The following is a 144,179-nucleotide window of genomic DNA, read 5'->3' as shown; positions in this document are numbered from 1 at the left end:
AGGTGCAGGGTCAAAATGAAAGTAAAATGAGGCTCACATGCTTCCTGTGCAAGTAGGGCACATTTGCCACTGAAAGAGTCGGCCTCTTGGGCAGGCGAGAGGAGTAGAACAGTTGCAGCCGATATCAAACGTAATCTGTGATGGTGCCAGTGAAGCAGCAGTAGAGTGTAATCATAGTCGTATATACCTCATGTGATAAGGCCTGTGTCGTCAAGACTGACACGAGGACAGGGCTCTGCGCTCGTTGGAACAGCGCGATGGTTGGCATGTGGAAGCTGCTTCGTAGTCTGTAATGACTTCTGATGATACATGGGTATTATTAATGCTTGCCTGGCTATGGCAGCAGCATGAAGAGACTCATTGTGTACTTAACCCATTCTGAACGGGAACCCGTTTTGGTGTTAGCATCATGTTATGCTTTAGCTATTGAAAAATAGCAGATCTACAAGCTCATAGCGCGCCACCGAGTGGCGCGCTACGAGCTTGTAGGTCTGCTATTTTTGAAAAATCGACTGACATTTTTTAGAATCTGATCTCGGGTCAGAATGGGTTCATCAGACCAGTGTGTGTCCGGTGGAAACCTCGTGTGAATCTGATCTCGGGTCAGAATGGGTTAACAGTGAATGGAAGATTTATGTATAACGTGAGTTGAGTTGTTGTTGTTGTCGCTAGCCCAAAGCAATGCCTACACATGGAGCAACAATGAGCACCGTGCAGGTTTCATAGAGGGGTGTTGGTTACTTGTAAATCCATGGACATAATGGGACATTAACCCATTCTGACCTGAGATCAGATTCATACGAGGTTTCCACTGGACACACACTGGTTCTGATGAACCCATTCTGACCTGAGATCAGATTCTAAAAATGTCAGTCGTTCTTCGATTTTTCAAAAATAGCAGACCTACAAGCTCGTAGCGCGCCACTCGGTGGCGCGCTATGAGCTTGTATATCTGCTATTTTTCAATAGCTAAAGCATAACATGATGCTAACACCAAAACGGGTTCCCGGTCAGAATGGGTTAAGTCACCGACGGGCTACAGCCAGCTCTAATGGCAATGATGCCTGATGAATGAAGCCAGTATAAAATACTGGGTCTCTTTACGATATTGATTGCTGGCATTTAACCCGATATTGCTGGCATTTAACCTGATATTAGACCGGTATGTGTGAGACAAATTACAACGAACGTTATGATTGCATCAAGAAAATGTAACTACTTAAGCCTACTTAACTACTACGCTGTGGGCGTAGATTTGTCAGTCCATTCTTGCTGCTGTTCTAGCTCAATTTAGATTTACCCAGACAGATTTACATCAGTCGGCCGGAGATCTCTGAGCATCTGGCTACGTGAGACTATAGGCCTCTAATGAAAAAAGGCCCAAAATACTGACGCCAACTTGAAAGTGGCCAAAATAGATCACGTTTGTGGTATAATTTGTGGTGTTCTGTACCAGAAGTAGACTGCAGAAGACTTATTTATTTTCTCTCCCTTTCAACCCAAACTGTGCATCTGTTCCATGGCATTCGGTTGTTGTTGCTACTGTGTGTAATGACCTCTGTTCGTTTGTTTGGTCTATCCAGGGGTAACGCCATCTTCAATGGCAACCAAGGAGGCGTGTACATATTTGGAGACGGGCGGGGCTTGATAGAGGGTAACGATATCTATGGCAACGCCCTAGCGGGAATCCAGATCCGAACCAACAGCTGCCCCATCGTACGGCACAACAAAATCCACGATGGACAACACGGCGGGATCTACGTGGTAAGTGACCGCCTCTACATACGGACGGAGAACCCAATAGTGGCTTCAAATCCACCTCTGAACCTATAACAAAACTTTATTTGTATAGCACCTTTCATGACATGAAATGCAGCTTAAAGTGCTTTACAGTGCAAGAAAAGCAAGGCATAAACATTAAAAAACAAGAGCAGTAATGCAATACAGTGAGGACATGAATAACACAAAATTTAAAGATCAATTCAAAGCAAGAGTGTAGAAGTGGGTCTTGAGCTGTGCTTTAAAAATGTCTACAGAGGCTGCCTGACGAAGGTACAGTGGGAGCTTGTTCCACGCTGTCGGCCCGTAGAAGCAAAAAGCTGCTTCCCCGTATTTTTTTTGTTGCCTTTTTTTTAGGCAAAGCAGTGGAAGACCTTAGGGGGCGGTTTGGGACATATTTAGGCAGGCAGTCATGTAGGTAGGAAGGTGCAAGACCATCGAGAGCTTTATAAACGAGTAAAATAATTTAAAAATCAATCCTAAAAACAACCGGAAGCCAGTGCAGTGAAGCCAAAACTGGATTAATATGTTCTCTCATCTTAGTTCTAGTTAAAGCTCTGGCTGCTGCATTTTGGACAAGTTGTAATCTGTCAGTTGTTTTCTTAGGCAGTCCAGAAAAAAGTTGCAGTAATCCAGCCGAGAAAAAACAAAGGCGTGGATTAGCGTTTTTGCATCGTCCACTATTTGCTGTGCGTCCTCTTTTTCCTTTCTCTGTCCAGTGTGCCATGTAATCCAACATCACATTGGGACAGTGATTAACGATTGGTTTTCAACGCAGTGGGCGTAGGTTTGTCAGTGGAGGTTTTCTCTGCTGTTCTAGCCCCTACATTACATTTAGATGTCATGAGAGGTATTGGTTAGGTGGAGATCTAAAATTGTCTGGCTATGCGAGACTAATAATAACGGCATAATCTTGGACTTCATGTGGCCTGTCTATGATGTCAGTCATCTATGGCTTATACTGGCACATTTAGGGAAGGCCTCAGCCGGAACCCACTGCTGGCATTGACTTTCATTAGAAGAAATTAAATATTAAAAAATATTACCTACAGACTTATCGATACTAGCCGCCTAGAAAGCTACATTGTCCTGAATATTTTCAGTTTTAACTAATATTGGGCTAGATTTTTATTAAAATGTGGTCAGTACGTCAGTGCAGTCGTCACGGTTTAATTTTAAGCCATTTAAAACCAGGAAAACGTCTGCCATTCTAGACTTTAACCATGTTTAAGTATTATGTTATACTTACTATAGAGCTTGAAGATCAGCTATCTTAGAAACATCGCATAAATTAGATTTTGAGATGGGTGGGTCGGCTGTCAAATACATTATTTTGGGGCTTGGCATGAAAAGGTTTGAAAGCCACCCACTGATATACAACATATGTTTTTCAGAGAACTGTAGACTTAGAAGACAATAAGACATGTTTAGGTCTCGGGTCTTAATAGCTGTTAATCTGTTATGGTTTGTGTTTTCAGCATGAGAAGGGCCAGGGGGTGATTGAGGAGAACGAGGTGTACAGTAACACGTTGGCTGGGGTCTGGGTGACCACCGGCAGTACCCCTGTCCTCCGTAGGAACCGCATCCACAGTGGCAAGCAGGTAAAAACACACATCCTCTTTTTCTGGCTGTACACTGAACATTTGACCACATGAGGGTGAGACGTAAACTAGATCGACTACATGATGGATCCATGTAAACAATGTTATTGGAGGAAATGTTTCGCCATATCCTTTTGAACCCTTATATCAAGCTACCACACTGATATTTATTAACGTCTGTTGTGGGCATAGTTTTATTTTTTCTGGTTGAGTCGAGTTCCTTACAAGAGTCACACTTTATTGTCACATCACATTACAAGTAACATGGGTAAAATTCTTGTTTGTGCAGGCTCATCATTGCAGTTAAAAAGTGCATAGTACATGACTAAACTACATGGTACAATATGTATGCATATAAAAAAATAATTAAATAAAGTGGTGTAGCCTATATGTATATATAAAGTAGTCTCTACTAAAGGAGACCAATTCAGTTCAGTCACCAGTCCACCAGTTCTTGTTCAGCAGTCTAATTGTTGACAAGTAGAAACTGTTCAAGAGTCTGGAGGTGATGCTCTTGATGCTTGTGTAGCGTTTGCCAGGCCGTGGACGCGGAAGTGGTTTGAACAGGCTATGGCTGATGGGTGATGGATGTCCCGATAATGTTTTCAGCCTTAGCCACACAACGTCTCTCGTGTATGGCATTGGAACTATTACAAGTTCCGTATAACTGTATAGTCTAACTTTGTGGTGTTCCCATTGCCCCCCTCCCACACACCCACACAAACAACGCCAAGTCTTGTCACAACTTTCAGCCCTACCTATATTAGTCTGCATGTCTGACTGCCTGTCCTTCCATCCAATGGTCTGACTGCCCTTTGTCTCTCTTAGGTCGGTGTGTACTTCTACGATAACGGCCACGGAGTGCTGGAGGACAACGACATCTACAATCACATGTATTCTGGTGTACAGATACGGTAAGAGCGGATTTAATGCTCTTCCCGGTAAATCTATTTAGCAGGATGTTCACCTTGCATTACATTTTTAGTTGTGGTGAAAATGCATAGCTGTCTTAACCCATTTTGACCTGGGATCAGATTAACCCATTTAGGCCTAAGGCCGATTCTAAAAACGCCTCTAAATCCTGACCTAAGGTTTCTGAAAAACTTCAAATATTTATATAGCAGCATCAAAAAATTTTTTTGAATACTGTACATACTGTACAGAACCCAAATATGGGTGCCCGGCCTGAGGGGGTAAGATACCAATAGGGGTTCCCGCCCAGAATGGGTTAAAAAAATGTCTTCTACATCTTGACAGTTTTCTGAAAAGGCTATGTTTCTATGTCAGTGGTTCTTCGATTAAAAAAGAATAGCAGACCTACAAGCTCATAGCACGCCACTCGGTGGCGTGCTATGAGCTTGTAGATCTGCTATTTTTCAATAGCTAAAGCATGACATGCTAACACCAAAAGGGGTTCCCGCACAAAATGGGTTAAAACACAGTCTGGAACGTAATGAAGAAAAGAGAACTAATACAGAAGGCGTGCTTACCTTTTTGCAGGACGGGAAGCAACCCAAAGATCAGGCGCAACAAGATATGGGGCGGACAGAACGGAGGCATCTTGGTCTACAACTCAGGTGTGTTAGCGTGTGTACATGCATGTGTGCATTCCTTATGACACACTCAAGATTTGGATGTACGTATGTGTATACACACACACACACACACACACACACAATTTATGTAGGTGCGTCATTGGCATAATGTAACCTTGCATCATGTCTGTCTGAATGGCGGCAGGTCTGGGCTTCATCGAGGACAACGAGATCTTTGACAACGCCATGGCCGGGGTTTGGATCAAGACGGACAGCAACCCCACGCTGAGACGCAACAAGATCCACGACGGGAGAGACGGAGGCATCTGCATCTTCAACGGTGGCCGAGGTAAAGGCATCTCCGCTATCATATCGTACGGCATACTATGGCACGCCGTTTTTCATCATTTTTGAGGATTTGAAAAAAACGAAAAAAAAACGATGGGTTATAGCCCATGTTTTTTGAAATTTTGAAAAAAAAATTAGCCTCGTTTCTCATCATTTTGGACCGTGGGCTATAGCCCATATCGTACGGCATACTATGGCACGCCGTTTTTCATCATTTTTGAGGATTTGAAAAAATGGAAAAAAAACGATGGGTTATAGCCCATGTTTTTTGAAATTTTGAAAAAAAAAGTTAGCCTCGTTTCTCATCATTTTGGACCGTGGGCTATGGCCCATATCGTACGGCATACTATGGCACGCCGTTTTTCATCATTTTTGAGGATTTGAAAAAATGAAAAAAAAACGATGGGTTATAGCCCATGTTTTTTGAAATTTTGAAAAAAAAGTTAGCCTCGTTTCTCATCATTTTGGACCGTGGGCTATAGCCCATATCGTACGGCATACTATGGCACGCCGTTTTTCATCATTTTTGAGGATTTGAAAAAATGGAAAAAAAACGATGGGTTATAGCCCATGTTTTTTGAAATTTTGAAAAAAAAAGTTAGCCTCGTTTCTCATCATTTTGGACCGTGGGCTATAGCCCATATCGTACGGCATACTATGGCACGCCGTTTTTCATCATTTTTGAGGATTTGAAAAAAATGAAAAAATGAAAAAAAACGATGGGTTATAGCCCATGTTTTTTGAAATTTTGAAAAAAAAGTTAGCCTCGTTTCTCATCATTTTGGACCGTGGGCTATAGCCCATATCGTACGGCATACTATGGCACGCCGTTTTTCATCATTTTTCATCATTAATGTAGACGTCTAAATGTGTACGTCTAAATGTAGACGTCTAAATGTAGACGTCTAAATGTGTACGTCTTCTCTTATGGGGGTCCCTGGCATATCTTTTCAAATGGGGGTCCACGGGCTAAGTAGTGTCAATTTGGGGGTCCTTGACATGAAAAAGTTTGGGAACCACTGCTTTAAACACTTTAGCACTTTATGAACATGAACAAAATAGATGGGTCCCCCCTGGAACTCCCTCAGTTACCCCTGGGGGTCCCCGGACCCCACTTTGGGAACCACTGATCTACAGTATGGGTGCCCACACGTTTTTGGACTTGAGAACTACTTTCAAAATGACAAGCTCAACTAGATCTACCCACCAAAAAAATATCGAATTGCTGAAAATAGTTAACCCATTTTGACCTGAGATCAGATTAAAAAAAATGTCCTGACAGTTTTCTGAAAAAGCTATGTTTCTATGTCAGTCGTCAGTCAAAAATAGCAGACATCTCATGATTTCTGGGTGTACTCTTCTTCGTCCTGGGATTATTCACAGGCTGCGGAAGAGCACCTTCTTTCGTAAACCACTGAAATGAAATGAGTGTTATGATTTTAGCAGTCAATGAGTTTAAAGTTTTTTTTTTTGTATTTTTGGAAGATTATTTTTCCAAAATATCTGTAATTCATCAGAAAAATGTTAGATATTTTTTTAACCTTCTTAAAAGGTATACACATTTACTCGCGGCCCATAAAAAATTGTCCGGGACTGTGTTTTGGAAGCAGTGATTCAGGCCAGAACAAAGTCTAGTCCAAAAAAATAATGTTTTACTTAGACTACCTACCTGCCAACTATTGTGTAATGTAAAATATCTGTCCTCATGTGCATAGGTCTGCTGGAGGAGAATGACATCTTCAGAAATGCCCAGGCTGGTGTACTGATCAGCACAAACAGCCACCCCATCCTCCGCAAGAACCGCATCTTTGATGGCTTTGCAGCAGGTTAGTTGACCCATCTGTGCCAACCATGGTGACTATAGGTGGGCCCGAGTACCACACATCTGAGGTGGCTAAATGCATGCTCCAAATTGCAGTGATGCATCTGCATGAGCATTCTTTATGTAGAAAGCATTTAAAGGTGAGCAGTGTTTCTCCTAGCCTGAAGCTGATGCTTTAACGCATGCTTACTGTGTTTTTTTGTGCTCTCTTTTGTGGCTCTTTGCCTTTTTTGGTCTATTCGCGGCCACCTACTGTACTAACAATCATATTGTGGTGGCCCGCTACACAATAATGCATATAGGGAAACACTGGTGACAGACCATACCATGCATCTGGCAATACATGTCACAGTTTTGACCATATATTATTGCATGTAAAAAGACTGCCAATTGATTTGTTTTTGTCTGGTATTCTTTTCACTTTGTGAGTGTCTCTCTCTCATCGTGGCAAATTATAGTCCTGGAGATGAGATGCCTATTCTAGCATAAACTGCCACAGAAGTGGTTTTCAGTACTTGCCACTTGTTTTTTTTCTGTGATTTGCCACAACTGTGAAACACCCAGTCACTCACGGAAAAAAAAGAGTGAGCCAAGTACACTTGACCAGACACTGGTCAATAAAGTGTATGGTTTGAGTGGTTAAACGCTGAGCATGTGAGGATAGTTGGGCATACTTAAGAATAAATAACTTGCTTAATCACTTGAAATTTAGCATTCCTAATCTGAGGGGAGCATTCGGCGAAAATAGCAGATCTACAAGCTCCTCACAACACATTGCATTGTGAGCTTTGGTGAAGAGATTTGGTATAGAGGGGACAAAAGAACAAAGTACAGAGCCAATTCGGTACTTTGGTGTGTACACTACACACTCTGGCATCGCGTCTGGTGTGTTTATTTCATTAAATCAATATGTATAATTTTGTGGACGATATACAATATCAATAGGCATCATTTTTGGAGATCACTAGTTTCGCGGGGATCCCGAAATCCACATGCTTAGAATTTATTTTACGCAAGTGACTCATTTCAGCCCGGCCTGCTGTGCTTGACCCTCTCGTCTCATCCTTTCCCAGGCATTGAGATCACCAACCATGCGACCGCCACTCTGGAGGGCAACCAAATCTTCAACAACCGTTTCGGTGGCCTGTTTCTGGCCTCCGGCGTCAACGTTACCATGAAAGGTAAGGACTGGGCTTCTAATTTGCATGAATTGGCACCCTCAGGCCCGGTCATATCTACATGCTAACATAAATGCTCATGCTTGGCCTGTGCATTTTGTATATTACACTCTTTCACCGTTCCTTTCACTCATTCTTTCCCCCCCCTGCTGTCTTCATCGTTCCTGTCAGATAATAAGATTATGAACAACCAGGATGCCATAGAGAAGGCTGTGAGCAGAGGGCAGTGTCTCTACAAGATCTCCAGCTACACCAGTTACCCCATGCACGACTTCTACAGGTACGCAAGCCTGAATGGTATAGCTCAGATTTATAAAGTGGGACAATTATAAATCACTTGTAATGGATCTTGGGATCCACATAAAGTGGGGGTACTTCTGTGAAAGAGAACCCGACTGAAAGAGTGATGTGATATACTTCTCCAGTACCGCGGTGCAGAACCGAGAGTGCTATACTGCAGTACAGCGGTGCAGAACCGTTTTTTTTTTTTTTCATTTTTGTCAAATCATCAAAAATGATGAAAAACGGCGCGCTATAGTATGCCGTACGATATGGGCTATAGCCCATGGTCCAAAATGATGAGAAACGAGGATAACTTTTTTTTTCAAAATTTCAAAAAACATGGGCTATAACCCATCGTTTTTTTCATTTTTGTCAAATCATCAAAAATGATGAAAAACGGCGCGCTATAGTATGCCGTACGATATGGGCTATAGCCCATGGTCCAAAATGATGAGAAACGAGGATAACTTTTTTTTCCAAAATTTCAAAAAACATGGGCTATAACCCATCGTTTTTTTTCATTTTTTCATTTTTGTCAAATCATCAAAAATGATGAAAAACGGCGCGCTATAGTATGCCGTACGATATAGGCTATAGCCCATGGTCCAAAATGATGAGAAACGAGGCTAACTTTTTTTTTCAAAATTTCAAAAAACATGGGCTATAACCCATCGTTTTTTTCATTTTTGTCAAATCATCAAAAATGATGAAAAACGGCGCGCTATAGTATGCCGTACGATATAGGCTATAGCCCATGGTCCAAAATGATGAGAAACGAGGCTAACTTTTTTTTTCAAAATTTCAAAAAACATGGGCTATAACCCATCGTTTTTTTCATTTTTGTCAAATCATCAAAAATGATGAAAAACGGCGCGCTACAGTATGCCGTACGATATAGGCTATAGCCCACGGTCCAAAATGATGAGAAACGAGGCTAACTCTTTTTTTCAAAATTTCAAAAAACATGGGCTATAACCCATCGTTTTTTTTCATTTTTTCATTTTTGTCAAATCATCAAAAATGATGAAAAACGGCGCGCTATAGTATGCCGTACGATATAAGCTATAGCCCATGGTCCAAAATGATGAGAAACGAGGATAACTTTTTTTTCCAAAATTTCAAAAAACATGGGCTATAACCCATCGTTTTTTTCATTTTTGTCAAATCATCAAAAATGATGAAAAACGGCGCGCTATAGTATGCCGTACGATATGGGCTATAGCCCATGGTCCAAAATGATGAGAAACGAGGCTAACTTTTTTTTTCAAAATTTCAAAAAACATGGGCTATAACCCATCGTTTTTTTCATTTTTGTCAAATCATCAAAAATGATGAAAAACGGCGCGCTACAGTATGCCGTACGATATAGGCTATAGCCCACGGTCCAAAATGATGAGAAACGAGGCTAACTCTTTTTTTCAAAATTTCAAAAAACATGGGCTATAACCCATCGTTTTTTTTCATTTTTTCATTTTTGTCAAATCATCAAAAATGATGAAAAACGGCGCGCTATAGTATGCCGTACGATATAAGCTATAGCCCATGGTCCAAAATGATGAGAAACGAGGATAACTTTTTTTTCCAAAATTTCAAAAAACATGGGCTATAACCCATCGTTTTTTTCATTTTTGTCAAATCATCAAAAATGATGAAAAACGGCGCGCTATAGTATGCCGTACGATATGGGCTATAGCCCATGGTCCAAAATGATGAGAAACGAGGATAACTTTTTTTTCCAAAATTTAAAAAAACATGGGCTATAACCCATCGTTTTTTTCATTTTTGTCAAATCATCAAAAATGATGAAAAACGGTGCGCTATAGTATGCCGTACGATATAGGCTATAGCCCATGGTCCAAAATGATGAGAAACGAGGATAACTTTTTTTTTCAAAATTTCAAAAAACATGGGCTATATTATAACCCATCGTATTTTTCATTTTTGTCAAATCATCAAAAATGATGAAAAACGGCGCGCTATAGTATGCCGTACGATATAGGCTATAGCCCACGGTCCAAAATGATGAGAAACGAGGATAACTTTTTTTTTCAAAATTTCAAAAAACATGGGCTATAACCCATCGTTTATTTCATTTTTGTCAAATCATCAAAAATGATGAAAAACGGCGCGCTATAGTATGCCGTACGATATAGGCTATAGCCCATGGTCCAAAATGATGAGAAACGAGGATAACTTTTTTTTTCAAAATTTCAAAAAACATGGGCTATAACCCATCGTTTTTTTAATTTTTGTCAAATCATCAAAAATGATGAAAAACGGCGCGCTATAGTATGCCGTACGATATGGGCTATAGCCCATGGTCCAAAATGATGAGAAAAGAGGATAACTTTTTTTTTTTAAATTTCAAAAAACATGGGCTATAACCCATCGTTTTTTTCATTTTTTCATTTTTGTCAAATCATCAAAAATGATGAAAAACGGCGCGCTATAGTATGCCGTACGATATAGGCTATAGCCCATGGTCCAAAATGATGAGAAACGAGGCTAACTTTTTTTTCCAAAATTTAAAAAAACATGGGCTATAACCCATCGTTTTTTTCATTTTTGTCAAATCATCAAAAATGATGAAAAACGGCGCGCTATAGTATGCCGTACGATATAGGCTATAGCCCATGGTCCAAAATGATGAGAAACGAGGATAACTTTTTTTTTCAAAATTTCAAAAAACATGGGCTATAACCCATCGTTTTTTTCATTTTTGTCAAATCATCAAAAATGATGAAAAACGGCGCGCTATAGTATGCCGTACGATATAGGCTATAGCCCATGGTCCAAAATGCTGAGAAACGAGGATAACTTTTTTTTTCAAAATTTCAAAAAACATGGGCTATAACCCATCGTTTTTTTAATTTTTGTCAAATCATCAAAAATGATGAAAAACGGCGCGCTATAGTATGCCGTACGATATGGGCTATAGCCCATGGTCCAAAATGATGAGAAAAGAGGATAACTTTTTTTTTCAAAATTTCAAAAAACATGGGCTATAACCCATCGTTTTTTTCATTTTTTCATTTTTGTCAAATCATCAAAAATGATGAAAAACGGCGCGCTATAGTATGCCGTACGATATAGGCTATAGCCCATGGTCCAAAATGATGAGAAACGAGGCTAACTTTTTTTTCCAAAATTTAAAAAAACATGGGCTATAACCCATCGTTTTTTTCATTTTTGTCAAATCATCAAAAATGATGAAAAACGGCGCGCTATAGTATGCCGTACGATATGGGCTATAGCCCATGGTCCAAAATGATGAGAAACGAGGATAACTTTTTTTTTCAAAATTTCTAAAAACATATATATCATATTGTGATCGGCCGATATCTATCGAAGCATCCTTAGACAAATGGCAGCCTTTTGTCTGAAGACTACCGGTATTTGAATAATAAAATAAAAAATAGCCTCGGATTTATGTGTGGTAGGTGGCAGCAGCAGCTCTGTTTACATGTGCAGTAGGTCTAGAGATCTACTTGGTACAGATAGTAGTCCTTAGGGTGGTTGTGTTCCATTGGCTAAGCTTTTATCACAGCAGTTCTTGCTGCTGTGTTTGCACATTGTTGTATTTCTCCCAATGGGTATGGGAGTTTTTTTTTCAGTCATAGTTTCAACCTAACTTTGGGTGTGTGTAATCTGGGAAGTGTGTCTGATGTCTTGGTATAGAGTGTCGCAGTCCCACCCCCTTTCAGAACGACGAGTGGCCCAGGAAATGCCCATAGGCTTTTCTTAAAGTATTTATTTAAATACTTATTGGGCCGTATTAAATATATTTTGGGCCGATCAAATCATTGGAAAGAAGAAAATAAAGGCAGGAGACGACACTATTTGTTTGGTTTTTCTTCTTATAAATTATTTGATCGGCCCAAAACATAGTGTTCATTGTCATGATTTGTCACGATCCGAGTTGGCTTTGTCCGCGGCGTAACCGTCTTTAAATAAATACTTAAGCCTATGGGCAAAATGCATTGGGATTCATTTCCTGGGCCACTCGTCGTTCTGAAAGGGGGTGGGACTGCGACGCTCTATAGTGGGCAGGTAGTTAGAAAGTGTAACCACATTGTGTGTGCAGTGGGAGTATAGTCTGTCTTCCCTTGGGAGCGGGGTCGGTCTGTGTCGGCCATTTTTTCAAGGCTGTGTTCACTGAGTTTGTACCTAATCAAGGCTTTCCAAAGTTGTTTACCCTGATCGGGTATTAAACCAATGTATATTCTCTTTTTTGTGATGGGTATCATTTCATTTTGCTTTGGTTTTGGGTTGTCTCGTTCCAGTATGTCAATAAGATTATAAGAAAAAGAAAGCTGCCTAAGTCCATGGGTTTTTCGTCTGGTAGTTGTGCTTGCGTTTGGGCACCGAGTCCCTGGACCAGCTGACTGAGGGGCCATCCTGTAGGTTTTCACTCGATGTCACTAATTGTAAAACTGTGTTTTGTGTTTTCTTTCTCTCCCCAGGTGTCACACTTGTAATACAACGGACAGGAATGCAATCTGTGTTAACTGCATCAAGAAATGCCACCAGGGCCACGATGTAGAATTTATACGGCACGATAGGTGAGTGCTGGCGTTTTCTCATTCTCAACAGGGCTGTCACAATTCTGGGAAGTCATTACAGTCTGATTTCACACTCCTTTACAGTTCCATAACCTCCGATCTTTTCTTCCTAGTTTTTCTCCCTCCCTCCCTCCTCCTTCTAGACAATCTTTTGATGGAAGAAACGACAGCGGGTGTCGAACATTGATTAAAAACATTGAACAGTGTCCTTCATGTAGTTGGCAAAATATGTGTGACCATATAACATACAGAATCGAGCAGCACAACTTGCGCTGAACTGTTCCTTCAGTGCATGTCTCAGGCTGGTATTGTTGAAGGTGGAGGAGAGCGTAGTGTTGGATTTAATTTCATGTATATTTTAAAAGCCAAAATCACAGTTTCCTCCTTTCGGGGATAATCACCATGACTTGACTGTGACCAGAGAGATGACGATGGCAAATGTAGCCATTTCACAGCATGCTGAGAAATGTCTTGGGCACACCAATGTGTCGGGCCATTATCCCATTATGCCTGTTTTTTAGTGGCGTAGTTGGTCGTAGCAGATCTACTACACACTAGGTGATGAGCAGAATGTCTCTTGGACCAGTAAAGGTCTATACTATAGCCATCCCTGTTGAATCAATTGCATTTATTTTAATATAACATTTTAATCCCTATATACTTGGTTGACTGGAGTCCCCAGGGGTCTTTAACAGGCTAAAAAGTTTAGGGGGGAAAAGGAGGGGACCTTTTCCCCCTAAACATACTTGAGACTCGCACATCACGTTGTGACTTGTTATCTGTTGTGACTGTGGCAGCAGTGGCTCAGGGGTAGAGTGACCGGATGGAAACCGAAAGGTTCCCAGTTCGATCCCGGGCTCCCCCAGAGTTAGTGTCGACGTGTCCTTGAGCAAGACACTGAACCCCTAATTGCTCCTGATGCGCAGGTTGGTGCCTTGCATGGTTCCCCCCCGGCATCGGTGTGTGAGTGAATGGGTGAATTTAATGCAATAATCTCTGTAAAGCACCTTGGATAAAGGCGCTATATAAATGCACCATTTACTGTGAGCTTACTGTGATGAAAGTAAAAAAGACAAGTCGAATTGTAGATTTTGAAGAATCGTGTCACTTCTCTCAAACTTCTCCCTGACCCCTCTGTGTGCTCCGTCACCAGGTTTTTCTGTGATTGCGGAGCGGGAACGTTGTCCAATCCCTGCACGCTGGCCGGAGAGCCCACGCACGACACAGACACGCTTTACGACTCGGCGCCGCCCATCGAGTCCAACACGCTGCAACATAACTGAATACATGCATCAGACGACAACCTTGCACGACATGACATTCACATACATTTGCAAAACATACACACTACACTCGCGCACACACACATTGACCGACACACATACTTGGTTACACACACACCCACACACACCCACTTGCAGCCATAATAGGACCCAGAGAGACTCTGTGTCTGCAGCGCTCTCTGGCCAGGCTAGAGGCTGAAGCGAGAGGCTGCAGAGGAGAAAGCAAAGCCCTCTGCCTGTACTGCAGAACACGGACAGATGCACTGCAGTGCCCAAAAGCCTCCACTGGAGGGCAGCGGTGGAGCGCCAACGAGAGGGACAGACTTTGACAGACTGACCCCCCGGTGCAGAATGGCCACATGAGATTCCTCACGCAAGCATTTCTTATCGCGCGGTCTGTCGACGACGACGAGAGCGGAAAACCGGGGCGAGTGTTGTTGGGGAGGGGGAGGGGGAGGGGGGTGGGGTGGGGTGGTTATGGTTAGGGTTAGAAAAAGAAAAGGAGGGGAAAAAAGCCCCTACATCTGGCAGTGTGTGAAGAATCCCCTGGGGGTTTTCTCCCTGGGTATGCATCTGGTCCAGAGGAATTGTCGTCAAAAAAAAAAAGAAGAAAAGAAAAAAAAAGAAGAAAATTGACTTCCTGCTTCCTCAAAGCTGCCGTCCCCATTGGCTGCCCTCTACGGTTGTAACTAGGTAACGGACGGGCTGATGTTAGCTCTCTTACGTGTGGATAAAGGAGCGAGATTTATCGTGTGATGGAGCACTTGGGCTTTTTTAAATATGTTATTCTGATCAATGGATTTGATTTTAATGCTTTCTCATGTAGTTTTGTATTTTCAAGCAAAAATCTGACTGTATTTGAATGTCTTTTATTTTATTATATATTATGATAATTATTGTTCTTTAATTTTACTTTTGGTTAGCGTCTACCCCCCCCCCCCCTCTCCTCCTCCCCTCCCCGCCCTGCCCCGCCCCTGAACCCTCCCCCGCCACCCGCCGGCTAGCTGCAGTGACTCGGGCGTCCCAGTGGTCAACTTCTTTCTGTGAAAGAGAATCTCGTTAAACACTAATTAAACCCTCTCTGGTGTATTAGCTTAAAATGGCAGGTGGAGAAACTCCACAGTTGTACAAAGGTGTGTGTGTGTGTGTGTGTGTGTGTGTGAGTGAGAGTGAGAGAGATCAGGGTGAGTCTTCAGTGTATAAAAATGTGTGGTAAAACTGTGTGAATGTATATGTTTATATAAGTTCATGCAGTCAGTGTTTTTTTCCTGGAGAGGGTTTCAATAGGAGGCGCCAGAGCTCCTCTCAACTGGAACCTACGAGTCTTGTCTGCAGTCCCCCCCCCACTTACCTGCCCTCTGCTCGCCCCGCCCGCCCCGCCCTGCCTCTCCCGTGTATCGTGGTGACTGTGGCTCCTCATGCGGCCTGAATCGTATGCATGTACCATAACATCTAGACTTAATATATTGTGAAGTATTCAATAACCATTATTGTAGATGCTAGTTGGAATTCAAAAAGGGGGTTTAATTTCCTAGAAAGGACAAAACGACAACAGGAAACTGGTCATTTCTAAGAAAATAAAACTTTATTAGATCAACGTGTGGTTGTTGTGAGTTTTACATCCCATGGGAGAGAACATTTGTGTGATTATACTGGTCAAGTACGCGTAGGTACTGTTGTTCACGCAGGACACAGTGGCCTATTATTTTATACTGATCTTTACCTCTGTGGAAAAAGGGTTCCTCCAATAAAAAGCTGGACTTGGTTGAAGTCGGTTGCACAGACCTTTTCAGTCTGTAACTTCACATTTCGAAAATGAACATAATCATGCATAATTTGAAAAACCTTTTTTCTGTGTTGTATGACTTTTTATTCTAAGACCACATTTTTGTTTTTCTTTGAATGTATGATGTTTGGTCTACATAAATGCCAACTAATTAAAGGAGGGGTAAGTGATTTTTCCTGTACAGATGAGCGTTGAATAGCTCCATCTATACTCCGATACTAATAATTGTTACTGTTCACTGTTCCCATTTTGGGCGGGAACCCATTTTGTTGTTAGCATTATGTTATGCTTTAGCTATTTAAAAATAGCAGATCTACAAGCTCATAGCGTGGCGCGCTACGAGCTTGTAGGTCTGCTATTTTTTTTTTAAACTGAAGAATCACTGACAAACGGCTTTTTCAGAAAACTGTCATTTTCAAAAAGACATTTTTAGAATCTGATCTCGGGGCAGAATGGGTTAATGAGTTTCTTCAGCTATTTAAGGGTGCTACTCCTATCTCCAACTCTTTAATGAACAGAAATTGCATTGTTAGATTGGGATACACATTTTATCCAATCTAGGAGAGCGAAGTCGCACAGGATAAACGAGTGAAATTGGAAATGATGACAAAAAAATAAGCAGACACAATTGGAACTGAAACACTCAAAATAGAATTCTGTCGGTAATCCATTATCTACATAATTGTCTCAAAGTGGTCCCCAGAAAAGTTGGTAAATATAGCATCAACTTTTTACAAGTGCGCAACACATTTAGATGAGTTGTGAGCTTGTTGATGATGCTATTTAAAAATTAAAAATGATCTTGGAAAATAAAGTGACAAATTTAATGGCCAAATACATTCATTTTGGGGTCCTTGTCATGCACTCTATCCTAAGTGATTTAGATTTTAGATCAATTTCGCAATTTCCATTTCCGAAATTTCCAATTCCGCAATTTCCATTTCTGCAATTTCTGCAATTTTCGCAATTTCCATTTCCGCAATTTCCGTAATTTCGATTTCCGCAATTTCCGCAATTACCATTTCCACAATTTCCGCAATTACCATTTCCGCAATTTCCGCAATTCCGCAATTTCCGTAATTTCCATTTTAGCAATTTCCTCAATTCCGCAATTTCCGCAATTTCCGCAATTACCATTTCCGCAATTTCCGTAATTCCGCAATTACCATTTCCGCAATTCCGCAATTTCCGCAATTCCCGTAATTTCCATTTTAGCAATTTCCGCAATTTCCGCAATTACCATTTCCACAATTTCCGCAATTTTCGCAATTTCCGCAATTACCATTTCCGCAATTTCCGCAATTCCGCAATTTCCGTAATTTCCATTTTAGCAATTTCCTCAATTCCGCAATTCCGCAATTTCCGCAATTTCCGCAATTACCATTTCCGCAATTTCCGCAATTAACATTTCCGGAATTTCAGCAATTCCGCAATTTCCGCAATTACCATTTCCGCAATTTCCGCAATTACCATTTCCGGAATTTCAGCAATTCCGCAATTTCCGCAATTTCTATTTCTGCAATTTCCGCAAGTTTCTCATCCTCCGCAACATTCCGCAATTTGCTAATTTTTCTCATCCTCCGCAACACTGAATTTTTCCGGTAAATACAACACATTGAGCAGGGCACTGCAGGGAGTTGAACCCCGTTCCGGTAAACCAGAAGTACCACACCAGTGCCTTAGTTTTTGTGTTGTTCATTTACAGGTCCAATTCATGGGCCTGGATTTTTTTTCCAAAATTTCAAAAAACATGGGCTATAACCCATCGTTTTTTTCATTTTTGTCAAATCATCAAAAATGGCGCGCTATAGTATGCCGTACGATATGGGCTATAGCCCACGGTCCAAAATGATGAGAAATGAGGATAATTTTTTTTTTTTTTTTTTTTTTAAACATGGGCTATAACCCATCGTTTTTTTCATTTTTTCATTTTTGTCAAATCATCAAAAATGACGAAAAACGGCGCGCTATAGTATGCCGTATGATATGGGCTATAGCCCACGGTCCAAAATGATGAGAAATGAGGATAACTTTTTTTTTTTTAATTAAAAAAAACATGGGCTATAACCCATCGTTTTTTTCATTTTTTCATTTTTGTCAAATCATCAAAAATGACGAAAAACGGCGCGCTATAGTATGCCGTACGATATGGGCTATAGCCCACGGTCCAAAATGATGAGAAATGAGGATAACTTTTTTTTTTTTTTTTTTTTTAACATGGGCTATAACCCATCGTTTTTTTCATTTTTGTCAAATCATCAAAAATGACGAAAAACGGCGCGCTATAGTATGCCGTACGATATGGGCTATAGCCCACGGTCCAAAATGATGAGAAATGAGGATAACTTTTTTTTTCTTTTATTTAAAAAAACATGGGCTATAACCCATCGTTTTTTTTCATTTTTTCATTTTTGTCAAATCATCAAAAATGACGAAAAATGGCGCGCTATAGTATGCCGTACGATATGGGCTATAGCCCACGGTCCAAAATGATGAGAAATGAGGATAACTTTTTTTTTTTTAATTTAAAAAAACATGGGCTATAACCCATCGTTTTTTTCATTTTTTCATTTTTGTCAAATCATCAAAAATGACGAAAAATGGCGCGCTATAGTATGCCGTACGATATGGGCTATAGCCCACGGTCCAAAATGATGAGAAATGAGGATAACTTTCTTTTTTTTTTAAACATGGGCTATAACTTATCGTTTTTTTCATTTTTTCATTTTTGTCAAATCATCAAAAATGACGAAAAACGGCGCGCTATAGTATGCCGTACGATATGGGCTATAGCCCACGGTCCAAAATTGATGAGAAATGAGGATAACTTTTTTTTTTTTTTTTTTTTAAACATGGGCTATAACCCATCGTTTTTTTCATTTTTTCATTTTTGTCAAATCATCAAAAATGACGAAAAACGGCGCGCTATAGTATGCCGTACGATATGGGCTATAGCCCACGGTCCAAAATGATGAGAAATGAGGATAACTTTTTTTTTCTTTTATTTAAAAAAACATGGGCTATATAACCCATCGTTTTTTTTCATTTTTTCATTTTTGTCAAATCATCAAAAATGACGAAAAACAGCGCGCTATAGTATGCCGTACGATATGGGCTATAGCCCACGGTCCAAAATGATGAGAAATGAGGATAACTTTTTTTTTTTTTATTAAAAAAAACATGGGCTATAACCCATCGTTTTTTTCATTTTTTCATTTTTGTCAAATCATCAAAAATGACGAAAAACGGCACGCTATAGTATGCCGTACGATATGGGCTATAGCCCACGGTCCAAAATGATGAGAAATGAGGATAACTTTTTTTTTTTAATTTAAAAAAACATGGGCTATAACCCATCGTTTTTTTCATTTTTTCATTTTTGTCAAATCATCAAAAATGACGAAAAACGGCGCGCTATAGTATGCCGTACGATATGGGCTATAGCCCACGGTCCAAAATGATGAGAAATGAGGATAATTTTTTTTTTTTTTTTTTTTAAACATGGGCTATAACCCATCGTTTTTTTTATTTTTTCATTTTTGTCAAATCATCAAAAATGACGAAAAACGGCGCGCTATAGTATGCCGTACGATATGGGCTATAGCCCACGGTCCAAAATGATGAGAAATGAGGATAACTTTTTTTTTTTTTTTTTTTTTAAACATGGGCTATAACCCATCGTTTTTTTCATTTTTTCATTTTTGTCAAATCATCAAAAATGACGAAAAACGGCACGCTATAGTATGCCGTACGATATGGGCTATAGCCCACGGTCCAAAATGATGAGAAATGAGGATAACTTTTTTTTTTTTTTTTTTTAAACATGGGCTATAACCCATCGTTTTTTTCATTTTTTCATTTTTGTCAAATCATCAAAAATGACGAAAAACGGCGCGCTATAGTATGCCGTACGATATGGGCTATAGCCCACGGTCCAAAATGATGAGAAATGAGGATAACTTTTTTTTTTTTTTTTTTTTTAAACATGGGCTATAACCCATCGTTTTTTTCATTTTTTCATTTTTGTCAAATCATCAAAAATGACGAAAAACGGCGCGCTATAGTATGCCGTACGATATGGGCTATAGCCCACGGTCCAAAATGATGAGAAATGAGGATAACTTTTTTTTTTTAATTTAAAAAAACATGGGCTATAACCCATCGTTTTTTTCATTTTTTCATTTTTGTCAAATCATCAAAAATGACGAAAAACGGCGCGCTATATAGTATGCCGTACGATATGGGCTATAGCCCACGGTCCAAAATGATGAGAAATGAGGATAACTTTTTTTTTTTTTTTTTTTTTAAACATGGGCTATAACCCATCGTTTTTTTCATTTTTTCATTTTTGTCAAATCATCAAAAATGACGAAAAACGGCGCGCTATAGTATGCCGTACGATATGGGCTATAGCCCACGGTCCAAAATGATGAGAAATGAGGATAACTTTTTTTTTTTTTTTTTTTTTAAACATGGGCTATAACCCATCGTTTTTTTCATTTTTTCATTTTTGTCAAATCATCAAAAATGACGAAAAACGGCACGCTATAGTATGCCGTACGATATGGGCTATAGCCCACGGTCCAAAATGATGAGAAATGAGGATAACTTTTTTTTTTTTTTTTTTTTAAACATGGGCTATAACCCATCGTTTTTTTCATTTTTTCATTTTTGTCAAATCATCAAAAATGACGAAAAACGGCGCGCTATAGTATGCCGTACGATATGGGCTATAGCCCACGGTCCAAAATGATGAGAAATGAGGATAACTTTTTTTTTTTTTTTTTTTTTAAACATGGGCTATAACCCATCGTTTTTTTCATTTTTTCATTTTTGTCAAATCATCAAAAATGACGAAAAACGGCGCGCTATAGTATGCCGTACGATATGGGCTATAGCCCACGGTCCAAAATGATGAGAAATGAGGATAACTTTTTTTTTTTAATTTAAAAAAACATGGGCTATAACCCATCGTTTTTTTCATTTTTTCATTTTTGTCAAATCATCAAAAATGACGAAAAACGGCGCGCTATATAGTATGCCGTACGATATGGGCTATAGCCCACGGTCCAAAATGATGAGAAATGAGGATAACTTTTTTTTTTTTTTTTTTTTTAAACATGGGCTATAACCCATCGTTTTTTTCATTTTTTCATTTTTGTCAAATCATCAAAAATGACGAAAAACGGCGCGCTATAGTATGCCGTACGATATGGGCTATAGCCCACGGTCCAAAATGATGAGAAATGAGGATAACTTTTTTTTTTTTTTTTTTTTTAAACATGGGCTATAACCCATCGTTTTTTTCATTTTTTCATTTTTGTCAAATCATCAAAAATGACGAAAAACGGCACGCTATAGTATGCCGTACGATATGGGCTATAGCCCACGGTCCAAAATGATGAGAAATGAGGATAACTTTTTTTTTTTTTTTTTTTTTAACATGGGCTATAACCCATCGTTTTTTTCATTTTTTTCATTTTTGTCAAATCATCAAAAATGACGAAAAACGGCGCACTATAGTATGCCGTACGATATGGGCTATAGCCCACGGTCCAAAATGATGAGAAATGAGGATAATTTTTTTTTTTTTTTTTTTTTAAACATGGGCTATAACCCATCGTTTTTTTCATTTTTTCATTTTTGTCAAATCATCAAAAATGACGAAAAACGGCGCGCTATAGTATGCCGTACGATATGGGCTATAGCCCACGGTCCAAAATGATGAGAAATGAGGATAACTTTTTTTTTTTTTATTAAAAAAAACATGGGCTATAACCCATCGTTTTTTTCATTTTTTCATTTTTGTCAAATCATCAAAAATGACGAAAAACGGCACGCTATAGTATGCCGTACGATATGGGCTATAGCCCACGGTCCAAAATGATGAGAAATGAGGATAACTTTTTTTTTTAATTTAAAAAAACATGGGCTATAACCCATCGTTTTTTTCATTTTTTCATTTTTGTCAAATCATCAAAAATGACGAAAAACGGCGCGCTATAGTATGCCGTACGATATGGGCTATAGCCCACGGTCCAAAATGATGAGAAATGAGGATAATTTTTTTTTTTTTTTTAAACATGGGCTATAACCCATCGTTTTTTTCATTTTTTCATTTTTGTCAAATCATCAAAAATGACGAAAAACGGCACGCTATAGTATGCCGTACGATATGGGCTATAGCCCACGGTCCAAAATGATGAGAAATGAGGATAACTTTTTTTTTTTTTTTTTTTTAAACATGGGCTATAACCCATCGTTTTTTTCATTTTTTCATTTTTGTCAAATCATGAAAAATGACGAAAAACGGCGCGCTATAGTATGCCGTACGATATGGGCTATAGCCCACGGTCCAAAATGATGAGAAATGAGGATAACTTTTTTTTTTTTACTTTAAAAAAACATGGGCTATAACCCATCGTTTTTTTAATTTTTTAATTTTTGTCAAATCATCAAAAATTACGAAAAACGGCGCGCTATAGTATGCCGTACGATATGGGCTATAGCCCATGGTCCAAAATGATGAGAAACGAGGCTAACTTTTTTTTTCAAAATTTCAAAAAACATGGGCTATAACCCATCGTTTTTGTAATTTCGTCATTTTTTTCAAATCCTCAAAAATGATGTAAAACGGCGCGCTATAGTATGCCGTACGATATGGGCTATAGCTCATGGTCCAAAATGATGAGAAACGAGGCTAACTTTTTTTTCCAAAATTTCAAAAAACATGGGCTATAACCCATCGTTTTTGTAATTTCGTCATTTTTTTCAAATCCTCAAAAATGATGAAAAACGGCGCGCTATAGTATGCCGTACGATATGGGCTATAGCCCACGGTCCAAAATGATGAGAAACGAGGCTAACTTTTTTTTTCAAAATTTCAAAAAACATGGGCTATAACCCATCGTTTTTGTCATTTCGTCATTTTTTTCAAATCCTCAAAAATGATGAAAAACGGCGCGCTATAGTATGCCGTACGATATGGGCTATAGCCCACGGTCCAAAATGATGAGAAATGAGGATAATTTTTTTTTTTTTTTTTTTTTTAAACATGGGCTATAACCCATCGTTTTTTTCATTTTTTCATTTTTGTCAAATCATCAAAAATGACGAAAAACGGCGCGCTATAGTATGCCGTATGATATGGGCTATAGCCCACGGTCCAAAATGATGAGAAATGAGGATAACTTTTTTTTTTTTAATTAAAAAAAACATGGGCTATAACCCATCGTTTTTTTCATTTTTTCATTTTTGTCAAATCATCAAAAATGACGAAAAACGGCGCGCTATAGTATGCCGTACGATATGGGCTATAGCCCACGGTCCAAAATGATGAGAAATGAGGATAACTTTTTTTTTTTTTTTTTTTTTAACATGGGCTATAACCCATCGTTTTTTTCATTTTTGTCAAATCATCAAAAATGACGAAAAACGGCGCGCTATAGTATGCCGTACGATATGGGCTATAGCCCACGGTCCAAAATGATGAGAAATGAGGATAACTTTTTTTTTCTTTTATTTAAAAAAACATGGGCTATAACCCATCGTTTTTTTTCATTTTTTCATTTTTGTCAAATCATCAAAAATGACGAAAAATGGCGCGCTATAGTATGCCGTACGATATGGGCTATAGCCCACGGTCCAAAATGATGAGAAATGAGGATAACTTTTTTTTTTTTAATTTAAAAAAACATGGGCTATAACCCATCGTTTTTTTCATTTTTTCATTTTTGTCAAATCATCAAAAATGACGAAAAATGGCGCGCTATAGTATGCCGTACGATATGGGCTATAGCCCACGGTCCAAAATGATGAGAAATGAGGATAACTTTCTTTTTTTTTTAAACATGGGCTATAACTTATCGTTTTTTTCATTTTTTCATTTTTGTCAAATCATCAAAAATGACGAAAAACGGCGCGCTATAGTATGCCGTACGATATGGGCTATAGCCCACGGTCCAAAATTGATGAGAAATGAGGATAACTTTTTTTTTTTTTTTTTTTTAAACATGGGCTATAACCCATCGTTTTTTTCATTTTTTCATTTTTGTCAAATCATCAAAAATGACGAAAAACGGCGCGCTATAGTATGCCGTACGATATGGGCTATAGCCCACGGTCCAAAATGATGAGAAATGAGGATAACTTTTTTTTTCTTTTATTTAAAAAAACATGGGCTATAACCCATCGTTTTTTTTCATTTTTTCATTTTTGTCAAATCATCAAAAATGACAAAAAATGGCGCGCTATAGTATGCCGTACGATATGGGCTATAGCCCACGGTCCAAAATGATGAGAAATGAGGATAACTTTTTTTTTTTTTAATTAAAAAAAACATGGGCTATAACCCATCGTTTTTTCATTTTTTCATTTTTGTCAAATCATCAAAAATGACGAAAAACAGCGCGCTATAGTATGCCGTACGATATGGGCTATAGCCCACGGTCCAAAATGATGAGAAATGAGGATAACTTTTTTTTTTTTACTTTAAAAAAACATGGGCTATAACCCATCGTTTTTTTAATTTTTTAATTTTTGTCAAATCATCAAAAATTACGAAAAACGGCGCGCTATAGTATGCCGTACGATATGGGCTATAGCCCATGGTCCAAAATGATGAGAAACGAGGCTAACTTTTTTTTTCAAAATTTCAAAAAACATGGGCTATAACCCATCGTTTTTGTAATTTCGTCATTTTTTTCAAATCCTCAAAAATGATGTAAAACGGCGCGCTATAGTATGCCGTACGATATGGGCTATAGCTCATGGTCCAAAATGATGAGAAACGAGGCTAACTTTTTTTTCCAAAATTTCAAAAAACATGGGCTATAACCCATCGTTTTTGTAATTTCGTCATTTTTTTCAAATCCTCAAAAATGATGAAAAACGGCGCGCTATAGTATGCCGTACGATATGGGCTATAGCCCACGGTCCAAAATGATGAGAAACGAGGCTAACTTTTTTTTTCAAAATTTCAAAAAACATGGGCTATAACCCATCGTTTTTGTCATTTCGTCATTTTTTTCAAATCCTCAAAAATGATGAAAAACGGCGCGCTATAGTATGCCGTACGATATGGGCTATAGCCCACGGTCCAAAATGATGAGAAATGAGGATAATTTTTTTTTTTTTTTTTTTTTTAAACATGGGCTATAACCCATCGTTTTTTTCATTTTTTCATTTTTGTCAAATCATCAAAAATGACGAAAAACGGCGCGCTATAGTATGCCGTATGATATGGGCTATAGCCCACGGTCCAAAATGATGAGAAATGAGGATAACTTTTTTTTTTTTAATTAAAAAAAACATGGGCTATAACCCATCGTTTTTTTCATTTTTTCATTTTTGTCAAATCATCAAAAATGACGAAAAACGGCGCGCTATAGTATGCCGTACGATATGGGCTATAGCCCACGGTCCAAAATGATGAGAAATGAGGATAACTTTTTTTTTTTTTTTTTTTTTAACATGGGCTATAACCCATCGTTTTTTTCATTTTTGTCAAATCATCAAAAATGACGAAAAACGGCGCGCTATAGTATGCCGTACGATATGGGCTATAGCCCACGGTCCAAAATGATGAGAAATGAGGATAACTTTTTTTTTCTTTTATTTAAAAAAACATGGGCTATAACCCATCGTTTTTTTTCATTTTTTCATTTTTGTCAAATCATCAAAAATGACGAAAAATGGCGCGCTATAGTATGCCGTACGATATGGGCTATAGCCCACGGTCCAAAATGATGAGAAATGAGGATAACTTTTTTTTTTTTAATTTAAAAAAACATGGGCTATAACCCATCGTTTTTTTCATTTTTTCATTTTTGTCAAATCATCAAAAATGACGAAAAATGGCGCGCTATAGTATGCCGTACGATATGGGCTATAGCCCACGGTCCAAAATGATGAGAAATGAGGATAACTTTCTTTTTTTTTTAAACATGGGCTATAACTTATCGTTTTTTTCATTTTTTCATTTTTGTCAAATCATCAAAAATGACGAAAAACGGCGCGCTATAGTATGCCGTACGATATGGGCTATAGCCCACGGTCCAAAATTGATGAGAAATGAGGATAACTTTTTTTTTTTTTTTTTTTTAAACATGGGCTATAACCCATCGTTTTTTTCATTTTTTCATTTTTGTCAAATCATCAAAAATGACGAAAAACGGCGCGCTATAGTATGCCGTACGATATGGGCTATAGCCCACGGTCCAAAATGATGAGAAATGAGGATAACTTTTTTTTTCTTTTATTTAAAAAAACATGGGCTATAACCCATCGTTTTTTTTCATTTTTTCATTTTTGTCAAATCATCAAAAATGACAAAAAATGGCGCGCTATAGTATGCCGTACGATATGGGCTATAGCCCACGGTCCAAAATGATGAGAAATGAGGATAACTTTTTTTTTTTTTAATTAAAAAAAACATGGGCTATAACCCATCGTTTTTTCATTTTTTCATTTTTGTCAAATCATCAAAAATGACGAAAAACAGCGCGCTATAGTATGCCGTACGATATGGGCTATAGCCCACGGTCCAAAATGATGAGAAATGAGGATAACTTTTTTTTTTTTTATTAAAAAAAACATGGGCTATAACCCATCGTTTTTTTCATTTTTTCATTTTTGTCAAATCATCAAAAATGACGAAAAACGGCACGCTATAGTATGCCGTACGATATGGGCTATAGCCCACGGTCCAAAATGATGAGAAATGAGGATAACTTTTTTTTTTTAATTTAAAAAAACATGGGCTATAACCCATCGTTTTTTTCATTTTTTCATTTTTGTCAAATCATCAAAAATGACGAAAAACGGCGCGCTATAGTATGCCGTACGATATGGGCTATAGCCCACGGTCCAAAATGATGAGAAATGAGGATAATTTTTTTTTTTTTTTTTTTTAAACATGGGCTATAACCCATCGTTTTTTTTATTTTTTCATTTTTGTCAAATCATCAAAAATGACGAAAAACGGCGCGCTATAGTATGCCGTACGATATGGGCTATAGCCCACGGTCCAAAATGATGAGAAATGAGGATAACTTTTTTTTTTTTTTTTTTTTTAAACATGGGCTATAACCCATCGTTTTTTTCATTTTTTCATTTTTGTCAAATCATCAAAAATGACGAAAAACGGCACGCTATAGTATGCCGTACGATATGGGCTATAGCCCACGGTCCAAAATGATGAGAAATGAGGATAACTTTTTTTTTTTTTTTTTTTTAAACATGGGCTATAACCCATCGTTTTTTTCATTTTTTCATTTTTGTCAAATCATCAAAAATGACGAAAAACGGCGCGCTATAGTATGCCGTACGATATGGGCTATAGCCCACGGTCCAAAATGATGAGAAATGAGGATAACTTTTTTTTTTTTTTTTTTTTTAAACATGGGCTATAACCCATCGTTTTTTTCATTTTTTCATTTTTGTCAAATCATCAAAAATGACGAAAAACGGCGCGCTATAGTATGCCGTACGATATGGGCTATAGCCCACGGTCCAAAATGATGAGAAATGAGGATAACTTTTTTTTTTTAATTTAAAAAAACATGGGCTATAACCCATCGTTTTTTTCATTTTTGTCAAATCATCAAAAATGACGAAAAACGGCGCGCTATAGTATGCCGTACGATATGGGCTATAGCCCACGGTCCAAAATGATGAGAAATGAGGATAATTTTTTTTTTTTTTTTTTTTAAACATGGGCTATAACCCATCGTTTTTTTTATTTTTTCATTTTTGTCAAATCATCAAAAATGACGAAAAACGGCGCGCTATAGTATGCCGTACGATATGGGCTATAGCCCACGGTCCAAAATGATGAGAAATGAGGATAACTTTTTTTTTTTTTTTTTTTTAAACATGGGCTATAACCCATCGTTTTTTTCATTTTTTCATTTTTGTCAAATCATCAAAAATGACGAAAAACGGCACGCTATAGTATGCCGTACGATATGGGCTATAGCCCACGGTCCAAAATGATGAGAAATGAGGATAACTTTTTTTTTTTTTTTTTTTTAAACATGGGCTATAACCCATCGTTTTTTTCATTTTTTCATTTTTGTCAAATCATCAAAAATGACGAAAAACGGCGCGCTATAGTATGCCGTACGATATGGGCTATAGCCCACGGTCCAAAATGATGAGAAATGAGGATAACTTTTTTTTTTTTTTTTTTTTTAAACATGGGCTATAACCCATCGTTTTTTTCATTTTTTCATTTTTGTCAAATCATCAAAAATGACGAAAAACGGCGCGCTATAGTATGCCGTACGATATGGGCTATAGCCCACGGTCCAAAATGATGAGAAATGAGGATAACTTTTTTTTTTTAATTTAAAAAAACATGGGCTATAACCCATCGTTTTTTTCATTTTTTCATTTTTGTCAAATCATCAAAAATGACGAAAAACGGCGCGCTATATAGTATGCCGTACGATATGGGCTATAGCCCACGGTCCAAAATGATGAGAAATGAGGATAACTTTTTTTTTTTTTTTTTTTTTAAACATGGGCTATAACCCATCGTTTTTTTCATTTTTTCATTTTTGTCAAATCATCAAAAATGACGAAAAACGGCGCGCTATAGTATGCCGTACGATATGGGCTATAGCCCACGGTCCAAAATGATGAGAAATGAGGATAACTTTTTTTTTTTTTTTTTTTTTAAACATGGGCTATAACCCATCGTTTTTTTCATTTTTTCATTTTTGTCAAATCATCAAAAATGACGAAAAACGGCACGCTATAGTATGCCGTACGATATGGGCTATAGCCCACGGTCCAAAATGATGAGAAATGAGGATAACTTTTTTTTTTTTTTTTTTTTAAACATGGGCTATAACCCATCGTTTTTTTCATTTTTTCATTTTTGTCAAATCATCAAAAATGACGAAAAACGGCGCGCTATAGTATGCCGTACGATATGGGCTATAGCCCACGGTCCAAAATGATGAGAAATGAGGATAACTTTTTTTTTTTTTTTTTTTTTTAACATGGGCTATAACCCATCGTTTTTTTCATTTTTTCATTTTTGTCAAATCATCAAAAATGACGAAAAACGGCGCGCTATAGTATGCCGTACGATATGGGCTATAGCCCACGGTCCAAAATGATGAGAAATGAGGATAACTTTTTTTTTTTAATTTAAAAAACATGGGCTATAACCCATCGTTTTTTTCATTTTTTCATTTTTGTCAAATCATCAAAAATGACGAAAAACGGCGCGCTATATAGTATGCCGTACGATATGGGCTATAGCCCACGGTCCAAAATGATGAGAAATGAGGATAACTTTTTTTTTTTTTTTTTTTTTAAACATGGGCTATAACCCATCGTTTTTTTCATTTTTTCATTTTTGTCAAATCATCAAAAATTACGAAAAACGGCGCGCTATAGTATGCCGTACGATATGGGCTATAGCCCACGGTCCAAAATGATGAGAAATGAGGATAACTTTTTTTTTTTTTTTTTTTTTAAACATGGGCTATAACCCATCGTTTTTTTCATTTTTTCATTTTTGTCAAATCATCAAAAATGACGAAAAACGGCACGCTATAGTATGCCGTACGATATGGGCTATAGCCCACGGTCCAAAATGATGAGAAATGAGGATAACTTTTTTTTTTTTTTTTTTTTAAACATGGGCTATAACCCATCGTTTTTTTCATTTTTTTCATTTTTGTCAAATCATCAAAAATGACGAAAAACGGCGCACTATAGTATGCCGTACGATATGGGCTATAGCCCACGGTCCAAAATGATGAGAAATGAGGATAATTTTTTTTTTTTTTTTTTTTTAAACATGGGCTATAACCCATCGTTTTTTTCATTTTTTCATTTTTGTCAAATCATCAAAAATGACGAAAAACGGCGCGCTATAGTATGCCGTACGATATGGGCTATAGCCCACGGTCCAAAATGATGAGAAATGAGGATAACTTTTTTTTTTTTTATTAAAAAAAACATGGGCTATAACCCATCGTTTTTTTCATTTTTTCATTTTTGTCAAATCATCAAAAATGACGAAAAACGGCACGCTATAGTATGCCGTACGATATGGGCTATAGCCCACGGTCCAAAATGATGAGAAATGAGGATAACTTTTTTTTTTAATTTAAAAAAACATGGGCTATAACCCATCGTTTTTTTCATTTTTTCATTTTTGTCAAATCATCAAAAATGACGAAAAACGGCGCGCTATAGTATGCCGTACGATATGGGCTATAGCCCACGGTCCAAAATGATGAGAAATGAGGATAATTTTTTTTTTTTTTTTAAACATGGGCTATAACCCATCGTTTTTTTCATTTTTTCATTTTTGTCAAATCATCAAAAATGACGAAAAACGGCACGCTATAGTATGCCGTACGATATGGGCTATAGCCCACGGTCCAAAATGATGAGAAATGAGGATAACTTTTTTTTTTTTTTTTTTTTAAACATGGGCTATAACCCATCGTTTTTTTCATTTTTTCATTTTTGTCAAATCATGAAAAATGACGAAAAACGGCGCGCTATAGTATGCCGTACGATATGGGCTATAGCCCACGGTCCAAAATGATGAGAAATGAGGATAACTTTTTTTTTTTTACTTTAAAAAAACATGGGCTATAACCCATCGTTTTTTTAATTTTTTAATTTTTGTCAAATCATCAAAAATTACGAAAAACGGCGCGCTATAGTATGCCGTACGATATGGGCTATAGCCCATGGTCCAAAATGATGAGAAACGAGGCTAACTTTTTTTTTCAAAATTTCAAAAAACATGGGCTATAACCCATCGTTTTTGTAATTTCGTCATTTTTTTCAAATCCTCAAAAATGATGTAAAACGGCGCGCTATAGTATGCCGTACGATATGGGCTATAGCTCATGGTCCAAAATGATGAGAAACGAGGCTAACTTTTTTTTCCAAAATTTCAAAAAACATGGGCTATAACCCATCGTTTTTGTAATTTCGTCATTTTTTTCAAATCCTCAAAAATGATGAAAAACGGCGCGCTATAGTATGCCGTACGATATGGGCTATAGCCCACGGTCCAAAATGATGAGAAACGAGGCTAACTTTTTTTTTCAAAATTTCAAAAAACATGGGCTATAACCCATCGTTTTTGTCATTTCGTCATTTTTTTCAAATCCTCAAAAATGATGAAAAACGGCGCGCTATAGTATGCCGTACGATATGGGCTATAGCCCACGGTCCAAAATGATAAGAAATGAGGATAATTTTTTTTTTTTTTTTTTTTTTAAACATGGGCTATAACCCATCGTTTTTTTCATTTTTTCATTTTTGTCAAATCATCATAAATGACGAAAAACGGCACGCTATAGTATGCCGTACGATATGGGCTATAGCCCACGGTCCAAAATGATGAGAAATGAGGATAACTTTTTTTTTCTTTTATTTAAAAAAACATGGGCTATAACCCATCGTTTTTTTTCATTTTTTCATTTTTGTCAAATCATCAAAAATGACGAAAAATGGCGCGCTATAGTATGCCGTACGATATGGGCTATAGCCCACGGTCCAAAATGATGAGAAATGAGGATAACTTTTTTTTTTTTAATTTAAAAAAACATGGGCTATAACCCATCGTTTTTTTCATTTTTTCATTTTTGTCAAATCATCAAAAATGACGAAAAATGGCGCGCTATAGTATGCCGTACGATATGGGCTATAGCCCACGGTCCAAAATGATGAGAAATGAGGATAACTTTTTTTTTTTTTTAAACATGGGCTATAACCCATCGTTTTTTTCATTTTTTCATTTTTGTCAAATCATCAAAAATGACGAAAAATGGCGCGCTATAGTATGCCGTACGATATGGGCTATAGCCCACGGTCCAAAATGATGAGAAATGAGGATAACTTTTTTTTTTTTTATTAAAAAAAACATGGGCTATAACCCATCGTTTTTTTCATTTTTTCATTTTTGTCAAATCATCAAAAATGACGAAAAACGGCACGCTATAGTATGCCGTACGATATGGGCTATAGCCCACGGTCCAAAATGATGAGAAATGAGGATAACTTTTTTTTTTTAATTTAAAAAAACATGGGCTATAACCCATCGTTTTTTTCATTTTTTCATTTTTGTCAAATCATCAAAAATGACGAAAAACGGCGCGCTATAGTATGCCGTACGATATGGGCTATAGCCCACGGTCCAAAATGATGAGAAATGAGGATAACTTTTTTTTTTTTTTTTTTTTTAAACATGGGCTATAACCCATCGTTTTTTTCATTTTTTCATTTTTGTCAAATCATCAAAAATGACGAAAAACGGCACGCTATAGTATGCCGTACGATATGGGCTATAGCCCACGGTCCAAAATGATGAGAAATGAGGATAACTTTTTTTTTTTTTTTTTTTTAAACATGGGCTATAACCCATCGTTTTTTTCATTTTTTTCATTTTTGTCAAATCATCAAAAATGACGAAAAACGGCGCACTATAGTATGCCGTACGATATGGGCTATAGCCCACGGTCCAAAATGATGAGAAATGAGGATAATTTTTTTTTTTTTTTTTTTTTAAACATGGGCTATAACCCATCGTTTTTTTCATTTTTTCATTTTTGTCAAATCATCAAAAATGACGAAAAACGGCGCGCTATAGTATGCCGTACGATATGGGCTATAGCCCACGGTCCAAAATGATGAGAAATGAGGATAACTTTTTTTTTTTTTATTAAAAAAAACATGGGCTATAACCCATCGTTTTTTTCATTTTTTCATTTTTGTCAAATCATCAAAAATGACGAAAAACGGCACGCTATAGTATGCCGTACGATATGGGCTATAGCCCACGGTCCAAAATGATGAGAAATGAGGATAACTTTTTTTTTAAATTTAAAAAAACATGGGCTATAACCCATCGTTTTTTTCATTTTTTCATTTTTGTCAAATCATCAAAAATGACGAAAAACGGCGCGCTATAGTATGCCGTACGATATGGGCTATAGCCCACGGTCCAAAATGATGAGAAATGAGGATAATTTTTTTTTTTTTTTTAAACATGGGCTATAACCCATCGTTTTTTTCATTTTTTCATTTTTGTCAAATCATCAAAAATGACGAAAAACGGCACGCTATAGTATGCCGTACGATATGGGCTATAGCCCACGGTCCAAAATGATGAGAAATGAGGATAACTTTTTTTTTTTTTTTTTTTTAAACATGGGCTATAACCCATCGTTTTTTTCATTTTTTCATTTTTGTCAAATCATGAAAAATGACGAAAAACGGCGCGCTATAGTATGCCGTACGATATGGGCTATAGCCCACGGTCCAAAATGATGAGAAATGAGGATAACTTTTTTTTTTTTACTTTAAAAAAACATGGGCTATAACCCATCGTTTTTTTAATTTTTTAATTTTTGTCAAATCATCAAAAATTACGAAAAACGGCGTGCTATAGTATGCCGTACGATATGGGCTATAGCCCATGGTCCAAAATGATGAGAAACGAGGCTAACTTTTTTTTTCAAAATTTCAAAAAACATGGGCTATAACCCATCGTTTTTGTAATTTCGTCATTTTTTTCAAATCCTCAAAAATGATGTAAAACGGCGCGCTATAGTATGCCGTACGATATGGGCTATAGCCCATGGTCCAAAATGATGAGAAACGAGGCTAACTTTTTTTTCCAAAATTTCAAAAAACATGGGCTATAACCCATCGTTTTTGTAATTTCGTCATTTTTTTCAAATCCTCAAAAATGATGAAAAACGGCGCGCTATAGTATGCCGTACGATATGGGCTATAGCCCACGGTCCAAAATGATGAGAAACGAGGCTAACTTTTTTTTTCAAAATTTCAAAAAACATGGGCTATAACCCATCGTTTTTGTCATTTCGTCATTTTTTTCAAATCCTCAAAAATGATGAAAAACGGCGCGCTATAGTATGCCGTACGATATGGGCTATAGCCCACGGTCCAAAATGATAAGAAATGAGGATAATTTTTTTTTTTTTTTTTTTTTTAAACATGGGCTATAACCCATCGTTTTTTTCATTTTTTCATTTTTGTCAAATCATCATAAATGACGAAAAACGGCACGCTATAGTATGCCGTACGATATGGGCTATAGCCCACGGTCCAAAATGATGAGAAATGAGGATAACTTTTTTTTTCTTTTATTTAAAAAAACATGGGCTATAACCCATCGTTTTTTTTCATTTTTTCATTTTTGTCAAATCATCAAAAATGACGAAAAATGGCGCGCTATAGTATGCCGTACGATATGGGCTATAGCCCACGGTCCAAAATGATGAGAAATGAGGATAACTTTTTTTTTTTTAATTTAAAAAAACATGGGCTATAACCCATCGTTTTTTTCATTTTTTCATTTTTGTCAAATCATCAAAAATGACGAAAAATGGCGCGCTATAGTATGCCGTACGATATGGGCTATAGCCCACGGTCCAAAATGATGAGAAATGAGGATAACTTTTTTTTTTTTTTAAACATGGGCTATAACCCATCGTTTTTTTCATTTTTTCATTTTTGTCAAATCATCAAAAATGACGAAAAACGGCGCGCTATAGTATGCCGTACGATATGGGCTATAGCCCACGGTCCAAAATGATGAGAAATGAGGATAACTTTATTTTTTATTTTTTTTTAAACATGGGCTATAACCCATCGTTTTTTTCATTTTTTCATTTTTGTCAAATCATCAAAAATGACGAAAAATGGCGCGCTATAGTATGCCGTACGATATGGGCTATAGCCCACGGTCCAAAATGATGAGAAATGAGGATAACTTTTTTTTTTTTAATTTAAAAAAACATGGGCTATAACCCATCGTTTTTTTCATTTTTTCATTTTTGTCAAATCATCAAAAATGACGAAAAATGGCGCGCTATAGTATGCCGTACGATATGGGCTATAGCCCACGGTCCAAAATGATGAGAAATGAGGATAACTTTTTTTTTTTTTTAAACATGGGCTATAACCCATCGTTTTTTTCATTTTTTCATTTTTGTCAAATCATCAAAAATGACGAAAAACGGCGCGCTATAGTATGCCGTACGATATGGGCTATAGCCCACGGTCCAAAATGATGAGAAATGAGGATAACTTTTTTTTTTTTTTTTTTTTAAACATGGGCTATAACCCATCGTTTTTTTCATTTTTTCATTTTTGTCAAATCATCAAAAATGACGAAAAACGGCGCGCTATAGTATGCCGTACGATATGGGCTATAGCCCACGGTCCAAAATGATGAGAAATGAGGATAACTTTTTTTTTCTTTTATTTAAAAAAACATGGGCTATAACCCATCGTTTTTTTTCATTTTTTCATTTTTGTCAAATCATCAAAAATGACGAAAAATGGCGCGCTATAGTATGCCGTACGATATGGGCTATAGCCCACGGTCCAAAATGATGAGAAATGAGGATAACTTTTTTTTTTTTTTCTTTTTTTAAACATGGGCTATAACCCATCGTTTTTTCATTTTTTCATTTTTGTCAAATCATCAAAAATGACGAAAAACGGCGCGCTATAGTATGCCGTACGATATGGGCTATAGCCCACGGTCCAAAATGATGAGAAATGAGGATAACTTTTTTTTTTTGTTTTTTTTTTTTAAACATGGGCTATAACCCATCGTTTTTTTCATTTTTTCATTTTTGTCAAATCATCAAAAATGACGAAAAACGGCGCGCTATAGTATGCCGTACGATATGGGCTATAGCCCACGGTCCAAAATGATGAGAAATGAGGATAACTTTTATTTTTTTTATTAAAAAAAACATGGGCTATAACCCATCGTTTTTTTCATTTTTTCATTTTTGTCAAATCATCAAAAATGACGAAAAACGGCACGCTATAGTATGCCGTACGATATGGGCTATAGCCCACGGTCCAAAATGATGAGAAATGAGGATAACTTTTTTTTTTTAATTTAAAAAAACATGGGCTATAACCCATCGTTTTTTTCATTTTTTCATTTTTGTCAAATCATCAAAAATGACGAAAAACGGCGCGCTATAGTATGCCGTACGATATGGGCTATAGCCCACGGTCCAAAATGATGAGAAATGAGGATAACTTTTTTTTTTTTTATTTAAAAAAACATGGGCTATAACCCATCGTTTTTTTAATTTTTTAATTTTTGTCAAATCATCAAAAATTACGAAAAACGGCGCGCTATAGTATGCCGTACGATATGGGCTATAGCCCATGGTCCAAAATGATGAGAAACGAGGCTAACTTTTTTTTCCAAAATTTCAAAAAACATGGGCTATAACCCATCGTTTTTGTAATTTCGTCATTTTTTTCAAATCCTCAAAAATGATGAAAAACGGCGCGCTATAGTATGCCGTACGATATGGGCTATAGCCCACGGTCCAAAATGATGAGAAACGAGGCTAACTTTTTTTTTCAAAATTTCAAAAAACATGGGCTATAACCCATCGTTTTTGTCATTTCGTCATTTTTTTCAAATCCTCAAAAATGATGAAAAACGGCGCGCTATAGTATGCCGTACGATATGGGCTATAGCCCACGGTCCAAAATGATAAGAAATGAGGATAATTTTTTTTTTTTTTTTTTTTTTTAACATGGGCTATAACCCATCGTTTTTTTCATTTTTTCATTTTTGTCAAATCATCATAAATGACGAAAAACGGCACGCTATAGTATGCCGTACGATATGGGCTATAGCCCACGGTCCAAAATGATGAGAAATGAGGATAACTTTTTTTTTCTTTTATTTAAAAAAACATGGGCTATAACCCATCGTTTTTTTTCATTTTTTCATTTTTGTCAAATCATCAAAAATGACGAAAAATGGCGCGCTATAGTATGCCGTACGATATGGGCTATAGCCCACGGTCCAAAATGATGAGAAATGAGGATAACTTTTTTTTTTTTAATTTAAAAAAACATGGGCTATAACCCATCGTTTTTTTCATTTTTTCATTTTTGTCAAATCATCAAAAATGACGAAAAATGGCGCGCTATAGTATGCCGTACGATATGGGCTATAGCCCACGGTCCAAAATGATGAGAAATGAGGATAACTTTTTTTTTTTTTTAAACATGGGCTATAACCCATCGTTTTTTTCATTTTTTCATTTTTGTCAAATCATCAAAAATGACGAAAAACGGCGCGCTATAGTATGCCGTACGATATGGGCTATAGCCCACGGTCCAAAATGATGAGAAATGAGGATAACTTTATTTTTTATTTTTTTTTAAACATGGGCTATAACCCATCGTTTTTTTCATTTTTTCATTTTTGTCAAATCATCAAAAATGACGAAAAATGGCGCGCTATAGTATGCCGTACGATATGGGCTATAGCCCACGGTCCAAAATGATGAGAAATGAGGATAACTTTTTTTTTTTTAATTTAAAAAAACATGGGCTATAACCCATCGTTTTTTTCATTTTTTCATTTTTGTCAAATCATCAAAAATGACGAAAAATGGCGCGCTATAGTATGCCGTACGATATGGGCTATAGCCCACGGTCCAAAATGATGAGAAATGAGGATAACTTTTTTTTTTTTTTAAACATGGGCTATAACCCATCGTTTTTTTCATTTTTTCATTTTTGTCAAATCATCAAAAATGACGAAAAACGGCGCGCTATAGTATGCCGTACGATATGGGCTATAGCCCACGGTCCAAAATGATGAGAAATGAGGATAACTTTTTTTTTTTTTTTTTTTTAAACATGGGCTATAACCCATCGTTTTTTTCATTTTTTCATTTTTGTCAAATCATCAAAAATGACGAAAAACGGCGCGCTATAGTATGCCGTACGATATGGGCTATAGCCCACGGTCCAAAATGATGAGAAATGAGGATAACTTTTTTTTTCTTTTATTTAAAAAAACATGGGCTATAACCCATCGTTTTTTTTCATTTTTTCATTTTTGTCAAATCATCAAAAATGACGAAAAATGGCGCGCTATAGTATGCCGTACGATATGGGCTATAGCCCACGGTCCAAAATGATGAGAAATGAGGATAACTTTTTTTTTTTTTTTTTTTTTAAACATGGGCTATAACCCATCGTTTTTTCATTTTTTCATTTTTGTCAAATCATCAAAAATGACGAAAAACGGCGCGCTATAGTATGCCGTACGATATGGGCTATAGCCCACGGTCCAAAATGATGAGAAATGAGGATAACTTTTTTTTTTTGTTTTTTTTTTTTAAACATGGGCTATAACCCATCGTTTTTTTCATTTTTTCATTTTTGTCAAATCATCAAAAATGACGAAAAACGGCGCGCTATAGTATGCCGTACGATATGGGCTATAGCCCACGGTCCAAAATGATGAGAAATGAGGATAACTTTTATTTTTTTTATTAAAAAAAACATGGGCTATAACCCATCGTTTTTTTCATTTTTTCATTTTTGTCAAATCATCAAAAATGACGAAAAACGGCACGCTATAGTATGCCGTACGATATGGGCTATAGCCCACGGTCCAAAATGATGAGAAATGAGGATAACTTTTTTTTTTTAATTTAAAAAAACATGGGCTATAACCCATCGTTTTTTTAATTTTTTAATTTTTGTCAAATCATCAAAAATTACGAAAAACGGCGCGCTATAGTATGCCGTACGATATGGGCTATAGCCCATGGTCCAAAATGATGAGAAACGAGGCTAACTTTTTTTTTCAAAATTTCAAAAAACATGGGCTATAACCCATCGTTTTTGTAATTTCGTCATTTTTTTCAAATCCTCAAAAATGTAGTAAAACGGCGCGCTATAGTATGCCGTACGATATGGGCTATAGCCCATGGTCCAAAATGATGAGAAACGAGGCTAACTGTTTTTTTCCAAAATTTCAAAAAACATGGGCTATAACCCATCGTTTTTGTAATTTCGTCATTTTTTTCAAATCCTCAAAAATGATGAAAAACGGCGCGCTATAGTATGCCGTACGATATGGGCTATAGCCCACGGTCCAAAATGATGAGAAACGAGGCTAACTTTTTTTTTCAAAATTTCAAAAAACATGGGCTATAACCCATCGTTTTTGTCATTTCGTCATTTTTTTCAAATCCTCAAAAATGATGAAAAACGGCGCGCTATAGTATGCCGTACGATATGGGCTATAGCCCATGGTCCAAAATGATGAGAAACGAGGCTAACTTTTTTTTTCAAAATTTCAAAAAACATGGGCTATAACCCATCGTTTTTGTAATTTCGTCATTTTTTTCAAATCCTCAAAAATAATGAAAAACGGCGCGCTATAGTATGCCGTACGATATGGGCTATAGGCCACGGTCCAAAATGATGAGAAACGAGGCTAACTTTTTTTTTCAAAATTTCAAAAAACATGGGCTATAACCCATCGTTTTTGTCATTTCGTCATTTTTTTCAAATCCTCAAAAATGATGAAAAACGGCGCGCTATAGTATGCCGTACGATATGGGCTATAGCCCATGGTCCAAAATGATGAGAAACGAGGCTAACTTTTTTTTCCAAAATTTCAAAAAACATGGGCTATAACCCATCGTTTTTGTAATTTCGTCATTTTTTTCAAATCCTCAAAAATGATGAAAAACGGCGCGCTATAGTATGCCGTACGATATGGGCTATAGCCCACGGTCCAAAATGATGAGAAACGAGGCTAACTTTTTTTTCCAAAATTTCAAAAAACATGGGCTATAACCCATCGTTTTGGTAATTTCGTCATTTTTTTCAAATCCTCAAAAATGATGAAAAACGGCGCGCTATAGTATGCCGTACGATATGGGCTATAGCCCACGGTCCAAAATGATGAGAAACGAGGCTAACTTTTTTTTTCAAAATTTCAAAAAACATGGGCTATAACCCATCGTTTTTGTAATTTCGTCATTTTTTTCAAATCTTCAAAAATGATGAAAAACGGCGCGCTATAGTATGCCGTACGATATGGGCTATAGCCCACGGTCCAAAATTATGAGAAACGAGGCTAACTTTTTTTTTTTTAATTTAAAAAAACATGGGCTATAACCCATCGTTTTTGTCATTTCGTCATTTTTTTCAAATCCTCAAAAATGATGAAAAACGGCGCGCTATAGTATGCCGTACGATATGGGCTATATCCCACGGTCCAAAATGATGAGAAACGAGGCTAACTTTTTTTTTCAAAATTTCAAAAAACATGGGCTATAACCCATCGTTTTTGTCATTTCGTCATTTTTTTCAAATCCTCAAAAATGATGAAAAACGGCGCGCTATAGTATGCCGTACGATATGGGCTATAGCCCATGGTCCAAAATGATGAGAAACGAGGCTAACTTTTTTTTCCAAAATTTCCAAAAACATGGGCTATAACCCATCGTTTTTGTAATTTCGTAATTTTTTTAAAATCCTCAAAAATAATGAAAAACGGCGCGCTATAGTATGCCGTACGATATGGGCTATAGGCCACGGTCCAAAATGATGAGAAACGAGGCTAACTTTTTTTTTCAAAATTTCAAAAAACATGGGCTATTACCCATCGTTTTTGTCATTTCGTCATTTTTTTCAAATCCTCAAAAATGATGAAAAACGGCGCGCTATAGTATGCCGTACGATATGGGCTATAGCCCATGGTCCAAAATGATGAGAAACGAGGCTAACTTTTTTTTCCAAAATTTCAAAAAACATGGGCTATAACCCATCGTTTTTGTAATTTCGTCATTTTTTTCAAATCCTCAAAAATGATGAAAAACAGCGTGCTATAGTATGCCGTACGATATGGGCTATAGCCCATGGTCCAAAATGATGAGAAACGAGGCTAACTTTTTTTTCCAAAATTTAAAAAAACATGGGCTATAACCCATCGTTTTGGTAATTTCGTCATTTTTTTCAAATCCTCAAAAATGATGAAAAACGGCGCGCTATAGTATGCCGTACGATATGGGCTATAGCCCACGGTCCAAAATGATGAGAAACGAGGCTAACTTTGTTTTTCAAAATTTCAAAAAACATGGGCTATAACCCATCGTTTTTGTCATTTTGTCATTTTTTTCAAATCCTCAAAAATGATGAAAAACGGCGCGCTATAGTATGCCGTACGATATGGGCTATAGCCCATGGTCCAAAATGATGAGAAACGAGGCTAACTTTTTTTTTCAAAATTTCAAAAAACATGGGCTATAACCCATCGTTTTTGTAATTTCGTCATTTTTTTCAAATCCTCAAAAATGATGAAAAACGGCGCGCTATAGTATGCCGTACGATATGGGCTATAGCCCATGGTCCAAAATGATGAGAAACGAGGCTAACTTTTTTTTTCAAAATTAAAAAAAACATGGGCTATAACCCATCGTTTTTGTCATTTCGTAATTTTTTTCAAATCCTCAAAAATGATGAAAAACGGCGCGCTATAGTATGCCGTACGATATGGGCTATAGCCCATGGTCCAAAATGATGAGAAACGAGGCTAACTTTTTTTTCCAAAATTTCCAAAAACATGGGCTATAACCCATCGTTTTTGTAATTTCGTAATTTTTTTCAAATCCTCAAAAATAATGAAAAACGGCGCGCTATAGTATGCCGTACGATATGGGCTATAGGCCACGGTCCAAAATGATGAGAAACGAGGCTAACTTTTTTTTTCAAAATTTCAAAAAACATGGGCTATTACCCATCGTTTTTGTCATTTCGTCATTTTTTTCAAATCCTCAAAAATGATGAAAAACGGCGCGCTATAGTATGCCGTACGATATGGGCTATAGCCCATGGTCCAAAATGATGAGAAACGAGGCTAACTTTTTTTTCCAAAATTTCAAAAAACATGGGCTATAACCCATCGTTTTTGTAATTTCGTCATTTTTTTCAAATCCTCAAAAATGATGAAAAACGGCGCGCTATAGTATGCCGTACGATATGGGCTATAGCCCATGGTCCAAAATGAGAAACGAGGCTAACTTTTTTTTCAAAAATTTCAAAAAACATGGGCTATAACCCATTGTTTTGGTAATTTCGTCATTTTTTTCAAATCCTCAAAAATGATGAAAAACGGCGCGCTATAGTATGCCGTACGATATGGGCTATAGCCCACGGTCCAAAATGATGAGAAACGAGGCTAACTTTTTTTTTCAAAATTTCAAAAAACATGGGCTATAACCCATCGTTTTTGTCATTTCGTCATTTTTTTCAAATCCTCAAAAATGATGAAAAACGGCGCGCTATAGTATGCCGTACGATATGGGCTATAGCCCATGGTCCAAAATGATGAGAAACGAGGCTAACTTTTTTTTTCAAAATTTCAAAAAACATGGGCTATAACCCATTGTTTTTGTAATTTCGTCATTTTTTTCAAATCCTCAAAAATGATGAAAAACGGCGCGCTATAGTATGCCGTACGATATGGGCTATAGCCCATGGTCCAAAATGATGAGAAACGAGGCTAACTTTTTTTTTCAAAATTTCAAAAAACATGGGCTATAACCCATCGTTTTTGTCATTTCGTCATTTTTTTCAAATCCTCAAAAATGATGAAAAACGGCGCGCTATAGTATGCCGTACGATATGGGCTATAGCCCACGGTCCAAAATGATGAGAAACGAGGCTAACTTTTTTTTTCAAAATTTCAAAAAACATGGGCTATAACCTTAGAGTATATATACAATAGAGAAGACACCCAAGTTCTCCTCCCGTCCACTTGCATTGAGTTGCTCAGAAGCGCATGAGGCGAATCCACTCCTCCTTCCGGTTTAGGAGCCCTGTGCATTCTGGATTTTTGCCCTCAAACACATGAACGCGCGAGCGACCGGCAGAGTGGACGGAGCCTAGTGCGCGTTCATGTGTTTGAGGGCAAAACCTTACCAAACTGCAATACCTTCTTCGGCCACTATGTCCATTGCGCTTCAGGATTTCCTCTGGGTGTCTTCTCTATTGTATAATAACTCTATGGCTATAACCCATCGTTTTTGTCATTTCGTCATTTTTTTCAAATCCTCAAAAATGATGAAAAACGGCGCGCTATAGTATGCCGTACGATATGGGCTATAGCCCATGGTCCAAAATGATGAGAAACGAGGATAACTTTTATTTCCCAAATTTCAAAAAACATGGGCTATAACCCATCGTTTTTTTCATTTTTTCATAATCATCAAAAATGATGAAAAACGTCGTGCTATAGTATGCCGTACGATATAGGCTATAGCCCATGGTCCAAAATGATGAGAAACGAGGATAACTTTTTTTTCCAAATTTCAAAAAACATGGGCTATAACTAGGCATGTGAATCTCGTCTCATCTCACGATTCGATACGCATCTCGATGCACTGCCAGCGATACGATACATTAGAGATACATGGAATCCCCTGGCGATACGATGCGATACTCCCTCTTCCCGATGCGATGCGATAACCATTTAGTTCAAATCAATGCGATACGATGCGATTCACCCCTCTACCGATACGATGCAATTTGATGGAGATTCATCACAATAGAAAGGATTTATATTAAAGCTCTATTAATTTCCCAAAACATGTAAAAATGCATTACATTTAAATTCAAAGCAATTTATTGTTTTACTGTAGGTTATTATTATAGCTCTGCATCTCAAACAACCCAACTTATAGAATTATGTAAGTAAACAAAGGGTCTGCTCTCTGCTGGTTATTGTGGAATTGTTAGATTACTAATAATCATAGGCTATAGTATAATAATTATATCTCAAAGGTCAATTTGAGGTTTTGAGTATAGAGGGTTCAAGAGATTAAAATGTAATAGCCTATGTAATAGCTCAATTAATGTTACCAACATATAAATAGAAAATAAACAAATAAACAAAACAAAAATGACAGGTCACACTCGTAGTGCTGTCAAACAAGTAGTTTAATCTGCAACACAGTTTTATAATATAATTGCCTATGTATAGTGGGGGTCCCTGCTTGATCTCTCACTCTCAGCTAAGTGGTCCTTGGCTTGACCTAAAAACATTGAAGACCCTGGCCTGCATGTATTATTAACGTTATAAATACATAGCAGATGTACAAGCTCACAACGCGTCTCATCCACGCCCCGCTGTGAGCTTGTGGATCTGCAATTTTAGGCGTGCGACACCGTCTTGCTGCAGAATATAAATAAGGCTTCTATCCCAGAGAATAGCAGGGGAAAGCTGGACAGTGGAAAGTTGTGGAACGGTTGTAAACGACTTTAAACGCAAGCAGTACACCCAGCTGTGGCGTTGTTGTTGTTGTACACGTGTGTGCAGACTGCAGAAGCTTTCTTTAATTACAAATTGATGATCGCGAGTCGCGACGCAGATTCGCGTCGGAGAATCAGCTAGAACAGCTGTGTGGATCATTAGCAGCACCAGCGCTACAGTGAAAAGTCAACTGATCGACGGACAGCTATTTTATAAAGCTAAAGGTTGTGCTTCCTTTGTGCGTGGGGTTCACTTCTGTTCGTCGCGGGTGCTCTTTATAGTCTGTTGTCTCAACGTGTCTACTCTACGGTGCAGAGTAGCTGCGTGCTCGCAGCGCACAGCCGCACACTGTGCGGAGCTGGCTGCGAGAGACCTTTTTTTTCCTTCCTTTTCTGATGGTACGTTCAATGCGCCTCGGAAACACAGGATAGGGTGAAATTTACCATGAAAAAACAGTGCAACCACGGATTTTACCGGTGCAAGCACTCCGCGAACGATGCATCGAGATTTCACCCGTCAATTTTACCGACACACAGTGAATGAACCGATTCACTCGCATCGCGCACGTCATAATCGATGTATCGATACGTATCGATTATTTTCTACATGCCTAGCTATAACCCATCGTTTTTTTCATTTTTGTCAAATCATCAAAAATGATGAAAAACGGCGCGCTATAGTATGCCGTACGATATAGGCTAAAGCCCATGGTCCAAAATGATGAGAAACGAGGATAACTTTTTTTTTCAAAATTTAAAAAAACATGGGCTATAACCCATCGTTTTTTTCATTTTTTCATTAATTAAATTTTCATAATTATTTTAGTGTGTTTAGTTTGTTTAGATCACTTTAGAGCCAGCCAAGCCTATGGAATGTCATGTTTGTTTAGGGCACTAAATGACGAAGTAAGACGTCATGCGGTCAATATAAATACAGTCGGCGCCACACAAGTGTGTTTTACCCATAAAAGAAAACTCAGGTCGGCGACACCATAGAAAGGTTGTTTGGGAAACAACTGATGGGGGGCTCCCGCATTGGTTAACGCTTTGATAGCTGCTCCAATCAAAGCGTCCCATTGGTTCATTCTGCAACCTCGGCGCACGAGCTGCTACAATCAAAGCGTCTCAGTGGTTCATTCTGCTGCGCGAGCTGCTCCAATCGAAGTCTCTCACTGGTTCATTCTGCGACCTCGGCAGCGAGCTGCTCCAATCGGAGCATCTCGTTGGGCTGCTGCTCCGTCAGCTCGGCGCTCAGCGTCCAGACATGGAGGTGTCCGTGTGTGCTGCCCAGCGCCAGCAGGCCAGGCGCTCTGTGGTTGAAGGCCAGACAGGTGGCCACACCCCCAACACCCCCCACATCCATGGAGGCCACGGGCCGGACGGACCGCCTGCCCAGGTCAAACACCTGCACCGCACCTGGGATCAGGACATAAAGGATGATTTAATACTTATGAACACCTGGGATCAGGACACAAAGGATGATTTAATACTTATGAACACCTGGGATCAGGACACAAAGGAGTTCATAAAGGATTGATTTAATACTTATGAACACCTGGGATCAGGACACAAAGGATGATTTAATACTTATGAACACCTGGGATCAGGACACAAAGGAGTTCATAAAGGATTGATTTAATACTTATGAACACCTGGGATCAGGACACAAAGGAGTTCATAAAGGATTGATTTAATACTTATGAACACCTGGGATCAGGACACAAAGGATGATTTAATACTTATGAACACCTGGGATCAGGACACAAAGGAGTTCATAAAGGATTGATTTAATACTTATGAACACCTGGGATCAGGACACAAAGGAGTTCCTAAAGGATTGATTTAATACTTATGAACACCTGGGATCAGGACACAAAGGAGTTCATAAAGGATTGATTGATTTAAAGCAGTGGTTTTCAACCCTTTTCATATCAAGGTCCATTATTTATTCAGCATGTATTTTGCATATATTTTGTTGTCGTTGGATAAGATTCTGTCCACAATTCCATGCTGTATCGACGATGGTACCATAGGGAGGACAACAGGCAAACAATAACAAAATAACAATTCTTCTACCTTCTCTAAATGTTGTAGAATTCGTGTACATTAAGTAATGCAGATGTTTAACAATAATTTACCTCGGTTTAAGTCCATTTGGTTACCAACTCCTCAAGGACCACATCGTGTTTTTAAATATTTTATGATGATATTGAATCTTGCTGTTATTTTTCATTTATGAATTCTAAGGACCCAACAAGAACAAGGACTTTTTGTTGGGTGCTATACTTTTAGTGGTGTTTGACTGTACCCTGTGGTTACCGTTTGCATTTCTGCCTACTAAAGTATTCAATGAATCAACCATGATACTGTACCTTGTCCAGTCGCCGCAGCAAAGACCAGTGGCCTGGTGGGGGACCAGCGGACCTGGAACACGTAGGAGGAGTCGGACACCCTCACCGACAGCAGAGGGTTGGCCTGGAGCACGGAGTGGAGATGAACCAGGCCGTCCGTCCCAGTGCTTAGAAACAAGTTCCTAGACAACAACAGAACACAGTGGAGATTAACTCAGGGGAGCACCTGGAGATGTTGCTTGGCACGCACTTATTTTTTCCTTTTTTAAAGTATAAAAATAATGAATGTCAGTTATTTGTCATGTCTGCCGTGAGCATTTATTTGATTACCAGGCGAACATAAATGTATTTTTTATTCACATGTTCAATGGCAAAAACACACATAAAATCACAATTATTTGTGTGACAAGTAGACTATTTAGTTGTACCTGTGGAAAGGAGACCAGTTATTTGTACCTGTGGAATAGAGACCAGTTATTTGTACCTGTGGAAAGGAGACCAGTTAGTTGTACCTGTGGAAAGGAGACCAGTTAGTTGTACCTGTGGAAAGGAGACCAGTTAGTTGTACCTGTGGAAAGGAGACCAGTTAGTTGTACCTGTGGAAAGGAGACCAGTTAGTTGTACCTGTGGAAAGGAGACCAGTTAGTTGTACCTGTGGAAAGGAGACCAGTTAGTTGTACCTGTGGAAAGGAGACCAGTTAGTTGTACCTGTGGAAAGGAGACCAGTTATTTGTACCTGTGGAATAGAGACCAGTTATTTGTACCTGTGGAAAGGAGACCAGTTAGTTGTACCTGTGGAAAGGAGACCAGTTAGTTGTACCTGTGGAAAGGAGACCAGTTAGTTGTACCTGTGGAAAGGAGACCAGTTAGTTGTACCTGTGGAAAGGAGACCAGTTAGTTGTACCTGTGGAAAGGAGACCAGTTAGTTGTACCTGTGGAAAGGAGACCAGTTAGTTGTACCTGTGGAAAGGAGACCAGTTAGTTGTACCTGTGGAAAGGAGACCAGTTATTTGTACCTGTGGAATAGAGACCAGTTATTTGTACCTGTGGAAAGGAGACCAGTTAGTTGTACCTGTGGAAAGGAGACCAGTTAGTTGTACCTGTGGAAAGGAGACCAGTTAGTTGTACCTGTGGAAAGGAGACCAGTTAGTTGTACCTGTGGAAAGGAGACCAGTTAGTTGTACCTGTGGAAAGGAGACCAGTTAGTTGTACCTGTGGAAAGGAGACCAGTTAGTTGTACCTGTGGAAAGGAGACCAGTGTATGGAGTGGACGGGGCTGTTGTTTGTGGCTCTGAAGCAGAACACCGCGGGGGCTCTGAGTGTCACGGAGCCGGCGGCGTCCTCCTGGTGGTCGCAGCGGGGCACTGCGGCGGGCGTCTGAGAGGAGAAGCTGCACTTGAGGAGCAGGCCGCCCTCGGACCCCACCACGAAGGTGTCAGAGTGCCACGGGGACACGGCGAGCGACGTCACCCCCACCATGGCACTGCCATGGGCCTGCACAGGACAAGGACAGCAGAAACACAGGTGTTTTAAGGGCACTGCTTCCCAAAGTGGGGCCCGGGGACCCCCAGGGGTCCTTGAGGGAGTTCCAGGGGGTCACCAGCTATGATGGCTAGTTAGTAACCAAATGGACCCATAGATCTGTAACTCTGAGTTAAATTAACATTGATTCTACAATATAAATTGGGGTCCCAGAGATAGAAATGCCATTTAATGCGGGGTCAGTAGCTTAATGCATGTCAAACTGAGGGTCATTGAAATTAAACTGGTTTCATTTTTAAATCTTCTTTCTTCTAGGGCTTTAAGCAACTAGTAGACTAGTTAATCCACTAGTTAACCTGGCTGGTACTAGTTGGAGAGTTGACTAGTTGATAAGGAAAATAATTATAATAATTCCTCCCGTTTTTGTAGTCCTCAAGATCAGGTAGATTATAGTTATAGTCACCAATGTACACAGTTTTTAAATGTTATTATTATTATTACTTTTTACATAATAGGTAGGCCTAGTTAAACAACTAGTCGACTAGTAAACTAGGCAACTAGTCAACTAGTAAAAATCACTAGAAGTGAAAGCCCTAACGCCCTGGCATATCTCTTCAAATGTTGGTGTAATTAGTGTCAGTTTTGGGGTTCTAGACACGAACATTTTGGGAACCACTGTTTTAGGGCACTGGTTCCTAAACCCTGGGTAACACTCGGGCGAAACCGAAAAAGCATTTTCAAGCATTTTCATGAAAAAAACAAAACCCTTTTTTTTTCACCCCAGTAATTTCATTAAGAAATCAAAGAAAAATCTAAGAAATTCCATAAATTAGAAAACATTAGCCAATCACGACGTGGCACGAAGCGAAATCACCCGTCACTCCCGTCCGACATGCGTTGGTCCAACATGCGTTGCTCCAATTAGTCCTTGGGCCGGACGAGATATCGGTACCGAAAAGGCGGCAAAGTTTAGTTGTGATTTTTTTATTCCTATACATCCCTAGATTAGGTTTTGATATGATAGACCTTGCTGACTGGCAGCTTTTTAGTGGTTATCACCTCAAACCCCCCTTTTTGGTATATGGCTCTGGCGAAATTGTGTAAAGGCATACATTAATTCACTAAAATTACAAAAATCGACTTGGTAGTCTAAAATTTGTCATGTAGTATCTTGACACATAGGGGTAAGTATCAGAATAGGATTTTGGGGCTATCTACCATTGTATTCTTAAATATGACCTACATCATCCTCAGAAACACAAAAATATACACTGTCCGTTTAACAAATAACAACAAAGATGGTTATTTTCCAGCACATTAGGGTGAATATAACTGCCTCACTTGTATATAGAAAACTTCCCATATCCTTAAGCTTCAATTTAAGCCCAAGATGACCTCTCTATCTTGAAGATTACTCTTTCTGTGGCCAAAATGCTGCACTATACCTCAAATCGGAGACATTTTCATTATCAGTCCTATAGAATGTAACAATAGGTTCACATGTCCTGCAACTACTACTGTCTGAAGTTAGAAACATGAATACTACAGCAGGAACACAAATGCCTTTTATTATATTTATATTTATTTATTATATTATATGCACATAATAGCTTGTTTCAGTACATAGCCTATCAATAGTCAGTCACCCAAATCAATGTGCACCCAAATGTTAATAGAAAATAGAAAAAAAAAATAGAAATGTTGAATGGGAGAAGAGGTAGAAACCTGATTGTGTCCACCTTGATGCATTAATATAATTCAACCATCATCACTCCATGTCACCCTCAATAAATATATGTGGGGGTCCTGCATGGTTCTCTAATAGGCACACTGGTGTAAGGGTGATATAGCCTACAACCAGCAAACCCCTTCGTACAGTATACAATTCGTTCATGGTCCTTCGAGCACAGATCACCCTGCCATCAGAGATGGACCGGAGTCCCCCTCCCCAGCTCCACCGCCACCATCGGCGCAGCAGCGACCATGGGCCCCAGCCCCCCAGCAGCCATGGCCCTCAGCCCCCCAGCAGCCATGGCCCTCAGCCCCCCAGCAGCCATGGCCGTACTGTACTGTACATTATGTGTCGCATGTCGTTATAGGTGAGCCGTACTGTACTGTACATTATGTGTTGCATGTCGTTATAGGTGAGCCGTACTGTACATTATGTGTCGCATGTCGTTATAGGTGAGCCGTACTGTACTGTACATTATGTGTCGCATGTCGTTATAGGTGAGCCGTACTGTACTGTACATTATGTGTCGCATGTCGTTAAGGTGAGCCGTACTGTACTGTACATTATGTGTCGCATGTCGTTATGTTGTCCAGCATTCACAGCATGTCAGGGCCCTCAGCTCCACAGCAGCAGCCATGGCCCCCACTCCCCCAGCTCCCCAGCAGCAGCCATGGACCCCACTCCCCCAGCAGCCATGGACCCCACTCCCCCAGCTCCCCAGCAGCCATGGACCCCACTCCCCCAGCTCCCAGCAGCAGCAATGGCCCCCACTCCCCCAGCAGCCATGGCCCCCACTCCCCCAGCAGCCATGGACCCCACTCCCCCAGCTCCCAGCAGCAGCCATGGCCCCCAGCTCCCCAGCAGCCATTTCAGGGCTCTATAGGGTCCAGCATTCACAGCATGTCAGAGCTCTATAGGGTCCAGCATTCAATGCATTTCAGGGCTCTATAGGGTCCAGCATTCACAGCATGTCAGGGCTCTATAGGGTCCAGCAGTCACAGCATTTCAGGGTTTCTATAGGGTCCAGCATTCACTGCATGTCAGGGCTCCATAGGGTCCAGCACTTTCGTCATGTAGGTCTATATGGCTCTGAAATAGCATTCAGGGCTCTATAGGATTCAATTAAATAGGTATCAATTCAATCCTTACATTAGGAGCATGTCTGGGCTCTCTAGGGTCCAGCATTCACAGCATGTCAGGGCCCTCAGCTCCCCAACAGCAGCCATGGCCCCCACTCCCCCAGCAGCCATGGCCCCCAGCTCCCCAGCAGCCATGGCCCCCACTCCCCCAGCTCCCAGCAGCAGCCATGGCCCCCAGCTCCCCAGCAGCCATGGCCCCCACTCCCCCAGCTCCCCAGCAGCCATTTCAGGGCTCTATAGGGTCCAGCATTCACAGCATGTCAGAGCTCTATAGGGTACAGCATTCAATGCATTTCAGGCCTCTATAGGGTCCAGCATTCACAGCATGTCAGGCCTCTATAGGGTCCAGCATTCACAGCATGTCAGGGCTCTATAGGGTCCAGCAGTCACACAGCATTTCAGGGTTTCTATAGGGTCCAGCATTCACTGCATGTCAGGGCTCTATAGGGTCCAGCAGTCACAGCATTTCAGGGTTTCTATAGGGTCCAGCATTCACTGCATGTCAGGGCTCTATAGGGTCCAGCACTTTCGTCATGTAGGTCTATAGGGCTCTGAAATAGCATTCAGGGCTCTATAGGATTCAATTGGTATCAATTCAATCCTTACATTAGGAGCATGTCTGGGCTCTATAGGGTCCAGCATTCACAGCATGTCAGGGTCCTCAGCTCCCCAACAGCAGCCATGGCCCCCAGCTCCCCATCAGCCATGGCCCCCACTCCCCCAGCTCCCAGCAGCAGCCATGGCCCCCAGCCCCCCCTAGCAGCCATGGCCCCCACTCCCCCAGCTCCCCAGCAGCAGCTGAGGGCCATGGCTGCTGGGGGGCTGTGGCCCATGGTCGCTGCTGCGCCGATGGTGGCGGTGGAGCTGGGGAGGGGGACCCCGGTCCATCTCTGATGGCAGGGTGATCCGTGCTCGAAGGACCATGAAAGAATTGTATACTGTACGAAGGGGTTTGCTGGTTGTAGGCTATATCACCCTTACACCAGTGTGCCTATTAGAGAACCATGCAGGACCCCCACATATATTTATTGAGGGTGACATGGAGTGATGATGGTTGAATTATATTAATGCATCAAGGTGGACACAATCAGGTTTCTACCTCTTCTCCTATTCAACATTTCTATTTTATTTTTTTCTATTTTCTATTAACATTTGGGTGCACATTGATTTGGGTGACTATATTGATAGGCTATGTACTGAAACAAGCTATTATGTGCATATAATATAATAAATAAATATAAATATAATAAAAGGCATTTGTGTTCCTGCTGTAGTATTCATGTTTCTAACTTCAGACAGCAGTAGTTGCAGAACATGTGAACCTATTGTTACATTCTAGGACTCTGGAAGGCTATAGTGACTGATAATGAAAATGTCTCCGATTTGAGGTATAGTGCAGCATTTTGGCCACAGAAAGAGTAATCTTCAAGATAGAGAGGTCATCTTGGGCTTAAATTGAAGCTTAAGGATATGGGAAGTTTTCTATATACAAGTGAGGCAGTTATATTCACCCTAATGTGCTCGAAAATAACCATCTTTGTTGTTATTTGTTAAACGGACAGTGTATATTTTTGTGTTTCTGAGGATGATGTAGGTCATATTTAAGAATACAATGGTAGATAGCCCCAAAATCCTATTCTGATACTTACCCCTATGTGTCAGGATACTCCATGCCAAATCTCACACTTCCATGTGTATTTATGTAATTTTAGTGAATTTTTATTTGCCTTTACACAATTTCGCCAGAGCCATATACCAAAAAGGGGGGTTTGAGGTGATAACCACTAAAAAGCTGCCAGTCAGCAAGGTCTATCATATCAAAACCTAATCTAGGGATGTATAGGAATAAAAAAATCACAACTAAACTTTGCCGCCTTTTCGGTACCGACATGTCATATCTGGGCACTTGGCCCAAGGACTAAATGCTCCATGCTTGCGGTTAGGGTTAGCTTGTTGGTCTAATGACAGTTGGACTGATAGTATGTCGGACTCGGAACTAAAGCCTGTACCTGTTTTAGGGAAGGGAGAAGAGTCTGGGACGTGTGGACTCTGTGAGGCATCGTCCAGGGTGTTTTAGGAAAGGGAGAAGAGTCTGGGACATGCGGAGCGTTGTCCAGGGTGATTTAGGAAAGGGAGAAGAGTCTGGGACATGCGGAGCGTTGTCCAGGGTGTTTTAGGAAAGGGAGAAGAGTCTGGGACATGCGGAGCGTTGTCCAGGGTGTTTTAGGTAAGGGAGAAGAGTCTGGGACATGCGGAGCGTTGTCCAGGGTGTTTTAGGTAAGGGAGAAGAGTCTGGGACATGCGGAGTGTTGCTCCAGGGTGTTTTAGGTAAGGGAGAATAGTGTAGGTCTAGGACATGTGTAGCGTTGTCTGGACAATGGTGACGCATTTGTTTCATCATGACTAGTAACGACTCACCTTGGTGTGTGCATAGCTGCTGTGAGGAACCTGTTCCCTGACGAATGCGTATCCTTCAGAGAGAAGCAGCCTCCTCTGGTCTGACTCCAGCGTCCACAGCAACACTCGGCCCCCCGAGCTTCCACTGAGCACCCCTAGGTCCCTGCTGCCCTGACATGGCACCCACACAACCTGGACACAAGGTAGCAGCAGACAGTGCTCACTTAATCTAAGCTATACCTAAGTCCAGTTCAATGAAGAGGGCTGTATTCCACAGATCAATAGGATCTATGCACTATGGGCCTCTTCTGACTTCTTTATATTTATGTATGGCTCTGTTCCATTCTGGTCAAAGAGAGTCAGGGTGCTGCTATTGTGCATGTTGGCTCACTGGAAACACTCTGCTACACCAGTAGGTCTCACTGGAAACACTCTGCTACACCAGTAGGTCTATAGAAACACTCTGCTACACCAGTAGGTCTATAGAAACACTCTGCTACACCGGTAGGTCTATAGAAACACTCTGCTACACAAGTAGGTCTCTAAATGGAAACACTCTGCTACACCAGTAGGTCTCAAAGTGGAAACACTCTGCTACACCAGTAGGTCTATAGAAACACTCTGCTACACCAGTAGGTCTATAGAAACACTCTGCTACACCAGTAGGTCTCAAAGTGGAAACACTCTGCTACACCAGTAGGTCTATAGAAACACTCTGCTACACCAGTAGGTCTATAGAAACACTCTGCTACACCAGTAGGTCTATAGAAACACTCTGCTACACCAGTAGGTCTATAGAAACACTCTGCTACACCAGTAGGTCTATAGAAACACTCTGCTACACCAGTAGGTCTCACTGGAAACACTCTGCTACACCAGTAGGTCTATAGAAACACTCTGCTACACCAGTAGGTCTATAGAAACACTCTGCTACACCAGTAGGTCTATAGAAACACTCTGCTACACCAGTAGGTCTATAGAAACACTCTGCTACACCAGGGGGTCTATAGAAACACTCTGCTACACCAGGGGGTCTATAGAAACACTCTGCTACACCAGTAGGTCTATAGAAACACTCTGCTACACCAGTAGGTCTATAGAAACACTCTGCTACACCAGTAGGTCTATAGAAACACTCTGCTACACCAGGGGGTCTATAGAAACACTCTGCTACACCAGGGGGTCTATAGAAACACTCTGCTACACCAGTAGGTCTATAGAAACACTCTGCTACACCAGTAGGTCTATAGAAACACTCTGCTACACCAGTAGGTCTCAAAGTGCCCTTGAGTGGGTTCCAAATGGCCCTGTACGGGGATGTAACTCAGAGTGTACAAAATACAAATGGAACCAAATGGAAATCCATTTGTACACTCTCAGTTATGGGGGGTACTTGAAATTAAAACGTTTGAGAACCACTGTACACTTAAAATAATTAGTATCATCAGTAACACCTATGAAGGAAGCCGGAAGAGGTCTGGAGGTAGGAAGAGTTATGTCCAAAATGGCGTTATGTGCAGATAGCCTATTGCATTGTCTTCTAGTTACGAAACTATTGTTATAAACAGATAACTTAAACTTTCCATACTATACTGTACGTTCTGAAAATAATAAAGAAGAAAATACCGGATTCAATGTGCCATTTTAAATATGCTGTATTCCTGACTGTTGATTTATTTAATAGATTTATTTCGTACGTGGTACTTTTATTTTAATATGGCTCTATAATCCGCAATCACAATATAGAGATATTTAACACTGTTACTGAACAAACACTCTATAGCAGGGCTGTCCAAAAGGTACATCACAAAGGATGTGCAGGCACATGCACATGCACATGCACATGCACATGCACATGCACATGCACATGCACATGCACATGCACATGCACATGCACATGCACATGCACATGCACATGCAACTAAAAATATATAGTTTAGATTTTGGCATCTCCCACTTGAATTAAGGTGACTTGATTGATTGACATCAAAAGGGGCCTGACAGCTCAAACCCACAATGCAATAATAATACCCTACCAATTCATTTCCCATTCCCAGTGTGTTTGTCTTATATGTAACGCCAGCCCCCTCAGCTATTTTCAGCAATGGGATATTTTTTGGGGGGTAGATAGATCTTGCTGAGCTGGTCATTTTGAAAGAAGCTGAAAGTTTAAAAAAATAGGAAGGTGCGGGCAGCCCTGCTCTATAGTCTAGAGCAGCGTTTCCCACACTGTTTTGGGGTGTTTACATCAGAATAGTGAGATATTTAACACAGAAATACCTTTACATGTAAACATGTTCTATGTACCTGCTATAGCAACAGATGATGAACAAACTGACCTGATAGACGGGTTCCCGGTGGCTTTGCACTGACATTCCAGTTTGGGCCACCAGGGGGTCCTGTGTCCTACTAGTGTCCCAGACCACCACCTCCCCACTGTACAGACCACCTACAGGGCAAGACAAACACACACAATCAAAGGGCAGCAGTGCCGGGCCCCCCCCAGGGGGTCCTCAGAGTAACTACAAGGGGGTCCGCCAAATCTTTGTGTGATGCTGAACATTAGTAGAATAATGTGTTTTCGGGAGAGTTGGTGGGGGAAAGAGCAGGCCAAGTACAGAGCCAACAGTCAAGTTCATATTATTAATAATAATAATAATAATAATAATAACCTGTGATAACGTTGGGTAACGTAGGGTGGAAGCACAGAGCAGTCACTGCAGAGTGAACGTCTATCACCAGGTCTGCTCGCTCCGCGCTCACGCCTCCACGGTCCAGATTCCACGTGCACACGTATGACTTTTCACTGGTCCAGTCACCATCATCCATACTGCAGGACAGGACAGGATGCGCACGCACACACGCACATGAGCATAATATTTTATACAACAAGTAAGACGCGTGCGTGAACAATGATGTAATGTGCTCCGAGCCAGCCTAAGGTACAGTGGGGGCAGCGGTGGCCGAACGGTTTGCGGAGCGGTCTTGATATCGGAAGGTCGCTAGTTCGTATCCCCGGACCGGCATGTTAAAATGACCACCGCTGAAAGTGCCCTTGGACAAGGCATTGAACGCCTACCATGAAATGTTCTATGAGCAGGGCCTGGCTGTAAACAAGTTCTTGAGCTTAGTCCAGTTACCCTGGGTAAACATAGTACCTTTCCTTTCCAGTAAGACATCTATGATGTATGACAAAATGGGCATGATTACGGCCTGATACAACTTGTATTTCAAACATTATCATATATAAACCAGAGTTAATATTATAACATATACACATACATACACTGTCTACTGTCAGTGGTTTGTGAGATTAGCTCTGGACACAGACATAGTCTGACATACAGACTCTTATAGACGGCTAGCCTACTACAGAGCCATGCAGCAAAAAAAGAAAAAGAAAACATTTAAAGTGTTGAAAGTACAAGTCAAACATACCGTCCGTAAGCACAAGCAATAACAGAACCTGAAGAGAAAGAACAAAACAAATGGATTAGAACCTCATTTGGCACACGCACGCACGCACACAACACCAGAGGGATCTCCACAAATCACGTTCAGCCAAACAAGGCTCAAACAAGGGTTTAAATTTGTTCTCCTGCTATGCCACCAAAATGTGGAATGCCAGTCATATAAAAAATGCTTCGAAACCGCTCTAAAGGGGTGGTTTTGAAACACACACACACACACACACACACACCTGTGCTGTTCCAGGATACACAGGTTACGTGGAGAGCTTTCTCCTGAGCGCTGGGCTGATGCATGCGATGGACACATGACACCTGCACACATCACATTCAGAGAAGATTCATAAATACGATCAGACCAGATCAGAGCTTGATTGATTCCGCAGTTCCTTTTTTTCCATTATTTTTTAAAACATTTTGAAATAGTGAAAATAGCACATCTACAAGCTCACACCATGTCGCATGGCAGCACATTGTGAGCTTGTAGATCTGCTCGTTTCACTACTCTCAATACTACTTTCAATACTCGTATGATGAACTACAGTACTATGGCATTCATTTATATTTAAACGTAAAAAGTACAAATATGGAGATGCAGGGTTTCTGCCCGACTACAACACTTTGGAGTGAAAGAGTTGCTATCACTGCCTTCTGAGCAGTTCCATTTTAAACTGCGGATGTAACATTTCATGTTGCTCAGATAATGAAAAAAAGGCTGGCAGGTGAACTGCCACAAACAACAGAAAGGAGTTACAGTAGTTCACCCAAGAAACAACTCATTTTCTATCAATTACACACCCCATGAAGCCTTCAATTCATGGATATTTCTTTGTTTTGATTGATTAACAGTTTGCAACAAAAAAAAAAGAACAAAAAGATTGTAAATGAGTGTAAAAATTATGTATTTGGTCCTGCGTAGGATCTCCTTCTGACCAGCCACCCGGCCATCGAATTACTGGCTCAGGAATGCGACAAAATAAATAATAATAACCGTAATAAAATAAATAAATAATAATAATAATAATAAATATATATATAAATTCAAGGCTTCATCATTGAACTAACCAAGTATTTGATAGAAAATAAATAATATCTAATTGTTTTTGTAGGTGAATAGACCTTTAGCTAAGAGAGGGCGGGGCCGGGCTCATTCATTCCAATGTAAATATCATGGACTTTACAGATTAAATACTGGTTCATTTTTGGAAACAGACCTTCAAAAATCTCTTCCAAATCCGTCAACAATACCTGCCGTATATGCACTGGAAAAATATGTGCGTGACATTTGTTTTTTAAAACAATGTTTTATCATATAGGAAAACTATTGGTGGAGAGGTTTGTCTAACGTAACCAATGTCATGCTTAGCTCTGATTGGACCATATCAGTTTTGGGAGGGGCTTAGCTAAAGGTCTATTGGCCCGGTTGATTGGTCGGCCCGCTCACCATTTGACTGTGCTCCTCCCAGTTGACGTGGAAGCCGTCGAAGGCGTGGCTCTTGGTGTTGGCGGCCAGCGCTCTGAGGACCATGTCCTCCACGCCATGCAGGAAGTCCTTCAGCCCCTGCAGCGCCTCTTGGTGGCCTCCTAGGAAATCCTCCTGATGCACAGCAGGGACGTGCAGAGAGAGTGTTAGAGAGGCAGCGGCTGAAATTCCCAAAAAAGCACACTTTTGGACAAAAATAAGCGAAAGTAGCAGATCTACAAGCTCACAACGCACGGCACTGTGATGCGTTGAGAGCTTGTAGATACGCTATTTTCGGGGCGCGATCCCACACTCTTTATCTACCGGAGATGCGGCGTACAGCATGGATTTAGAAACAAATTGTTTCAACGCAAAATGCTACGTTCAAGTTCAGGAGAGTTCAGAAAAAAAGCAATTCTCCTGAATGCTGCCTTTGGGTAATGGCATGGAAAGCAGGCATTTGCATTTTTTTCCTTCCACCATAGCAGTAAATGCTACATTCAGGGTCTGGAGAGGGCAGTTGTTTTACAGACGGGTAAAGGGCAGGGCCACAGGGCAGGGTCTGGAGAGGGCAGTTGTTTTACAGACGGGTAAAGGGCAGGGCCACAGCTCTACGTTGACGTCTGTGTGTGCACGTGCCTGCTGATGTGGACGGTGTGCTGCTTCTTCTGTCTGGCTGGACTGTGCTGTGGTGGAGCCTCTGGTCTGAACCCCCGACTCCTCATAATGTACCGCTCTGGTCTGGCTGTCCCTCTGGAACACAGGAGTAGTTTAACTGTACAATGTACCACTCTGGAACATAGAGGAGTAGTTTAACTGTACAATGTACCACTCTGGAACATAGGAGTACTTTAACTGTACAATGTACCACTCTGGAACATAGAGGAGTAGTTTAACTGTACAATGTACCACTCTGGAACATAGGAGTAGTTTAACTGTACAATGTACCACTCTGGAACATAGAGGAGTAGTTTAATTGTACAATGTACCTCTCTGGAACATAGGAGTAGTTTAACTGTACAATGTACCACTCTGGAACATAGAGGAGTAGTTTAACTGTACAATGTACCACTCTGGAACATAGAGGAGTAGTTTAACTGTACAATGTACCACTCTGGAACATAGGAGTACTTTAACTGTACAATGTACCACTCTGGAACATAGTAGTTTAACTGTACAATGTACCACTCTGGAACATAGAGGAGTAGTTTAACTGTACAATGTACCACTCTGGAACATAGAGGAGTAGTTTAATTGTACAATGTACCACTCTGGAACAGAGTAGTTTAATTGTACAATGTACCTCTCTGGAACAGAGTAGTTTAACTGTACAATGTACCACTCTGGAACATAGAGTAGTTTAACTGTACAATGTACCACTCTGGAACATAGGAGTAGTTTAACTGTACAATGTACCACTCTGGAACATAGAGGAGTAGTTTAATTGTACAATGTACCTCTCTGGAACAGAGTAGTTTAACTGTACAATGTACCACTCTGGAACATAGAGGCGTAGTTTAACTGTACAATCAATGTACCACTCTGGAACATATCTAGTTTAATTGTACAATGTACCTCTCTGGAACAGAGTAGTTTAACTGTACAATGTACCACTCTGGAACATAGAGTAGTTTAACTGTACAATGTACCACTCTGGAACATAGGAGTAGTTTAACTGTACAATGTACCACTCTGGAACATAGAGGAGTAGTTTAATTGTACAATGTACCTCTCTGGAACAGAGTAGTTTAACTGTACAATGTACCACTCTGGAACATAGAGGCGTAGTTTAACTGTACAATCAATGTACCACTCTGGAACATATCTAGTTTAATTGTACAATGTACCATTCTGGAACATATCTAGTTTAATTGTACGGCATGTTGTGAGCTTGTAGATCTGCTAATTCCCACTAAAAAATGTTTCAAACTGTTATGAAACTATTATGATGATTTTGGACAATAATTGTGATTATCTCAAATAATCAGTCAATAATGTAACAATTGTGACAGGCCTATCAATAATCAATCTAATGCAGTTCATAATAACATTAATTAAATTTCACCTGCACGGAATTTCTTTCTATCTGCAAAGTGTTTCATAAAAAAAAATCTTTGTATGAAATACATAGAAGATAATTCAAGCTTTCCGTACAGCTGCAATCTAATCGTGAGTTTAATGTCGTACCATCAGATAGGAGTAGGACTTTTCTGTTTGGATGTATTGGGCTGTCAATGCAGTGTTGTAACTCTAGAATCTAGTCTAGCTACACAGAATGAGCGTAGGGAGAGGGCACATATGGGGCTACACGGCTGTAAGAAATGTAAATAAATGTTAGAAGACGCCATAACGCACCGTTTCCGTGGCTAGTTGATTACGTTTCCTCCACACCGATTGGATCTCCACGCCGTCCAGGACTTCATCTGTAAACATTATTAATTATTTATGTATTTATTTGAATGATCATAGATGAATCTACATTCTACAGGCACTGTGTGGTGGAGGAGCTGCTAGCGGTCTGCTAAGGATCCTAGCATGACGTCACTTCCCTTTGTCTTGTTGTCGTTACCATGACAATGACGCCCCTAGTAGACTAGACGAGGCGCGTACGCAAATAGCGCACTGAGCAATGCAAACTTATAGGCGAGTGCGCTCCGGTGCGGCATTTCAAAACGAGCCATTAAGCGCAATTATATTTTGAATAAATTTCTGCTACTTTTAGCTTATGTTTTTATACTAAGTGAATCCAAAAACATTTACATACTGTTGTCAACTTTCAAAAGTACAACTATCTGACAGAAAATGAAGGCACAATGTTTCACAAGATAGGTGAGATTTTTAGCCCAAATGTACAGATGCATCCGTCACTGTCAGAAACGATAAATACATCTACGAGAGTCTACATTTTGGGGTAGGTGAGGTTTATTCATATTCAATATCAATATTTATTTGTACATGTTTTATCGCGATTGTTTTTTGGTAATGTCAAAATTATGTTTCCTCGAGTCGTGCCAATACCTAACCTCTGCCCTGGATATACCATTGACGTCGCCAACAATCTGACCATTAAAAGCAATCAGAGTAACAACTTTAGAGACGGTACGGTAAGTAGTTAGTAATACTATATTAGAACCTACCGTCACATATCACAAAGCTGACACTGACACCTAGTGGCGCTTCTTTGAACTACTGAAGAATAAAATGCTTTGTTAATTGAGATTTGTATTTCACATGTAGAATCATCGGGGTACATTTCAAATAATGCAGTAGAGATACTCAAATATATCTACATTACATACACTGTGGAATATGAAAACAATAGTGCTGTATGGTAGAGTGGTGGTTCCCAAACTTCTTCATGTCAGTATTAAACAGCTTGTGATTTAAAATAGTTAATGTTGCGACCCACTATTACTTTGATATGTTTTGACTGGGTAGCGCACCTATATTTTATTGTTATAGCTCCATCAGTCCTAAAATAAATACTATACATAAAGTTAGACACTCTTTATGTATTCACTGAAGCAACACTTTACACCACAAAGACAAATGTTATTTGAATAAATCTTTATTAAAGTAAAATATTAAGATGAAGTAAAATATTAAAAGAATAATAATAATAATATGAGAAATACCCAAGGAGAATAGAGTACGACACAGTGACAAATAAAGAGCTTATCTTTAAGAGTGCTTGCATATTAAGCAGAACGTTTGGTCACATTTTGTCCCAAGAAACTAACCAAAACAGTCTGGTTTGAGAGTGAAAGAAGTGTTGTAACAAAGAGCCAACTGTAAAATGAGGAGGAGTGTACCAGACCGTTTAAAGGGTCTTGCTTATTTTCTCATTGGCGGAGACTGCCAGACAGCAGAGCTGGTCCTCTTGAAGAAGCGAGGTTTCTTGGTGCGAAATATCTCTTCTAGGTTGGGAGGCTCTATGGGTCCAAACAGCGCATGCAGGTCAGGTGGGTTGAAGTATTCTTTGACGAGTCGTTTCTCGAGCTCTGGACCTGGAAGGGAAAAAACATTTTGCATTCAGTGATTGAACAAAAACATGTAGTCGTCCTTGGCAGTGTGGGCCTTTGGAAAGAGGTCATCAAAAGTCATCCTTGGCAGTCAATGAATTAAGACCTGCAGAGTCTACCAAGGCGTGGGCCTCACAGCATAATTGCCGAAGTCCTTTTTGGTCAAATTGACATTTCTGCATAACAATTTCTGCACCTTACTGCCCATGTCCTCAACCTATCAGAATGCTTATTAAATTCCACAATGACTTGAGCAGAAATGATTTTGGAATGTAAATAAGTCTGATAAGCTGAGAATATAGGAAACTAGAAAATGTTCGCCTCAGGGCACAGGTCTCCACCTGCGTTTTTTTTGGAAAAATCAGTCATTACGACGGCATTAAGGACCACCAAAATACATTTTAGTTGACTAAATCAACTGTAGATTTAGTGGACTAAGATCTTATGACATTTAGTCGACTAAAACTAGTCTAAAACTAAAACTAAATGAAAACTATTCAAGCGACTATGACTAAAACTTGCTGCCAAAAACAACACTGGTGCGGAAGAATGTGAATCATGGCCAGCGGGGGGGACGACGACGACGACCAGGCTATCGTATTGGGGAACAGTTTGAATCAAACTTCATTGGTACCTTGGGCCCAGGACGGGATGGGTTTCCGTGGGTCCGACTCGTCGTCCGTGGAGTCGCCGCTGTTCTGGTCCATCCCGTAGTCGTCCTGGTTTGAGCTCAACCTCACCGGCTTGTTTCCACCCTTAGGAGTGATGGAGTAGGACTGTGGAGAGGGGTTTCCACCCATAGGAGGGATGGAGTAGGACTCTGGAGAGGAGTTTCCACCCATAGGAGGGATGGAGTAGGACTCTGGAAAGCCTGGGGACTGCTCCCGAAAGGGGTTCACCTCAACATCCACAGTCACATTGAGACCAGCAGCCATCATCCTCGCTGGAGTCTTCATCACAGAACTCTACAGTAAGTAGACAGCAGGGATTAACGTTAGCTCTTACAGATCAGCATAGTTAATGCGAGGTCAGTCTTAACAGAAAGACAACGATCATGATCACAAAAAATATCGACATGTATTTAACCCATTTTGACCTGGGAACGATGCTACAAATGTCTTCAAAATTCTGACAGTTTTCCGAAAAAACCCATGTCAGTCGTTTTCACGTCAAGGACCCCCAAGATTATACGTAATTGGCCGACAAACCCCATCTGAGAATATGTAGTTCCAGGGACTACCCCCCCCAGCAGTTAGTGAGGTCAGGGTCTTATGATCAGCAAGACCAAATATTTAAAAAGTGTCACATAAGTGCTACAGCCATCGGATTATCATTGCTATAGTGTTCAGTAACACTCAAGTGTTAACACAACAGGTTATTCAGAATAAAGACACTAGAGTGCCCAGCAGATATATTTAAATTAAAAATTCCCAAAGACGTCCCCAGACATCTTGTGGGCGATTATAAAAAGACATCTGGAGATGTCCTGGGCACATGTGTTTTAAATGGTGATGGTAGTCATTGCTATAGTGTTCAGTAACGGTGTTAAACCTCTATATACTGTGCACATATTATTACCAACCTGCATATTAGATGCTGCTTCAGCCAGTCTCTGCTGCTCTTCCTACAGATGTAGAGAACCATTAATGACATTCACAGTCTGTCTAACCTTACAATCATTGTCACCCGTCTTTGTCTGCAACATTACAATTATTATCACCAGTCTGTCTAACCTTATAATAATCACATGTCTGTCTATCCATCTGTAACCTTACAATCATTATCACCTTGTAGAAACGTTTTATTCGTTACAGAATAACCTGTTCGATAAGCTAACACTTTCATATAACAACCGTTGCAGATATGATCGATATATTGTACCGATGTGATCGATATATTGTGCATCCCCAAAAGCCAGTGCCTCTTTAATGTGTTATGAGTAAAATGCAAATCACAATATACTTTGCCGAGTGGAGGCTGGAGCTGGAGTCATGGTCTCGTTTTCAATGCAAGAGTTATTTTCAATGCAAGAGTCAGCAGTAAAGTGGTTGAGTTACAGGGTGATCAACAGTAGAAAGCATATTGGAATTGTACCCATTCTTACTGCATGCTCACACATCACGTGATGTGTGGTCATTTTATTCGGTGACCATGCATGTGCATGCTGTGGGTGGAAATAATTATAGTAGACGTAAGACGTAAGACGTAAAAAGAAAAAGAAAAAAAGGACACACCGCTGTTGCTGTAAACATTCAAGAAGGCCGGGCGGTTATTAAAACCTCTATGACATTGACTTTTGTATTCATTTACATGAGTAAATAAATGTGAAGAGTTACAAACTGATTGTTTACCTTCCTTCTCTGCTCCTCAAGCACCTTTCTCTTCTCTCTCTCCTGTTGAAGAGCCAGAGCCTTTTCTGCCTCCACTTGCTCCCTGAGAACAACAAAACATTCATTACTAAACTCAAGAGTAAAGACAAAGAGAGACTTGGTTGGGCACTGAACCACAGAAAGCAGCACATCTACCAGCTGGCAACGTGTGGCATTGTGAGCTCCTTGCATGTACAGTACATCCCTGCTGCTTTTTTATGCCACTATAATAATTGTACATATCTTAAGATTACTGCTACATAGTCATACTACATACGAACCAAGTCACTATACCCACTATTTGGGGCCAAGTTGTTACACCAGTCTTATCCCCAAAACACCTTCGCTACCCGTTACGTTCTGTGAAATAGATTAATACAACAACACTGTGCATTTTGAAGCGAATGGCTTTGCACAGCAGAGATCGTCGTCTTAAAACACAATTTACACAAGGATTTGACTCTCACTTCCGCCTATTAAAGGACAATTAGAATCACAGAGATTCGTTGAGAATTAGGAGCGAGGGAAACCTCTGATTGTTGTGCGCCCGGCCCGACTCATGACATTCCCATTGCAGGCACACTCTACCAAACAGATTTTGCCACAGGTGGTTTTAGAATGCGCTATATGCTTTCCCGTACACGTGTGGGCAAGATGGTAATTTCAGGGATGGTGCAACCCATGGCCACACATCCAGGCGTAAATAACTGAGGTGGCAAGACATGGCATAACGTATAGCCCGCCCGTAAGATACTGTTGGGGGAGACAGCATCAACGGGGTGGCGCAGTGAGGAAGATAGGGCCCTTTCTGTGTAGTCAGCGAGTACCGTAGGGCAGCAGCCCGCAGCTCCATAGCTCTGTGCATCTCCTCCAGCTTGCGAGCCCTCTCCTCAACCCTCTCCTCAGCCTCCAGCTGGCGAGCTCTCTCCTGCTCCTTCTCAGCCCTCATCTCGGCTTCCAGCTTGCGAGCCCTCTCCTCAGCCTCCAGATGGCGAGCTCTCTCCTGCTCCTCCTCAGCCCTCCTCTCGGCCTCCAGCTGGCGAGCTCTCTCCTGCTCCTCCTCAGCCCTCCTCTCGGCCTCCAGCGCCTGCCGCTCCTCCTCAGCCTGTGGAGCAGGATTCAAAACCACTTAAACCCTGTACGTAGTCGACTGTATTCCTCATGAGTCCCATGTATAGTTAAGAGTGTATTCAATGAGCTGCACCTTTGGCAAACATTAGCAGATCTAGAAGCTCACAACATGGCAGATCCAACTTTAGATTTAGCAGATCGAAACACCTACAACGCACTGAACGCAGTGTGAGCCTTTACATCCAATTAGCAGATCTAAAAGCTTACAACGCAGTTAACACTAAATAAGAAGTTGGCACTTTGTAACGTTAACAGTCCAACTTACATCCTGTTGAAGCCGCTTCAGTCTCATCTCCTCCTCCCGTTTCAGATTCTCCTCTGCCAGGCGCACGCGTTTCAGATTCTCCTCTGCCAGGTGCTGCGCACGCAGCTGCAAACACACAAGGAAAGTTGCCAAGTTGATTAATTAAATGCAGAACAATGTTTAGGTCCGAGTGACATCGCCCTCTTTTTTTACGATAGTTAAGGACATCAGCAGGTTGAGGTTTCTCACCTTCTCATCAATCTGAGCCTTTTTCTGCTCAATCTTCCTCCTTCTCTCTTCCTCCTTCCGTTCCTCTTTCTCTGCCCTCACTTCAGCCGCTCTCCTCTGCCTCTCCTGCAGCTTCCTGAATACACAAAGAATCAAGTTGACAGATTAAAACTCTTCCTAAAAAAAACCCACATCAAGCCAAACAGATTATCTCATGACTTAAAGGCTGATTCAATGAATGGAACAGTGAAAGGAGTCATCCGCATTAATACCGCGTTTCCTAAATAATTAGCAAAATAAGGGGATGTGACAAAGTACAGATGATATGACAAATGTGTCAACGGTACAGTATCCGTTTGTTGTGTTCTTGTGAAAAAGGCACTAGAAGCAGGGACGTGAGTTTTCACTGTGGAGTTTGACGCTGAATGTTAAATAGGAGTCTGATATAAATAAGTCTGATCAAATGAATACCAAACAAAGTTTAAATGAAGCAATTTAAACTGTCTGGGGATCACATCAAAGCAGATGTGAAAATGTGGTGCAAATCTTTGAATATATATTTCAGAGCGAACATTTTTAACTAAACTATTTGCTTCTGGGGGGTCCCTGCCTGGAACTACATATTTTGAGATGGGGGTCGGTGGCCAAATGGAGACAATTCTGGGGGTCCTTGACATGAAAAATGTGGAGCGCCACTGACATAGAAACATTTCAGAAAAAGTTTAGAAGCCTTTTTTTAATCGACCTCAGTCCAAAATGGGTTAAACCAACCCTATGAAACCACTTGAAGACGCTCTACCTTTTACGTTCCTCCTGCAACTGCTTCTTCTCTTCGTCCAGTTTCTTCGCATGTTCCTCCTCTTGCTGTAGTTTCCTCTGCAGCGCTTCGTGTTTCTGGAGTTCTTTGGCCTGAAAGAATGTTCAATAAATACATCAGTAGACCCCCACCAGTGCATTGAGATCACACGCTTTAGTAAGTCCTCAGCTACCCCGGGTGGAAAAGAACCATTACCTTCACCCCGACATGACTGAAGACACTGTGTGACTGAAGACACTGAGTGATACTGAAGACACTGTGTGAGTGATACTGAAGACACTGTGTGACTGAAGACACTGTGTGAGTGATACTGAAGACACTGAGTGATACTGAAGACACTGTGTGTGATACTGAAGACACTGTGAGTGATACTGAAGACACTGTGAGTGATACTGAAGACACTGAGTGATACTGAAGACACTGTGAGTGATACTGAAGACACTGTGAGTGATACTGAAGACACTGTGTGAGTGATACTGAAGACACTGTGAGTGATACTGAAGACACTGTGAGTGATACTGAAGACACTGTGAGTGATACTGAAGACACTGAGTGATACTGAAGACACTGAGTGATACTGAAGACACTGTGTGTGATACTGAAGACACTGTGAGTGATACTGAAGACACTGAGTGATACTGAAGACACTGTGAGTGATACTGAAGACACTGTGAGTGATACTGAAGACACTGTGAGTGATACTGAAGACACTGTGAGTGATACTGAAGACACTGTGAGTGATACTGAAGACACTGAGTGATACTGAAGACACTGAGTGATACTGAAGACACTGTGTGAGTGATACTGAAGACACTGAGTGATACTGAAGACACTGAGTGATACTGAAGACACTGTGTGAGTGATACCGAAGACACTGAGTGATACTGAAGACACTGAGTGATACTGAAGACACTAAGTGATACTGAAGACACTGAGTGATACTGAAGACACTGTGTGAGTGATACTGAAGACACTGAGTGATACTGAAGACACTGAGTGATACTGAAGTCATTTGGAATTGTTCTGTGTGTATAGGCTCCATTAACACAGAATAACCAAATGGACCCATAATGGTAGCCTCGCAGTGGCCAGACGCCAATTTGGCCAAAAAGCCAGGCTACCGTAATGGTCCATTTGGTATTTGGTTGTGTTACGAGTGTCCTTGAGATTAACAAATGGAACAGAGACACCTGTGCAGGAAGTATAGGGAAGGGGCCCGGGAGTAGGAAGTTATTCCGTGTGCAGACCAGAGAGCCCATTGTCAAACACATTGTGACGTTTGATCACCCAGACCCAACTCCAAGGTCATAGGAATGAGATTGACCTCACACTTACCACAACACCCTCAGTCTGTTGGACACACACACACACACACACACACACACACACACACACACACACACCAAAGATTTTACCAAAGATCCAGAACTGCGTACTTAAACCATTCTCATCTAGACCAGGGCTTCTCCAATGTGGCACAGGGGTGCCTCAGAATACTCTGATAATATTATAATATAGGTCAACTTGGTCAGGAGGTAACAGGGCCGTGCACGGCCGAAAAGGTTTGGGGGAACGCTGGCTTAAACCAACACTGACCGTGAAGTCGATCTTCAGCGGAGTGATGTGCTTAATGAGGTTTTTCATCACAGCTGTGCGACCCACAGAGCCCGGCGTGCGACCCAGTGGTGTCATCAACGTCCGGTTCTTCTTGGCAGCGTTCACACGTGGCTTCATCTAGGAAATAAAGGTTACCGTTTGTATACGCTTACAGTAGTGGAAAGAAACTACCGGTACTTAAGTACTGTACTTACAGTAAATACAATTGAGGTATTTTTTTTCTCTTTACTGGAGTAGTTCCATTTTTTGCATTTACTTCTAGTCCTCCTCTATAGCCTATCACTTTTACACCACTACAATTACGTGAAAACTTTAGTTACTTTTGATTATTACTACAAAATGCTTTGGTCATGTTCCGCAGATTTGCACAAAGTGACGAGAGAGCTCATGCAGCTGCCATTTTGGAACATTTTCGAAAGACCTTGTAAGTTTGAGAACTACTGATTTCCTTTATTTGTAGAGTCGGCCTCAGGTCTTATTGGTTTAAAAAATAATGGTGCTGCATCTGCAGCACCATCCATCCATGTCCTGTAATACGATACAAAACCCCTCAGATGAGCACGTTTAGATGTGCAGCAGCAGTATTTCAGGTCATCTCACCACAGACTTCTTTTTGGGGACAGTGTTCTCCGCTGGTTCCTCCGCCTTGCGTTTTGAACTCTTGGATCTCCTAGAGTAAATGAGCAGATGAATGGTGGGTTGTATATTTACTAGCCCTTACCCGTTGTGAGATATTTGCCCCCCTCTTGTGGCCGTGGGGGGGTACTGCGCCCGGTGTGTTTTTAATTCACTGATAAATGTTGCATCCTTTGGTATTCTTCTCCTGATAAACTACACGGTTTGCACACATCTCACCATGCACAACGGCGACAGGTAGCCTGTCCACACATGGACCGCTACTTTGCATTCATATTCATGTGATATTGACAGTACAATACCCATTTTTGCATTTTTTAATCCACTAATAAATTCATTATAAATCATTAATGTGTCAAATCGGAAAAAGGGCTCCATTAAGACCTCCATATAATTATGGTCCATGCCTGTGTGAAAAGTGGGAGTGATTGGGCCAGCCAATGTTGAGATAAAGCGCTGTCAGGGACATTCATTCAGACATTCATTCAGACATTCAGACATTCATAAGGATATCATTTAGTTTGCTCTTCTGTAGAAGGCCTAGTTTAGAACCATTATATGGACGACAACAACATCCAAAGACCAAGTAAGCAGTCCTTACCTCACAGGAGACAGAGCAGCAGTCAGATCTACAAAGAGAAATATAAATTAATCATGGTGCTCGTCTTTCTCTGAAAGGTTATCTATATATATAATCTAAATTCAGTGTTTCCCAAACAGTGGGTTGTGAGTCGGGACCTATTTTTATTTATACATTTTAAAATAAAATAAAAACAAATCTAAGAAATCCCATAAATAAAATTAAAAAAGTTAAAATAGTCAAATCTACAAGCTCGCAACGCAAAGAGACACTTGGTCCACTTGTAGATATGCATTTGCACTAGTTTGGGTCCAAGGCAAACATCTAATCTCTTTTGGGTCTTGACCGGCAAAGTTTGGGATCCACTGATCTTTGCGGAAATGTAGCCCAACACGTACAAGTACAATACACAGTGCAACGACTTCTGATCAACTATTTTCACCTTTTGCCGTTCAGACAAAGAATTCAGGTAGTACTACATTTAAACTTACCGGTTTTCTGTGGTGTAGAGGTGGCAGCAGCAGAGCGTGTACTATGCCTAGTACTGGCTCTAGTAACCAGGTTCCTGCCCTCTACTGCCTCCTGGTTAAAAAGAAGAAAAGAAACAAGCTAGTAAACCATTCGTTCTATAAAAACCACGACCCTCTCTTCCAGTCAAATCAAATGCAATGTCGAAAGACAGACCTGTGGCTCTTCCGTCGGCCCGGTCGCCTCTGCAGAGGGCTCCCATTCCATCCTGGAAAGACAACTAGCTTTAGGAATAGAGCTCCACTGATTTACACGGTCAATATGAGATATTATGCTGCGTTCACACGGGCAGAAACAAAGCTGCACTTGTAACTCTTGCTGCAGCTACAAGCGTCGGATTTGCTTCGTAGCTTCAAGTTGCTTCCATTGACAATGAAGTAGACTTGGTCTTTGCGTCTGCCCGTTGGACGCAACATTAGAACTACGGCTGCTTTAGGAATTGAGCTCCACTGATTTACACGGTCAATATGAGATCTTAGGACTACGGCTGCAACAGTCTTCTTAGGAGCCTCTCTTTTTTTTATTAGTTGTAGATCTGAAATTTCAGAAAGATCTTGAAAACTTGTGCAAATCTTTGAGTATATACATTTTAAAGCGAATCTTTGCAAATCATTTTAAAGCGAATCTTTACAAATCTTTGCTTCTGGAGGTCCCTGTAACAAATTTGTTTTAGGTGGGGGGTCTTTGACATGAAAAAGTTATTAATTATTAGCATTACGCTTTAAATATCAGGATAAGTTACACTACTGGACATCATTTATGATTAAGACTGGTTCTGGATGAAAATCTATCTGAATCAAAACAAGTGATCAGTCGCCCAACAGCAGTAAAGTTAGACCATGTACCCAACATTACATATTTGTGTTAAAGACTCACTCGTCTCGTTTGTCCTCTTCTTCATCGTCTGTCTCTGGACAGATGTCCTCTGCAATAGAAGGACAACATTAACCTGGGACTACCAGTAGTCCTTACTCCTTCAGGGGGTACCAGAGTACCAGGTGGTCCCCAGCTAAATGATGGAGTTGGTAACCAAATGGACACCTTATAGATCTTGTGTAAAATGAAATTAGTGTAAAATGCAACCAAATGGACCCACAAGGATCGATTTGGTTTAATTTTACGCTTGCAAGAGTTACATTATTGTTAAATATCTGCATTACTTAATTTACAAGAAGTCTACACAATTAAGAGAATGTAGAATTGTTATTTTGATCAACGTTTACCTGTTCCTGCTTACTGTAAATCACTCTGGATTAAGAACGTCTGCTAAATGTCTAAATTGTTATCTTTCCCTAATGGTACCACATCAATACAGCATAGAAATTGTGGACAAAATCTTATCCAACGATAACAAAATATTCTATGTTTTGGACCCGAGAAGCTAAATATCATTGGTCCATGACTCAAATGCCGAAAATAAAAATATGAAAAAAGGTTGAAAACCACTGTGCTAAAGTTAGAATCTTCTACCAATACTATCATATTCCATCTGAACACGTACCACTGCAGATGGACCTTTGGAGAGTCGCCCGAGTGACGCTCCTCTTGTTGTTCTGCTTCAGCAGGCTTAGCCTGGAGGCTCTGCATCCCTTCAGGCCAGTCAGCGAGTCACGGAGCTTCAGGAAGACGCCACGCCTCAGACCCGTCTCAGGAGTGGCCTCGGTCTCCGTGGTCGCGTGGCCAAGGGACGGCGCTCGCCTGGCCACCTCAGCCGAGCGGCGGTCTGTAGTGGAGATTTCCACCACCGCTTTGGGCAATCCGACAGCCGCAGGCTCTGGTGTGATGGGCTGTCACGATTTACACATTTTTAAGTTGACGGATTCATTTTCACCCAGATAATTGCAATGAATGAATTCATTGTGTTTTTAGATTGAACATTTGATACGAATCTATTTCAGATTGCGCACCTTTAAGGTTTTGTAACAATTGCATATGACAAATAACTGAAATATATAAAGAAATTACATACATTGTTGTAAGCTTGTAGATCTGCCATTTCAGCAAACGATTATGATAAAATAATTGCGATTATCTCAAATAATTGCAATTAGACGATTATGTAATAATTGTGACGGGCTTACTGGAGTGACGGCTGCAGGCTCTGGTGGAGCGACGGCAGCAGCCTTTGGTGGTGTGACGGCAGCAGGCTCTGGAACTGTGGTCAGCAACCTTTTTGACATGAAGTGCCACATTTTTTTTTTCTTATAGTGTGCCATCAACATTAAGATAGATCCCAAAGGTCTTCTAGTGCTGACCTGTTCCAAGTGCCTACAATAGCACATACAGTATACCGGTAATAGAAATAACAGGGTGAAGCAGCATTCTGCTTCTACTGCAGCTTGGAATAAACTCCCATTACACCTGAGACAGACAGGCAGCCTCTGTCTGTAGGCTTTAAAGTACAGCTCAAGAACCATTTTCACTCCAGCTTTTAGTACATTTTTGTCCTGGTTTTCCTGATTTACTGCCCGTTTTGCTATTATTTTAATGCTAATGCTTTTCTCTCTTTCTTGCTCTGTGTAAAGCACTGTAGTGCTGCACGATTTATATGTACACACACAAGCAAGAATTGAGCAAGATTCATGCAGCACTAGTTGGCTGTCCAATTCATTTTAGTCAATATAATTTGCTACAAGAGAGAGGTTTAAGTCAAGCACATTGATGTTTGATTAAAGCCACAGTACTGTAGTTGGCTCCAGGTGCCAGATTTGGAATGTAATGTTCAGCAACTACAGTACAGACTAAAAACAAATATTTTCATGGAAGAATTTTAATTGTGATCTCAATTGAGGAAAACAAAATTCATATTTGAGCAATAGCTGTGCAGCACTACGGAACAACATTTCATGTCATGAAAGGTGCTATACAAATAAATATTATTATTATTACCTGTGCCGCATCAAAGCAGCCTCTCCAGAGCGGCGGTCGCTGGCAAGGAGTCTCACGTACACTTCAGGAAGTCTCCTACTGGTGGGGCTGTGTCACAATTACAAACATTTAAGTTGACTATTAATTGTCATTCGATTAATGATTCGATTGTGTTTTTGGCTTTGCAACTACCGGTAGTCGTTACATATTATACATGTTTTCTTTGTTAACCAAATCAATAGCCAAAAACAAGTCATAGACAAATATTTTTCCAGGACCCTTGATGAATTCCAAACCTTTTCCATTTTGCCTTCGGGGCAGATATGACAAATAACTTCAATATACAAACAAATTACTGGCATGTTTCTCACACGATTGTAGATCTGCCATTTCTGATTTCTTATTCCGATATTTGAAAATATATCAAAAAGGTGGAAAAACATGGGAAACAATTATGCAAGAATAATTGCGATTAGGCGATCATGTGATAATTGTGCCAGCAACCTACCTGGTGGTGATGAAGGGCTCAGGCTGGGTCTGCTTGGGCTGCTCCGTCGCCATCTACAAATATTCTACTTTTACTCCACTACATTTATCTGAAAACTTTGATCATCATTATAAAAAAGACACATTAACCGCTTCATTTCAGGCCATTTGAAATTTTGACGATCTACAAGCTCACAATGCACCCCGACACATTGCGAGCTTGGCGATCTGCCATTTTCAAAAGAGCTTTATACATTTGAAAACTTTAAACGGGGCATTATGCCTAATGAGTACTTTACTCTTGGACTTGGTACATTAACCCATTCTGACCTGAGATCAGATTCATACGAGGTTTCCACTGGACACACACTGGTCTGATTAACCCATTCTGACCTGAGATCAGATTCTAAAAATGTCAGTCGTCGTTTTTCAAAAATAGCAGACCTACAAGCTCGTAGCGCGCCACTCGGTGGCGCGCTATGAGCTTGTAGATCTGCTATTTTTCAATAGCTAAAGCATAACATGATGGGTTCCCAAAAATGGGTTCCCGTTCAGAATGGGTTAAGTACATTGTGAGGTCCAGACTTTGACTAGTAACAGCATTTCTCTATATTATTGCAGTATAATTGTACTCGAGTAAGTAAGTGCGAGTACTTTTTCCACCACTGTCGTCGCCGTCCCAGGCTGGCTCCGGTTGGCTGCGTTGTCGTCGAGTGGAGCGGCGTCCGAAGGAGAAGAGGTCGACGCCCGAGGCTGGACTTCCTCCTCGAAGTCGAGCTCTAGCTTCGCACTGCTCCGTTTCCCTCTAGGAAGAAGAAGACGCATCATTTACAGGTTCAACACAACAGTACATTTTTATTTTTGCGGTGGTTCTCAAGCATTTCTGGATCGTTTAGTGTGATGCGCTGTGAGCTTGTATATTTATCTGCCATTTCTGATAACCATAAAAGGTCTGTTGCTATAGAGATCTAAAATGACGCTGATGCTTTCCCGGATTTTAAAGAACTGGAAGGCAGAAAAACCTCCTTCTGCGGCCCAGTGGATTCAGGAAGTCCTGTCCATGTTAAAGTTAGAGAGAATTAGATGTGTTAAAAAAAAAATCAAATGCAAAAATTGAACTGTTTGGACTGAACTGCTTGTCTGATTACTCTGCAAAATGGAATAAAACAAACTGAATACCGTACATATAATAAAAAATAAAAAATAAAGTGTTGCCGTGTCAAAATTAGCTTGAGCTGACTCAGCCCTGTTCGAGTTACGTCCATCGTAAATCATGTTTTGAGTAGAGCATTTGCACGAACTGTCACATCTTGTCCTTGCACAAGTGGCGTATAGCAGTGGTTCCCAAACCTTTTCATGCCAAGGACCCCCAAATTGACACCAATTGCCCCGCAGACCCCCATTTAAAGAGAGATGCCAGGGACCCCCATAAGAGAATATTTTAAAAGCTCTAGCAGTGATTCTCAACCTATTTAATTTCAAGGACATTAGTACACTCTCAGAGTTACAGACCCATAAGGGTCCATTTGCTTCCAAACGATCATTTAGCTGGGGACTCCCTGGAACTCCCTCAAGGACCCCAGACCCCACTGGTACAGTACATAGGCTTTGGGTTCCGTCTGACATAATAAGCAACTCACCGACGAGTCCTCCTGGGTTGCTCCTCCTGCGCTATGGAAACCCTCTTCCGGCGAGCGCGCCTCTTTTGTGACGGCGTCTTGGGCATGAGTTCCGGCTCCGTGCTGACCTCCCTGCATTAAAACACATACATGTATATGAAGGACAATATCAGACAGAAAGAACCATGGACATCATGTGTTTTCAATCAGTCCAACATGGTAGAAATGTTGAGTTTGAAGTAAAAATCCATTGAATAGGAAGGGGGAGCGCGAAAACACTGGGAAGACAGACAGTCGGGTTGTGACCTACCCGGAAAACATGTGCGATGCCTCCTGTTCGATTTCCTCCAGCCACCTCAAGCCCATGTTGTCCACCTCGGAGGTAAACTCTTGTAGCTCCCTGCCCAACATGGATGAGATGGACCTCATGTCGTTCAGGAAGGTCATGGTGGCTGCAGTCTGAAACATTACAATTAGGGACGTTACAGAGATCAGTTATTTTCCTCCCGATGATAACCACAACTTGAGTATCGGTCGATACAGAGTACTGATCCAATACCAGTGGAATGAAAAAATATCTTATCAATTCAATTCAAAGGGCTTTATTGGCATGAGAAAACATACGTATACATCATCGTACATCATCTCATTCAGGCCAATCAGAATTTGCATCCTCACCTTCGTCTTCAATGTTTGTGTTTACACAAAACCTCAACGCTGGACATAGCCCCTCAAAAATACAAATACAAAATTCTCAACCCTCAGGGTTCCTTTGGGGAAAGGCAAGGGCGAGGGGGACTTGGTTCAAATGGACCCTAGACTCTGAGTGTATACTGTAAATGGACGCAATTTCCTTAAGGCTCCTTTGTGGCGGCCAGGGAGGTGAGCTAGAGTGTGCCATCTAGCCCCTCTCGGAACCACCTGGGTCAGCCCAATCTATCGTGCCGAACCGGGTCTCAAAAATGTCAGAAACGTCAGTACCATTGGGTTCTGACTTGTGGGGCTATGTGCCATCTTGCTGCAGTGTCAGACGGGCCTGCTGCTAAGTGCTCTCCTCCTCAGTCAACAATAACAAATACAAGAGTATATTTCTACATTGCAGTAGTGATACCTTTAGTTAAAGTAAAAAATACATAATGTGCGGTACATACTGTACACATTTTCCAGTTTTCCACCACTGCAGTGCAAAGTAGTCATGGCTCAAGAAAGACTATCACAGGTGTATTTTATCATTGATTCATTTTGACATTTGCATGATACTAGCCCCTCTCGGAACCCTCCATAAAGCTTTTATGAAATGTCAGAAACTTTACTACCATTGGGTTCTGCTTGTGGGGCTAGCATAATACGAAAGTTAGACTCTAATAATGAAGTGCATGGTAGTCTTGCTCTTGCGTCGCGTGACAGTTAGCCGTTAAGTGTGAAGTGAATTAAAACACGTTACCTTGTTAGGTAGAACCTGTATTCCGATGAAAACTTAATTAGGATGTAATATTCAGGCCAGGGTTCAATTTCTGTATCGTTCGTTAGTTTCAAACAAACAAACAAACAAGCGCTCGAGACGAGAGGCTCCAGCTGAAACGGGAAACTGCCGAGTACCGACAACAATATGGGAATTAACCCACTGACCAATCACTTGATTGAAGTCAGTCTGGTAGACGAATATAAAGTCTTAAAAGTCCTTACCCTGCCTGTACACCTCTGGTCCACCAGGGGGAGCTTGGAACCAAATCAAATGGGAACCGTCCAGAGCCATGATAAGTGGAATTCATTCAAATATTTAAAATTAATTAATTAATTTATGTTTGCCTAATAGGGCTTGCAAACCCCGCAAATGTTACCTAAATTGTGAAAATAGCAGATCGTCAAGCTCACAACGCCTTGCATTTGTAGATCTGCCATTTTCATAATTATTTATCTGTGGAAGCAAAAAACCTCTAACAAAAAGTAAAAGTACTCAATATGCAGAATGTCCAATAAGTTCAATATGTATTAAACATATATTTTGAAAACAGCCGATCTATCTCAACGCTTCGCTAATGTATGTGTTAGTCAAAGTAACTAGTGGTACTCTAACGTTTTCATATACCGGTAGTTAAATAAATAAAGCAAACATTAGTAGCTTGTAATAGTATTTATTAGAAAATACATCTATTGCCAGAACCAAAAAATAAATAAAATGCTTTTATTCCCTCTAAGCAGTGGTGGGAAGTAAAAGTATCAATAGTGCAATATAGAAATAATCTGTTACAAGTAAAAGTCCGGTATTCAAAATGTACTTGAGTGAAATTACAAAAAGTATTGGCATCAAGATGTACTTAAAGTGCCAAAAGTACTCATTACGCAGAACATCCCATTAGAAGTTATCAAATACATCAACATATATTTTGAAAATAGCAGATCTACAAGGTCACACATTGTGAACTATTAATATACGACTGAAGTGGTTACTCAAAAATCAAAATCAACAAAGTAAGTAGTAACTCAAGTTTTGTTTTGTGCTTTTGTTTTTAACTTTTTTCATTGTTTAAATATACTTGGCTGAGTTGTCACATTACAGCTATGGCCTCCCCACGAAGCCAAAACACAGCCCTTGTGCCGTGACATTGTATTCGCAATGCCGTGACCCGGATTCGAACCGGGGTTGCTGCGGCCACAACGCAGAGTACTAACCACTATACGATCACGGCGAGTTACCAGGGCCTGTCCCTGAACGCCTGACCTCTCCAGAATATACGTGCTTTTGTTTTTAACTTTTTAAATATACTTTAGGTTTTAGGTTTATTTATTGAGCAATGAGCATATAGTACAAATAAATGACAATAACATATAAAAGAAACAAAAATATAATGCAAGGAAAGGAAGAAGCCTTATAGGCTTATATGGAATCCTTTCCTAAAGGAAGAGGTTATTGGTTTAAAAGATTAAAAGTTCATTAAGAACAGTACATCAATCTAGAAGTTGTCAAAGGGGGGCAGCTGTGCAGTAAACTTGGCTGAGTTGTCACCATGCAGCTATGGCCTCCCCACAAAGCCAAAACACAGCCCTTGTGCCGTGACATTGTATTCGCAATGCCGTGACCCGGATTCGAACCGGGGTTGCTGCGGCCACAACGCAGAGTACTAACCACTATACGATCACGGCGAGTTACCAGGGCCTGTCCCTGAACGCCTGACCTCTCCAGAATATACGTGCTTTTGTTTTTAACTTTTTAAATATACTTTGCTGAGTTGTCACCATGCAGCTATGGCCTCCCCACAAAGCCAAAACACAGCCCTTGTGCCGTGACATTGTATTCGCAATGCCGTGACCCGGATTCGAACCGGGGTTGCTGCGGCCACAACGCAGAGTACTAACCACTATACGATCACGGCGAGTTACCAGGGCCTGTCCCTGAACGCCTGACCTCTCCAGAATATACGTGCTTTTGTTTTTAACTTTTTAAATATACTTGGCTGAGTTGTCACCATGCAGCTATGGCCTCCCCACAAAGCCAAAACACAGCCCTTGTGCCGTGACATTGTATTCGCAATGCCGTGACCCGGATTCGAACCGGGGTTGCTGCGGCCACAACGCAGAGTACTAACCACTATACGATCACGGCGAGTTACCAGGGCCTGTCCCTGAACGCCTGACCTCTCCAGAATATACGTGCTTTTGTTTTTAACTTTTTAAATATACTTTAGGTTTTAGGTTTATTTATTGAGCATATAGTACAAATAAATGACAATAACATATAAAAGAAACAAAAATATAATGCAAGGAAAGGAAGAAGCCTTATAGGCTTATATGGAATCCTTTCCTAAAGGAAGAGGTTATTGGTTTAAAAGATTAAAAGTTCATTAAGAACAGTACATAAATCTAGAAGTTGTCAAAGGGGGGCAGCTGTGCAGTAAACTTGGCTGAGTTGTCACCATGCAGCTATGGCCTCCCCACAAAGCCAAAACACAGCCCTTGTGCCGTGACATTGTATTCGCAATGCCGTGACCCGGATTCGAACCGGGGTTGCTGCGGCCACAACGCAGAGTACTAACCACTATACGATCACGGCGAGTTACCAGGGCCTGTCCCTGAACGCCTGACCTCTCCAGAATATACGTGCTTTTGTTTTTAACTTTTTAAATATACTTTAGGTTTTAGGTTTATTTATTGAGCAATGAGCATATAGTACAAATAAATGACAATAACATATAAAAGAAACAAAAATATAATGCAAGGAAAGGAAGAAGCCTTATAGGCTTATATGGAATCCTTTCCTAAAGGAAGAGGTTATTGGTTTAAAAGATTAAAAGTTCATTAAGAACAGTACATCAATCTAGAAGTTGTCAAAGGGGGGCAGCTGTGCAGTAAACTTGGCTGAGTTGTCACCATGCAGCTATGGCCTCCCCACAAAGCCAAAACACAGCCCTTGTGCCGTGACATTGTATTCGCAATGCCGTGACCCGGATTCGAACCGGGGTTGCTGCGGCCACAACGCAGAGTACTAACCACTATACGATCACGGCGAGTTACCAGGGCCTGTCCCTGAACGCCTGACCTCTCCAGAATATACGTGCTTTTGTTTTTACCTTTTTTCATTGTTTAAATATACTTTGCTGAGTTGTCACCATGCAGCTATGGCCTCCCCACAAAGCCAAAACACAGCCCTTGTGCCGTGACATTGTATTCGCAATGCCGTGACCCCGATTCGAACCGGGGTTGCTGCGGCCACAACGCAGAGTACTAACCACTATACGATCACGGCGAGTTACCAGGGCCTGTCCCTGAACGCCTGACCTCTCCAGAATATACGTGCTTTTGTTTTAACTTTTTAAATATACTTTGCTGAGTTGTCACCATGCAGCTATGGCCTCCCCACAAAGCCAAAACACAGCCCTTGTGCCGTGACATTGTATTCGCAATGCCGTGACCCGGATTCGAACCGGGGTTGCTGCGGCCACAACGCAGAGTACTAACCACTATACGATCACGGCGAGTTACCAGGGCCTGTCCCTGAATGCCTGACCTCTCCAGAATATACGTGCTTTTGTTTTTAACTTTTTTCATTGTTTGAATATACTTTGCTGAGTTGTCACCATGCAGCTATGGCCTCCCCACAAAGCCAAAACACAGCCCTTGTGCCGTGACATTGTATTCGCAATGCCGTGACCCCGATTCAAACCGGGGTTGCTGCGGCCACAACGCAGAGTACTAACCACTATACGATCACGGCGAGTTACCAGGGCCTGTCCCTGAACGCCTGACCTCTCCAGAATATACGTGCTTTTGTTTTTAACTTTTTAAATATACTTTGCTGAGTTGTCACCATGCAGCTATGGCCTCCCCACAAAGCCAAAACACAGCCCTTGTGCCGTGACATTGTATTCGCAATGCCGTGACCCGGATTCGAACCGGGGTTGCTGCGGCCACAACGCAGAGTACTAACCACTATACGATCACGGCGAGTTACCAGGGCCTGTCCCTGAACGCCTGACCTCTCCAGAATATACGTGCTTTTGTTTTTAACTTTTTAAATATACTTTAGGTTTTAGGTTTATTTATTGAGCATATAGTACAAATAAATGACAATAACATATAAAAGAAACAAAAATATAATGCAAGGAAAGGAAGAAGCCTTATAGGCTTATATGGAATCCTTTCCTAAAGGAAGAGGTTATTGGTTTAAAAGATTAAAAGTTCATTAAGAACAGTACATAAATCTAGAAGTTGTCAAAGGGGGGCAGCTGTGCAGTAAACTTGGCTGAGTTGTCACCATGCAGCTATGGCCTCCCCACAAAGCCAAAACACAGCCCTTGTGCCGTGACATTGTATTCGCAATGCCGTGACCCGGATTCGAACCGGGGTTGCTGCGGCCACAACGCAGAGTACTAACCACTATACGATCACGGCGAGTTACCAGGGCCTGTCCCTGAATGCCTGACCTCTCCAGAATATACGTGCTTTTGTTTTTAACTTTTTTCATTGTTTGAATATACTTTGCTGAGTTGTCACCATGCAGCTATGGCCTCCCCACAAAGCCAAAACACAGCCCTTGTGCCGTGACATTGTATTCGCAATGCCGTGACCCCGATTCAAACCGGGGTTGCTGCGGCCACAACGCAGAGTACTAACCACTATACGATCACGGCGAGTTACCAGGGCCTGTCCCTGAACGCCTGACCTCTCCAGAATATACGTGCTTTTGTTTTTAACTTTTTAAATATACTTTGCTGAGTTGTCACCATGCAGCTATGGCCTCCCCACAAAGCCAAAACACAGCCCTTGTGCCGTGACATTGTATTCGCAATGCCGTGACCCGGATTCGAACCGGGGTTGCTGCGGCCACAACGCAGAGTACTAACCACTATACGATCACGGCGAGTTACCAGGGCCTGTCCCTGAACGCCTGACCTCTCCAGAATATACGTGCTTTTGTTTTTAACTTTTTAAATATACTTTAGGTTTTAGGTTTATTTATTGAGCATATAGTACAAATAAATGACAATAACATATAAAAGAAACAAAAATATAATGCAAGGAAAGGAAGAAGCCTTATAGGCTTATATGGAATCCTTTCCTAAAGGAAGAGGTTATTGGTTTAAAAGATTAAAAGTTCATTAAGAACAGTACATAAATCTAGAAGTTGTCAAAGGGGGGCAGCTGTGCAGTAAACTTGGCTGAGTTGTCACCATGCAGCTATGGCCTCCCCACAAAGCCAAAACACAGCCCTTGTGCCGTGACATTGTATTCGCAATGCCGTGACCCGGATTCGAACCGGGGTTGCTGCGGCCACAACGCAGAGTACTAACCACTATACGATCACGGCGAGTTACCAGGGCCTGTCCCTGAATGCCTGACCTCTCCAGAATATACGTGCTTTTGTTTTTAACTTTTTTCATTGTTTGAATATACTTTGCTGAGTTGTCACCATGCAGCTATGGCCTCCCCACAAAGCCAAAACACAGCCCTTGTGCCGTGACATTGTATTCGCAATGCCGTGACCCCGATTCAAACCGGGGTTGCTGCGGCCACAACGCAGAGTACTAACCACTATACGATCACGGCGAGTTACCAGGGCCTGTCCCTGAACGCCTGACCTCTCCAGAATATACGTGCTTTTGTTTTTAACTTTTTAAATATACTTTGCTGAGTTGTCACCATGCAGCTATGGCCTCCCCACAAAGCCAAAACACAGCCCTTGTGCCGTGACATTGTATTCGCAATGCCGTGACCCGGATTCGAACGGGGGTTGCTGCGGCCACAACGCAGAGTACTAACCACTATACGATCACGGCGAGTTACCAGGGCCTGTCCCTGAACGCCTGACCTCTCCAGAATATACGTGCTTTTGTTTTTAACTTTTTAAATATACTTTAGGTTTTAGGTTTATTTATTGAGCATATAGTACAAATAAATGACAATAACATATAAAAGAAACAAAAATATAATGCAAGGAAAGGAAGAAGCCTTATAGGCTTATATGGAATCCTTTCCTAAAGGAAGAGGTTATTGGTTTAAAAGATTAAAAGTTCATTAAGAACAGTACATAAATCTAGAAGTTGTCAAAGGGGGGCAGCTGTGCAGTAAACTTGGCTGAGTTGTCACCATGCAGCTATGGCCTCCCCACAAAGCCAAAACACAGCCCTTGTGCCGTGACATTGTATTCGCAATGCCGTGACCCGGATTCGAACCGGGGTTGCTGCGGCCACAACGCAGAGTACTAACCACTATACGATCACGGCGAGTTACCAGGGCCTGTCCCTGAACGCCTGACCTCTCCAGAATATACGTGCTTTTGTTTTTAACTTTTTAAATATACTTTGCTGAGTTGTCACCATGCAGCTATGGCCTCCCCACAAAGCCAAAACACAGCCCTTGTGCCGTGACATTGTATTCGCAATGCCGTGACCCGGATTCGAACCGGGGTTGCTGCGGCCACAACGCAGAGTACTAACCACTATACGATCACGGCGAGTTACCAGGGCCTGTCCCTGAATGCCTGACCTCTCCAGAATATACGTGCTTTTGTTTTTAACTTTTTTCATTGTTTGAATATACTTTGCTGAGTTGTCACCATGCAGCTATGGCCTCCCCACAAAGCCAAAACACAGCCCTTGTGCCGTGACATTGTATTCGCAATGCCGTGACCCCGATTCAAACCGGGGTTGCTGCGGCCACAACGCAGAGTACTAACCACTATACGATCACGGCGAGTTACCAGGGCCTGTCCCTGAACGCCTGACCTCTCCAGAATATACGTGCTTTTGTTTTTAACTTTTTAAATATACTTTGCTGAGTTGTCACCATGCAGCTATGGCCTCCCCACAAAGCCAAAACACAGCCCTTGTGCCGTGACATTGTATTCGCAATGCCGTGACCCGGATTCAAACCGGGGTTGCTGCGGCCACAACGCAGAGTACTAACCACTATACGATCACGGCGAGTTACCAGGGCCTGTCCCTCAACGCCTGACCTCTCCAGAATATACGTGCTTTTGTTTTTAACTTTTTTCATTGTTTGAATATACTTTGCTGAGTTGTCACAATGCAGCTATGGCCTCCCCACAAAGCCAAAACACAGCCCTTGTGCCGTGACATTGTATTCGCAATGCCGTGACCCGGATTCGAACCGGGGTTGCTGCGGCCACAACGCAGAGTACTAACCACTATACGATCACGGCGAGTTACCAGGGCCTGTCCCTGAACGCCTGACCTCTCCAGAATATACGTGCTTTTGTTTTTAACTTTTTAAATATACTTTGCTGAGTTGTCACCATGCAGCTATGGCCTCCCCACAAAGCCAAAACACAGCCCTTGTGCCGTGACATTGTATTCGCAATGCCGTGACCCGGATTCGAACCGGGGTTGCTGCGGCCACAACGCAGAGTACTAACCACTATACGATCACGGCGAGTTACCAGGGCCTGTCCCTGAACGCCTGACCTCTCCAGAATATACGTGCTTTTGTTTTTAACTTTTTAAATATACTTTGCTGAGTTGTCACCATGCAGCTATGGCCTCCCCACAAAGCCAAAACACAGCCCTTGTGCCGTGACATTGTATTCGCAATGCCGTGACCCGGATTCGAACCGGGGTTGCTGCGGCCACAACGCAGAGTACTAACCACTATACGATCACGGCGAGTTACCAGGGCCTGTCCCTGAACGCCTGACCTCTCCAGAATATACGTGCTTTTGTTTTTAACTTTTTAAATATACTTTAGGTTTTAGGTTTATTTATTGAGCATATAGTACAAATAAATGACAATAACATATAAAAGAAACAAAAATATAATGCAAGGAAAGGAAGAAGCCTTATAGGCTTATATGGAATCCTTTCCTAAAGGAAGAGGTTATTGGTTTAAAAGATTAAAAGTTCATTAAGAACAGTACATAAATCTAGAAGTTGTCAAAGGGGGGCAGCTGTGCAGTAAACTTGGCTGAGTTGTCACCATGCAGCTATGGCCTCCCCACAAAGCCAAAACACAGCCCTTGTGCCGTGACATTGTATTCGCAATGCCGTGACCCGGATTCGAACCGGGGTTGCTGCGGCCACAACGCAGAGTACTAACCACTATACGATCACGGCGAGTTACCAGGGCCTGTCCCTGAATGCCTGACCTCTCCAGAATATACGTGCTTTTGTTTTTAACTTTTTTCATTGTTTGAATATACTTTGCTGAGTTGTCACCATGCAGCTATGGCCTCCCCACAAAGCCAAAACACAGCCCTTGTGCCGTGACATTGTATTCGCAATGCCGTGACCCCGATTCAAACCGGGGTTGCTGCGGCCACAACGCAGAGTACTAACCACTATACGATCACGGCGAGTTACCAGGGCCTGTCCCTGAACGCCTGACCTCTCCAGAATATACGTGCTTTTGTTTTTAACTTTTTAAATATACTTTGCTGAGTTGTCACCATGCAGCTATGGCCTCCCCACAAAGCCAAAACACAGCCCTTGTGCCGTGACATTGTATTCGCAATGCCGTGACGCGGATTCGAACCGGGGTTGCTGCGGCCACAACGCAGAGTACTAACCACTATACGATCACGGCGAGTTACCAGGGCCTGTCCCTGAACGCCTGACCTCTCCAGAATATACGTGCTTTTGTTTTTAACTTTTTAAATATACTTTAGGTTTTAGGTTTATTTATTGAGCATATAGTACAAATAAATGACAATAACATATAAAAGAAACAAAAATATAATGCAAGGAAAGGAAGAAGCCTTATAGGCTTATATGGAATCCTTTCCTAAAGGAAGAGGTTATTGGTTTAAAAGATTAAAAGTTCATTAAGAACAGTACATAAATCTAGAAGTTGTCAAAGGGGGGCAGCTGTGCAGTAAACTTGGCTGAGTTGTCACCATGCAGCTATGGCCTCCCCACAAAGCCAAAACACAGCCCTTGTGCCGTGACATTGTATTCGCAATGCCGTGACCCGGATTCGAACCGGGGTTGCTGCGGCCACAACGCAGAGTACTAACCACTATACGATCACGGCGAGTTACCAGGGCCTGTCCCTGAATGCCTGACCTCTCCAGAATATACGTGCTTTTGTTTTTAACTTTTTTCATTGTTTGAATATACTTTGCTGAGTTGTCACCATGCAGCTATGGCCTCCCCACAAAGCCAAAACACAGCCCTTGTGCCGTGACATTGTATTCGCAATGCCGTGACCCCGATTCAAACCGGGGTTGCTGCGGCCACAACGCAGAGTACTAACCACTATACGATCACGGCGAGTTACCAGGGCCTGTCCCTGAACGCCTGACCTCTCCAGAATATACGTGCTTTTGTTTTTAACTTTTTAAATATACTTTGCTGAGTTGTCACCATGCAGCTATGGCCTCCCCACAAAGCCAAAACACAGCCCTTGTGCCGTGACATTGTATTCGCAATGCCGTGACCCGGATTCGAACGGGGGTTGCTGCGGCCACAACGCAGAGTACTAACCACTATACGATCACGGCGAGTTACCAGGGCCTGTCCCTGAACGCCTGACCTCTCCAGAATATACGTGCTTTTGTTTTTAACTTTTTAAATATACTTTAGGTTTTAGGTTTATTTATTGAGCATATAGTACAAATAAATGACAATAACATATAAAAGAAACAAAAATATAATGCAAGGAAAGGAAGAAGCCTTATAGGCTTATATGGAATCCTTTCCTAAAGGAAGAGGTTATTGGTTTAAAAGATTAAAAGTTCATTAAGAACAGTACATAAATCTAGAAGTTGTCAAAGGGGGGCAGCTGTGCAGTAAACTTGGCTGAGTTGTCACCATGCAGCTATGGCCTCCCCACAAAGCCAAAACACAGCCCTTGTGCCGTGACATTGTATTCGCAATGCCGTGACCCGGATTCGAACCGGGGTTGCTGCGGCCACAACGCAGAGTACTAACCACTATACGATCACGGCGAGTTACCAGGGCCTGTCCCTGAACGCCTGACCTCTCCAGAATATACGTGCTTTTGTTTTTAACTTTTTAAATATACTTTGCTGAGTTGTCACCATGCAGCTATGGCCTCCCCACAAAGCCAAAACACAGCCCTTGTGCCGTGACATTGTATTCGCAATGCCGTGACCCGGATTCGAACCGGGGTTGCTGCGGCCACAACGCAGAGTACTAACCACTATACGATCACGGCGAGTTACCAGGGCCTGTCCCTGAATGCCTGACCTCTCCAGAATATACGTGCTTTTGTTTTTAACTTTTTTCATTGTTTGAATATACTTTGCTGAGTTGTCACCATGCAGCTATGGCCTCCCCACAAAGCCAAAACACAGCCCTTGTGCCGTGACATTGTATTCGCAATGCCGTGACCCCGATTCAAACCGGGGTTGCTGCGGCCACAACGCAGAGTACTAACCACTATACGATCACGGCGAGTTACCAGGGCCTGTCCCTGAACGCCTGACCTCTCCAGAATATACGTGCTTTTGTTTTTAACTTTTTAAATATACTTTGCTGAGTTGTCACCATGCAGCTATGGCCTCCCCACAAAGCCAAAACACAGCCCTTGTGCCGTGACATTGTATTCGCAATGCCGTGACCCGGATTCAAACCGGGGTTGCTGCGGCCACAACGCAGAGTACTAACCACTATACGATCACGGCGAGTTACCAGGGCCTGTCCCTCAACGCCTGACCTCTCCAGAATATACGTGCTTTTGTTTTTAACTTTTTTCATTGTTTGAATATACTTTGCTGAGTTGTCACAATGCAGCTATGGCCTCCCCACAAAGCCAAAACACAGCCCTTGTGCCGTGACATTGTATTCGCAATGCCGTGACCCGGATTCGAACCGGGGTTGCTGCGGCCACAACGCAGAGTACTAACCACTATACGATCACGGCGAGTTACCAGGGCCTGTCCCTGAACGCCTGACCTCTCCAGAATATACGTGCTTTTGTTTTTAACTTTTTAAATATACTTTGCTGAGTTGTCACCATGCAGCTATGGCCTCCCCACAAAGCCAAAACACAGCCCTTGTGCCGTGACATTGTATTCGCAATGCCGTGACCCGGATTCGAACCGGGGTTGCTGCGGCCACAACGCAGAGTACTAACCACTATACGATCACGGCGAGTTACCAGGGCCTGTCCCTGAACGCCTGACCTCTCCAGAATATACGTGCTTTTGTTTTTAACTTTTTAAATATACTTGGCTGAGTTGTCACCATGCAGCTATGGCCTCCCCACAAAGCCAAAACACAGCCCTTGTGCCGTGACATTGTATTCGCAATGCCGTGACCCGGATTCGAACCGGGGTTGCTGCGGCCACAACGCAGAGTACTAACCACTATACGATCACGGCGAGTTACCAGGGCCTGTCCCTGAACGCCTGACCTCTCCAGAATATACGTGCTTTTGTTTTTAACTTTTTAAATATACTTTAGGTTTTAGGTTTATTTATTGAGCATATAGTACAAATAAATGACAATAACATATAAAAGAAACAAAAATATAATGCAAGGAAAGGAAGAAGCCTTATAGGCTTATATGGAATCCTTTCCTAAAGGAAGAGGTTATTGGTTTAAAAGATTAAAAGTTCATTAAGAACAGTACATAAATCTAGAAGTTGTCAAAGGGGGGCAGCTGTGCAGTAAACTTGGCTGAGTTGTCACCATGCAGCTATGGCCTCCCCACAAAGCCAAAACACAGCCCTTGTGCCGTGACATTGTATTCGCAATGCCGTGACCCGGATTCGAACCGGGGTTGCTGCGGCCACAACGCAGAGTACTAACCACTATACGATCACGGCGAGTTACCAGGGCCTGTCCCTGAACGCCTGACCTCTCCAGAATATACGTGCTTTTGTTTTTAACTTTTTAAATATACTTTGCTGAGTTGTCACCATGCAGCTATGGCCTCCCCACAAAGCCAAAACACAGCCCTTGTGCCGTGACATTGTATTCGCAATGCCGTGACCCGGATTCGAACCGGGGTTGCTGCGGCCACAACGCAGAGTACTAACCACTATACGATCACGGCGAGTTACCAGGGCCTGTCCCTGAACGCCTGACCTCTCCAGAATATACGTGCTTTTGTTTTTACCTTTTTTCATTGTTTAAATATACTTTGCTGAGTTGTCACCATGCAGCTATGGCCTCCCCACAAAGCCAAAACACAGCCCTTGTGCCGTGACATTGTATTCGCAATGCCGTGACCCCGATTCGAACCGGGGTTGCTGCGGCCACAACGCAGAGTACTAACCACTATACGATCACGGCGAGTTACCAGGGCCTGTCCCTGAACGCCTGACCTCTCCAGAATATACATGCTTTTGTTTTTAACTTTTTAAATATACTTTGCTGAGTTGTCACCATGCAGCTATGGCCTCCCCACAAAGCCAAAACACAGCCCTTGTGCCGTGACATTGTATTCGCAATGCCGTGACCCGGATTCGAACCGGGGTTGCTGCGGCCACAACGCAGAGTACTAACCACTATACGATCACGGCGAGTTACCAGGGCCTGTCCCTGAACGCCTGACCTCTCCAGAATATACGTGCTTTTGTTTTTACCTTTTTTCATTGTTTAAATATACTTTGCTGAGTTGTCACCATGCAGCTATGGCCTCCCCACAAAGCCAAAACACAGCCCTTGTGCCGTGACATTGTATTCGCAATGCCGTGACCCCGATTCGAACCGGGGTTGCTGCGGCCACAACGCAGAGTACTAACCACTATACGATCACGGCGAGTTACCAGGGCCTGTCCCTGAACGCCTGACCTCTCCAGAATATACGTGCTTTTGTTTTTAACTTTTTAAATATACTTTGCTGAGTTGTCACCATGCAGCTATGGCCTCCCCACAAAGCCAAAACACAGCCCTTGTGCCGTGACATTGTATTCGCAATGCCGTGACCCGGATTCGAACCGGGGTTGCTGCGGCCACAACGCAGAGTACTAACCACTATACGATCACGGCGAGTTACCAGGGCCTGTCCCTGAATGCCTGACCTCTCCAGAATATACGTGCTTTTGTTTTTAACTTTTTTCATTGTTTGAATATACTTTGCTGAGTTGTCACCATGCAGCTATGGCCTCCCCACAAAGCCAAAACACAGCCCTTGTGCCGTGACATTGTATTCGCAATGCCGTGACCCCGATTCGAACCGGGGTTGCTGCGGCCACAACGCAGAGTACTAACCACTATACGATCACGGCGAGTTACCAGGGCCTGTCCCTGAACGCCTGACCTCTCCAGAATATACGTGCTTTTGTTTTTAACTTTTTAAATATACTTTGCTGAGTTGTCACCATGCAGCTATGGCCTCCCCACAAAGCCAAAACACAGCCCTTGTGCCGTGACATTGTATTCGCAATGCCGTGACCCGGATTCGAACCGGGGTTGCTGCGGCCACAACGCAGAGTACTAACCACTATACGATCACGGCAAGTTACCAGGGCCTGTCCCTGAACGCCTGACCTCTCCAGAATATACGTGCTTTTGTTTTTACCTTTTTTCATTGTTTAAATATACTTTGCTGAGTTGTCACCATGCAGCTATGGCCTCCCCACAAAGCCAAAACACAGCCCTTGTGCCGTGACATTGTATTCGCAATGCCGTGACCCCGATTCGAACCGGGGTTGCTGCGGCCACAACGCAGAGTACTAACCACTATATACGATCACGGCGAGTTACCAGGGCCTGTCCCTGAACGCCTGACCTCTCCAGAATATACGTGCTTTTGTTTTTAACTTTTTAAATATACTTTGCTGAGTTGTCACCATGCAGCTATGGCCTCCCCACAAAGCCAAAACACAGCCCTTGTGCCGTGACATTGTATTCGCAATGCCGTGACCCGGATTCGAACCGGGGTTGCTGCGGCCACAACGCAGAGTACTAACCACTATACGATCACGGCGAGTTACCAGGGCCTGTCCCTGAATGCCTGACCTCTCCAGAATATACGTGCTTTTGTTTTTAACTTTTTTCATTGTTTGAATATACTTTGCTGAGTTGTCACCATGCAGCTATGGCCTCCCCACAAAGCCAAAACACAGCCCTTGTGCCGTGACATTGTATTCGCAATGCCGTGACCCGGATTCGAACCGGGGTTGCTGCGGCCACAACGCAGAGTACTAACCACTATACGATCACGGCGAGTTACCAGGGCCTGTCCCTGAACGCCTGACCTCTCCAGAATATACGTGCTTTTGTTTTTAACTTTTTAAATATACTTTAGGTTTTAGGTTTTAGGTTTATTTATTGAGCATATAGTACAAATAAATGACAATAACATATAAAAGAAACAAAAATATAATGCAAGGAAAGGAAGAAGCCTTATAGGCTTATATGGAATCCTTTCCTAAATGAAGAGGTTATTGGTTTAAAAGATTAAAAGTTAATTAAGAACAGTACATAAATCTAGAAGTTGTCAAAGGGGGGCAGCTGTGCAGTAAACTTGGCTGAGTTGTCACCATGCAGCTATAGCCTCCCCACAAAGCCAAAACACAGCCCTTGTGCCGTGACATTGTATTCGCAATGCCGTGACCCGGATTCGAACCGGGGTTGCTGCGGCCACAACGCAGAGTACTAACCACTATACGATCACGGCGAGTTACCAGGGCCTGTCCCTGAACGCCTGACCTCTCCAGAATATACGTGCTTTTGTTTTTAACTTTTTAAATATACTTGGCTGAGTTGTCACCATGCAGCTATGGCCTCCCCACAAAGCCAAAACACAGCCCTTGTGCCATGACATTGTATTCGCAATGCCGTGACCCGGATTCGAACCGGGGTTGCTGCGGCCACAACGCAGAGTACTAACCACTATACGATCACGGCGAGTTACCAGGGCCTGTCCCTGAACGCCTGACCTCTCCAGAATATACGTGCTTTTGTTTTTAACTTTTTAAATATACTTGGCTGAGTTGTCACCATGCAGCTATGGCCTCCCCACAAAGCCAAAACACAGCCCTTGTGCCGTGACATTGTATTCGCAATGCCGTGACCCGGATTCGAACCGGGGTTGCTGCGGCCACAACTCAGAGTACTAACCACTATACGATCACGGCGAGTTACCAGGGCCTGTCCCTGAACGCCTGACCTCTCCAGAATATACGTGCTTTTGTTTTTAACTTTTTAAATATAATTGGCTGAGTTGTCAGTCACCATGCAGCTATGGCCTCCCCACAAAGCCAAAACACAGCCCTTGTGCCGTGACATTGTATTCGCAATGCCGTGACCCGGATTCGAACCGGGGTTGCTGCGGCCACAACGCAGAGTACTAACCACTATACGATCACGGCGAGTTACCAGGGCCTGTCCCTGAATGCCTGACCTCTCCAGAATATACGTGCTTTTGTTTTTAACTTTTTTCATTGTTTGAATATACTTTGCTGAGTTGTCACCATGCAGCTATGGCCTCCCCACAAAGCCAAAACACAGCCCTTGTGCCGTGACATTGTATTCGCAATGCCGTGACCCGGATTCGAACCGGGGTTGCTGCGGCCACAACGCAGAGTACTAACCACTATACGATCACGGCGAGTTACCAGGGCCTGTCCCTGAACGCCTGACCTCTCCAGAATATACGTGCTTTTGTTTTTAACTTTTTAAATATACTTGGCTGAGTTGTCACCATGCAGCTATGGCCTCCCCACAAAGCCAAAACACAGCCCTTGTGCCGTGACATTGTATTCGCAATGCCGTGACCCGGATTCGAACCGGGGTTGCTGCGGCCACAACGCAGAGTACTAACCACTATACGATCACGGCGAGTTACCAGGGCCTGTCCCTGAACGACTGACCTCTCCAGAATATACGTGCTTTTGTTTTTAACTTTTTAAATATACTTGGCTGAGTTGTCACCATGCAGCTATGGCCTCCCCACAAAGCCAAAACACAGCCCTTGTGCCGTGACATTGTATTCGCAATGCCGTGACCCGGATTCGAACCGGGGTTGCTGCGGCCACAACGCAGAGTACTAACCACTATACGATCACGGCGAGTTACCAGGGCCTGTCCCTGAACGCCTGACCTCTCCAGAATATACGTGCTTTTGTTTTTAACTTTTTTCATTGTTTAAATATACTTTGCTGACTTGTCACCATGCAGCTATGGCCTCCCCACAAAGCCAAAATACAGCCCTTGTGCCGTGACATTGTATTCGCAATGCCGTGACCCGGATTCGAACCGGGGTTGCTGCGGCCACAACGCAGAGTACTAACCACTATACGATCACGGCGAGTTACCAGGGCCTGTTCCTGAATGCCTGACCTCTCCAGAATATACGTGCTTTTGTTTTTAACTTTTTTCATTGTTTGAATATACTTTGCTGAGTTGTCACCATGCAGCTATGGCCTCCCCACAAAGCCAAAACACAGCCCTTGTGCCGTGACATTGTATTCGCAATGCCGTGACCCGGATTCGAACCGGGGTTGCTGCGGCCACAACGCAGAGTACTAACCACTATACGATCACGGCGAGTTACCAGGGCCTGTCCCTGAACGCCTGACCTCTCCAGAATATACGTGCTTTTGTTTTTACCTTTTTTCATTGTTTAAATATACTTTGCTGAGTTGTCACCATGCAGCTATGGCCTCCCCACAAAGCCAAAACACAGCCCTTGTGCCGTGACATTGTATTCGCAATGCCGTGACCCCGATTCGAACCGGGGTTGCTGCGGCCACAACGCAGAGTACTAACCACTATACGATCACGGCGAGTTACCAGGGCCTGTCCCTGAACGCCTGACCTCTCCAGAATATACGTGCTTTTGTTTTTAACTTTTTAAATATACTTGGCTGAGTTGTCACCATGCAGCTATGGCCTCCCCACAAAGCCAAAACACAGCCCTTGTGCCGTGACATTGTATTCGCAATGCCGTGACCCGGATTCGAACAGGGGTTGCTGCGGCCACAACGCAGAGTACTAACCACTATACGATCACGGCGAGTTACCAGGGCCTGTCCCTGAACAACTGACCTCTCCAGAATATGCCTTAGGGCCGATTCATACTCTTATTATACCGCTGTTTCGGCGCTGTAGTGCCGAAATGATTTCGGCTCGTCAGAAATTTTCAGTAGCACCGAAGAGCCGAATTTAGGACGGTACCCGCCCCCCCCCTGAACCTCAAATGACGTCAAATTGTAGGCTCCACAGCGCTAAAATAGGAGTATGAATCGGCCCTTACTTTGTACCATACAACCTTTTGTGATAAAGTCTGTCAATCAGTGATTCTTTCAAGGTCAACAAGTTGGAAAAATGTCAAGTAAAAATACGACATTTAGTTGTTTGAACTCATATCTAATACATGAGGTAATAAGAATGCACTTTTCTTTTTGAAGTCAGTATTTGAGTGCATTTTGCACCCAGGATCGCTTTTACTGTTAGGCCTACAACAGAATATCAAATGTCAGCAGCAACACAACTTACTTTTTGTCTTGCACATGTAGACCGACAACACTGTATCCAAGGAAGAACTGCTCAAATGAATGCACAAACGAAAGTCTGCGGCTGCGCCTCCACTCTGAAAGCAATAACAGGAGAAACAGATTATCTGATTAGGACAAAGTTGTTAAATGTAGATTGCTTTCTACTGATATATTATATTATATATTTTCATTCAAACGTTCAAATCCCACAAAACCAAATAGGCTCGCCTCCTAGGCAGCAGAACCCCATGAGAAGATTATGTTAGAACACCCCTTAGTTAGTGTGTGTTTGTAGAAAGTACACCCAAAATAATAATACATTTTTGGACACCTCGGACTCTGAGTGCTGCTCAAAGGCGGAGCTATTTATGCGTTACTGTAGCCTACGTGTGTTGCCCATGGTCCACTGGTCCTAGTGGACAGGAGGACACTTCTTCGAGATAATATTGCTGGGGTCTGGAAACTAATTAGTACGACCCACATGCATGCATGTCCGCTCCACAAGGCCAAAAGTCAGCCCTTGTGCCGTGACATTGTATTCGCAATGCCGTGACCCGGATTCGAACCGGGGTTGCTGCGGCCACAACGCAGAGTACTAACCACTATACGATCACGGCGAGTTACCAGGGCCTGTCCCTGAACGCCTGACCTCTCCAGAATATACGTGCTATTGTTTTTAACTTTTTAAATATACTTTGCTGAGTTGTCACCATGCAGCTATGGCCTCCCCACAAAGCCAAAACACAGCCCTTGTGCCGTGACATTGTATTCGCAATGCCGTGACCCGGATTCGAACCGGGGTTGCTGCGGCCACAACGCAGAGTACTAACCACTATACGATCACGGCGAGTTACCAGGGCCTGTCCCTGAACACCTGACCTCTCCAGAATATGCCTTAGGGCCGATTCATACTCTTATTATACCGCTGTTTCGGCGCTGTAGTGCCGAAATGATTTCGGCTCGTCAGAAATTTTCAGTAGCACCGAAGAGCCGAATTTAGGACGGTACCCGCCCCCCCCCTGAACCTCAAATGACGTCAAATTGTAGGCTCCACAGCGCTAAAATAGGAGTATGAATCGGCCCTTACTTTGTACCATACAACCTTTTGTGATAAAGTCTGTCAATCAGTGATTCTTTCAAGGTCAACAAGTTGGAAAAATGTCAAGTAAAAATATGACATTTAGTTGTTTGAACTCATACCTAATACATGAGGTAATAAGAATGCACTTTTCTTTTTGAAGTCAGTATTTGAGTGCATTTTGCACCCAGAATCTCTTTTACGGTTAGGCCTACAACAGAATATCAAATGTCAGCAGCAACACAACTTACTTTTTGTCTTGCACATGTAGACCGACAACACTGTATCCAAGGAAGAACTGCTCAAATGAATGCACAAACGAAAGTCTGCGGCTGCGCCTCCACTCTGAAAGCAATAACAGGAGAAACAGATTATCTGATTAGGACAAAGTTGTTAAATGTAGATTGCTTTCTACTGACATATTATATTATATATTTTCATTCAAACGTTCAAATCCCACAAAACCAAACAGGCTCGCCTCCTAGGCAGCAGAACCCCATGAGAAGATTATGTTAGAACACCCCTTACTACCCTTAGTGTGTTTTTGTAGAAAGTACACCCAAACTAATAATACATTTTTGGACACCTTGGACTCTTGAGTGCTGCTCAAAGGGGGAGCAATTTATGCGTTACTGTAGCCTACGTGTGTTGCCCATGGTCCACTGGTCCTAGTGGACAGGACACTTCTTCGAGATAATATTGCTGGGGTCTGGAAACGAATTAGTACGACCCGCATGCATGCATGTCCGCTCCACAAAGCCAAAACACAGCCCTTGTGCCGTGACATTGTATTCGCAATGCCGTGACCCGGATTCGAACCGGGGTTGCTGCGGCCACAACGCAGAGTACTAACCACTATACGATCACGGCGAGTTACCAGGGCCTGCTCCTGAACGCCTGACCTCTCCAGAATATGAATTTCTTTGTACCATACAACCTTTTGTGATAAAGGCTGTCAATCAGTGATTCTTTCAAGGTCAACAAGTTGGAAAAAAGTCAAGTAAAAATACGATATTTAGTTGTTTGAACTCCTACCTAATACATGAGGTAATAAGAATGCACGTTTCTTTTTTTAAGTCAGTATTTGAGTGCATTTTGCACCCAGAATCACTTTTACTGTTAGGCTTACAACAGAATATCAAAAGTCAGCAACACAACTTACTTATTTTAGTCTTAGACGCACATGTAGACGGACAACACCATGACCAAGGAAGAACTGCTCAAATGAATGCACAAACGAAAGTCTGCGGCTGCGCCTCTACTCTGAAAGCAATAACAGGTGAAACAGATTATCTGATTTGGACAAAGTTGTTAAATGTAGATTGCTTTCTATACTGACATTATTTCGTTCAAATCCCACAAACCTTACCAAACATGCTCGCCCTCCTACGGCAACAGAACCCCATGAGAAGATTATGTTAGACCACCCCCTAGTGTGTGTTTGTAGAAAGTACACCCAAACTAGTAATAATATATTTTTGGACACCTCGGGCTGAGTGCTGCTCAAAGAGGATCGCGGGGGGAGCAATTTATGCGTTACGGTAGCCTACGTGTGTTGCCCATGGTCCACTGGTCCTGGACAGGAGAAACACTTCTTCGAGATAATATTGCTGGGGTCTGGAAACGAACAGAGTACGACCCACATGCATGCATGTCCGCTCCACAAGGCCAAAAGTCAGCCCTTGTGCCGTGACATTGTATTCGCAATGCCGTGACCCGGATTCGAACCGGGGTTGCTGCGGCCACAACGCAGAGTACTAACCACTATACGATCACGGCGCGCTACCGGGGCTGGTTGTTGACACGCCGCCGCAGTCTAGTTTGTCTGTTTACGACACATATAATGTTGAAGTCTTGGAGAAATGTCAAAGAATTGGTTCTTGTCAATCTCGTGTATTTTTAATTCAAGAGGTTGTGTCAGGGAGTGGTCGACGCCCATAACAGAAGCTTCTAAAATATTATTATTATTATTAATATAGGCTATAGGCCTACTAAAATCCGAACTACAATTTACACGCTCACAAGATTAGCCTAAAATAGACTCGTAGTCCTATGTATTTTTTTTAATCGATTTTGTCATTTTTAATCTACAACAGTCTCAATTTACCTGAGGGGGACAGGGACAAGACCAGCTGCCCCTTTAGAGCCCCGAACATGTTAGCCATGCATGACGCTCGTACTTCATGTCATGTTTCAGGGCTAGAACATGTAGACTACAAAACAAATGCAAAATGTAATGTGCTTACTTTGATTGATTGATTGAAATATTTATTAACAGTTTGCTGAATTACAGTACATTTCAAGCACAAACTCAATACAAAGACACTTGTTTACAAGAGGGTCCACCATGTTCAATTCATCAAAACATTTAGAGACATACAAATAGACACTTCTATATACCGGTAGTTAAAGAACAGAACAGGAATTCATCATAAAGGAAGCAAAAAGGGAAAGGAAACATATACAATGAGGGGGAAAAGGGGGGGATTCAGATTTTACGGGGGCCAGTTTCAAATTGAAGCCGTCCGTAGGTGCCCTTTGGAGTCAAGGGATTCACATGTCTTAATGACTGTTGGTAGGGCGTTCCACATTTTGGTGACATGGGAGCGAAAATAATTTAGTCCCTTGTTTGTGCCGAATCTGGGTTGTACATGGTTTGTTGCACTCCCTCTGGTGTTGTGGGTGTGGACTTCGTTTACATTAAGGAAGTATTTAGAGAGGTACATGGGTATCTTGGTGGTGTATCGAATCTTGTGGACCAGACCCATTGCAAGATGCTGTACTCTGTCGTCGACCCTAAGCCATTCCAGCCTGTTAAAGTGGGCAGGGGTGAGGTGGGTTCGGGGGGTGAGGCCAAGTAGGAGCCTGACCAGTTTGTTTTGGGAGGCCTGGAGCCTTGTTTTAAGGGCCTTTGAGGTGGTATCAAGAGGTGCATGTATAGTCAAAGAAACCTTGTTTTGGGCTCCTGTTAAGGTCTTCAATGTGTTTTTGTTGACCAATGAGGAGATCCTGTAAAGGAATCTTGTTCTTTGATTGACTTTTTTGATTACGTTGGTGGCCATTTTATCACCGGGAAAGATTGGGCTCCAGGATGGAACCTAGGTAGGTAATTTTAGGTAAACTTTTCATGTGATAATATTGTCAGAATTTGTCAAACACTCTAACCAAGAAGCCATCTATCTGCCTTGCTGAGATTACTATTTGATCCGAAGAGAATGTATTCAGTTTTTCCCAGGTGTCAGGATAGTTTAATCCTTACACTTACTCCACTATATAGTCCAATCCTCCACTTAGTCCACTATATAATGCCAATGCTGGCAGCTGTGCCTAAGCAATTGAAATCCTCTCAAGTAATCCGAACTCTGTCATTATGGAATTATCTTCTAATATTCTATTATCTATATTATTTCTGTTATTGAATATTTTCTTATTTCTTGTCCACACTGAGGTGGTGTTACAACAATTGCACTGCCTGTTATTTATGTTGTCATATAGCTGTACTGTAAGTAAGTGCAGAACTTTGGCAAATACAGAGCTTGAACTTTTCTCATATAAACAAAACAATTACTAAAAGAAACTGGTTAATTTAAGAAGAAGAAAAAAGAAGAAATAAAACCTCAAGTGTACCAATATCAAAACCAGACTTCCTGTTATGCACTTACTAGAAAGGAAGTGAGAAATGTGGTCTTGGTCTGTCATGCCATAGTTCTAAGACATATTCAGGGTCCTCCATTCTCAATTCATCAAAGCGTTTAAAGACATACAAATATACACATCTATGTAAAAATACTAATAAAATCAAATCAGATGATGGTTAGAAAAAGGGAAAACAGGTAGACTAGGCCTAGTATAGAAAACAGAGGGGAGGGGGGGTGCATTAATAGTGTGAGTACGATAAGGTTATCGCAACAGCCTCAGGCCCACCTTTGCAGGTACTCACTCCTGCGCCTTCTGTGGGCCAGTGGCATCGCTCTCTCCATCTCTCCTTCCCTCAAGGCACCGACGGGACTATGCATGGCAGGGGCGTCCTTCTCCCTGAGCCAAGACTAGGCTTGACCGCATACCTCAAATAGACAGGAGTTGGGTGGCTTCAGCATTATATTTGGGCCTAAATATTATATTAGAAGCTTTTAATCAATGTCACCATGGTCTAGACTCTATACTGTACACTACAGTGTACACACATTTGTCCAGAGGGAAAAGGACAGGGGATGCTCTAGCACTCCCTCGTGTCTATCTGTGCACGCCACTGATGTTGGCTCACTGGAAAGACTCCTATTAGGTCCATCCATTAATAATTAGCCCTGAGACCTGACTGTTGTGATTGAAGGACGAGCGTCATGTGAACCATGCAGCTACTAATAAATATGATTCAGATGAATTGACAAAATGATTTCAAATGATACCAGCTGCGAACTTGGCCTATATGAAGCATATAGGTAATCGAGGTCCTGTGTTAGTTTGTAAAAGACGTCAAGATTTGACTGACAATTATGACGCACGAATCTGGCCAGAAATCTAGCCAATTTGATGTTGGTTGTTGAAGTTTGGCACACATTTTAATTTGAAATCCTTTCAATATAATCCTAAAGCTCTGTCATTATTGAAAAAGTATATTTTGAGGATTGAGGGTGCTCAGTACAACTCCACTGCCTGCTATTCCTGCAAATCTTGAAGATTTCTCATAATTGCAATAAACAAAACTAAAAGAAACTGGTTCATTTAAGGACATGGTTAAAAAAATGAAATAAAAAAAGAACTCAAGGGTACCATATCAAAACCAGACTTCCTGTTATGCACTTACTTCGAGAGGAAGTGTAGTCTTGGTCTGTCACGCCATATATCTGCTAACAAGCAACCACAGTCGACGCAAGTATCTGACAGCAACCTGGGGAGTGTCAATCTGCAGGAGTAGCCTCTTAGAGAGAACCTTGTGAGGTGGCTTAGCCTACATTATCTACAACCATGTACTTCCTTCATATCATTGCAGGAAAAATAATTAATTGATAACAAAGACAGGTTGGAGTCATCTGGAGGAAGAGACTTTTTAGCGGTCTTTGATGGAGATGCACTGTATGTAGGTTTGATGTGCCGGGTTAACTAACAGACAGGATATGCCCGTGACAAATGCCACCCCAACGCAGACAGTGGGTGAGGTGAGTCTTTTTTAGATGTTTGAGAATCAGATCATACTGTTTTTGTTTTGTTTGTAGGCTATGCACCTTTTATATTATAGTTACTGTAACTTAATGTGTCTTCTGTATTCGACCCCACCCTATACCTACCGACTGTAGATGCAGTGAGAAAGCCATGACAGTTCAGGGATCGATGAAGTCAATCTAGATTATAATCGATGGATGGAAACATGGAGTGAAGTGACCAGAACAGAGCCGTGTGCCCCTCAGTGGATGTCCAGAACAAAATGGAGCAGGAGCAACTTTCTGAAAGGACACATCAGGGCTGTCCGGGTAATGAAAGTTATATTCTTTTAGAATAATGTTAAAAAATAAAATAGATAAATACATTTAGAAGCAGCTCAGATTCTGACATTGTTTGAGACACACAGTCAAAGGTTCCATTAAAACAACCTCGGAAGGTCTGAGGAAGGGCTGCGGCCGAAACGTTACCCGATTTTTCATTTCTTATGACTTTATTTTTGATCCAGCACCCAGCCTATAGGTATAGATGTGCGTGTCCTTGTTGACTGTTTGTTCAGCCTCCTCTACTAGTTATAATTTTGTCTGCCAATACACCTTTAAAATGTGCAATAATTCCCAATGCTCGTGCATGTAAAACTGTAATTAAATTACAGAGACTTTCTCTGAGTCTCGCTCAATGAGAGGTTTTAACATTGAATAGGTATTTTTTTAAACTCAGATTTAAATGGACTTTTATTCTTCTGTGCTACCCTATCAGTTCCTCCAGCTCATGGTATCTGTGAAGCCCAGAGTGGAAGCATGGCCGTGGCTCCTACCCTCTCTACTGTTCCTCCAGCCCATGGTATCTGTGAAGCCCAGAGTGGAAGCATGGCCGTGGCTCCTACCCTCTCTACTGTTCCTCCAGCCCATGGTATCTGTGAAGCCCAGAGTGGAAGCATGGCCGTGGCTCCTACCCTCTCTACTGTTCCTCCAGCCCATGGTATCTGTGAAGCCCAGAGTGGAAGCATGGCCGTGGCTCCTACCCTCTCTACTGTTCCTCCAGCCCATGGTATCTGTGAAGCCCAGAGTGGAAGCATAGCCGTGGCTCCTACCCTCTCTGGGTGTCACATCCATGGGTCGGTCAACATCAATGTCAGCTCCACAGGTCCAGGTGCGCCTGCCCTACATATGTACAAAGATGAAATATGGAGATATAATTGATAATGATATAATTCTTATCATTCTCCCTAATGCTAAAAGTCCCATTGCACGAATGTCATGTCCACTCACTCACAGAGCCCATTTCATTACCCTCCTCTTCTTATGCAGGACCTGTACTTCCATCACAGGACAACAATCATGCTACAGTCCCACCTGCTCATCTGCATTGTGAAGTTGATGGTGAGCTATTGTAAATAATATGTATTATGTTATTTGTTACAAAAATGCTGTTGTACTGTACATCGATTGCGTGGTTTAACACATTAAGGACCTGAGGCCGATTCTACGAATGCTTTCAAGATTTTTCGAAAATAGCAGATATACTAGCTCGCAGTGTGGCACGAAGTGAGCTTGTTTATCTGCTGTTTTTGAAAAGCCAACGCAAAAATTGAAAATGACAGATGCTTTCCCGTTTTTTTAAACTGCCAACTAGGGTTGTCACGAATCATGATCATGACATTTCATACAAATAATTGTGATGTTCGAGAACTATTAATTGTGTTTCTGTGTCATTGGACATTGGAACATTATAAATAAAATGTTCAAAGGAGAAATGACAGGTAGCAGACATTTAAATATATAATACAATGGCCAAAATATGCCATCATATTGTATTTATAATTTTCTGCTTTCAAATAAAAAATGTATTAGAAATAGCAGAAATAGCTTGTAGAGCTGCTATTTCCCTTATGTTTTTGCGACCAGGCGATTGTGTAATAATTTGTGATAGCCCAGGCCTGCTGCCAACATCACTGAACACATTTCAACAACGCAAAAGTTCTTTACATAGTTTCACGTATTGCCTTTCACAGAGGGATGGGTCCTGAAGATTGCAGCAGCGATCAAAGCTATTCTGAGAGACCGGTTCAGACACTGTCCTCAGGGAGAGACCGGCGGAAACAAGACTCTCCTCAATAAGATCTACACAGAGCTATACCTCACACAGGCAGGAGGAGGGGAGGTCAACCATGAACACGAGGTGAGACAGATCGAGGCAGCGTTCAGAGCGATCACACAGGAGGACACGCGGATCAAGTACAATGACATCCATGTGCTTTCAGCCGGACAAGACGGCTTTCTGAGAGTCGTGGTCACGAGGGGGGTCGCGGGCATAGGGAAGACCGTGTCCGTCAACAAGTTCACTCTGGACTGGGCCGAGGAGAGAGCCAATCAAGACCTGGAACTCGTGCTTCCACTTTCTTTTCGAGAGCTGAACTTAATGAGTAAGAGAGTGCTGAGTCTATCACAGCTTCTCGTTGTCACTTTCCCCGACATAAAAGAAGTGCAGATTCTACCGGAGAACAAGGTACTCATAATCCTGGATGGATTAGACGAAAGCCGCTTTTCCCTCGACTTCGAGAACCATGAGATAGTGTCTGATGATAGACAGCCAGCCACAGTAGATGTACTCCTGACAAATCTCATCAGGGGATATCTGCTTCCCAAAGCTCTTGTCTGGATTACTTCCCGACCGGCAGCAGTCAGTCAGATCCCTCTTAAGTTCATTGACCGGGTGACAGAGGTGCGAGGGTTCACAAACCCCCAGAAGGAGGAATACTTCAGGAAGTGCATCTCTGACGAGAGCCTGGCCAACACAATAATCAAGCACGTCACATCCATCAGGACCCTCCACATCATGTGTCACATACCGATGTTCTGCAGGATGGCAGCCACGGTTTTTGAGAAGAGGTTGCTGGCAGCAGACAGCAGAGGCACACCCAAGACGCTTATCCAAATGTTCATACACTTCCTGGGCTCGCATGGACAAAAGGATGCAGGCGCCGACGTGACAAGAAACGGCATAGTGTCGCTGGGCAAGTTGGCCTTCAAGGAGTTGGAGAAAGGCCACTTGATCTTCAGCGAGAAAGACCTGCTCGCAAACGGTGTAGACGTGGAAAAGGTGCCACAGCTCTCCGGGGTCTACACTCAGGTCTTCACTCAAGAGGAACTGACGCTGTGCAAAAGCAAAGTGTTCAGCTTTGTGCATCTGAGCGTTCAGGAATTCTTTGCAGCTCTTTACGTGTTTCTCACGTTCAACAATGACGATGTCAATGTCTTGGTCTCTAGGAGATCCTCCATTTCAAGACTTTTTCCAGTCGGCAGAGATGCATCAGCGCTGATCCTTTACAAGGCAGCGGTCGACAAAGCCTTGGCTTGTGAGAGTGGACATTTTGACATTTTCCTTCGCTTTCTCTTGGGCCTCTCCCTGGAATCCAACCAGGACATGTTGGGAGATCTTCTGACAGAAAAGAACAGCACAAAGAAGTCACAGACCAGACCGGAAATCATCAAACACGTCAAGCAGAAGATCAGGACGACCGCATCTCCGGAGAGATGCATGAACCTGTTCCACTGTCTGAATGAGCTGGGCGACCGCTCTCTGGTGGAGGAGATCCAGGGTTTCCTGAGCGCAGGTAGTCTGACCAGAACCCAGCTCTCACCGGCACAGTGGGCCACACTGAACTTCGTACTGCTGACCTCGGAGGAGGACTTTGGTCTGTTCGAGCTGAGCAAGTATGCCAAGTCTGAGGAGGGTCTTCTGAGGCTGCTGCCCGTCATCAAAGCATCTACAATAGCACAGTGAGTATTGTTACGACATCAGAATAAGAAGCCTTTATTGCCATGACATGTAAAACATGTTAGGAATTTGTTTCGGTGAGCAGTAATACCATGTAAATGGCTTTATCTAATCTCCATATTTGCATGAAATTGTATTCGCTCATATCTCCATAATTCTTAGCAGTTAATTTGGCATGGTCATCAGTGACCACTTTCCAAAGCCTTTCTGAATTGCCCTTATCTTGCAAAAATCATTGTTTCCCAAACAATGAATTGGGACTTGGCCCGAGGCGGGTCCCATTTATGGGCAGAAAAATATTTTCATTCAAATCAATAATAATCAAATAAATTCGATTGTAATAATAATAATAATCAAAGAAAAATGTTTAAGAAGCAGTGAAAATGTAAAGCTCACAATGTGTCGCATTGTGACACGTTGTGATCTTGTAAACTGGCTATTTTTAATAGTTTAATAGTCCCGGGGAGACATTCTCTTTTGGGTCTCGTGCTCTTAAAGTTTGGGAACTCTACAATGTGGGAACGTTCTACGTGATGTTAAGCTGTTTGTCATTCTTGTCCGTCCCCTGTTGCAGTCTACATGGATGCAACCTCACAGAGAAGTGCTGTCAAAGCCTGGCAGCTGCTATCAGCCTATCCAATATTAAAGAGATAGACTTGAGCGAGAACAACCTCACGGATGACGGGTTAACACTGCTCTCTGCTGGACTGATGCAGCAGTGCACACTGGAGACACTAAGGTTGGTATACAATCTTATGTTTTCTCATTTGCACACAATTGTATCCATCCACACCATATCAAGTACTGTAGTATAGTATAAAACCTTTTATTGTTTTCCCTGAGCAAAACCTATTTTCCCCGGATTAATCTTTGGTACACTTTCCCCGACTGCTTCTGGTTGATCAAGCCTGAAGCACTGCAACCTTACAGAGCAGAGCTGTGGTGACATAGCCTCCGTTATCAGCTCCACCTCGTCTCAGCTCAGGAAGCTAGATTTGTCCGACAACGAGCTGCAGGATTTAGGGGTGAAGAGGCTGTCGGAAGGACTGGCGAGGCTTCAGTGTAAACTGGAAATACTCATGTAAGTGTCCCGAATAAACCCCATGCCTTCCCTACAGCGTTACCACGAAAATCTGGAAAAAGCATCTGTCATTTTAGATTTATCCTTGTTTATAGCTCATATACTCAAAGGAAAATTTGTGCAAATCTTTGAATATAATTATTATTTTAAAGCGAACATTTTAAACGCTTCCGGGAGTCCCTGGAACAAAATATTTTTATATGGGGGTCGGCTGCCAAATATATACCAGTAGGCCTATAGTTTTGGGGGTCCTTGACTTGAAAAAGTTTGAGCATCACCGATATACTAAAGCAACGTAGGTTTTTCAGGAAACCGATTTAGAAGACATTTTTACAATAAACCTCAGGTCTTAATGGGCAACATCATCGAGAATATATAAAATTAAACATCTATCTTCTGTTTTGAAGTTTGCGCCTTTGCAGAGTCACCCAGGGAGGCTGTGCTTTCCTGGCCTCCGCTCTCAACTCCAACCCGTCTCGTCTGAAAGAGCTGGACCTCAGCTTCAACCATCCAGAGGAACTCGGCCTGAGCCTGCTGTCCACCCTGCGAGAGGACTCCCGCTGTAGCCTGGAGAAACTCAGGTATGGATGAGTTAAGCAATATTACACCAGAGGGGGTGGTTTAACGTCAGTAATGCACGCCTGTGATGCTGCAGCAACGAGCCCGCAGAAGTTACCCTTAAAACTAAGAAAATCACTGAGAAAACTTTTGTGGTCGTAGTGACTACGACCTGTGGGCCGTAGTCACTACTACCCACAGGTCGTAGTCACTACTACGACCACAAATGTCCCAAGAAACTAGCTAGCCCAGTAACCGAGTTTGCTGCGCTCTGGGAGAACAGAGCAGCTGAGTGGTGCTCGTTTGAACCACGGTTAGAAGGCTATTTCAACCAATCAGACTTCTTCCCCCAAACGACCTGTTGCATGTGCCTTTGTGTTGTCTTTATAAATACAACATTCTTCATTAACCACATTAAACCAGTGTTTTGGGAATGTTCTCAACAAATAGAAATAATTCAAAGTAGTGAAAATAGCCAATCTACAAGCTCACAGTGCGTTGTGATGAAACATGTGAGGTTGTAGATCAGCTATTTTTGCTACATAAAATGTAATGCTGAAATAATGGTTGCATGTCAGTAAATCATTGTCTCTTTCTCTCTCCTTATGACAGCGTGGATCATTGTGGGGAACCCAGGATCCAACCAGAACCAAAGAAATGTAGGTTTGACCTTTTCCTCAAATAACCAAAACAGTATTAAAGCCAGAGATTCTCAGGTGGGGGACGGGATGGTGACGGTGGGGTTGGGTATACTTGGGTCACACATTGACAACTGAAAAATAAAAAAAATGTGCCAGTAAAGGTCCTGGAATAAATTAAGTTCAAGAAGCCCTGATGTATCGTTAATACATTCCTTTGACGGTTTCTCTTCCGTTTTTTCCCCACCAGATGCGACTGAACTCACCCTGGATCCCGACACCGCTCACAGAGACCTCCTTCTGTCCGAGGGGAACCGGAAGGCCACGAGATGGACCGAGCAGCCGCGCCCCGACCGCACGCAGAGGTTCGACTACTGGAGACAGGTGCTGTGCAGGGAGGGCCTGACCGGCCGCTGCTACTGGGAGACCCGATGGAGCGGCAGAGCTCACGTAGGAGCGGCCTACGGGCGGATGAACCGGAGAGGAGAGGGCGACGACTGTTGGCTCGGGAAGAACGCCTTCTCCTGGAGCCTGAGCTGCACCAAGGACAGCTACAGCGCCTGGCACGGAGGCGTCGGCACCGCCGTGAAGCTGCCCCCGTGCGGCTTCAACAGAGTCGGGGTGCATCTGGACTGGTCAGCCGGACGGCTGTGCTTCTACGGGGTCTCCACCGGCGGTACGCTGACCCTACTGCACTCCTTCCAGGACACTTTCACCGAGCCCCTGTATCCAGGCTTCAGGCTCGGGTGGGTGGCCTCCACAGTGGTCCTCTGCTAAAGTGCAAAAAGCGCTGCAGCCATATTATAGGCCACCGGTTGGGTCCTTGAGGAGGTTCCCCATCAAAATGAGAAACAGTTACACTGTAGTTACTCGTTTCTGATCTATAGGTCGTTCATCTATTTTGTAAAATAATGAAAATGTATGGGGCACCCTGGAACAAATTATTTTTGCAGCCATTTTTTACATGGAAATGTTTGAGAAACACTGGCATATAGACTGGCAGTCAGCAGTGTGCTGATTGCTAATGACTAACATTTTCTGTTGGGACTATTTAGTACACCAAAATAAAGTGTGAATATTCAGTCAATGAGTCATAATTGATTTGAAAGTAGAATACCAGTACCATGTATACTGTACACCAAAACACATACAGGTGTGACATAATCCATTGTGCCGTTTTAGCATGAAACAAAAAATGCAATGAAACAGTTCAGACATCAAAGGATGAAGCATGCTTTGTACTTTGTACTATGAAGTGTTGTGCCTGCATGGGTCTTGACCTCTGGCCGTCAGAACATCAGAACTGCTGCGACGGTGTTTCAGGATGCCGTGTGGAGGCTGGACAGGATCTAAATGGTGGTCGTCAGGGACGTGCAGAGAGTGTTAGAGAGGCGCAGGGGCTGAAATCCCGTTAAGAGGGCACCTTTGGACCAAAAATAGGGAAAATAGCAGATCTACAAGCTCTCAACGCGTCGGCACTGCGATGTGTTGAGAGCTTGTAGATCATCTATTTTCAGGGCGCAACCCAGCACTCTTTTTAGCTAGTGGACATGGATTTCGAAACAAATATGTTCAACGCAAAAATGCTATACGTTCAAGTTCAGGAGATTGAAGGCTGCCTTCAGGCATGGCATGGAAAGGAAAGGAGTGGCAGGTGCATTTCTTCCACTATAGTAAATGCTGCATTCAGGGTCTGGAGAGGGCAGTTGTTTAACAGACGGGTAAAAGGGGCTGTGTGTGTGCACGTCCCTGGTGGTCAGTGACTGATTTCTCTTGCTTCCCTTACCAGAATCCACTCCTGACAGAGGTCCGTCTGTGTGAATCGGGGCCCACGCTGCCTATAGAGATCAGCATTAACGTTAGTCTACAACTAAATTACACTTAAGAATGAAATGATAGTTTACAAACTGTAAAAGAATGAAATGATCATTTCTTATCCGTGTGTTCAAGTTCCATGTATTAAAGTACATCGTATCAACCGATCTCGCGTTAAAATGTGCATATCACAGACAGTCACTTTCAACAATCATTATTTTATTAGCAGTCCCAAGAGTCAATGAACAAAACAAAAATCGAGGAGAAAAAAATAATCAAACTAAGACCGTCTATACGAGTCGTCAGATGGGCGACCAGACAGACAGATCGACAGAGCAGGTGATCAATCCATGAACAGAAGACGGAACAGAGGGGGGTGCACGCACACACACACACACCCAAGAAACACAAAGAACACATAGTTAAAAAAACAACAAAGAAACAGAGTTATCATGGGGGGAGTCCGATCTCATTGGGGGAGTGTGTGTGTGTGTGTGTGTGTGTGTGTGTGTGTTGGCTGATCCCTCTGTTCCTCAGGAGAAATTCACCAGGACCGCCCACCCCGCCCCAACCCCCGCACCCACCTACATTCACACAAGGTTCATGAACACACTGAACACAGCGCTCTCTCTCTCTCTCTCTTCATTGCTCTCTCTCACATACACACAGACAAAAAAAAAGTAAGGGAAAGAAAAAAATAAAAACCACAGTCTAGCCCCACCTGAATGAATGAGAGGATTTTACATTTAGGCTACTGGTGTGTGTTTGTGACAGAGAAACCAAAGCAATCGACTAACCTGCTGCCATTCCATCTTTAAAAAAAGAAAAATGGGAGATTTTCCCCCCCATTTCTTTTTTTGTTACTCTGTACAGATTATATAGTTTTATTTTACGTTCTGAAAGTCTTCAGTGCGGCGACAACAACCCATATACGTAGCTAATGGACTGCTGCCAACGTCCATCTATTCCTCCTCATCACTTTCTCTCTCTCTCCCCCTCTGTCTCTGTCTGGCCCCTCACGGACCCCTCGCAGTGGCCCCTCCCGGACCCCTCGCAGTGTCTCTTTACTCAGTGCAACCCTACGCCCGATTTTACTTGGTCGCACACGAGTAACATGGCAGATCTACAAGCTCTCAAGGCGTCACAGCGTGATCACATCGTGAGCTTGCACATCGGTCATCTTTCAGTGTGCAAGATCGGCACGCAAACTGCGAGTATAAGTCAAGCTTTGTAGTGAATGTGCGTCCGTTGCGATGCATTCACACCCACAAACAATCGACGACGCATCTTCTGAATGCACCGGGTTCCAATTCCTAACACTGGAAACCAATCAATGCGTTATTATAGGTGTGAATGCAACCCTGAGGCTGCCAAAAATGTGCATTACTAATACTCACTGTCCTGTCTGTCCTCCATAACGTGTTAAGCAGCCACATGCTTTGTGCAATGTACATCATTCAAATCCTCCGTTCGGAATTACCTCGAGGACAATCTCCCAAAGGCTGAGAAATCAAAAGCTTGTGTTTGTTTTAAGCTTTTTCTTTTTTTTGCATTCGTCTTTCACACTGACTGGATGCATAGAATTTGGAGGAGAAAAAAAAAGAAAAAGCTCAGAATAATCATCTTGGGGTATTGCACGTCACTAGCGACGGACCAAAGAACGCCACCCTCGTCGTCCCTCGGCGACGAATACTTTAAGACTCCACTTGAGCTAAATGTCAGCATTCCATGGAGAAGACTCGAGATCAGGCCTTAAAGAGTCCCAGTCACTCAAGATTGTACTGATCCCCGAGATCGGGGCAATAATTAGGTTAACAGGCGAGCCGCAGTCATCATAGTAGATGTTTTGCCACTGTCATTTTCCCCCTGTGGATGCATACATACACCAGAGGTAAGTTAAAATGTAAAGATACTCCGTATGTTAACATAATTTTAATAATAATAATTATTATTACAAGGCTAAGTTATTTATACCAGTTTGTTTTGAGTATCTAGAAGTGTAATCGGTGTCACTGGTCAGATCCTCCAACATTCACACTGGGATAATAGAACAACAGAGCTGACAGTGGAATAAAAGTTGTATGTACATTGTGATTGGGTGGAGTGACATGGTGGGTGGAGGAGGGGGGGGTGGGGTTAATAATAAGGCCATGGCTGAGAAATAGAGGGAGGGGGGGCGGTAGGGGGGGGGAGACAGATAGAAAAATAATTCTAGGGATGAAAAAAAAAGAAAAAAGAACAGCGTTTATTTAATGTCATGTCCTATGTAGTTAGTTAGTTGTCCTTCGGTCTACCGTGCGTTGGATTCACATATAAAAAGGGCGGGGAAAGAGTGTTGCTATCGTCGGGTCGTTTACGCGCCCAGAGCGGCATTCAGTGCTAGTGTCACAGATAGTACACCCACTACTATCTGTCTATCTACATCCACCCTCTCTCTCTCTCTCTCTCACACACACACACACACACACACACACACACGGTCAGTCCATACACTCCCTCATACACACGGTTTCTCTCTTAATGCACAGCCGCCACGACGACAGGGAGTCCGCCAGCTTTGTCTGTGTTTGTGTCCTGGCCCTTGGCTGAAGGGAAGGGGGGGGGGTATTTTCAGGTTATTCAGGGTGAATAATAAAAAGATTAAGCTCTTTCAGAAGAAAGGCAGGTGGGAGGGAGGGAGGTGGAGGTGGAGGAGGAAGGTGGAGCAAGTAGGGTTGTGCCACCACCATGTTGGGGTGAGAGGACTCAGAGGAGGGGGTGTTAGCAGTCCTAGCTGAGCAGCTGGCGGATCTCCTTGTGCATGTGACACAGGAAGTCCACGTACGACGCTCCTCCGCTGACGCTCTTGTCCTCCACCAGGAAGTGCCTGAATATCAGCTCAGTTTTAGACTCCTGTTTCACCACCATCAGCTATACGGCCGGTCGGCGGGGAAGGAGGGAGACGGAGAGACAGAGAGGAGATACAGATTAAAACCCTTTTAACCCATTCTGACCTGAGATCAGATTAATACGAAGGTTTCCGCTGGACACACACTGGTCTGATGAACCCATTCTGACCTGAGATCAGATTCTAAAAATGTTCAGTTGTTCGTTTTTTCAAAAATAGCAGACCTACAAGCTCGTAGCGCGCCACTCGGTGGCGCGCTATGAGCTTGTAGATCTGCTATTTTTCAATACCTAAAGCATAACATAGTGCTAACACCAAAATGGATTCCCGTTCAGAATGGGTTAAGACCTGAGACCAATTCTCCAAATGCCTTCTAAAATAGTAGTTCTCAACAACAACACAAAAAATAAAATATTCAAAAATAGCATCATTTTAATGGCCAACACAAAAAATCTAAAATGACACAGATGATTTCCAGGTTTTATTTTTGGGCTATGATATTATTATATGCAAACATTTTCAGAAAATATGCAAAACATTTTACAAAATTGCTAAATGTGTATAATAATTGCAGGGCATAATTGGTTGAAATAAGGACAAATGAAAAGGCTTGAGAGAATTGAGAAGGTTTCACGGCGACTGACCTTCATGTATCGTGATCGTCTTGTTCTGAAGGACTCTACGATGTCTCTGAGTCTCTGGGAGAAGGGGTTGTCCAGCACGGGCAGGTTGGTCTGGAAGACAGAGAGAGGAACGTGGTTACGTACCGATACAGAGATTTAGTGTAGAAGTGATGAATCCACCAAAGAAAAACAAAGCTATTGTTCATGGATTTGAAATATATACATAGGTTAAAGGGACACTTCACCCAAGAGACAAGACAACACTTTCCTGGGGGTTTTATGTGGTTAATATGCATTTATAGATATTTTAATATTTCAAAGTGTCCATGATGTCATTAAATACTAAAATATTACCAACATAAAAACCCCAGGAAAGTGTTTCTCGTCTTCCAAATATCATTAAAATAAGATCTGGTTGCAAAAGGGGTGAAGTGGTGAAACCCAATTTACCAATAAATAAAAAGGCAATGTATTCTAAATATTTAAGACATAAGCCTAAATTGAACACTTTGTAAGTCTTTTGAAGACATAATTTCTTTTTAATAAATTACTGTAAGACTTTTTAAAAAGGAGCCTCACAGAAACCCAGTTATTTCCCCCCCCCTCACCATGTTGGGGTCTATCTGGCCGAAGCTGGGCGTGCCGAAGATATTGGCCAGCAGCTCCTGCTGTGCGTTGGCTCCCACCCACAGGAAGAGGTGGAGCCCGGTCTCCAGGAGGTACAGCCCGCCCTTCGACAGCCTCTCCTCCGAGCACCTCACCGCCATCGGTAACGAGTCGGCCTCCAACTTCATCTGCAAAGTCACAGGCGTTACAAATGAATGCTGTACACGTCAGTGTTGTTTAAAATATTTTTTTATCCCACGATTTTGTAACCCATTTTTCACCCCCGTGTCAATCATCTAATGTGATCCTGGGCTCTACACACCCTCCACCAACCTAGTCCCCATATGTGTTGTTTTTGTCAGCAAAACAACTACCTTTTTCCACTGACGAAAACTAAATGGAAACTAAATGAAAACTAAGCTACGATGGATGACTAAAACTAAGGCTAAATATACTGACTATGCCAACACCAAAACATTCCAGGTGACTAAAACGTGACAGAAAACTAAATGAAAACTATTCAAGACACCATGACTAAAAACTCGCTGCCAAAAACAACAGTGGTCTTACCAGCGGCAGCAGACGCGGGTAGAAGAACACGTGGCTCTCCGCTACGTCCATACAGCCAATGAGCTGCCTCAGGTACGCCCGGTCGTCCAATGACACGTCGGCTCCCGGTAGCAGGACGTCGCTCTTCAGGACGCAGTTCAGGTACACCGGTAACAGTTTCATGCACTCTGGCAGGATGAGCTGTGTGGGAGGAGGACAGGACAACACGCAGTACAGTACAGTCAGTTCAGGTACAGGACAACACCAAGACACAACACGCAGTACAGTACAGTACAGTCAGTTCAGGTACAGGACAACACCACGACACAACACGCAGTACAGTACAGTACAGTCAGTCAATCAGCAGTCTCGGAAACCCAGACATTTTTATTTCCAGGGAGAAAAAAAAAAAAGAAAAGCCTGGGGCCGAGTCCACTTCAATTCGGCATACAGTAGCGCAAACATTGATCACTCTCAGCTGATTTCTGATCGTCTGCACCTTTGTTAAATTGACACACACACACACACACACACACACACACACACACACACACACACACACACACACACTTCTCTGTCGCTCTAATTAATTAGTCTCATGCGTCTAGATTCTCCCAGCTGCCTATGCCATAGAAAGCATAGGCGGGTTCCAGTCTAGTCAATCAGCAGCGTTAACCAGATGGATCAGATACAATCAGATAAGAACCAGAGCGAAGCCAGGCAAAGGAAAACACTATCATTATGAACCAGTACATTTGTTCAGGATAATATTAATATACTGTAACAGTCCTACCTGGCCAGCGGACGAGGGACTGGCACAGTTCTTGCGGTAGCAGGCCAGGATCTGAGCACACTGGTTCACTAGGGTGTCTCGGACTGCTTTCGTTGGGCTGTTCAATATGCTCCGGAACGCTGCACGCATGTAGAGACAGAGAGAGACAGAGAGAGGGAGAGAAGACATGGATGAGAATTAGATACACAGACTTCACCATTGAATATCTAACTTGGGTTAGGTATTTAATGCTCTCCAATTGATACATCAAGTCAGGACCACAAATTATCAATTCATTATAAACTAATTCACACATATATTTTTTAAATCACGGCCCGACCAATGACAGACGTTCGCCCTTGAGACACGAAAAAAAGAAATGATTCCCCGTTCATTTTCCTCATAGACATTTGAAAAAGTATTTATTTAAAGACCTTTTAAGCCTCTTACAAAGCCAACTGTTGCCGTGACAAATCATAAAAACAAACACAGTTTTTTGGGCCGAACAAAGAATTAGAAAGAAGGAAAAAAACACTTTTATGTTGTTTTTCTTTTTTGTAATTACAAAGAATTACAAAGAAGAAGAAGATTTGTTTGGTCCAAAATATTGTGTTTGTTGTCATGAGTTGTCACGACTCGAGTTGGCTTTGTCCGCGGCGTAACCGTCTTTAAATAAATACTTTTTGAAATGTCTATGGGAAAAATGCATTAGGAATAATTTCCTGGGCCCTGGCGTCGTCATGAAAGGAGGCGGGACTGTGACGCTCTATTGTTACTGGCAGAGCTGTGTCACTCATTCTGCCTCTTCTCTTGGCCAGTTCACACTGTGTAAAAGAGACTTCAGTCTCAATGTGGTTTTTACTGGTTAAATAAAGGTTAAAGAAATAAATAATAAAAAATACAGGGTCCTGATTTCAGCTGCTCCCTCACCGTATTTGGAGAAGAAGTTGATGATGGTGTCCGTCTCACAGTTGCGGTAGAGGTCGGCCAGCTGGGAACAGCAGTTGACCGCCATGTTGTGAACGCGCAGACGTCTCTGGCCACTGCAGCTGGTGTACAGCACCGCACACTGACGCACAAACACACAACATAAAGCTTTGGTTTCAAACTCCAACACGGACTCATAAGATGACACAGATGAATGCATACGTGATATTTTACCCATTCTGGGCAGGAACCCCTTTTGGTGTTTTGAGGATTTAGATTATGTTAAACTTTAGCTATTGAAAAATTAGCAGATCTACAAGCTCGTAGCATGGCACAGAGTGCTGCGCTACTAAAACATTAAAAAAAAGAAGATTGCTGCCCTCCCCCCCTATGTTTAGTGACTACTCCCACCTCTTTATAAGCCCTTCTTTGTTCCCCAACCTGTAGGCCTACATATCATATTTTTACCTTTTGTGATAATTTGAATTGTTGTAATTTGTCATGTCATGATTATGAATTGATTACCCAGGACCTGAATGGAAACAAGACTGCAAGGACTTTTTCCAGTGATCCCTTTGGACATGTGTACCCTGTACTGATTACATTTCTGCCATTAAAGTATTCAATCAATGAATCAATAGCTATTCCCCACTGTATTACACTGTACTATGGCTCCCCCTAATGGCCGTTTATGGTACGTGTACCCTGCAGCAGAGCTAGTGGGCAAACTGCACATGCTCACAACTCTGTGTGCCTCCGTGTTGACAGTTCACACTTAGTACATATTATGGAAATATGGAATGAACACAATAATGATCTGGGTGTCTTTCAGCAACACTAACTCAAAGGTAGGAAGCAACTTTTCAATCGACATGCAGCTGTGTGGTGAAAATAAATGTCAGCAAGTGGAGTTGCACTGCACATGTGCCGCCCAGCAGCGCTGAATTAAAATACCATAAGCTGAAATCTGACGGTAACAACACCACCGTGGCTGTTACTGTCGCGGTATTACCGAAATTCGTCTATACCGTGGCATGCCTACAGTGCACACACACACACACACACACACACACACACACACACACACACCCACCTGCATGAGAGCCCCAGTCTCCTCGCTGAGCTTGTCGTCGTGTCTGAACTCCACGGTAACGGTCTTGTCACAGTCCAGGCCCGCCAGCTCCACGTCTGTGGTGTTGTTCATGTAGAACGACCCGAAGAAATCTGTGGGCCGGATACCTGCAGGGAGACCAGAGGCGTTCAGGAGACATGGGGCAGTACAGAGGGGCGTTCAGGAGACCAGGGGTTCAGGTTAGAGGGTTAGACGTCGTAACAAACGGATGAGATGAGATGGTGTGATGATGATGTGTGTGTGTGTGTGTGTGTGTGACTTGGTGCTGGCTCACCTGTGCTGGTTCTCACTCTCATGACAGCGTCGAAGCCTACTAGTTTCTGAACGTCTCTCCGAAGGTCGTTGAGGAAGCGCTCCCGGTCCGTATCCGCCTAAGCATGCACACGCACACAGACACAGACACAAAAACACACACACACACACACACACACACCCACAGACAGACAGACACACACAAACACAGTGTTATTGGAATTACACAGCCATCTGGATCAGTGAAGTGACAAAAGCTAAGAGTTGATTAATGCATCACGATGCGTCAGCTTAAAAACGACTCCTTTTGTGGGAAGCGACACCGTCGTGCGGTGGAGTATGAATCAGCCACATGCTGAGGCCCAACATAATTTTTTATATTCATGAAAATCTTCCTTTGTTTCCTGTTATTTGTCTTTCCCATATTCGTTAAAGTCTTAATAAACAGAGACAAAAAACTAACTATATTAAAAGCTTTAGTCAATATATACACATGACATTAATTTAGGGGAGGGTGAGTGAGGAATGGCGTTTTTCCCCGTGGTGCTCACCTGGAAGTATGTGTATTTGTAGATGGAGCCCCCCGTGGAGACGGGGACGACCCCCAGCGTGGCCACGTCCACGTACTGGTTGGGGAAGAGGAAGAGGTCCACGCAGCAGCCCTGGGCCACGCACTCCTTGGCCAGGGTGGCGTAGAACGCTGCCTGAGGCTGGAAGAGAGACTGGGGAGGGGGAGAGAGAGACCACAGATCAGACGGTGCCCAGCACCTTAACCCCCAGACATGACCCCCATCTGAAAATATGTTGTTCCAGGGACCCCTCAGAAGCAAAGATTTGAAAGATTTCACGATTTTTTTTAGAGCGAACGGTTTTTTAACTCAAATCTTTGCTTCTGGGGGGGGGGGGGGGGGGGTGGGGGTCGGCGGGCCAATTACATATATTTTTGGGGGGTCCTTGATGTTTGAAAAAATGTTTGAGCACCACTGACATTCAGAAACTGTCAGGATTTAGGTCTCAATGGGTCAACAGTCCATTAAATCAGTGTAAACACGGTGCTCCGGTAGGTAGGTAGGTAGGTAGGTACCTTCTCCTTGTCTGTGCCGATGAGTTTCTTGTCTTCTCGGTTCTTTAGCTTGCCGGGGGCTTCAGCGATGGGCAGCGACGTGTGGAACACAAACAGCTTCCCTGCACAGTCTGCAGCCTGGAGGACGACAAACACACACCATCAGACAACTGAACACACACCATCAGACAACTGAACACACACCATCAGACAACTGAACACACACCATCAGACAACTGAACACAAACCATCAGACAACTGAACACACACCATCAGACAACTCACACACCATCACTGGTTCTACACAGAAACATCCACAGCAGTGTTGTTTTTGGCAGCCAATTTCTATTTTAGTTTTAGTCAGTCTCTTGAATAGTTTTCACTTAGTTTTAGTCACTTTTGGAAGTCACCTGGAATGTGATTAAGTGTTAAGTCTAGTTTTAGTCGACTAAATGTCATAAGATTTTAGACAGGTGATTTAGTACCCCCATGATAATTATAGTAAGTATAGTAATTCAAACAGTGTGTGTGTGTGTGTGTGTGTGTGTGTGTGTGTGTGTGTGTGTGGTATATGAGAAGAACCGAATAAAAATAAATGTCAAACGTTACCTTGAGTGCCTCCAGTCCTGCCTGGATGACGGGTCCGAACACGGTCTCCGTCTCCCGCGTGTCAGCGAACATCTCTGGGATCTGATCCAGCAGGCTGAGACACACACAGAACAGACCACACAGCGTGTCATTCATGTGGAACGCTCAATTCCATTATTTCTCTCTCTCTCTCTCTCTCTGGTGTGCGTGGGGGGGGAGATTAGTTGCGCTCTTACTCTAAGGTTGCGCTGCCCTCGACAGTGATATATACTTCTCCAGTAGCGGTGCCAGAGAAAGGGCCCTGTTTGATGTCTACTATGTGTGCACGTCCCTGTGCGTGTGCGTTGGTGTTGCCTGCGTCTCTCTCTCTCTCTCACCTCTCGATGACCATCCTGCTCTCGGCGACGTTGACCAGGAAGCCGTCGAGGAGCGGTACGAACATGTCCGACACGTCGGACACCACCAGCATCTGGGGCTGGGCCAGGCTGGACTTCACGTTGTAGAAGTGCAGCACCTTGTTGTACGTGACGAAGCCCACGCGCACCACAGAGTCCACCTCTGGGTTCTCCCTGGAGAGGAAGAGACGCCACGCAGAGCACATGTAAAGAAGGAAAACGACATGCAGCACATCCCAGTTTTAGAATACGGTGCTGGACCCAAAAAGTTACTAAATGAAGGAAAAAAAGTGGAATGTCCGCACGATATAATTCAGCTCCCCGTCCTTTTTATGCACGTCACCGTTTTCGAACGTGGTGAACGCAAAGAACATCAGCTAACGCAGTGGTTCACAAATTGGGAGTCTTTGAGGTGCCCAACTAAGTGATGATAGATTAGGAACCAGCTGGAGCCTTATGGGTCAAATTCCATGGCCTGATGATATGCATAGCAAACTGGGGGTCCATGAAATTAAAACGTTTGAGACTGAGCACATGCATGTTGTAACTATAAGAGGCAAATGTATCGTGTAAAAGTTCTATGTTCTGGGAATGTAAGCGCGGTGGTGTTGTTTTTGTCAACTAAAACTAAGAAGAAAAATTGTTCGTCGACTACCTTCAAAGCAGTGTTGTTTTTATCGACTAAAACTAAGAAGAAAAAATGTTTGTCGACTACCTTTTTTTCACTGACGAAAAATAAATGGAAACTAAATTAAAACTAAGCTATGATGACTAAAAGTAAGACCAAATATATTTCGTTAACAAATGAAAACTAGACTAAAATGTTAGGAAGGGACTAGTGGACAAGAGATCCAGTACGAGTCATTTTACACTGAAAATAGCAGATCTACAAGCACACAACGCGTCGCAGCTGTAGATTTAATCGACTAAAATTGTATTACATTTAGTCGGCTAAAACGCGTGCGTGCGTACCTGGGCAAGCAGTCTAGCAGGGTCTTGAGCTCTTGGCAGACCATGCTGACCATGCCGCTCTTCACAGCGTTGTAGGAGACGTCGATGAGGAAGATGAAGGCAGGAGGCTGAGGAAGCTTGTTGTTCTGTGCCAGGAGAAGGAGAGAAAGTCGTGCTCCAGTTGATAAAAACGTGGATATGATAGTTTTTCCACTATTATTCCAGTGGACAGCCTGTGTCCGGAGTGACTGTGGCTACATTTAAGACTTTTAAAAAGGTAAACGGTAAACACAACATGCAACCGCATTTAAAGCCTGGAACACAATGGCATTTTATAACCCATTCAAGACGGAAACCACATTTTGTGACCAAAACGTCCACAGATGTGTAAAAATGTGCCACAAATCTTTGAGTGTATATTCTTTCAGAGCGAAGGTTTTTAAGTCAAATGATTGCTTCTGGGGGGGGGGGGGGGGTCCCCTGAAACAACATGTTTTCAGATGGGGGTCCGCGGCCAAATACAGATAATTCCTGTGGGCCCTTGACAATGAAAAGGTTGAGCACCACTGACATAGAAACAGGGTTTTCAGAAAACAGTTAGGATTTAGAAACTTTATTTTCTTTCTTTAGAATCGGCCTCAGGTCCAAGTCAGGACCTGCAGGTCAACGCTCCAATGCAAGGCAGGGGGTTGACAGACACCAAGGTCTCAGGAGCACTTGCCCGTCGGCCAAGCACACAGCGTCATATTCTACTTGACCAAAAGGTCATGCCCGAAAGGTAAATCGGCCATTATTATACATCACTTTAACTTGGACTATGCAATCCGACTGTACCAGGCGTTGGTCATCATGAGGCGCCACAGCGCCTGTCACTGCGCCTGTCACTGCGCCTGTTGTTGGTGCATTGGTTTTGGTTTGCCATGGAAGACTTTAACATTGCTGCACTACTAGGACATAAGAAAGCGGCAAATAATACTGTGACAGCGGGTATTTCTCTAGCCTTTTCCCTTTCAGTTCACTTGCAACCAGACTAAGAAAACACAACATGACGTGAATGCAGTTGTTTTTCCCGTTTTTAACTATATATCTCTTTTGTCCTCTTCTTCAATTCTTGCCAGAAGGGGAAATGAAAGCCCCAGGAGTTACTTTAGTTTCCTCTTCCTCTCTCTGCTGGCTCACTGAAAGGGAAATACCCTCTCTCACGTCTTCTAAATGCACGGAGCACTAATGCTGTTATTTGCTGCTTTCTTCTGTCGCAGTGCAGCAATGTTAAAGTCTTCCATGGCAAACTAAAACCAATGCACAAACAATGTGACAGGCGCTTCATGATGACAAACGCCTGGTACAGTATACAGTCGGAATGCATGAAGTTAAAAGTGATGTAAGACCACACTAAAATTACTATTGTACTGGACCGGTAAAACCTGAAACCGACCCAACCCTCAAACTGAAAAAACAAAATTTAAATCCTATATTAAGTTATGCTCAGGAGTCAGGGGCAAATAGCAGGGCAATTATGTGACGTCAGCGATCGCTCAGTCCCATGCTAGAGAAATGAAGACATGAAACCTTCTATGAAGAAGTGGAATGCGGTATAGCGCAGTGTTGATTTCGTCGGCTAAAACTATGTTCGTCGACTACCTTCTTCCACTGACGAAAACTAAATGGAAACTAAATGCAAACTAAGCTATGGTGACTAAAACTAAGACTGCATATTACTGACAATTTCGTCAACAAATAAAAACAAAAATGTTAGGAAGGGACTAGTGGACAAGTACTCTGTGTGGCCATGGTAAGAAAAATGTATTATCTTGTCCGGACAAGATAATATCTCGTCCGGACGAGATAATTAATTCTTCTTACCATGGCCACTCAGGGGCTCCGTAGACGAGATCCAGTATAATTTTACACTTGGTTGCATGCTGAATCTACAAGCTCACAACACTCACCGATCTACAAGCTCACAACGCGTCGTGCTGCGACGCATTGTGAGCTTGTAGATTGGCTATTTTCAGCAAGTGTAAAATCAGACAGACATTTCGACAGCATCAAGGCCAGCCAAAATACATTTTAGTCGACTAAAATCTTGTGATACTTAGTTGACTAAAACTAGACTAACACTCCAGGTGACTAAAATGTGACTAAAACTAAATGAAAACTATTCAAGATACTATGACTAGAACTAAAATCAACCAAAATCAATCGCCAAAAACAACAGTGGTACAACGGAGCAGGTTCCCCGTCATCCATCTGTGGGAAGTCTTACCTTACAGTAGTCGACGGTGGCTAGGAACTCGTAGCTGCCCAGTGAGAGCTCTGGCCGTTCGTAGCAGTCCACCCTCTTTCCTGTGTGGTCCAGATGCTGGAAGTAATGTTGAGGCACTGTAGAGAGGAACAGTTGAAAAGACTGTTGCGGTTAGATTGGGAGGTCCGGGTTCGACGCCACCCTGCTTAGCAGCCAGCATCAAGGGTTGGATACTATTGAATGTCCAGGCCAGGGGGTGTACTTGTACATCAAAGCTGCCTCACGCGAAAAAAATAATAAAATGCTTTCTCCTGTTTTTGTAGGCCTCAAGATCAGCTAGAATGATGGATTATAGTCACCAATGTACAGTTTTTAAATGTACAAATATTATTTAACTAGTGAATACTAGTAAAAAATCTAGAAGTGAAAGCCCTAATATGTGTACTAACATTATGATGTTTTAATAACATGTTCCTGATGTTTTACATAGGCTACTGCCAAGGTGAAGAAATCACAGATTGAGGCTTTGACAATTGCCTTTATGAACTATCCTAGACCGTTAGGATTTTATGGAAGATGCTTCTGCACGTACCGATATAGTTTGACCACTTCAAATGCTCTAATCTTAAAATGATAGCCAAAAGTAGCCCATCTAACATGTGTCTAATATGACGCTGGGCTACTTTCTCCATGCAACATTTCTATGGAATACAAATGACTGAAAACAGCCACGGCGACTGAGAACGTACCATCTGTGACTGTCTGAGAACGTACCATCTGTGACGCAGCTGCAGAATCCACATTGGAAGCGGCGTCCTCCCTCTATGAACTGCATGTAGGGGCACATGTAGGCCTTGCAGCGGTTACAGCGGATAGGCCCCGCCTCCCCGTGGTCCACCACGTAGGGAGGGGCCTGGGAGGAAACACAAAAAACGTCAATAAACAAGTCAGGATTGGATTAGAGAGAAATATACCCCCCCTCCCCCTGTGTCAACAAGCACAGGAGCATTGGAATTAAGTGTTTTATTACACTATATACTGTATCGTGGGTACATCCTGGGCTGAAGTTATGTTGTGTTAAAACTTTTTCTTTTAGCAAAATCAAATAAAATTGAAATCAGGCAGAAACATTGCGAGCTGATAAGCCGAGGCAACACTCGCCAACCCGTTGGGTTGTACATTCTGCTCATTTTCGTATGAATTAACGTTGTAATTGCAAAGGCCAATTCAAAACATTCAGCTGGCTAGTCGTGGCTCAGGGCATGTAATGTTACTGTATGTATTTATGGGGAAAAAGCCTGGTGCAAAAAATCCTGTGAAAGCTCTGTTGGCATGGATGAAGTGTACAGTTGCATGGTTTACGTCTGCTGTTTGGGAGCATTACAGCTTTAGTATGACCTGTGACAATGGGGGGGTAGATAAATGCCACTTTGAGAACCACTACAATAACTACAATGTATATTGTATACAATACTGGATGTACCGTATGATTCAATTTGTGACATTTATCAAAAATGTGTGAGGTACCTCGTCCGCGGGCAGTGTGGCGAGGGGCTTGATGACGCAGGCTAGCGGTACTTGGGACTGCTTGGCCATGTCGGATGTGCAGGGTATGTTGTAGGCTGTACAGCGGACGAAGCTGGGACTGGCGTTCCCTGGACAACGCAACAAGAGACAATGTCACCCAAAACATCTACACGGCAAGAATCATCACATTATGAAAGGCAAGACTGGAACTAAGTGATTTAACTGGGAAAAAAAACAATCGATAAAATAAATATTCAAGAATAGAGCAAAATGTACAATGTTCACAACACGTCGTAATGTACGTAATGTACGTTTTTGCTCGTCCACATACGACGTACATTCTCCATTCATTGTCAATGGGAATGTAATCTTTGCGACTTTGCGTAGGGCAAAAATACAGATTTGCTCAAAAACACATGATGTATAATCTACAAACTCAAACTACAAACCATTCACAGGAGTTTGTATGCACAAAGTGACGCAGAGGACGCACGTGAAGACATCTACAGGAAGTTCGTAGGCTCTTAAGCCAAATTCCAGCACCAAAAACAGCTGAAGTGAGTGACCATCTTGTGAACTTCACATAACTTACATGGAGGTCTTTAATTTAAAACCTCTTGAGCCCCATTGCCCCTGCCGACGGGGGCAGCGGCTGTCCACCTCTGAACAGCTCTCAGCGGGTCAATGGAGACCCAATTGGTCTCCGGTTCCAACTCCGATGTTGCAGATTTACCCCCTTCACCCCCCTGGGGTTTAATACGTGGCCCAACTCTTCTAATAAACCAACCACAATGACTTATGCTGACACACTGACATTATGTTATGTCTACACGATTGTCACATATTTCAGCAGGTCACCAATTTCACCATAACACTGCCTTGCTGGAGTGTGAGTGAGCAAGTGACCGAGATTTCGGGGTTTTGGAACTTGGCCTTAACTCTATAATTGCGGCTAGCTGTTAGCATAAACCCCAGTTCCAGGTGCTACCATACGCGTTCACTTTAAAAAGTCGGGAGTTTGGATAATGGCAGAAGAGCCAACCAAGGACAGCTCTCCTGGAGTCCGACTTATGGAGGTTTGAAAATCCTCCTTTCAAACTGCTTTACACCGTGATTATATTTTCAATCCCATAGCTGGAGCATGGTGGGGTGTTGCCATAGGAACAGTACCAATGTTAAAACGCTTCTGTGGGACTCGAACATTATATAGACGGAGTATACGTTGGGGTACATATATATATACACACATACCTGGGATATGGCGCCCCCTAGCGTCGGGGTACGTATATATATATATATATATATGGGAAAGAAATAATGAAGGTACCTTGATCCTTGGCCAGGAAGTTGGTGGTGACGAGGGGCGGGGCCTGACCCCTGACCCCGGTGGTGAAGGGCTCTGCGCCCTTAGCCTTGTCGTCCTCAATCACCTGGATCTGAGCGGGAGGAGAGCGGCGGGGACAGGAAGGTAAGACAGGAGGAGACACACACGTCCTTTAGTCGCACAACATATTTTTTCCACAAACACGTACACAGAACACGCATGCAGGAGAAGTCTGGCATACAATCCTGCGCGCAATCCTACTCACACACACACACACACACACACACACACAAGAGTTGTCCCGATACCATTTCTTTCAGACCGAGTATGAGTACTTAATTTTTAGTACTCGCCGATACAGAGTACCGATGTACCGAAGTACTTGATTAACTACTTATTTTACCCCCTTTTTCTCATAGATGCAGATCAGATAGATCTCCGATCTACACTTTTATCATTTATGCTTAATGTAGAGCGGCTGTTTTGGGCTGTTTTGGGCGTGGCTGGTTCCGAGTACGAGTACTTGAGGGTGGTATTGGCCCGAGTAACCGATACCAGTATCGGTACAACACACACACACACACACACACACACACACGCACACACAACAATAAATCCCATAGTTTGCGGTGGTTGAGGCCAGGAACAAATAGCAGATGAAATGTGTGTGTGCACAGATCCCAGGACTGGAGCTATACAATGAAAGAATCACTTCCCATCTCCTAACCCCAACAGACACCTGGAGAAACAAGCAGATGGAAACATCCTTGGGGCGGGAAGGATGCTCAGTCAGTGCATGCCGCTGAAGCTACTGTAATGAACCATGTGGGCGAGTGAAACACTGCAGACTGGCATGCAGGGGAGAGGGTTGGGGGGGTGGTGGTTGTTTGGGGAAACTAGGCAACCCTCTTAAAAGTGTGTCAAAGCTGAGATGGGCTGCCTCAGGGGAGTTCAGTGAAAATCCACTATTTATTTTCTGCTAAAGGCGAGGGGGAAATATTCACCTTTTAGATCAAGATTGAAGCGCGTTAAATATTGTTGTATAATTAAAGACCTAATCAGCAAGTCCTTAAACACCACCATTCTTTTTTCCCTATTCTTTCATCGGGTATGTTTATTTAAAACTTAGCCCACGAGTGATGGTATTGTATTTGTATACTGTTGGAAGTGCATCTGCTGCTTGAAATCTTATATTAATGTTAATATCCCAAATGAACACGGAACTTACAAATACAATCAGATTCATACAGTCCTCATGGTTCCGAGACAAAATGTGACCAGATTTGACTGAGATCCTGCCATCGCGCAACCTCCAGCTTTCAGAGAAAACTCTCTTTTTTTTCTCCAAAATGAGTTAATAGCACAGGCAGACTCTTCACATACTAGAGCATGCCTGAAATAAGTGTCAGAGCTGAAATCGACATCCAAGTACGAAATAAATGCTTTAACATGTAGCTAGGTGTAATGTTAAGAGGCCACAGAAGTGAACCTTTCAAGCCTGTTTTCTCTATACTCTATAAGCCACATCTCCAAAACTGGTGGGTCAAACCGAACATGTCAACTTTAAGCTACGATTCCCTGCTTTCATGAGACATGAAAAAACTCAAATTCAAAACAAATCCAATGGTAGTCCCTCAGTCAAATTTGGACACAAACGTCTACGCAGCCTGGCCAGTAGTACAACATTGTTCTCAATGTCTACTGTAAACTTGTCATGGCCATAGTGGTTTAGCGAGGCGGAGGCATTCAAAATAAGTCTATAAATGTCGTTTCTAGTGTTTCCGTTGCTTGCTGATGGCTCAGAGAACACCGAGATATTAAACATGTCGTTGATACGTCCAACAGCAGCCCATCGTCAACGTTTTGAATACCAGCCGGCGAGGTTTGAGGGGTTAGGAGGCAGGGGATAGGAAGGTAGGGTAGTCTAGAGGGCGGGGCGGGGGTTAGTGCGACAAGAGCACAGAGGAGAGGGCAAAGGCAGGCAACACAGGAGACTTACTGGACTGGGGATAGCGTCTGGGTCTATTCTATGTCTTGATTTCTGCACAGCCGGCATGTCAGACGCTTGCTTTAAGTTTCAAAACAGAGTGTGTCCAGCGCGGTTATGCAAAAAATAAAATGAAATTAAAATACAGAGAAGAGTGGAAGATAAAAAGATGAGTGTGAGAAGAAAAAAAAAAAAAGAGAAATCTCTGCCAGTTTGTCCTGACTATAGCAGGCAGACATTTGTCTCTGTGCAGAGTCCTGACTAGCAGGCAGACATTTGTCTCTGTGCAGAGATGAACCGAGCAGTAGTAGTAGTATTGATTATAGATTATTGATTAGTGTTATAGCAGACTAGACGACAGATTCAAGCAGTGTCGTAGTCATGTTTGGCACACATGCAGAGCTGGGTCTACATGTACAGAAAGGCTACAGACGGTCACTGCAGCGAGCAAAGGGATATCAAAAAGAGAAATTAATTAACACCGTTAAGACTTGTGTCGTGCATGGTAAATCCTCTTAATTGAATTGGTAAATCTTCATCTACAGTTTACACATCAAGTATACTGTACTACTCGATATAAAAATCCACCGAGGTCACTGTATAAACAACAGCAACCTACCCTGGTAAAGGTAGGTAAGACATCTTCCGAAATGTCTGGTGCAATAGGATATTTTTTTAGAAATTGCAGAAACAGCTCATATTTTCTGCTGCGCAAAAATGTGGGATTGACACATCTGTTTTTATGACTGTTATTGTTGGTTACTGGAATGATCATAATTCCCCTCAGGGATTTATGAAGCCGTATCACAACTGAACAACTGTATCACAAAATGACAATGATTGTGATTAACGATTAAATATCAGAAAGAAATATGGCAGAAATAGCTACACGCTTACAACGCATGACGCGTTGTAAGCGTGTGGATCAGCTATTTCTGCTTCTTTTTATAGAATATTTGAACATGTATGAACATTTTTCAACAGGGAAACGATTATATGACGATTAACGCAAATAATTGCGATTAGACGATTATGTAATAATAACTGTGACGGGCCTGTGAGTGCGAGTGTGTGTGTCTCTCTCTCTCTCTCACCGGGCTGGGGATGGAGTCTGGGTCGAGTCTCTTCTGTGGCGCAGGAGGAGCGGGGGGCCCGGGGGCTGGGCCCGGAGCCTGGGCCCCGTAGTTGGGTGGCTGCTGGCCAGGATAGGGCCCTGGAGCGTAGCCGGGCTGTGGGCCTCTCACCTGGCCGAATGCACCTGGAGGGGACCAAAGAACCGCTGAGGCACCGGCCTGTACAGAGCACTACACTTATCTTACACTGGATACGGTGTTGAAAACACTTGGGTTTGTTGGTTTTTTTCCCCTCAGAGAAACGCATGGTAAGGACCATAGAGTTATATATAACTCTTGGGGAGGACTGCCCCGCCCCAATTGGCGTTTGAAGCATAGATATATAAATCTATCCACTTTTCTTTTTTTTTATATATAAAAAAGAAAAAGTGAGGGTCTCTCTTACCATCATAAATCATTACATTCCGGCCAATCACTTTTGGCGTCTTCACTTTTTAAGCCCTCAGCCAATCAAATCATCGCTAATGGGGTACACACGCACACACAAAGCTGGGCATAGGAGGGGCTAGCGCCCCTAAAAAAAATAGATGCCTCATTGGCCGTTAATTGGAGCGATGTGTCTCCAGCGAAGGCAAGCGGAAAGTGCGAAAAAGGCCCGCTGCGTCGTTGCCACTCCAGTGACAACTGGACAATCACAGCGTGTCTTTTCCCGGGACGTTTACCCGTCCCGGGAAGGGCACTTAATTTGCATGAGAAAACCAATGTTGTTATGTACGTCGCCTCTGATTGGCCTATACCGAACATCCCTTTCTGTGACAGATGAGCGGAGAGCTTGGCTAGCTTCCACTCATGCTCCGCAAGGAATCTCGGGGAAAGCTCGCCTACTCTGGAGAACACACGCCCCAGATAGCCGAAGGAGGCGTCTATCTTTTTATGTTTTTATGGTTTGAACTTTGAAGCACCCAGAAGAAAGCTCTACTTCCACATTTTTTCTTGATTTTGGGCAACAAAGTTTGGTGCCCAAAATGTGGAAGTGCTGACCTCCATGAACGCGCCTGAATGGATTCATGGACGAGTGCTCTGTGTTAAACCCCGGCTGCGTGCTCTTTTGCTTCGTCTGCCTGCAGTTCCCGCGGGGCGGCTTCCCCGTGTCCAAGCCGCTCTGGGGGCCTGGTAAAGGACAGAGGAGGGACTATGTGCAAGGCAGTTTGGGAGTTCTGTGGAGTTCCAACCCTGGATGTCAACAGGTCACTCTGTGAATAAAAGTAGTTCTCAACGTGGGGTCCGGGAACCCCCAGGGGTCCTTGGTGGAGCTTCCAGGGGGTCCGCAGTTAAATGATAGAACACTTAGGAGGAACCAAATGCAACTCTGTAACTCTGGGTCTGTGAGGCTGGGAATACAAATGGAACGGAATGGACCCAGAGAATTTTTACAGCATTAGATCGGGGATCCCGGAATATAAATCTCATAAAACTGGGGCCTCCGTGACACTAACACTAACACACATCAAACTGGTGGACCATGAAATGAAAACGGCTGAGAAATGGCTGTTCTAGTCTACGAGCATCTCCTCACCATTCTGCTGAGGCGGATATCCTCCCTGCATGCCAGGCTGAGGAGGCTGCTGTTGCTGCCCAGGGGGCCCGAGGGGCCCGGGGGGCCCCAGAGGGCCCGGCGGTCCCGGAGGCAGGTGGTTGGCCTGGGCCATGGAGGTGGGATGAGGAGGAGGAGGCATCTGAGCTCTGGGAGGAAGGGGGCCGGGGTGGTAGGGCGAGTTCTGCTGGCCCGGAGGAGGAGGCTGGGACTGGGGAGGCAGCCCGGCGCCCGGCGGCGGGGGGTACTGACCCGGGCCGGCCGACGAGGAGAGAGGAGGACCCGCGGGAGGGAAGGACCCCGGCTGAGAGGGAGGAGGAGGAGGGAAGGAGCCCTGCGCGGGAGGAGGAGGCCCAGAGGAGTAGGGAGGTTGTGGAGGGAAGGACTGCTGTTGCTGTTGCTGGGGCTGTTGGGGCTCTGACACCGGGGGAGCTTGGCCGGGGGGAGGCGGCACGGGGCCAGAGAAGGATGATGGAGGAAAGGCCGGCTGGGAGGAGGAAGGAGGGGGAGCAGAGTACGACTGCTGAGAGACGGGAGGAGGTGCAGAGGTGGTGTATGGCTGCTGGGGAGCTGCAGGAGGAGGACCACCAGCGGAGGTGTACGCTGGATGCTGAGCGGCGGGAGGGGAGGAGGCGTACGACTGCTGCGGGGGAGGAGGAGCAGGGGTGTATGATTGCTGAGAGGTGGGAGGGGGAGGCGCGGGCGAGGCAAAGTGCTGGGAGGGAGGAGGCGGGCCGCCGTAGTATTGCTGCTGCTGTTGTTGTTGTTGTTGTTGTAGTGGTGGCTGTGGGGCGGGGGCGTCACTGGGAGCGGCGGCGGGAGGCTGGGCGGGGTCCGTGGGAGGAGGAGGAGGAGCTTGGCTGTAGGAGGCGGGAGGAGGAGGAGGCGCAGCGGAGTAGGCGGCGCTGTGCGGCGGAGCTGGAGACACAAGGAGGAAGAGAGGGTCAGTGGCTCGTTATCATGGAGTCATCCTAATAGAAAATGACTGATGTTTCTAGTGGGACACTGAAGGTATTGCATTAATGCAGTGTTTCCCAAGCTTTTTAGCTCGTGACCCAAAAGAGAAATTATAACTAGTGAAAATAGCAGATCTACAACCTCACAACGTGTCGCGCCGCAATGCCTTGGTTCTACGGGAACTGTAGTTGGGGTCGCTGTCCTGCTATAGCCCAGGTGGACAATTAACCTATTCTGGGCGTTAACCCCTTTTGGTGTTTTAAGCATTATGTTATACTTTAGCTATTGAAAAATAGCAGATCTACAAGCTCGTAGCGCAGCACTTGGTGCCGCTTTTAGCTCTTTTTTTTTTTTATCGAGAAAATGGGGCACAAATCTTTGAATATATATTATTCCAGAGCGAACGTTTTTAACTCTAATCTTTGCTTCTGGGGGGTCCCTGGAACAACATATTTCCAGACAGGCCAATTTCATATAATGTTTGGGGTCCTTGACATGAAATAGTTTGAGAACCACCGACACAGAAACATAGGTTTTTCTGAAAACTGTTGTGAATTAGAAGAAATGTTGTAGAATCTGGTCTCAGGCCTAAATAAACATTAGTACCTCATGCAGTCTTTAAACATTTTTAACAAACATATTTTGCCAATATCCTCCAGCCAATAAGCTATAAAAGCAGTGAGTCAAGGCATGCCAAGCTAGGTTTTTTTTTTTTTTTTAAGCTAGCAGATTTCTACTCTTTACTCTTCAAAGCCTACCCACTACCTAACCTAAACCCCTCAATAAAATAAAGAAAGGCACAATATATAGGCCTAAGGCTTTTCACAGAATATAGTGAACGCCCATAGAAGAATCAACAGTCGCTACTGTATGTACAACAACAGTAACATATCATGTTTGATTGCTGGAGCTTGTGAACAAGCTGCAGTGGAACAGTAATTCACCTTTAGCAACGCCCCGCATTCTCCCACTTAAGACACTCCCACTTGGACACTTTCCAGCCAGGCTCATTCATTACAATGTAAAGATCCTGGATTTTACACATTACCGGTAAATACTGGTTCATTTTTTGGAAACAGACCGTAAAAGTCTCTTCCAAATCCGTCAACAAGGCCTGCCGTATGCACTGGAAAAATATGTGCGTGACATTACTTTAAAAAATATATATATATCATATAGGGAAACTATTGGTGGAGAGGTTTGTCTAACCCATGTTATGCTTAGCTGAATGATAGGCCTCAAAGATCTATGATTATGTTATGGTTTCTCAGAACTGTTGCTTGATGTATGGCACTTAGTTGCAACGCTAGCGTCACGCTCTGGAAATAACAGATCTGCTGTTTGTGGTGCGTGACATCACTGTTGTTTTTGGCAGCATTTTTTTATTTAGTTTTAGTCATGGTCTCTTGAATAGTTTTCATTTCATTTTAGTCACCTGGAATGTTTTAGTCGACTAAATATCATAACATTTTAGTCGACTAAATGAAATCTACAGTTGATTTAGTCGACTAAAATGTATTTTGGCGGGCCTTGATGCTGTCGTAATGGCTCATTTTACACATGCTGGAAATAGCGGATCTACTGCTATTTCCAGCTGCGACACGTTGTGAGCTTTGTGAGCCAATTGTAAAACTTGATGTCTTGTCCACTAGTCCCTTACTAACATTTTAGTCTAGTTTTTATTTGTTTACGAAATTGTCAGTATATATAGTGTTAGTTTTAGTCATCATAGCTTAGTTTTAATTTAGTTTCCATTTAGTTTGTCAGTGAAAAAAGGTGGTTGACGAAAATTTTTAGTCGGCGAAATCGACACTGTGTGACATGATGTGCAAGCAAGTATAAATCAGAAGATGGTGGCGTCATGTTTGAGCTTTAGACAGGGTTCCCCAGACTTCACACATTTTATGTATTTCCAAAGACTTTTCCAGAATATTTAGCCCAATTTCCAGACCTATCATTCAGCAAAATAATAAGTCTCTTACTCCTATGCCTACACATAGTGTAGCAAACCATGACCCCATGTTATTCTCCATAGTAGAAATTACTTTCGTGAATCAGGGGATGAGTGAGTGACGTCAGGAAGACTTCGGCGCTCTATATAACTCCCAAGTCTTACCGTATCCTGGTCCGGCAGGTGTGGGCGGTCCGGAGGAAATGTGCATGCCGCTCATCTGATTGTTGACCTGCTGCATGCCGGGCGGGGGCCCATACTGCTGGGGATAGGCGGGATGGGGCCCCGACAGGTTGACCGCCCCCTGGTTGTATGGCTGAGACACTGCAGGCCTAGAAAAGGGAAAAGACACACTTAGCATCACAGTGTGGTGGTGGTGGTGGGCACCAAACCAACCTGGGTGGTCCCTATTTTTTGTTCATGTCAGAGGTCAAGACTGTTTAACCCATTCTGACCGGGCACCCATTTTGGTGTTGGCATCATGTTATGCTTTAGCTATTGAAAAATAGCAGATCTACAAGCTCATATCGCGCCACCGAGTGGCGCGCTACGAGCTTGTAGGTCTGCTATTTTTGAAAAATTCGAAGAACGACTGAGATTTTTAGAATCTGATCTCAGGTCAGAATGGGGTTAATCAGACCAGTGTGTGTCCAGTGGAAACCTCGTATGAATCTGATCTCAGGTCAGAATGGGTTAAAAAGAGTAGAGATGTCCCGATACTGTATCGGGACATTATTTGGTCATATCGGTATCGACGAATATGCCAGTCTAACCACCGATCAGACACAAGGGGTATGCTGTTGACACTGTGGCACATAAATAAAATGTAGGGGCATGTGGAGTTTGCTTTGGAGTTGCCCCAAACTGCATGTGCACATTTGAGTGAGGAGTCTGCTATAAACACAACACGAGATATATAGCTAGCTAGATAGCTATAAACACTATTCCCGGTCGGTGGACTTCAAAATAAGATCTTTTTTATTGAATGGTAGAGTAACTGATGTTAGTCTGCTCAAACTTTACTCTTTTATCAGCTTTTTACTAAAACACTAACTTTACAAAGATGCCCAGAACATCAGGGTGAACCTGTGTAGTTTAAAATACACCGCGGTGTATTTTTTGACATTACGTTTCTCTCCAAAGTTGAATGTTGCCACTACTGTTGGAGCAGCCATAAACTACACAGGTTCATCTCTACTGTTGGAGCAGCCATAAACTACACAGGTTCATCTCTACTGTTGGAGCAGCCATAAACTACACAGGTTCATCTCTACTGTTGGAGCAGCCATAAACTACACAGGTTCATCTCTACTGTTGGAGCAGCCATAAACTACACAGGTTCATCTCTACTGTTGGAGCAGCCATAAACTACACAGGTTCATCTCTACTGTTGGAGCAGCCATAAACTACACAGGTTCATCTCTACTGTTGGAGCAGCCATAAACTACACAGGTTCATCCCCCGATATTCTGGGCATCTTTGTAAAGTTAGTGTCAGTAAAAAGCAGATAAAAGAGTAACGTTTGAGCAGACTAACATCAGTCACTTTGTTGACAGCGAAGAAATGTCGTCTCCGCCTACAGGAAATACGTTGCCTGCGACCATCCGTTTCTGAATCGGTCTATAGCCGCATTTTAGAAGACATTATGTATAATTGTTCTCAGGGTTACTTACCTGGGAGGTGCCTGGGTCATGGGTGGTGCTGGGGGTCCGTTCTGGACGTCCCCCGGGCTGTAGTGAGAGTAGGACTGAGGGGCCGAGACCGGTGGTGGGGCCCCAGAGGTAGGAGCAGCCCTGGGAGGACCTGGAAGAGAGGACACATAATTTAGGTCAGTGGTTCCCCCTAGGGTTTCAGGGGGCCCCCAGCTAAATGATAGTTTGTAGCCAAATCGACCATTGTGGGTCTATAACTCTGAGAGTAGCCAAATGGAACCACATTTTCCATTTGTACACTCTCAGAGTTAAATCAACATTGATTTTACAATATAAATCAGGGGTCGCAGAGATAGAAATGCCATTAAATTGGGGGGTCCGTAGACTAATACATGAACGGGTTGAGAATCACTGCTAGAGCCGTAAAAATCCTCTCTTATGGGGGTCTCTGGCATATCTTTTCAAATGGGGGTCCGCGGGATAATTAGTGTCAATTTGGGGGTCCTTGGCATGGCAACCACTGCTTTAGATCAGGGGTCTTCAACCTTTTCCAGACCATACTGTATTATATTAGTCGACGAAAACAACACTGTTTGACGGACCACCTGCAGTAACCCTGAGGACCCCCTAGGGGTCCCGGACTCCCTGTCGAAGACACCTGGATTAGATTATTCATTTACCAATAAATACCATCTGTTAAATCCTAATCACTTCGGATCATGACGATCCATAATCCACCGTCTGAAATCAATCTTTCAAACAAGCGATGGGATTATTAGAGCACATATCTAAGCACGGCCTTGCGGTCACGCCACTGTGGTCGCCAGATGCTGTATAATTGGAATGTCAAAGAAAAATGTCAGATCTACAAGCTCACGGCGCACCGCATCGTGACCCGTTGAGAGCTTGAGGATCGACCGTTTTCACCGCATGAGGTCACACGTAGTATAAAACAGGGCTTCAGTGGGTAATGTTGTTAACGATATTATTTATTTAGAGCTTGTAGCGTAGAATTACGATGATCCTTGTATGATTATGGATGACTGTTTGCCTCACTGCATTCATGCTGCATCGTAGTTTTGAACAAACCGTTTCACTGGTACGAGGACATTTATTTAACTAAATGTGTTAAAACGTTATACCAAAAAGAACAAAGACACACAAGGCTCGGTCAAGGAGGAAGGCGTTTAACAGCTTTGGAAGACTTGGCTGTAGCAACAAACTGAACAAACTCAGAGCCAAAGCAGAACATGGACTGTGAATTCAGGATAAGTAATCTCATCTGTTTTACTGAGCCTTGGCTCAAGGAAGAGCAGGAGACTCCCGGAGACTAAACCACAAGCAGAGCAGGCAGAGAAACGGCTCACGCAAATCAATAGGTCTGGGGGGCTAGTGTGTATCTTATTCTTTATTGAAGCGAACATGGGCAAAACATTTCTGCTCTACTCTTCTAACTCCCATGTGAGTTTAACCAGATTACTATTACCCATGCCTGCCTATAGTATATATTATAATATATATGGCCCAGACAAAGAAGCTGCAGCAGAGATAATAGCAGAGATTTACAATAATGTGCACTCTCTCTCTCGCTCTGTGGATCAATCTGTTTTTATCCTTGGAGTTGGGTAAACCTATCCGGATACCTGCCCACTCGTTCTACCCACTCTGGTCCTTGGAATATCCCAGGCTCTTAAAGGCCCTTGGAAGGGTCAGAACACAATTTCATATTTCGCCCCCGTACACTACAGCAGGGTTACTCAAAGTGGGTGACGCAGAAGCACTTCAGTTCATCCACTTAAAAGTCTTGGGCCCTCTTTTTCTAACTACACTAAATGTGTCGCCAAAAATAGCCGATCTACAAGCTCTACGTGTTGGGATCATACTTGTAATCTCAAAGTTTTCCTCATGCCATAGCCTACTCTATGTGTAGAAAGTAACGTAAGTAAGTAATGTAATTCCAGGGTGCCGTGATTGAAAACCTTGGGCTGAACTGAGACAAAAACGTTTTAGAATCACTGCACTACATACTAGCTACAGTAAATGAAACCTACAACCAAAGAGATACAAGTACGGCCCAAAAGGTGCACAGAGGAACTCAGAGACACCAAATGGGAGAGGGACATGTTCTTCCTTGAGACGACCATGAATTCACAGACACCATCTCTTCATAATATGAAGTTCTGCAGAGACAATATAATTGAGACCAATTCCAAATTGTAATAGTCCGACAGCCGGGGTTGTGTTTTTGAAAATTTGGTATATAGTTTTTTTTATTGGCCTAAAATATGGTCTATATAATATACTTTCATGAATGAATGCACTTGCTGACCGGCTGTCGGTATTGAGGTTTATATGTGACCATACCACTGTTGGATCCTATATAAAAGGCAAAAATGTTAACATTTTATTATGCTTTAACATGTCAAACTCACAAATGTGATGAGGTCAGCACATTTTGGTGAATTTGGGCACATTTGGGCAAGTGGCTATGGCCGTTTTTAGCACAAAACTAAAGCTTGAAAAAGGATTCCGCCTTGAGTTGTAAACATAAAATGGAACTGAAAGCTCCAACATGACAATCGTTTGAAGCACAGCTTTGCAAACTTGTCCGTGGCTGCATGACTGCACAAGCCCGGACCACATAAATAAGAACAAAAAAACAGAACAGTTGGGAGGAGATCGCCCTGCAGTGTTCGCATTCGGACGTTAAAAACGGTTCCTGCCTTCAGCCTCGACCAGTGTGCTTCTTTTGTGAACGCGACAAACTCATCCTTCAGGTGCCATCAATAACGCTTGGTTGGCACAAACACCTCGCGGACAATCTCACCCACCGTTGAAACCCCAAGCAAAAAATAAGATGGTACCACTGACTGGTTAGTATCCGTGGGCAAGATAGCAGAGCGGGACGGCAAGGCGCTCGCCTGTACTCGCACTCACAGGATGGCTGTGGTTGTTGGCATGTTGAAAAAAGAAACCTCAGACCCCCAACTGAGTGACCTGAATATCCTTAAGAGCCAGGAACAACAATGCCCTAAACATTCTCTACTCAGTCTCCTGTTGTATATTTTTACTTTTAATTTAATTTGTATGTCTTATACGTTTGTTTTCAATTTCCAAACCCGACTGAAATGTATAGAATGATCCAATGGCTAGTTAGTATCTCCAGTGAGTCGTGGTCAATGGGCCATAGAGTACAAGCCACGCCACCGGTATAGTCCTTTAACCACCGTTTTCAACCTGGCGTCGTCCATGACATCATAGGGGGAAATGTTCACACATTTTTGAGTGTTGCAACCACTCCCTTATGGAACTGTGTGTGTGTGTGTGTGTGTGTGTGTGTGTGTGTGTGTGTGTGTCTGAGCACGAAAACAGCATGGTTGTTTTTCACCACCTGTGCGCAACCGGCTAACACACAAACACACACGCACATATTAACTGTATATATGGTGATTTCGGGTGTGCCAGTACAGTACAGTAGACTAGAGGGTACAGTAGAGGGACCTCTACTCTGTCATTTCTCAACCGTTTCGGACGCGGAGCGGCTCGCCGGAATAATGCCGGCACCCTGGGTGCTTCCCGTGGGTCTGGAGCTCCCCACCCGCCTCCCCCCGGAGACCCCCACACGGAGTTGCACCACTCACTTCACACGGGTGTGATTTTTTTTATGATTTACTAGCAGATGTACAAGCTCAAAATGTGTCAATGCGAGCATTGTGAGATTGTAGATCGGCTAATTGGTCATACGACTAAGTATAGGGCTTAATTGTTAAATGAGAGAGAGATGGAAGCGACAGAGAAAGAGAGAGATGGAGGGGGAAGCAGTTACCTAAGTCAAGAGGAGAAGACAGGTCAGGGACAGGATTGGCTGCCACAGCCTTAGAGGGAAAGCTTGCATAAGGAGTGTAACCTGAAATTCAAGAAAAAGAGGGAGACTCAGAGAAGACGAGCACAATAGAAGGTGAAGGGAAATCTGTGAAGCCCAAGGAGGAGAGATGAGTGGGAGAACAGTGACAGACAGCATGCTCAACATTCGGATGCCGAGGGAAGAGGTATAGGACTGGGTCAACTGCCAATCTGATGATGTTCATCTCACCCACTAGCTCACACACAAACACAAATTAACCACTTTCAATATGGCGCCCGTATTTTTGGACATGTCATTATTATCGCACCCCCAAAAAACTCAATTATATTTTTTCGGCATAAATAGCCAACCTACAAGCTCACTCACAAGGCGTCACGTTGTGAGCTTATAGATCGGCTACATGTTTTCACTCTTGCGGTGGCCCGGGAGCTAGATCGGGGCCGCTTGGCCAGTTCGATAAAAGGTGTCGTACAAATGCACCATTTAGCGTTTTCGCTTTGTTACGCGATGCAGTGAGTATACTGTAGGTGTAGTTTAAAGTAAAGCTATAATACTTTACCTTGCGGTGGAACCCCGGGCTGGTAGGCCGACGTGGGGCCGTTGTAGGGAGCAGGGTAGCCCCCTGCCAGGGGAGCATAGCTGGGCTGGCCGTAGCCGGGCTGGGGTTGGCCGTAGGGAGACGCCATTCGAGTCTGCTGGTTTACATTCATCCTCAGTTCATGCCTAAATCTGGGTCAGATCATGACATAATCATCATCAACAGTTGCTCAAGAGGAACGATCATTGACAAGAGAATGAAGGTAAATGTAAATGAGCTGGTTAAACCTGTTGAAAATACAGCGCCGCATTCACATCTGGATGGAATGCGCCGAGCAGAGGTTCCCAAACTATGTTGTATGGCGTGGCTCTGCAACAGACTAGCCGTATATATGCGTTGTATGCACGTGTGTGTCTGTCTGTCTGAACCAATTCTCGCAAATCTTGTTGCTTCTGCCTTCTGCATGCTGCAGAAGGCCACAGAAGTACTATTTATTTCATCTTGTATTATACTTTCTGAAATATTTAAATTAAACTTTATATATTTAATGTAAGTCAATGGGGTTGTGATCATGCTATAATAACCTTGCCCCCCAAAAGATTACTTGTAAGACAGATATGTCATACTCATAGAGGACTGACATCATAAATGTGCATGTGCAGCCAAGTCAGAGATCAACATTGTTTTTAAAAGAAGGTTTTCAGCCCCAAACAGAACCCAACATTGACTTCCTGATTTACTTGGTGCCGATTGGGTCCAGTGGTTAGTTTGCAAGATTAGCTCCAGCCAGACGGACGAACCTTCTCATAGTGACTAGACTCCAGCATAGCCAAATAACAAAACAGACACCCCAACTCTTAGATAGAAAACAAAACTATCTCTCAAGCTTACTTGGTACCATAATTGCTTCATGTGACATGTTTTATTTGCAGACAATGCATTAGCTTCTGCGTCCGTATAATGTAGCCTAAATAGATTGTGTCATTGTGGGGTTTGGGATTTGTTTTTTTGCGGCTGGTTGGTTGGCTTGAGTTCTGCCTGCCTGTTGATGACTCCATTCGTTTGGTTAACTGTAAGAAATGATCGATCCAAGTTATAATCAATCACTGCGGGTTGTTACTTATTAGTGACGCTGCTGAGAAAATAAATCCATCTCGCGGGAAAAGTGAGACGGGCAAGAATGAAGAACACTGCCACTGTTGCCAATAGAAACCAACCCCACTGTGCTTGATTAAAGATTAGGAGTTGCCGCTTGCCACATAATATTCTGTATCGTGTAAAATGTTATGGTCTTAAATAGCTTCAGGGTTGGGTTAGGCTTTATTGTGTGAATTACAAATCAACTACTTCTGCTGCACCCCTATAATGAGTATTCATTTATAATGCGAGTGCAGCAAGGTAACAGTGTTAAAAAAAAAACTGTTATGACAGATTCCTGCATACAGTCAAATCTGCCCACACAGCAGTGCTCCAAACTCAGCGGGGTGAAGTGCCTGCCGGTACAAGGACACAGCCAGAGCCTCAAACGCAGCGGGAGTTGGAGTTCAGGTACAACGTGAGATCAGACAATCTCTTCTCACACATCGGCAGGCCTTCGCCTTGACGTGCGTTACGTAACGGTCAAACATAACTATGTGCAGTTCAGTCAGTGGTTATAGAAGAAATTGTGCATATTGCTCACTTTTGACCGACATATTATGCAACCATTATCTTCCCAAGAGAAGATGTTATGATGATTTATGTGAGCAAAACTCGTATGCGGCACTCGCCTGCACTAACAACTCACAAAGAAGTCCATACCCAAAAGATTGCATGAGTACTTGAGTGTGCAACTTTCTTTAGTGATAGAATAGCCATTATGTAGTACTGTACTGTACTGTACTGTACTGTACCGTGAGAAACACCTTTATTAGCTTTTGTTGTTTGTGCTGACCACACCCTCACCTTACCCACCAACTGTTCTATGAATAGTCGGTGTGTCACTGTCAGTCAGCGCAGAGGCTTGACACACTAACTCGGTTCCTTGCACTTTACTCAGTGGGCGACTGGGTGGGTGTACACGATTCTCATTATGTTAAGCCCTATTAACAACAACAAAGGGTCACCATGCAACTCCTTGGGTCCAAACGGTTGCAAGGAGTTAATGCTAAAACCGTACTTGACCCTTTGATTTGGCTTGGGCCATTGAATTCCACGCGTTGAATCACTAGGGACGACGCGCGTCAACGTGCAACAGCACATATCACACCGCTGGGACAACGCTAAAACCACCTCGACCCTTTGATGTGGTTAGGGCTTTAAACAGCGCAACAAAAGACACAAATTTACAGACACAAGTATTCTGTGATAAGTCTCAAAACTGGCTGTCCACACCAAGAATGATAACTATAAATATGGATAATTTGTTCTAAATGAAGTGGAAGACAGAGTCCATTCCACACCACGACTATAATGACAATGACATAACTAAATCGCTGAGTATGACTTTCAGAGTGATTTGATTAACCACAATATAAACACTGTCTGGCAGCCTAATCAATAAGTCCATTCTGAATGTGTACAGGATGCAACTATGTGTGTCATGTTCAACACATTACTGAGTCATTCAACATTCAATTTACCGAAGAGAAAATAACAATAACCTGCATGGGCACTTCAGGAGAGACTATACTGACAAAGTAAAATAATATACTGGAGCGCTCAACTGGTCTGCACGTGTTGCATTGTTTTGCAGGTGACACAGACAGACTGACGTTTCAACTTTCATCTTCCTTAGAGTCAAACAGGATGTTTACAGATCCTTATCGTTGTTACTCTTTAGTTATATTCGGCTCTCTCCTCTAGGGTTTCTTACCTCACCTCTTCTGTCACTTCCCTAGGAAAGATGGGAGTATATACAGTATACTACTATGTGTATTTATATGATTCCTGTTTAATAGATTAATAAATCAATCAACCGTGGTGTGTGGACAGCCCTTGTGTACTCTCACAACAATGTGGACAGTACAAGGGGAACAATCTAAACATATCATGCGAGTTCAACTGAACTATCATGGCTCTGATGGTCAGAGGTGTCATCACTGACCAGGTCAGTAACTAAACTGAAAGGCCATTCAAACCTGGCCAGTGACCAGGATTACACTGAAGAGATCAGAGCCTGAAGTCAGTCATAACTGACAGATTGACTGACAGAAGTTACTCAGTCTGCGTCTTTCCTTGACTCCAGATCATAAGTATCATCTGACACACACCACAGGGCACAGGCACACCTGAACAGGGCCTGTGAATAATTCAGCGGTGTACAGGTGCCTCACATACACACACACACGGAGGGGAAAAGAAGAAACACAATCGCTGGAGTCGTGCGGCTATTTACCGTGACGGACGGGCCTGTGTGTTGAGTGACTGACCCAAAGCAGTCCCAGCTAGGCTTCCACTCACACTATAGCAGCCAGCTGAGTGAGCTATAGCTACTGGATGTTAATCCGGGAGACCCCGGCCAACACATAATAAAGCCCTTTAAATCACCCAGCAGCGTGTTCTTATAATGTCAGAGGCAAGACTCCTCATAAGAACACACATTAGGTGGGCTGTCAGTGTCAGAGGCCACTGTTTACTAATGTTAGTTACCTTGAAGAGCTAGCTAGCTAAGCTAGCACTGTTGTAGCACAACAAGCGAGCTAAACGGGGACGTCTCCAGTCCAGGCAGACAGTGCCGCATTAACTTGTCGCCGTGCTGCTAGCTGATGATAATTTAGCAGCCTATAGTGTCAATTGTCAAAACCCATGGAGATATATATATATATATAATATAATAACATTGCCAGTATGGACTACATGCTACCACCAACACACGAATCGTGTGAAACGTACATAACACAAAAATCACCCACTATAGTTTAGTTCGCCACGGAACAGAAAGACTCGAGATACCGATGACAGCAGGAGCTGTTGCGATCAGCTGGAGGCTAGCTAGCTAGCTAACTGGTTAGCTTAGCATCCCCCCCGCATTCATTCCATAGCCCTTGACGTTGGGCTTTAAGCTAGGATGTAACGTTAGCAGCCAGCACCTAGCCTCCCGGAATGCTATATTATTATATTTTTCCCCCTTCTCAAACGAGTCGGGAATGTCACACGAGCACCGTTCCCCGGCTCAGAAGAACCTACCTGCGACGGCGTGGTGAATGGTGACGGTGTCCCCAGCGCGGAGCGGACTGTCAAAACCCGGGTGGTCGTCTAAATAAAAGCTGATATAGAACCACAATGTAACGTCCTGTTCCCGGTAATCCCTTCGTTCTTCGGTATTTTCCCCTCACGGCTGCTGCTGGCGAGGTGAGGTTCTGCATCCCATAGCCCGGGCGGGTCGCGTTAATTGATTCGTTAACGGTTCTCTAGCAACGCCATGTTTGACATCATGAACTTTTTTTTTTTAAATGAATCAATCAACCAATTGACTATTACTATTATAACATGTATTATCTATATATGTAAGCGACCACATTATGTAAAATGTTGCATCGAATGATAACTCTGGCAAAATAATCACACACGGTTTTAAGTAGTTTATAAATGAATTATTACCGTGCGGTTGTGAAGACAACCAGCGAGCCAATCATGTGTGGAGCCCAGCGCCGCCGTCCCTCCGGGCTATGGGGTTCACTGTCGCAAGCGGACATTCACCGGAACTGCTGTGCCGCTGTGCCACGTCCACATCCGGCCACTGCGTCGCGGCATCAGAACCTGATCAGAACAGAACCATAGATAGATATATCAGTTTGATATCTATGGTTCTGATCAGGTTCAAGTGGTTTAGATCTAGTAGAACCTGATCTAAAACCAGTGTGAAAGTAGCTTATACTATATGTGATTCTTAGTTAACATATTGATTGATTGATTGATTGCAATTGATTGATTGAAATTTGTATTTAACAATTTGTAGTTGAACAAAAGTACAGGTGATCAATACAAAATCTAAAAGCTAGGATAAAACCATAAAAGCACTAAGACTTGTTAACACCAGGGGGGTCCACCATTTTCAATTCATCAGAATACATAAACTTCTATGCAAAATAAAATAAAATAAAATAAAATAAAGGAAATCATAATATATACAGTTAGAAATAACTCAAATAAGGGAAAAATATGTACAATAGAAAAATAGGGGGGAACTTTTTATGGGGCCAATTTCGAATTGCACTTGCTCGTACAGTAAGTGCTCATTGAGAACAGTTTTGAAGGAGTCTAGGGATTCACATTTATTAATGGCAGTTGGGAGGGCAATCCACATTAGTGACATAGGATCGAGCGAAGAAATTAGGTTAACCCCTTAATTGGTTTGAGCCGAATCTGGGATGAACGTGGTTTGTGGAACTCTCTCTGGTGTTGTGATCATGGACTTCGTTGACATTAAAGAAGTATTTTGACAGGTACAGTACTACAGCATGGGTTCATATAAAGGTAGGTGCCCTTTCCAGCTCTGGAGGGAGGGCGAAACTTTCCCAAGACTCCTTGCAAAGCACAGCGGAAGCATGAGCTTCACAGAGCGCATGTTCAGGTCTGATAAGTCCCGGAAAAGATGCGCTGTGATTGATTTTTTTATATCTATGGGTTAGCCTGGTTCCAGCCCATAGACCCTGCCCACTCCACTGAGTGGTTCATCCATCCATCCATCCATCTTCAACCACTTATACGTAGTCGGGGCACGTGGGCAACAGCTCCATGCAGAGTCTGATAATCAGGCTTTTGTTTGATTGATTGATTGATTGATTGTACAGTGGTACGATTATACAATGATGCTAATTGTAATATGGTGAACACAAACATTTGTTGGTACTACTCTCTATTTCAGGGTCTTCAATGTTTGTGGTGAGGGGAGGGGGGGGGGGGGGGGGGGGGTCTGGGGCCAAGAACAACATATCCCTGGCAGACAAAATGTTGAGGGGGGGAGGGGGGGCAGACAAAATAACAACATTTCCCTGTCAGTCAGATTGGCAGCTATTAACTCAGGGAACCCCAGCTGTTCTGTTGAAGAAACCCAGCCCCTATTTGCATTCCTCTGTTTGCCAAAACCTCTCATAATACAATCCAGAGCTTATCAATAATACAGTAGATCTCCAAAATAGGCCATCTGAAATCACCGTTGAGAACACTCTCAGATTGTCTGTGGAGCAGTTGAACTCAATCAATCAATGATCATTCATTCCTAAAATACCCCTCCTCATAACCCCTCCAATCTCTCTAATCTCCGTTGTGCTGTGGGCAGGTGGAGACAGCGTT

General features: G+C 42.3%; 5 protein-coding genes across 9 annotated transcripts in view; 2 read left to right on the top strand and 3 right to left on the bottom strand.

The window, feature by feature from the left end:
• Nucleotides 1-16,346, top strand: part of LOC308332539 (F-box only protein 11-like) — a 29,057-nt gene extending 12,711 nt beyond the window's left edge. For both annotated transcript variants that reach the window (XM_080788491.1, XM_080788490.1), the window contains exons 13-22: nucleotides 1,584-1,764; nucleotides 3,258-3,380; nucleotides 4,209-4,294; nucleotides 4,881-4,957; nucleotides 5,121-5,264; nucleotides 6,979-7,089; nucleotides 8,159-8,266; nucleotides 8,435-8,543; nucleotides 13,009-13,107; nucleotides 14,261-16,346. In XM_080788491.1, the coding sequence (XP_080644617.1) occupies nucleotides 1,584-1,764; nucleotides 3,258-3,380; nucleotides 4,209-4,294; nucleotides 4,881-4,957; nucleotides 5,121-5,264; nucleotides 6,979-7,089; nucleotides 8,159-8,266; nucleotides 8,435-8,543; nucleotides 13,009-13,107; nucleotides 14,261-14,390 (1,168 nt within the window). In that variant the 3' untranslated portion in view covers nucleotides 14,391-16,346. The remainder of the gene's footprint in view (nucleotides 1-1,583; nucleotides 1,765-3,257; nucleotides 3,381-4,208; nucleotides 4,295-4,880; nucleotides 4,958-5,120; nucleotides 5,265-6,978; nucleotides 7,090-8,158; nucleotides 8,267-8,434; nucleotides 8,544-13,008; nucleotides 13,108-14,260) is intronic.
• Nucleotides 16,347-43,759: 27,413 nt separating this feature from the next.
• On the bottom strand, nucleotides 43,760-60,821 carry dync2i2 (dynein 2 intermediate chain 2). The gene is made up of 11 exons (XM_080788522.1): nucleotides 60,684-60,821; nucleotides 58,968-59,081; nucleotides 58,311-58,463; nucleotides 57,100-57,181; nucleotides 56,838-56,865; nucleotides 56,072-56,229; nucleotides 55,739-55,848; nucleotides 53,421-53,591; nucleotides 47,890-48,143; nucleotides 46,671-46,831; nucleotides 43,760-45,714 (listed from the first exon to the last, which is right to left on the bottom strand). Exons 1-11 carry the CDS (start codon nucleotides 60,759-60,761, stop codon nucleotides 45,476-45,478), a joined length of 1,548 nt encoding a protein of 515 aa, XP_080644648.1. The 5' UTR covers nucleotides 60,762-60,821; the 3' UTR covers nucleotides 43,760-45,475.
• Nucleotides 60,822-62,071: 1,250 nt separating this feature from the next.
• Nucleotides 62,072-96,680, bottom strand: LOC308333136 (uncharacterized protein). Its single transcript, XM_080789331.1, has 24 exons — nucleotides 96,579-96,680; nucleotides 95,668-95,761; nucleotides 94,340-94,433; nucleotides 75,784-75,932; nucleotides 75,495-75,605; nucleotides 74,509-74,659; nucleotides 73,877-73,929; nucleotides 73,390-73,476; nucleotides 72,582-72,669; nucleotides 72,002-72,287; nucleotides 71,377-71,425; nucleotides 70,657-70,708; nucleotides 70,464-70,554; nucleotides 69,994-70,021; nucleotides 69,357-69,426; nucleotides 68,736-68,873; nucleotides 67,122-67,231; nucleotides 66,344-66,458; nucleotides 66,098-66,220; nucleotides 65,547-65,815; nucleotides 64,702-64,783; nucleotides 63,933-63,974; nucleotides 62,985-63,315; nucleotides 62,072-62,335 (listed from the first exon to the last, which is right to left on the bottom strand). The coding sequence occupies exons 4-24, from the start codon at nucleotides 75,918-75,920 to the stop codon at nucleotides 62,163-62,165; spliced, it is 2,586 nt and encodes an 861-aa protein (XP_080645457.1). The 5' UTR covers nucleotides 75,921-75,932; nucleotides 94,340-94,433; nucleotides 95,668-95,761; nucleotides 96,579-96,680; the 3' UTR covers nucleotides 62,072-62,162.
• A 3,684-nt stretch (nucleotides 96,681-100,364) lies between these two features.
• LOC308333318 (NACHT, LRR and PYD domains-containing protein 3-like) lies at nucleotides 100,365-107,672 on the top strand. Of its 2 annotated transcripts, none has more exons than XM_080789641.1 (10): nucleotides 100,365-100,572; nucleotides 100,711-100,884; nucleotides 101,342-101,725; nucleotides 101,884-101,955; nucleotides 102,588-104,355; nucleotides 104,928-105,092; nucleotides 105,261-105,434; nucleotides 105,842-106,015; nucleotides 106,605-106,651; nucleotides 106,881-107,672. In XM_080789641.1, the coding sequence occupies exons 2-10, from the start codon at nucleotides 100,839-100,841 to the stop codon at nucleotides 107,405-107,407; spliced, it is 3,357 nt and encodes a 1,118-aa protein (XP_080645767.1). In that variant the 5' UTR covers nucleotides 100,365-100,572; nucleotides 100,711-100,838; the 3' UTR covers nucleotides 107,408-107,672. The 2 variants fall into 2 exon arrangements, with proteins under 2 accessions (XP_080645767.1, XP_080645766.1); XM_080789640.1 differs by having other exon boundaries at nucleotides 101,333-101,725.
• Nucleotides 107,673-108,643: 971 nt separating this feature from the next.
• sec24c (SEC24 homolog C, COPII coat complex component) lies at nucleotides 108,644-142,217 on the bottom strand. Of its 3 annotated transcripts, none has more exons than XM_080789594.1 (24): nucleotides 142,071-142,217; nucleotides 137,925-138,094; nucleotides 137,327-137,407; nucleotides 133,522-133,651; nucleotides 132,014-132,180; nucleotides 128,923-129,858; nucleotides 127,368-127,552; nucleotides 124,290-124,398; nucleotides 122,963-123,090; nucleotides 122,210-122,348; nucleotides 121,457-121,572; nucleotides 119,212-119,336; nucleotides 118,222-118,413; nucleotides 117,866-117,959; nucleotides 117,278-117,394; nucleotides 116,745-116,915; nucleotides 116,216-116,312; nucleotides 115,903-116,048; nucleotides 114,813-114,951; nucleotides 113,904-114,022; nucleotides 113,132-113,311; nucleotides 112,564-112,749; nucleotides 111,977-112,066; nucleotides 108,644-111,355 (listed from the first exon to the last, which is right to left on the bottom strand). In XM_080789594.1, the coding sequence occupies exons 2-24, from the start codon at nucleotides 138,073-138,075 to the stop codon at nucleotides 111,215-111,217; spliced, it is 3,939 nt and encodes a 1,312-aa protein (XP_080645720.1). In that variant the 5' UTR covers nucleotides 138,076-138,094; nucleotides 142,071-142,217; the 3' UTR covers nucleotides 108,644-111,214. The 3 variants fall into 3 exon arrangements, with proteins under 3 accessions (XP_080645720.1, XP_080645721.1, XP_080645722.1); XM_080789595.1 differs by having other exon boundaries at nucleotides 127,368-127,531; XM_080789596.1 differs by lacking the exon at nucleotides 137,327-137,407.
• Nucleotides 142,218-144,179: the final 1,962 nt, after the last annotated feature.

The sequence above is a fragment of the Protomyctophum bolini genome (genome assembly GCF_963924005.1).
Source record: "Protomyctophum bolini genome assembly, chromosome: 18".
Taxonomy (NCBI): domain Eukaryota; kingdom Metazoa; phylum Chordata; class Actinopteri; order Myctophiformes; family Myctophidae; genus Protomyctophum; species Protomyctophum bolini.
This window is presented reverse-complemented; position numbering and strand designations above follow the sequence as displayed.

Coding starts and splice junctions, on each gene's coding strand:
- dync2i2 (XM_080788522.1), bottom strand. CDS start 60,761: ATGTTTACAGATGAAGTCCTGGACGGCGTGGAGATCCAATCGGTGTGG. Junction 56,866..57,099: donor TGTATCCTGGAACAGCACAG/GTGTGTGTGTGT, acceptor CTTTCTCTTCAG/GTTCTGTTATTGCTTGTGCT. Junction 48,144..53,420: donor GCAGCTATGCACACACCAAG/GTGAGTCGTTAC, acceptor TGTCCTGTGCAG/GCCCATGGCAGTGCCATGGT.
- LOC308333136 (XM_080789331.1), bottom strand. CDS start 75,920: ATGACCTTCCTGAACGACATGAGGTCCATCTCATCCATGTTGGGCAGG. Junction 66,459..67,121: donor TTGCAGGAGGAACGTAAAAG/GTAGAGCGTCTT, acceptor TTGTGTATTCAG/GAAGCTGCAGGAGAGGCAGA. Junction 65,816..66,097: donor ATGTAAGTTGGACTGTTAAC/GTTACAAAGTGC, acceptor CAGGCTGAGGAG/GAGCGGCAGGCGCTGGAGGC.
- LOC308333318 (XM_080789640.1), top strand. CDS start 100,839: ATGGAGCAGGAGCAACTTTCTGAAAGGACACATCAGGGCTGTCCGG. Junction 100,885..101,332: donor GACACATCAGGGCTGTCCGG/GTAATGAAAGTT, acceptor CTACCCTATCAG/TTCCTCCAGCTCATGGTATC. Junction 106,016..106,604: donor TGTAGCCTGGAGAAACTCAG/GTATGGATGAGT, acceptor TCCTTATGACAG/CGTGGATCATTGTGGGGAAC.
- sec24c (XM_080789594.1), bottom strand. CDS start 138,075: ATGAATGTAAACCAGCAGACTCGAATGGCGTCTCCCTACGGCCAACCC. Junction 116,313..116,744: donor ACAAATACACATACTTCCAG/GTGAGCACCACG, acceptor GTGCATGCTTAG/GCGGATACGGACCGGGAGCG. Junction 112,750..113,131: donor ACCCGCGTCTGCTGCCGCTG/GTAAGACCACTG, acceptor GTGACTTTGCAG/ATGAAGTTGGAGGCCGACTC.